This window comes from Paroedura picta, chromosome 3, assembly GCF_049243985.1.
Source record: "Paroedura picta isolate Pp20150507F chromosome 3, Ppicta_v3.0, whole genome shotgun sequence".
Lineage (NCBI taxonomy): Eukaryota > Metazoa > Chordata > Lepidosauria > Squamata > Gekkonidae > Paroedura > Paroedura picta.
Genome location: NC_135371.1, coordinates 165437921 through 165580097, shown reverse-complemented (window position 1 = coordinate 165580097; position 142177 = coordinate 165437921). Strand labels below are relative to the sequence as shown.

The 142177-nt window shown below is 49.4% G+C and overlaps 2 protein-coding genes across 3 annotated transcripts; one reads left to right on the top strand and one right to left on the bottom strand.

Moving 5' to 3' along the window:
- The first annotated feature begins 21785 nt into the window (after positions 1-21785).
- Positions 21786-111800, top strand: ITGA5 (integrin subunit alpha 5). Of its 2 annotated transcripts, XM_077329255.1 has the most exons (30): positions 21786-22177; positions 49255-49385; positions 60086-60186; positions 65006-65129; positions 68959-69020; positions 70737-70782; positions 71850-71978; positions 73173-73217; positions 74119-74162; positions 76883-76939; positions 78897-78949; positions 79265-79473; positions 82800-82991; positions 83938-83983; positions 85061-85168; positions 87540-87595; positions 90317-90471; positions 92486-92623; positions 93128-93195; positions 95368-95518; positions 96283-96375; positions 97102-97181; positions 101940-102020; positions 103081-103186; positions 104220-104372; positions 106282-106383; positions 107510-107623; positions 107988-108089; positions 108561-108683; positions 110814-111800. In XM_077329255.1, exons 1-30 carry the CDS (start codon positions 21801-21803, stop codon positions 110895-110897), a joined length of 3330 nt encoding a protein of 1109 aa, XP_077185370.1. In that variant the 5' UTR covers positions 21786-21800; the 3' UTR covers positions 110898-111800. The 2 variants fall into 2 exon arrangements, with proteins under 2 accessions (XP_077185370.1, XP_077185371.1); XM_077329256.1 differs by lacking the exons at positions 21786-22177; positions 49255-49385 and having other exon boundaries at positions 60096-60233.
- Positions 111801-112828: 1028 nt separating this feature from the next.
- Positions 112829-134965, bottom strand: KRT8 (keratin 8). The gene is made up of 9 exons (XM_077329254.1): positions 134491-134965; positions 128220-128428; positions 125434-125494; positions 125232-125327; positions 123838-124002; positions 118181-118306; positions 117224-117444; positions 115832-115887; positions 112829-114525 (listed from the first exon to the last, which is right to left on the bottom strand). The coding sequence occupies exons 1-9, from the start codon at positions 134836-134838 to the stop codon at positions 114335-114337; spliced, it is 1473 nt and encodes a 490-aa protein (XP_077185369.1). The 5' UTR covers positions 134839-134965; the 3' UTR covers positions 112829-114334.
- Between the last annotated feature and the right edge of the window lie 7212 nt (positions 134966-142177).

Below are 142177 nucleotides of genomic sequence, written 5' to 3'. Positions count from 1 at the left end.
GCAGCGGGCTCCTGGGAATTGTAGTCCATGGACATCTGGAGGGCCGCAGTTTGACTACCCCTGCGCCACAGCATACGATTGTGCTCGAGTCATTTTGTTTTTGTTACAATTAGAAATGAAGCCAAGAGAGACAGGGAGAGCTGTAGATTCAGGTGTGTATAGCTGTGTTGCTCCGGAGTAGCAGAACAAAATCTGAGTCCAACGGCACCTTTTGGAAAGGGGTGGGGGTAGATCTTCTGGGTTTTCTAGACGCCGGCACTGATTCCTTCAACTTTGGTCCGCCATCTTCAAATATGTGCAAGTCCTCCGTGCCTCTTCCCTGAACGCAGCAGCAAACTAACGACGAAGGATAAATATTCTCACCCTTGGCCTCCAGGTTTGTGTTTTCAGATCAGAACAGCTCGTCTGTGGACATCCAAAAGCCACTGCCTTCAAATTCTCCCTAATTCTTTCAATTTTGATCTGGCAGCCTCAGTCACAGGGATAGAGGGGAAGGGGGAGAATCAAGTAAGCTTACAGGATCAAGCCTTAAATTGCAAGCATGTGTTCCAAAAGGCTTGGCCTGCAGGAGGGAGGGAGGGGGGAGAAAGTGGGGGAGCTGGCAGCGATTATGGAGTCGTGTGGCCGCATGCATACCCTGGAGGGTAGTGCTCCCCATGAGGGTAGTCCTGGGGGAGTGCCAAGGGAAGAAAGCACCAGGAAGCACCCCTACCTCCCGGCGTGGCCCTGTGCTTGCAAGGGCTGGGGGGCTTGCAAGGAGCTTTGGGTGGAGATGAAGCGAGAGGAAGGCAGAGAGCGAAAGTTCAGAGAAGAACCCACAGGACGGAGCATGTTGGGGGGGGGGAAGCAAGCTCAGAAGGGCTTCCCAGCTACCTCCCCCTCTCAGACGTTTTCATCTTTTGTCTTGAGATGTTTTTGCATGTGTGTGTTTTTGCTGCTAAGTCAGAGCTGACTTGGAGCTGGCCACCCTGTAAGGCAGTCATTCTCAACCAGAGTTACTAGTAAGCCCAGGTTTACTCCAATTGGGGGCGGGGGGTAATTTCTGTGGGCGTATATAAAAATATTGTTTTATTAATCTGGGGAGGAGTCAGGAGGACAGAGTGGCTTTCTGCTCATCTGTCTTGTTGAACAGGGGTAGTCAACCTGTGGTCCTCCAGATGTTCATGGACTACAATTCCCATGAGCCCCTGCCAGCAAAAGCTGGCAGGGGCTCATGGGGATTGTAGTCCACGAACATCTGGAGGACCACAGGTTGACTACCCCTGTTGTTGAAGACACACATAATGGAAAAGGAATAGAGCTGTATCTGCTGTATTCCCCCCCAGTGGCTCCTCCCATTTCCCCCACTCAGAATTTCTTCTCAGACGTCCACTAACAGAAAATGGCAGGAGGAAGCTGTTGCAAGCAAAAGGATTCAGATATTCAAGCAAGAGAGGACGGTGTCCAATGCCAGAGATTCTACTGTCCAAAGCAGGTCTCTGTAGTCTGGAGATGAGCTGTAATTCCAAGGGGATCCCCACGTCCCACCTGGAGGCTGGCATCCCTAGCCAAGAGACTTCTGTTATACATTTGTCTCATCGTCTTCATGATGAGCAACTGCCACGTAGGGCCTGGGGATTCCTCAGAATTGCAGCTCATCTCCAGACTACAGAGGTCGGTTCCCCTGGAGAAAATGGAGGATTTGCAAGGTGGATTCTATGACACTGCAGCCCACTGAGGTCCTCCCCAGGCACCACCCCCAAATGAAGAAGAAGAAGAAGAAGAAGAAGAAGAAGAAGAAGAAGAAGAAGAAGAAGAAGAAGAAGAAGAAGAAGAAGAAGAAGAAGAAGAAGAAGAAGAAGAAGAGCTGGTTCTCCTGTGCCGCTTTTCTCTACCCGAAGGAGGCTCAAAGCGGCTTACATTCACCTTCCCTTTCCTCTCCCCACAACAGACACCCTGTGAGGGAGGAGAGGCTGAGAGAGCCCTGATATTACTGCTCAGTCAGAACAGTTTTATCAGTACCGGGCGAGCCCAAGGTCACCCAGCTGGCTGCATGTGGGGGAGTGCAGAATCGAACCCGGCATGCCAAATTAGAAGTCTGTACTCCTAACCACGACACCAAATCCCCAGCTGTTTCCCCCATCTGGATCGGGCCACCATACCTTCCACCCCCCACTGGAGGCTGGGGGGGGGGAGGAACCTGGCAAACAAGTTTGCTGTGATTTGACGGCACTTTACATCACCACCACCTCCACGTGTAATTTCAGACCAGAGTTGGAACAAATATGAAAATTAAATTATTCTCTGTTTTTGGTTTCCACCTTGTTTCGTTCAGGGTACGTTGGCTGTTGTAGTTGGTGGGTGGGCACACAAATGTGACTTCCACATTCTGAAATGTGCCTTTTTCATATTTCAGAACTTTAAAAATGTGATGCTTAAAAAAAAAAGAAATTAACTCATAACATGTATTTCTTTTGAAGCCATGCGATCTGATATCAACTCTCTAAAAGCGAGTCTAACATAGATTCCAGTGGGGAGCTGTGTTGGTCTGAAGTAGGACAACAAAAAAATTGTCCAATAGCGCCTTTAAGACCAAGAAAGATTTAGAATCATAGAATCATAGAATCAAAGAGTTGGAAGGGGCCATACAGGTGTGCTTATTCAAGGTGTGCTCGAAAGCTCACGTCTTGAATAAATCTTTGTTGGTCTTAAAGGTGCTATTGGACTCGATTTTTGTGGTCCAATAGAGTTTGTTACAGGGGCTGTTTTGAAATCTCTTTGCACAGTCATGGTCTCTTTACACGTCCTACACTCTGGCTGACCAGCAAAAAACCCAACAACAGCCAGTATAAACTGTTCCAGAAAGGTTTCCAGGACACTGAGATAAAATTGCCACAAGCAGATGCTTGTGCTATTAAAGGCACATATCCCAAAATGCATTTCATCGGTTCATTCATGCTGTCAGTCAATCAAAATATTTTTAAAACTGCCTTTCTCCTGAACAAGTCAGGACCCAAAAATACAATGGTGGGGGGAAATGCCATCAAATCACAGACAATTGAGAGGGAGCTCATGAACTCTTTAGGCAGCTGATTCCACTGCTGAACTACTCTGACTGTAAACATTTTTCCCCTGATACTAACCAGTACTGTCCTACATGTAATCTAAAGCCATTACTGCGTGTCCTGTCCCCTGCTGCCAACAGGAACCTGTCAGATCTCTCTCAGCCTCACCTGTTGTGGGGAGAGGAAAGGGAAGGCAATTGTAAGCCGCTTTGAAACTTCTTTAGGCAGTGAAAAGTGGAGTATAAAAACCAATACTACTTCTTCTTCATCATCGGTGGCGTCACTGTTGGAGTCACAGCATGTCCCCTTGTTCATTTTTTTCAGCGGCCCTAAAATATGACTACATCGAGGTTAATGATAGTTGGCAGGTGCTCCGAATTCCTGGCTTTCATTTTTAAAAGCAAGTCTCTCTACCTCCGTGTGGAGATATAAGAGGAAAGTCATATCTCTGCGAGGGAAAGGAATAGAGACTATTAAAAAAAGAAAAGACGGGAATTGAGAGATCCTCCTTAAACTGTCATTGCAACCCTGTATTGATATATCAATACTTTAGGGCCTTAAAAAAGGCAAAAACTTAAACCACTTATCTTCAGGGTGGGGGGATTGGCCTGACAATAAAAGAGTTGGTTTTTATACCCCACTTTCCACTGCCTGATGGAGTCTCAAAGCAGCTTACAATCACCTTCCCTTCCTCTCCCCACAAGAGACACCCTGGGAGGTAGGTGGGGCTAAGAAAGGCCTAATATTACTGCTCTGTGAGAACAGCACTATCAGGCCTGTGAGTAGCCCAAGGTGACCCAGTGGGCTGCATGTGGAGGAATGGAGACTGAAACCCAGGGCCTTTTTGCACGGGGATCTTTGTTGCAAATTGGTCACTGAATGAAAAATTGCCATTTAAAATAGTGGAATTCGTCGTTATGCATACCTGCCTTTGTAGTGGAATCAGTTGCGTTTTTTAGCGTTTCCCACAGGCTTCCGGTCTCGGCAGAAATCGCTAGAAAGGAAGCGCTATTGCCAAGCTCGTCCCGCCCCTGGCCGTCAAGCAGCCAATGGGCAGCCGTTAGCATGCTCCCAAACAGCCCCTTTCCCTTTAAGGAAGGTTTAAAAAAAAAAAAACAGACCCATTGTAAAGAATCTGGGTAGATTCGTTGCAACGAGACCCATCCAGCTGCCTGGGGTGTTTGAGCTGTCGTTTGATCGTTTGATCGTTAACACGCTGGCTCAGAGTGAAAAAAAAAAATCCCCCCCCCCTCTCACGGGCCCGATTTTCGGCTGAATGGAATGTGTGAAATGTGTGTGCTTAGTGACTGAAGGGGAGGGACTGAAGCCGGGAAGCCTCTGTTTGAGCTGTCATTTGATCATGGCCACGCTGCCTCCGAGTGAGAAAAAAAAATCCCCCCCCCCTCACGGACGCGATTGTCAGCCGAAACAGTGTGAAAAATAAAGGGAAAATACATCAGCAAACGGGCTTCTGCGGGCTTCTTGTGCTTAGTGACTGTAAACAGCTCTGAGGAGGGACTGCAGCCTGGGAAGCCTCACTGGCTAAACGGAGGCTCGCCGGTGCGTTGATCTCCACTCGCTCGGGGAAAAAAAATGGCGATCGCTTCGCCGGAAGTTTGGAGGACAGGCTCAGGAGGAGGGACTTTGAAGAAACCGCAACAATGTTAACGCACAGGTCTTTATCGCTATTGTTGCAGATTGGTTGCAGGAGTGTATCGCTTTCCGGAGGGTGAATCCACTTTTTGGGGTTCCCCTGAAAGCGCTACAACGAAGCGCTTTTTGCTGGTCGGTTTCAGGAGTGTTGCAGATTGTCTACGACGTCGTGCGTTAAGGCAAATTAGTAGCGTTTTCAATTAGCAACCATTGTGCTATTTTGAAGCCGTGCAAAAAGCCCCCCAGTTCTCCAGATTAGACGCTGCTGCTCTTAACCCCCTGACACCACGCTGATGACAGTCCAATCACTTTAAAATGGGCTGGAGGTGGGTGGGGCACAGAAAACAGACAGTTGCTTGACTCAAGAAGAAGAGAAGAAGAAGAAGAAGAAGAAGAAGAAGAAGAAGAAGAAGAAGAAGAAGAAGAAGAAGAAGAAGAAGAGTTGGTTCTTATATGCCGCTTTTCCCTACCCGAAGGAGGCTCAAAGCAGCTTACAGTCGCCTTCCCATTCCTCTCCACACAACAGACACCCTGTGTGGAAGGTGAGGCTGAGAGAGCCCTGATATCACTGAAGAAGAGTTGGTTCTCCTATGCCGCTTTTCTCTACCCGAAGGAGGCTCAAAGCGGCTTACATTCGCCTTCCCTTTCCTCTCCCCACAACAGACACCCTGTGGGGTGGGTGAGGCTGAGAGAGCCCTGATATCACTGCCCGTTCAGAACAGTTTTATCAGTGTCCTGTCGAGCCCAAGGTCACCCAGCTGGCTGCATGTGGGGGAGCGCAGAATCGAACCCGGCATGCCAGATTAGAAGTCCGCACTCCTAACCACTACACCAAACTGGCTCTCAAGAGGAAGAGGCCAACTCAACATCGGCTTCCAGAAAAAGATCAGGATAACGGTGGCTAGAAAGGAACCTGGAAAATCTTGGGGAATAACCCAGAGAAAAAGAAATGAAAACGAAAGGCAGAAAATATGTGTGAAAATCGGGGGGGATAAACCGAAGCAGTGCAGAGCGAGAAACAATGGAGAGAAAAAACATACAGGAAAGCCCTGGGTTCAATACCCCCACACGCGTCACTCATTTTCACATCCTCTTTCCCAGGGTCGCTGGTTGCTCAGGGATTTTGTAGACAAACAAACATTCGTTGAAAAAAAATCCTTGCTGTTTCCTGCCAGACCTGTGGTCTGCTGCGGCGGCCAGCGTTCCTGACCCTGACGCCTTGGACAGTCCGGAAGATTTGCGGCAGCGGTGGCGACAACAGGCCAAATCCTGACCATTGCGATGGGCAAAAAGCAGCCTGTGTAGCACCCTGGAGGAAGATGGGAAATCTGGTCACAGCCTGCTCCCGTTCCCGCAGAGAAAGCACCTAACAAGTTGCTACCAGCCAGCTAGAACTCTTTTAACAATAGAATGTTCTGAGCAAGGCAATTTTCATGCAGGAAGAGTCAGGAGACCTGCTGATGTGACCACTGTACTATTTCCCAGGTCTGGTGGTACTCAGACGCAATAGATGGGATTCACAGGGCCAGGCAAGAGGTATCATCCAGGGCCCAGACCCCTGCTGCAAAGAGCAGCTTCCTCTCTATTTCACATCTCCCTTCCGTACTCAGGGCCCAGTGTGGTGTAGTGGTTAGAGCAGAGGTTTCATGAGAGCTCCTCAGGGGTTGTGGCCTTTCCCAGAAGATCAGATGGCCCATGACATCACTCATAGAATCATAGAATCATAGAGTTGGAAGGGGCCACAGAGGCCATCTAGTCCAACTCCCTGCTCAACGCAGGATCAACCCTAAGCATCCTAAAGCATCCAAGAAAAGTGTGTATCCAACCTTTGCTTGAAGACTGCCAGTGAGGGGGAGCTCACCAGCCTATTAGGCAGCCTATTCCACTGCTGAACTACTCTGTGAAAGTTTTTTTCCTGATATCTAGCCTATATCATTGTACTTGTAGTTTAAACTCATTACTGCGTGTCCTCTCCTCTGCAGACAACGGAAACAGCATCCTGCCCTCCTCCAAGTGACAACCTTTCAAATACTTAAAGAGGGCTATCATGTCCCCTCTCAACCTCCTTTTCTCCAGGCTGAACATTCCCAAGTCCCTCAACCTATCTTCATAGGGCTTGGTCCCTTGGCCCCAGATCATCTTCGTCGCTCTCCTCTGTACCCTTTCAATTTTATCGACGTCCTTCTTGAAGTGAGGCCTCCAGAACTGCACACAGGACTCCAAGTACTCCAATCATTAGATGTCCCTGGAACCCATTTCCACTGTTGCTCTGCAAACCTCGTCTCTTTCTCCACTATGGAAATGGCAAATGATCAATCGATTTATTGGCTGGCTCGCGCATCTTACTTCCATGCCAACTTCTCTGGAGAGGCATGTCACCACTTCTGGGGTTCCTCGAAGTCTGAAAAATATTTCAGGGGTTCCTCCATGGTCAAAAGGTTGAAAAAGCCCGGGTTACAATGTTGGATGAGGGTCCATGAGATCTGGGTTCAGATCTCTACTTTGCCACGAAGCTCCTTTGATGACCTTGAAGGCCGTCCCTCTCTGTCATCCTAAACTGCACCACAGGGTTGTTGTGAAAACAAAAGAGTTGAGAAACGTAGGTACCACCATAAGCTGCTTGATGGAGGAGGATGAAAAACATAATAAAATTCTTTTAAACATCTTGGTGCTCCAGGCTCTTGCGTATTTAAACTCTGCCAAACCGTAGATATCATCTTGGACAACTTTCCCCTGCATCAGGGGTATTTTCCAGATTCTTGCTGGCGATGCCTAAGGTTTCAAGAGGAAGGAAACTTTAGAATAACAGCATGGGCTGGTGATGCCAGATGTTATAGATTTGGGGGTGTGGGCAAAATGCACAGGGTCTCTTTCTGGAAATAGCTTGCATGCTTGGCACAACATCCAGCTGGCACTCCAGTGTGCTTGGATGAGAAGCAGCCAAATGGCCAAAGGGACACAGACAGGCAAAATGTTAGAATTCACAATAAGACCAGATCCAGAGAACTCAGTAGATAAATACTGAAATGAAACGTGAAGGAAACACACACGGGCGCTGAACTGAGATTATAAATCCACCTTCCTGTGATCCATTAAGTGATAAACCCTGGACATTTGGAATAGCTCAGTAGCCCTTTTCAGATCCCAGATTCACCTAAATGATCTGAGACCAGTATCTGTGGGACTGCCTTTCCCATTACACCCCCACATGCAGCCAGCTGGATGACCTTGGGCTCATCACAGTCCTGATAGTGCTGTTCTCACTGAGCAGTCCGGTCAGAGCTCTCTCAACCGCATCTACCTCACAAGATGTCTGTCTGTCTGTCTGTTGGGGAGAGGAGAGGGAAGGCAATTGTAAGCCACTTTGAGACTCCTTTGGACAGTGAAAAGCGGGTTATAAGAAAGAAATGTTCTTCTTTTTCTTCAAACAGCACTAGAGACGATGGACCAGAATTTGCTCAGAGTCCCTGGCCTCAAGGAGGTGATGCTGGCCTTGACCAGGGCCAGGGCCTTTTCACCCTATAACCTGGTGAATGCCCTGCCAACTGCGAGGACTTAACCACTTCCACAGGGCCTGCAAGGCAGAGCTATTCCACCCGGTTATAGGAAATATAACCAACATCTAATTGGCTGGTCTGCCTTGAAAGGATCCTTTGAAGAAAAACCCCACTGCAACAACAAGGCGAAATACATGGACAAAATAAGAATACCCCACGCCGTAACATCTAATACGATAGCTGGCAGGCGGAGCAGACTAAACTATTTTATAAAATGTGATTTTAATATTGCATTTTATACTTTGATGGAACCTGCCCTGAGACTTAAGGAAAGGGCGGGATAGAAAAAGAAAGATTGATTGATTCGTTTACGTCAGCCACCTCGGGCATCTGGGTGGGTCAGCTGGGTGAACCGCGGCAGTGTCCATACATGTGAGCCGGTGACCATGCACACCATGCTCCCGATGTGCATAGTAGCTGGCCTCCCGATATGTGCAGACAAAATGTCTGAACAGGGCCATGCACAAGCGCACACCCCAACATCGGAAGAGGGGCTGAAAAGCATTTGGAGTGACACGCACAGATTTGGTCAACGTTTTTAGACAGCAGAGTCACGATATCAATTACAAAGTACCTTCATAATCATTCATAATAAACATCATTGCATGCGGTGTATTGAAAGCTAGCCTGGTGTAATACTTAAAGTATGGCAGACTAACCTGGAGAACTGGGGCTGAATCTGCACGGAGCTTTTATTCCCATCCCAGGTCGATTCAGTCCCTGCTGTGTACACTGAATGTGATTTCCATTTTGGTTCGGGGCAATTTACATTTTTCATCTGCAACAAGCAGGATTGATCCGGAGTGACCCTACCTTTCCCCCGCGATATCCTGGAGTGGATATAACCCTTGATATTTGAAAAATGGCATGAAAAATCTCTGCTTGTCCCAAACTAACTTACTGCCTTGGCTAGGGCGTTGGTTCAAAGGCTTCCTCATTCCCAGGTTGCAAGGCTTCTCTTAAAGGGGAAGCCCTAACTCCCCCCCCCCCAACCGTTCAAGAAAGGAAGAGACTCCTGCTGCGCTTGGCTCCCCACCCCCCACCCCTTTCTGAGCTTCCCTAATCACATGCAGAACCCTTTCTGTTTCAATTGGGGGGGTGGAATAGAGGAAGACCCGAGTTCAAATCGATCTGAATTCAGCAGGATCCGCAATGCAACAAACAAAGTAAGTGCAGAATCAGCCTGGGTTTGACTCCCCACGTGCAGCCAGCTGGATGACCTTGGGCCAGGCACGGTTCTCTCACAGCCATTCTCATAGAACAGTTCTTTTGGGGCTCTCTCAGCCCCTCCTACCTCACAGGGTGACTGTTGTAGGGACTGTAAGGGAAAGGTGTTTGTAAGCGGGATCTAAAAAGCCCAGCTCTTCTTCTTCTATGATCATTTTATACATGCAGGGGAATCTTCTTCACATGACGGAGACGTGACCAGCATCGGCCCAATCCAATATAGATCACAGGCATTTGCTTGGGGAAATAGAACGCCAGGAGATCCAGCCTAATTTTGAAAGTTCTTACAAAGGGGAGAAAATCTCCAGGCATTTCCAAATCCAGAGCTGGCAACAGACAAAGTCCAAATTCACTGAAGAGTGATGCAGATTGCTGTGATAACATCTCATATTTTTGGTCTCAACTTACATCAGACAGGCCCAGAAAATTAGCCACCAACCGTTGCCGCCTCTGCTGCTCTGACCTTCACAAAGGAAGGTATGATCCCTCTGGGATGGACAAATAGGATGGACATTCCAAGCTGGATTAAGACTAGACACATCCTTTGAGTTGGGCAACTTTACAGCCTGAGATGTCTGGCGCTGGGAGCTCATACCAAGGACGCTTGGGATCTTTGAACACAATGATTTGGGCAGGGGTGGGGGGGATCAAGTAGCAGACAGATTTTGACAGCCCTGTAGGGTTTTCAAGGAAAGATCAGAGGTGGTTGGCCATTGCCTCTCTGCATAGCAACTCTGTACGATGGTGGTCTCCCATCCAAGTAGTAGTATTTATTGTATGGTTAGTGTTGCCAAGAGATCCAAGGATGGTCTAGCAGCCAGGCAAGAGATGTTAAGAGGTGGTTTGCCATTGCTTCCCTAGTGTTCCTTGGAGGTCTCCCATCCAAATACTAGGCAGGATCAACCCTGCTTAGCTTCCAAGATCTGACAAGATCAGGCTAGCCTGGGATATTCAAGGCAGAGCTATCCAACCACTACAGACTCTCTGCGACCTTTGCCCTTTTCTACTGCTACATACATCTTTACTGATTTCAGATTCAGGTTGGCCACCGTGTTGGTCTGAAGCAGCAGAACAAATTTTGAGTCCAATGGCACCTTGAAGAGCAACAAAGTTTTATTCAAGTTGTAAGCTTGTTTGTTATTCTTTTGCAACTCATCATGTCTCATAACCCAATATCTCCTGGCCTTCTGGCAGGTCCACCACATATGGTAGAATGATGCATTTATCTTTTGACATTTCCAACATATATCAATATGGCTCTTATTAATTTTTGCAACGTCTTGAGGGGCAATATACCATCTAAAAGTATTTTGTACAAATAAAAAAAAAACATTTGACATTCATTGACTCAGTCCCTCCTATTGATCTAAACTTACATTCTCTCCAATGTTTTGAGCCCATTTTATCATACACTCTTTAATTTGTTCTGTTTCCGAGTCATATCATAATAAACATTTGTAGACTTTCCCTAGCAAGTGTTTTATATCACCTGTTATTAATTTTTCATAAACCATTTTTTCTCTCGACTGGTCCCCTTCGTTCCTAAGTTACCCTTTCAGTTTTAAAACTGGTAGTGAATTAACATTCTTTCCTTCTTTCTTAACAATCTGCCATTCTTTTATTTCAGCCAGGTCATCTTTCATGACAGCTTCTCTTTTAATTACTCCCAGGTTCCACAATTGGGAAGGCATCTGTCCTTTAATCTTGACATTTTAATTCCCTTACATTGTTCCTTTCACCCAGAGTTGAACCCAAACGAAAGATGACATTATAACCTTAGTTTGATATTCCCACAAGGCCAGTGTAGGTGATGGGGTAATGCCTGATGAAGTGAGCTGGGCACTTGAAAGCTTACAACTTTAATAAAACTTGGTTGATCTTCAAGGTGCCACAGGACTCAACATTTGCTTTACTAATTTCATGCCACTTTCCCAGAATGCCAGAACAAGACGGGCTTTGGGTCACCCTTCCTACTGTCTCTGCACAACCCGAGAGTCACATATGGTTACCAGCTCTGGGTTGGGGAATACCTGGGCCTATTCTGCACACAATAGATAATGCACTTTCAATGCACTTTAGAAGTAGATTATCCTGTTCTGCACAGGAAAATCCAGCTGCCAAAGCACATTGAAAGTGCATTATCCTGTGTGTGCGGAATGGGCCCTGGAGACTTTGGGGAAGGTTCGGAGTGGTTTGGATTTGGGGCGCCTCTCCCACTCCCAAATATGTTCCATCACAGGTAGTCAACCTGTGGTCCTCCAGATGTTCGTGGACTACAATTCCCATGAGCCCCTGCCAGCAAATGCTGGCAGGGGCTCATGGGAATTGTAGTCCACGAACATCTGGAGGACCACAGGTTGACTACCCCTGTATTACATGACCCCTGAGCCCACAACCCACATCCGAATCAGGGTATTGGATTGTAACCACGCTGGGACAGTTCCCCTCAGCCAGCCCTGCAGATTGATGACCTCCGTCGGTCGATAAAACATTTGCATGTCTTGCAAAGTGCCTGGGATATTATTGATGAATAAATAAATGATAAGACAAATGCACTCAGTTCTCCTTAACCTCAGCAGTGCTCAGACTCATCCCACGGTGTTTTTCCAGCGATCCAGGGCTGTTCCAGGAACCATCAGAAGATGATGGCTAAAAAGGCAAGTGGGATTTTGGGCTGTATCAAGCGGAGTATCGTGTCCAGATCACGGGAGGTGGTGGTACCGCTTTACTCTGCTCTTGTTCGGCCTACTTGGAGTCCTGTGTTCAGTTTTGGGCACCCCAGTTGAAGAGAGATGTAGACAAACTGGAACGTGTCCGGAGGAGGGCAACAAAGATGGTGAGGGGTTTGGAGACCAAGACGTATGAAGAAAGGTTGGGGGAGCTTGGCCTGTTTAGCCTGGAGAGGAGACGATTGAGAAGGGACATGATAGCCATCTTCAAGTATTTAAAAGGCTGCCATGTAGAGGAAGGAGCAGAGTTGTTCTTTCTTGCCCCGGAGGGACGGACCAGAACCAATGGGATGAAATTAATTCACAAGAAATTCTGTTGGCTGACCACACATTTGGTGATGAGAGGCTTTTGGGGTGTGGTGGGGATCCAGGTTCCAAGCCCCACCTAGGAAACTTACTTCAAGGCCAGTGTGTCTCTCAGTGGTTTCTCAGTGGAACAGGGTTGTGAGTGTCCTGCATAGTACAGGGGGTTGGACTAGATGACCAACTCTATGATTTCACGATTCTACGAGAAGCAGCAATTCATGGCTTCTGGATGTGAGTCTGTGTAAGGGAGGGCATCTCATGGAATTCAAAGCAGATGTGAAGGTTCAGACACGTACCTTACTTAAGGCCACACAGATTAATCTCTGGCTTCATGTGAGAGAGAGGACAGGTTGATCCTACTTCTGTTTCCCACCCCGTACAAAGATTACACAACAAGGAGAAACTCAAAAGGTGAAGCTTCCCCCATATCAGGTATAGCATCACCTGTTGAATTTCTGCCTGCCAGAGAACTGTTAAATACTCAAGGGGGGGAGGGGGCAACTCCAATGTAAGACATGACCAGATCACCTGTGTCCCCTGCGACCTTGACATTTTCAGAACAGTTTGACTGACCAAGGTGGGGTGGAGACTCTCTCCAACCTGAAAATTAAATTTCAAAAGATGTGGAGAGTTCAGAAGGTTGGTCGAGTTTGGATATGCAAGAGAAAAAAATGCAGCACTTGCTTAAAGAATAAAATAGTTTTATTTCTGAAGAGAAACAGCTAGGCACTGAAAGAGGCTGAGACCTAACTAACTGCTCTGCTGCCTGCATTCACTCTGTTATTCAACTGCTGTTCTGGAAGCAAGCAGGGAGGAAGTGTGCTCAAAAAGCAGGAAGTCGCCTGTTGAGCCAATCCGGACAGTGGGGGGGGGGGATAATTTGAAAATCATGAAAATCATAATTTGAAAATCCTATCCTACCTATGCTAAATATACATCTCTTCCTATGCCCCCTACAGGACACCCTTTATATTATGTTCAATTATGCATACTGTAGTGCAGATCTTGCCTATTCCAAGAGTGAATACAGAACTCCCGCTGCATAGCTGGTCCCCACCCCAGTTTCACCCACACCCAAAGAGGTCCTGATCCAGCTCCATGAATGCAAATATCAGATTTCGGGAGAGTTTCTGGTTCAGCCATCGCGTCAGCCGCAGATTGGAGTAGCAGTTGGTATTGAATTAGGGTTACTGAGGTTCTAATCCTCTTTCCAAGGGATGACTTCACCCATCACTCTCTCATTCTAGCCTACCTTGTAGGGTTGTTGTGAGGACAGAATGAAGAAACGGAGGAAGATTTATGCTGCCCGGAGCTCCTTGGAGGAAGGGCAGGGTACAAATAAACCAGTGCCCAAGGCAAACCACTGTACCCTTGGCCTTATCCTTTCCACCTGCAATACGAGGAGAATCACACTGGTCTATCCCAGGCTGAGCAAACACACACCAAGCACGGCAGAAGTTGTTAGGGCCGCTCCACAACAAAGGAAGGGGCCTCCGCAGAAGCTCAGAGGCTCACCATCTTTCCTTGTTATTTCATACATGTCGAGGCTGAGATCTGGCTTCACAAACAGGCTGCCAGGGCTGCAGCCTGAGCAGAATTACACCCCACAGGGAACGGTCAAGCCTCTGCCGTTCCCCAGGCCGCTTTGTGTCTTGACGCCGAGGGTGTGTGTTTCTGTTCGGCCTTTTGCGAGCCCTGGGAGTATTCCATCAACGGCTCGATTCTCACCTCCGCCGGGCCAGCGAGTTATTTATTATTGCCGTGCAACCTTTTCCGATGCCCCCCCCTTTTTTCGCCTAAGCAAATGTTTTTAAGCATTGTGGGAGTCAGGCCTTTCCATGAGCTCAGCCAGCCTCGCCTGCCTCCCACCTACACACACACACACACACACAAGACGGACCGGCAGACAAAGCCTTGACTGAGTGAGAGCCGAAGTCCCACCCTGCTGCTGACCTGTGAACGGACCTCGCTGGGTCCTGCCAGGAGCGAGTAACATAGCAACCAGCTGAGAAAGGCCAAGCAATAGCTCCTTTCTGCAGCACCGAATCTGGAAAGAGCTTGGCTGCTTTCCGGTGGCCCAGGAGAGCTCTGTGGGACGGTGCCCTTCTTCCCATTTTACGGGTCTGGGAAACTGATGCCGAGCAATGGGGGCTTGACCAAAGTTGCACAAAATGTCCCTGGTGGGAATGGGGCTTAAATCTAGAACCGCTGGGGGAGCTGCTGGACTATGCTCGGATCCTTCAGAGGGAAGCCCCCACAATGGAGGAGAATAAGAATCATAGAATCATAGAGTTGGAAGAGGCCATACAGACCATCTAGCCCAACCCCCTGCTCAACACAGGATCAGCCCTAAGCATCCTAAAGCATCCAAGAAAAGTGTGCATCCAACCTTTGCTTGAAGACTGCCAGTGAGGGGGAGCTCACCATCTCTTAGGCAGCCTATTCCACTGCTGAACTACTCTGTGAAAAATTTTTTCCTGATATCTAGCCTATATTGTTGTAGTTTAAACCCATTACTGCGTGTCCTCTCCTCTGCAGCCAACGGAAACAGCATCCTGCCCTCCTCCAAGTGACAACCTTTCAAATACTTAAAGAGGGCTATCATGTCCCCTCTCAACTTCCTTTTCTCCAGGCTGAACATTCCCAAGTCCCTCAACCTATCTTCATAGGGCTTGGTCCGTTGGCCCCAGATCATCCTCGTCGCTCTCCTCTGTACCCTTTCAATTTTATCCACGTCCTTCTTGAAGTGAGGCCTCCAGAACTGCACACAGTACTCCAGGTGTGGTCTGACCAGTGCCGTATACCATGGGACTATGACATCTTGTGATTTTGATGTGAGGAGGAGCTGAAGAAAAAGGAGCAAAAGCAGAAGAGCTGGTTTCTTATACCCCGCTTTTCACTGCCAGAAGGAGTCTCAAAGTGGCTTACAAGTTTCAAGTGCCTTCCCTTCCTCTCCCCATAACATGCACCTGTGAAGGAGGTGGGGATGAAAGACTTCTGACAGGACAGCTCTAGGAGAACAGCTCTAACAGGACTGTGATGAGCCTAACATCACCCAGCTGGTTAAATGTGGAGGAATGAGGAATCAAACCCGGCTATCCAGATTAGAGGCGGACACACTTAACCACTACACTACACTGGATAATTACCAGTTTATTTATAATCTCTGGTCCTAAAGTTGTTTGCCTTGTCTCAACTAGAGTCAGGGCCTTCTTGTCCCTGGTCCCAATCTGGTCCCTGGTCACTCTTCCTCCAGGCACCCAGCTGAGACCACAGCGGATTGGAAAGAGACAGGCCTCCCCCTCTTCACTCCCCCCCCCAATTCTATACCACCCTCTGGTTAAGTAACAGAGGATGCACAGGTGGGTGGGTGGAGATAGGATTGGTTTCACATTGCGTTTTAAACTGTGTCTTTAATATTGTGTTTTGTTGTTGCGCATCACCTCGAGCCTGTTTGCATTGAGGGGCAGTATAAAAATCTAATAAAAAAACAAACAAACAGTCATCAATCACTTACCCCTCTGAGGCAATAAAGTCCAGAATAGCAAGCATGTGATGAGTTCTAGTGTTTGTCTCTGACTTTTTGTGGCAAGCCAATCCCAGAAGAAAAAAGTCTCAAGCTGGCGATGGCAAAGTGATTTAATACTCAAACCAAATTCCCGGTATTCAAAGCGGTTTCAGAACGGATTCCCAGGTATATGTCCGTTTTCGATTTCTTCCTCAGTGAACTCTAAATCTCAATATTGTAATGACTCAATTCCTCTAATAATGCTTTTTGGTTGTTGAATATAACTTAGTCTCAATAATATCTTGGGTGAGAGCCAGCTTGGTGTAGTGTTTAGGAGTGCGGACTTCTAATCTGGCTAGACGGGTTGGATTCCCCGCTCCCCCACATGCAGCCAGCTGGGGGACCTTGGGCTCACCACAGCACTGATAAAGCTGTTCTGACTGAGCTGTGATATCAGGGCTCTCTCAGCCTCACCCACCTCACAGGGTGTCTGTTGTGGGGAGAGGAAAGGGAAGATGAATGTAAGCTGCTTTGAGACTCCTTCAGGAAGAGAAAAGCAGCATATAGAAACCAACTCTTCTTCTTCTTCAGTAATATCACAGGGTGTCTGTTGTGGGGAGAGGAAAGAAAAGGCGATTGTAAACCACTTTGAGACTCCTTTGGGTAGAGAAAGGCGGCATATGAGAACCAACTCTTCATCAATCCCAAACTGGTCTCGTAAATTCAAATTTGTAGGGATCTACTAATATTAACTTCACTACATGTAATTCCTCTAGAGCAGTGACCCCTTCGCCATCTTGAGACTTTTTCTTCTACTGTATTACGGCTGACCTGTTGCATTACATCCTGATCCCAGAAGTTAAGCTAGAATTAGGTCGGGAGACCACCAAGGAACGTTACGGGTCATGACATGGAGGCAGGCAATGGCAAACCATCTCCGAACATCCCTTGCCTGGCTGCCACAGTCTTAGGATCTCCTAGCTACAAGACATGCATGCTACGTGATAAATAAATAGATCCTTGGTCTCTCAAGGCCAGTGTTATCTACTCAGACTAGTAATAGCTCTCCAGGGGCTCAGGCAAAGGTCTATCCACATCACCCAATGCCGGACCCCTTAGCTGGAGATCCCGGGGATCGAACCTGGGACCTTCTGCATGCCAGGCAGAGGTTCTTCCACTGGGCTGCAGGCTGTCCCCTGTTCCTCCATTTATTGGAGCATCAACTTGTGCAGACTGCGTTTGTCAGGGGTAGGAAGGTAGGTGAAGAGAGACGAAGCAGCACCCATGCCTGGAATCAACTCACGCCTGAAGAGAGCCTTCCCCAGCTTTGAGCTGCCACACGCCTCACCCGGCATCTGCATGACTCACGTGCCCGTCCCAGCACCATGTGTCAATGGAACACTCTGCCCAATTCTGGGCAGGGACTCTGTCATTGCTATAAAAGGCACCTTGTGGCACCTCAAAGGCGAGCAGATTTACAGTGCCTTAAGCCGCTGCGGAACGAATGTCATTTTTACGGACCAATAAATCCGTCTTTTGGGTGCCGTGAGACTAGTACATGGTGACTAGTACGTTTACCGTAGGGATGCTGGTCCCCGGGCAGGACCAGGGCATTCCCTGTTTTACAGCTCATCTCCACTCAGCAGAGATCAGTTCCCCTGGAGGAAATGGCTGATTTGGAAGGTGGAGTCCATAGCATTAGACTCCACTGAGGCCCCTCCCTGCCCCAAATCCCACTCACTCCTGGCTCCACCCCCAAAGTCTCCAGGTATTCCCCAACCCAGAGCTGGCCACCCCATCCAGGCTACAGAGATCAGTTCCCCTGGAGAAAAGGGCTGCTTGGGAGGGGGGACTCCGTAGCCTTAGACTCCACTGAGGTGCCCCAAATCCCACCCACTCCTGACTCCCACACCTTCACCTAGGCACTAGCTTCATGGGTGCTGAACTAAATTTTCAAGCCGCTTGAGAGAAGAAAACTATTATCTGATAAATGGACTTTTCCCATCAGCTCCATTTCGATCGGTTATCTTAAAAAATACATTTAAAGACTATACTGGCTGCTAGACCTACCTTCTACTGAACCATTGTGTGTGTCCATAATTAGGTGTCTGAAGAAGTCCCAATTTGGGTCGAAACGCATTGGGTCTGAAGTTTACCATTGTATAGCGCATATAACGTTTTTCTACGAATAGTCTATGGGCCTTGTGTATGTTTTACACCGGCTTCCATGAGCTCTGCTTGGCAAAATTATACGGCTTGAAAAATATGATGGTCTCTTTGGTGCCACCAGACTCCTGTGCATAGTTCCTCCAAGGCTCTAAACCCACTGAACTGAAATCAAAGGGGTTAGAGGGGAGGAATTGGGCAAAAAGTTACACTTCTGAAGCTGCCTCCTGGGAAGGGAAATCCATGGAGATTTACTATTGGGACAGAGCAGTTTGGAAAATTGAGGGGCCTTGGCAGGATCTAACCCACCCTTCGCAGCCAGCTCTGGGAAAACGGATCTGCTGTCATTTCTGGGAGATCTGCCAGTTGGCAATGCTATTGGAGCATCAGATAAGGATCTGAAATGCCCAGGTTCAAATCCCCACCTATGTATGCCATGTATTGGGATATTTGGTTAAGATGGCAGAATATTGCCCAGTCATAGAAGCATGAAACAGAGTGCAGTCAATAAATCTCCCAAGAAGTATATGGCAAAAAAAGCAATATTACATTTATTCAAGTCGATCCAGTTCACATTCAGGTCGTGGCCGACAGAAGAGAGGGAAGCCTTATCTAAGGAGGACTTCCCCGATCACGAATGGTCAGCTTGTCTGGCGTCATGTAGGTGGGAGTGGAAGGGCACTGTTGCAGCAGGAGACTGGCAGATACGCTTGTTTCCATGGAAGGCCATGTGCAGTCAGTGAGAGGACCAAGGGAGAAAGAGAGGAGGGCTCAGAGGGCAGCTCCCAGGTGAAGACAAACAGAGGCATCCTTTTCAAGCTGCTAACCCCTGTACACACGTAAGAGCAGGGGTAGTCAAACTGCGGCCCTCCAGATGTCCATGGATTACAATTCCCATGAGCCCCCTGCCAGCATTCGCTGGCAGGGGCTCCTGGGAATTGTAGTCCATGGACATCTGGAGGGCCGCAGTTTGACTACCCCTGCGTAAGAGTGATGTAGCGCCCCCTGTCCAAATGTCTAGGCATGCTGAGTTGCTCCCTCCAACACCAGGGAAGCTCACTGGCTGACCTAGGGCCAGTCAAACATGTTCCTCCTCCCTCCCAGGACTGTGGTGAGAATAAAAGGAGTCCCCAGTTCCCCCACTGGGAAGAGAAGTGGCATATAAACACCTAAAGAAATACATTAGGAACTTCCTTCCTTCCTTCCTTCCTTCCTCTTCTTTTCAATTTCATCCTTACAACAACCCTGTGAGGTTGGACAGGCTGAGAAAGTGTGACTGGCCCAAGGTCCCCCAGCAATTTTTACTGACGTGAGGGTTCGAACCTGGGACATTCCCAGATCCCACACCACCCTGGCTCCTTTTCAAAGAAGGGACCCCCCACCCCCACACACACACCCTTAGCAATTTTTTTTTTTTAAAAAACAGACAATTTCTAAAGCAACCTCCATCATGATGGCCGTAATAGGTTTGCCCGGCAGTATCCCATTTAAGGCCAAAGTCAAGCCAAGGAGGTGGTGAGTAACGGAAAGAAACGCTAAGCTATGGCCTCTCCAAAAGGCCAGGATGAGTCCCAACGCAAAAACTCCTTTTCTCTTTTGCTGTGCTTTAAGGACTTTGGCTCCTTTTGAGAACTTGACTCACTCCAAGCCGCCTTCCTAGAGAAGCCGATATCTTTGGTCCAAGCCCTGCACGGCCCCTGCTGGCCAAAGCGGCTTCAGCTCTCTCCGTGATCCGAAGCAAGGTGCAGACAGGAAGCCTAGCAGAAATTTCCACTTATCAACTTAAAGTAGGGGTAGTCAAACTGCGGCCCTCCAGATGTCCATGGACTAGAATTCCCAGAAGCCCCTGCCAGCATTAGCTGGCAGGGGCTCCTGGGAATTGTAGTCCATGGACATCTGGAGGGCCACAGTTTGACTACCCCTGACTTAAAGTGTAATTATAATAAAATGGGCAAGGACTTGTTTTTGCACGGAAAGGTCTTGGCTGAGGACTACACAGAAGAATGACACCCAAAGCATGTGCAAAGTGCACATTATTATTCAGAAGAGCTTTTCTATGCAAGTACTGTATAAAATTATTAATTAATGACTCGGACAAACAATTAGGGACAGTGATCTATACTCCTGTGTAGAGTTTGCTGTAAGATGGATCTTTATTGTTGCTGTTGCAACATTTTGTAATTTTGCATCATTTAATGCACCATGTCAATACTTAGGCTTCGCTTCAGTCCTGTTGGTGGGTGGGTTGGACAACCCCAAATCCTATTTTATGGGTTCTCCAATGTCGATGATGGTATCGACTCCCTCTGTGCAATTCACCTGGGGACAGGAGGGCTAAAAATAACATCCATAAACGTGAATTATAAAGTAAGTCCGGATCGGTTATAAAAGAGGCTGTAAACCTGTGCCCACTGACTTGGGAGTAAGTTCCATTGAGCTCCATAGGATTTACTTCCGAGTAAGTCTGGGGAGCAGGCTGTGCTACTTGTAACTACACAGGCAGGCTCTAGCAGGGTATCTGAGGAGCCCAGGATGCAGAGGGTGCTGGTGCTTAGGTGGGCTGGGCCCTCCCTCAATTTCCACATTTCAGCCTGCAATTCTTGTTTACTGAGGGGAGGACCCCAACCTCCAGCTGGGACCTGGAGATCCCCCAAAATGGCAGCTCATCTCCAGACTACAGGGATCAATGTCCCTGGAGAAAATGGCTGCTTGGGGGGGGGGGGGAAGACCCTGTGACACTGGGCCCCACGGAGGCCCCTGTCCTCCCCAGCCTCCATCCCCGGATCTCCAGGAGTCTCCCTACGGGAGTTGGCAAGCCTACCTCTTCATCCCCTACTCCAGAGCAGGGTGATGAAAACGCAGTTCTGGCATCCTCGGGTGCTCCAGCGCATCGTCCCGGCTCCCACATGCGCTTTGAGACTGGATTTGTTAAGAATTCACTCTCATGAAGAGTGCTTGCACTCGAAAGCTCACGCCCTGACTAAATCTTTGTTGGTCTGAAAGGGGCTAGAGTGCTCGCACTCGAAAGCTCACGCCCTGAATCAATCTTTGCTGGTCTGAAAGGGGCTAGAGTGCTCGCACTCGAAAGCTCACGCCCTGACTAAATCATTGTTGGTCTGAAAGGGGCTAGAGTGCTCGCACTCGAAAGCTCACGCCCTGAATCAATCATTGTTGGTCTTAAAGGTGCCCCTGCGCTCCTCCAGACCCACACGGCGACCCACTGGAATCCACCCTGCCTCGGATTATTTTCAAAAAGAAAACTCTTTCCCTCGGTCGACCAGATCGCTGCCTGCATGCCAACGGGGGCCGGCCCATCGCCGGCCGCCCTCCGTCGCCCAAATCCGCGCACCGCGTCGCCGGCTGCGAGTTCCGCGCCGGGCGAGGAAACCCCCAACGTGACATCATCAAATCCTCCAAAAAAAAAAAAAGTGAGAGGGGAAGAAAAAAAAAGGCGGGGGGGGGGGCGCGAGAAGTCCGCAAGTCCCCAAAGGCGGCAGATCTGCAACTTCGGAGCGCCCCAAAAGCCATCGGGTCGCTCCTAACCGGCAAGCGAGCGCCGTCCTCCGAGCGCGGCCGGCCCCCTCCCCAAATCCCCGCCGCTGGCCGTTTAATGAAATCCATCCTGCCCGCCCGGGCCCGTGGAAGGAGAGAGGGAGGGGGCGGGCGGGAGACTCCTCCTTTTGTGAGTCATCCCCGGGCGAGAGGGGCAGGGAGGCGGGGAGCCTCGGCGGCACTCGCGGTCCGGGCGCCAGGCAGGCAAGCAGGCGGCTGGAGCGCACGCACGGACGGCTCGGGCTCGCTCGCTGCTCCTCGTCCGGGATCTGCCCGTGGCCCCCCAGCCATGCTTCCGCGGGCCCTGCTCCTGCTCTGCAGCCTGCGCTGCCCGTGGGGCTTCAACCTGGACGCCCAGGCGCCGGCCGTGCTGCGCGGGCCCCCAGGCAGCTTGTTCGGCTTCTCGGTGGATTTCTACCTCCCGCAGGCGCAGAGGTGAGCGGCGGATCGGGGCGTCGGGCAGATCCCCCGCGAGATTGCGCCGATCAACGGGGGGGGGGGGGGTTTGGAGAGGGTGGCCGAGTCCGGATCGGGGCCCCGGGGCTGGCGTGGCTTTGGCGCCCCCTCCCCACCGGCCTGGCCCGCCGCCCGCCCCTCCTTCGCAGCCCCGCTAAGTGGTTGCAGACCCGCCGCCGTCCCGTCCCGTCCCTCCCCGCCGCCTGTTGCGCTCCGCTCCGATCCGGCGCCCCGTTCCTCGCCGCCTTCCCTGCTTGGCGGCGCGGTGGCCCAACAAGCTCGCGGCAGCCGGGATCGGGGGTGGGTGGGGGGGATTTTCCGTGCGCCCCTTCTTTCCTCCCCCCCCCACCCCCGCCGCCCACCTCTCGACTCGCTCTCGCCCCCAACAGGATCGGAACGAAGCATTTCCTGTAATCGGAGCTCAGCGCCGCCGCTCTGCTTGCAGGGATTTGGGGGGCGGGGGGAAAGAAGGGGGTCGGACGTGTGTGTGTGTTTGTGTGTGTGGGGGGGGTGAGCTGGCAGGGGGGTGGGCGAGAGATGGGCCCAGGCCCTTTTTTGGGGGGGGGATAAGGCGGGGAAGCCTGGCTTGGGACTGGGGGGGGAGTGGGAGGGGGTCCGATGCGACGTCTAGACCCCTCCCCGAACTGAGGAGGTGGGCTTAGCAAAGGGGCTTGAGCAACTCTCCTCTTTCAAACATTTACTTTTACGGAAGGGGGGGGCTTTTGCAAGGAAAGTGGGATCCCGTTGGGTGACCCAAGGAGTGAATCTGAAAGCGTTGCCCTTCATCCCCATTCCTTCCTCAGCTTGCAGTGGGTGAGGGGGGCTATGGGTTCAGCAGGGTGTCCAGCTGCAGACCTCCGCTGCGGCCCTCCAGATGTCCATGGACTACAATTCCCATGAGCCCCTGCCAGGGAACGCTGCAGAATTGGAGTCCATGGACATCTGGAGGGATGAAGAGCCTGGTCCAGCATCCTGTCTCACACAATGGCCAACCAGTTCCTCTGGAGGGCCAGCTTCAGGGCACAGAGGCCGAGGCCTTTGTGAGAACATAGGAAGAGCCCTGCTGGATCAGACCAGCAATCCGTCTCGTCCAGCATCCCGTCCCACACAGTGACCGACCAGTTCCTTTAGGAGGGCCACCGATCTAGCATAGAGACCCAAGACCTCCGCTCTGTTGTTGCACTGCTTTTCCAGAGGTTCTGGCTAGTGAGGTTCTGTGGAGGTTCTGGCTAGTGAGTGGTTTCTGATAGAAGAGGGTGGGGCAGCTTCTTTTATTGCTATCGGAGATGCTGATAGCAAGAGGCTTGGGTGTTCAGCATCTCCCCCCCCCCATTAGAAAAGCATGCATTATGAGATGGTATCGAACAAAATTCAGGTCCTGTATCACCTTATAAACCAGGGGTAGTCAAATTGCGGCCCTCCAGATGCCCATGGACTACAATTCCCATGAGCCCCTGCCAGCGAATGCTGGCAGGGGCTCATGGGAATTGTAGTCCATGGGCATCTGGAGGGCCGCAGTTTGACTACCCCTGCTATAAACCAGCCACATTTCACAGGAAAAGACAGATTTCATGACTCGGTCAAAGTGAACTTTGACTCACAAATACTCTGACAATGTTTGCTGGTCTTCAAGGTTGCTATGGGACTCAACTTATCCTACTGCTCTTGTGGACTCAGGCGGCCGTCCCCCTGAAACGGCTCCAGATAGTAGTTGCCTCCCCCTTTTTCTGCGCCCAACCCTAGAAAGGCACTGGTGGAGTTTGGGTTAACAGTTTGTGCACACACCAGGATGTGTACCCAAAAGCTTGCATGGGTAGAGGGGAACAGATCATGAGGAGCATCCCTGGGAATTCTCTGTGTGCAGCGTGTGTAGGGGACTGGTTCTGAACTGAGACGTGCAGGTAAAAGAGTCTGGGCATTCCAAAAGATCCATCAGAAGAAGAAGAAGAGTTGGTTCTTCTATGCTGCTTTACCTAAAGGAGCCTCAAAGCGGCTTATAATCCCCTTCCCTTTCCACTCCCGACAACAGACACCCTTTGAGGGAGGTGAGGCTGAGAGAGCCCTGATATTACTGAAGAAGAAGAAGAAGAGTTGGTTCTTATATGCCGCTTTTCTCTACCCAAAGGAGTCTCAAAGCGGCTTACAGTCACCTTCCCATTCCTCTCCCCACAACAGACACCCTGTGAGGGAGGTGAGGCTGAGAGAGCCCTGATATTACTGAAGAGGAAGAAAAGTTGGTTCTTATATGCTGCTTTTCTCTACCCAATGGAGTCTCAAAGCGGTTTACAGTCACCTTCCCTTTCCTCTCCCCACAGCAGACACCTCTGTGAGGTGGGTGAGGCTGAGAGAGCCCTGATATGATATCACTGCTTGGTCAGAACAGCTTTCTCAGAGCTGTGGCTGCATGTGGGGGAGTAGGGAATCAAACCCAGCTCGCCAGATTAGAAGTCCACGCTCCTAAGCACTGTACCAATCTGACTGGACTTCCTGACCCCGCTCGGCCACTCCGACAGAGACATAGTCAGCGGTGCTCCTGCACATGTGCTTCTCCAGGAGATCTTATACGGCGTGACTTCTAAGTCCCCATTGAATGTGCTGGTGTTTTATTTCCAGATTTCGTGTTCTAAATCTTGTAGGATCTGTGTGCACAGCTCAGCCTTCTGGGCTGATGCACAGGCCTGAGTTACAGGCTCACAAACTTGGGCTGGAGGAATGTTGTTGGGAGGTGCCCCACCCTCTTCTCGTGCTGCTTTTAAACAGCCCCTGATGGTGTGAACAAAAGGAGGGCTGGAGCCTGTTAAGGAGCCAGGGATGTGCACCAGGCGTGTTTGTGTTTCCTGGTAACGGGTCGTTGGCTGACCACACGTTGTTCGGTGATGAGAGGCTTTTGGGGGGTGTGGTGGGGATCCAGGTTCCAAGCCCCACCTAGGAAACTTACTTCAAGGCCAGTGTGTCTCTCAGTCCAACCAACTTTACAATTGTGGCTTTGTGATTGTTTACTCCTGCCCCGGAGAGATGGACCAGAACCAATGTGATGAAATTTATTCAGAAGAAATTCCGTCTAAACCTCCAGAAGAAGTTCCTGACAGTCAGAGTGGTTCCTCAGTGGAACAGGCTTCCTCGGGAGGTGGTGGGTTCTCCTTCTTTGGAAATTTTTAAACAGAGGCTGGAGAGCCATCTGACGGAGAGGCTGATTCTGTGAAGGTTCAAGGGGGTGGCAGGTTACAGTGGATGAGCGATTGGGTTTTGGGTGTCCTGTACAGAACAGGGGGTTGGACTAGATGACCCAAGAGATCCCTTCCAACTCCATGATTCTAAATTCCGTCAAAAAATCTGGAAGAAGTTCCTGACAGAGTGGTTTCTCAGTGGAACAGGCTTCCTCGGGAGGTGGTGGGTTCTCCATCTTTGGGGATTTTTAAACAGATCAAATTCAAGGTTCTGGTTTTGACCTTTCAGGATCCTTGTGGTCTGGGACTCACATGTCTGAGGAGCTGCATGTCACCCTGTGTCCCCAACAGGGCCTTGTACTCTCTGGGTACTAATCTGTTAGTGGTGCCCGGCCCGAAGGAGGCTCGCCTGGCCTCGGCCAGGGCCAGGGCCTTTTCGGTCCTGGCCCCGACCTGATGAAATGAGCTCCCAGAAGAGCCGAGGACCTTACAGGAACTCTGCCAGTTCCGCAGGGCCTGTAAAACAGAGCTCTTCTGCCAGGTCTTTGGTTGAGGCCAGGGCGCAGAAAATCTGAGGGGCCCCTCCAAATTAGACATCCAAGACTTTAATTTAGACGATCGTCAGCAGGGTCCTTTGGATGGGAGATGGTCAGGGAACTCCAGGATCACTGGGCAGAGGTGACCAATGGCAGCCTACCTCTGAACACCTCTTGCCTTCCAAAGCTACCAGTTGGTTGCAACTCGGTGGCATTTTTCACCATCCCTCCCAGTGAGACTCCACTGATACCTGGCCCCTCACTGAAATCACCTTGAGGCAGTCCAAAATGCATGCAAACCCTCTGCCGGAGACACACGTGTAATCCAGAAAGAGGAGTAAATTCTTTAAAAAATTTGTCTCTGGTTCTGTTGAAAGGGGTGGCCCCTTAGGAGCCATTCCCATTCATTTCAGTGGTGCACGTGGGAGAATTTCTCTGCGGATGGTGCCCCTGCTCTGTGAGACAGGAGAAGCCTAGACAGAGCTGGCACTTGGATGCAGTTCTCTTAGGAGATGAGGTGCTCCCAGGGAGCCTGAGTCGCTGGCAAGCTACTTTGACTCTTCGCTAGCACCTGCTGTGAACCACTGCGACCCCTTCCTAAAATTGGAAGAGAAAGATCGCACAAGAGAGAGACCAAGAGGGTTGGCCTTTCGTACCACAGGCAGGGTTGGCTGGAGCAGGGCATAAACCTTATTGCGGTGGCTGGCTGGAAATAGGACGGTGTGATCCTCAAGGCTTTTATTCCACCGCTAAGCATTGTTTTCGGGCATTGCCGCAAAAGAAGCAGAACAACCATGTGGCGGAATCAGAGGCTAGGATCTCTGAGCATTTTTCAGAGCGTGCAAGGGATGATTCAGATATCGCACAGTTCCTGTTGGCGGGGGGGGGGGAACGCCTGTACGTAGCACTTGCACATCCCTAGCTCGGGGTTGTTCTCTGTGATGTCTGCACATGCATGTCTTTTATTGTGTGTGCTCAACTGGGGAAACTGCGGCAAAAGGCATTCCTGTGTGATCCTGATATCCTACTCGTGGGTCACGTGCTGTCTCCCTCTCACAGATGCATCCTGTGTGGGAACTTTGCCGTGGTTGACACAGCTCCGAAAACCAGTAGATGTGACAATTGGATGGCTCTTTGTGCTTTGCATCTAAATGTAGGGTGCTTGTCCCACGCAGGCTGGTAGTTAGAAGGATACTGTAATGATCTCCACTTCCTGAGTGACTTTGCTCAGGCACCGTGCGTTAGTGGCAGAGCATCTGCTTTGAACCCAGAAGGTCCCAGGTTCAATCCCTGGCAGCTCCGATTAAAAAGATCAGGAAGCTGGGGCTGTGAAAGATTTCGCTCGTATGCCCTAAAAAGCCACTGGCAGCCAGAGTAGACAGTTCTGATCCGAACAGGCCAAGGGACAGATGGTAGAAAGCAAACACAGTGTTAGGATATCTGTGATGCCTACGGGAAGTCCCATGTTCGAGCCCCAGCATCTCCCAGAGAATGTGAAAAGATCTCATTGTTAGGCACGGCATTTCCCGGAGGTCTGGCCAGCTGATGCCCCTTCCAGGTCTCCTCAAAACCTGAAAAATTATTTCAGGGCTCCTCCACCATCAAAAGTTTGAAAAGTGCTGGAGTAGACAGTACGAATCCTGATGGACCATCTGAAATGGACGGACCATGTGTTTCATGAAGAAAGAGATTAAGGTGGGAGTAGGAGGTAGATTTTGTTTGTCTCTGACTGAACTGTTGCAGAATCTGGTGTTTTGGCCTCTGTATTGGAAAAATAACAAAATGTCCACTAAACTGCTAGGGATGTGTATGTTGCCACAGCGATGCTCTAGAGCAGGGGTAGTCAACCTGTGGTCCTCCAGATGTCCATGGACTACAATTCCCATGAGCCCCTGCCAGCAAGATTTGAGTGTCAGCTTCATTACCCTAAAATCTGGCTTAGTTGACCTTTCTTTCACTGCACCTCCTTCCTCTCGCCATTCCTGGCAACTGTTCCCTCAGGGCTCTTCCTCCTTCTCTTTTCCTGCAGCTGTGGCCTAGAGGTGGAGAAATCAGCATCAACCTCAGGGGTGGTTCTCCACATGTCTATGGACTACAATTCCCACAAGCCCCTGCCAACACATGCTGGGAGGGGCTTATGGATCTGGAGAGCCACAGTTTGGCCACCTCTGCATCTAGGCCAACCTCCAGGTGGTGGCTGGAGAACTCCTGGGATTGCCATGGAAGGTGGATTCTGGGGCATTATACCCCATTGCAGTCCCCCTTCCTCGAACCCTGCCCTCCTCAGGCTCCACCTCCTGAAATTTTCAGGTATTTTCCATCCTGGAGCTGGCAACCATATGAACTGGGCCTCTGTACCTCTTGAGGATTACATTTCAGCTTGAAATGTCCAGAGTGCATCTGGTTTGACAGGACACTGCAGCAGACCTGACAAAGATATAGTGCATATTATTTTATTACTCATGGTAATGCCCATTGCATTCTGTAATGCAACGGGCGCTAGTTCATGGTTTGGCGTGGCTTTACTGCACAGGGTTGTTGTGCAGATGAAACAGGAGGCAAAATAACTCCCTCAACAGTTTCATCTGCACAACAACCCTGTGCAGTAGGCCTCATGTGTTTCATCTCCACAGCAACCTTGCGCGGTAGGCCTCAAATGCTCAGAGAGTGGTGAAGAGACATGCGTGGCTTGGCTGCATCTTCCCTCCAGCAGTGAGGCCAGCCACAGCAGCATTTTTAGTGAGATGGGGCTTTACTCCCTCAAAAGGAAAGCACACCCATAGACTCTCTGCGTTGCTCTCGGAAACACGTCCCTCCCCTCAGTTAGGGGCTGTTAGAGGCTTCCTTCACAGCAGCCCTAAAGAGAAGGACAGGGACAGAATCCTGAGCAAGAGTTGTAATTGGCCCTGAGGTGGGTGAAATTCCACCAATAGGAGGCTTCGGAACCTTCAGCATGTTGTCAGAAGTACATAACTTATTTTATAATATTAGATTTTATTACTAAGTACATAAAAGGGGGGAAGGGATAGGGTAGGACGAATATGTCTGTTTAAGCCTTCAAGAATTTTGATGTCAGCACCCAAGAATTGAAGATTGTGGTCTAAGACTTATTTACGTCTTTCTGCTTGGTTGCACCAGGGCTGTTCATCCGAGTAAAATCTTGCACAGAATTCTTTAGGAAATGCTGATTGAATGCTAGAGAATATATTGTTCCCTGTCCATTATGGGACTCACAGTAAGAACTGAGCCCAAACTGCTGTTTGTCATTTTGTTTTCATTCCGTCTCACAGACCGAATTTCCTTACTTTCAGACTTGGTTGGCTTTCCGTGGCAAAATATTTATCGTTGTGCACATGATGGGTATGATCATTCTCCTTCAGGGACATCTTGGTGTCACGTGTTAATTATGGAATGTCATTCCATGTGGCTGTCTTATTGGCTTGCTCTGAAGCACATGGTTTGGTTTCCTGAACTACAGAGAGGTCATGAGTTATGAGATCACCTCAGTCCCTTTGCTGTGTGGTACCCATTCCATGTTATTACCAATCCATGGAACCAGCCATTAACTGAAGGGAGACTTTACATATTTTTTAAAAATTCACCGGAATAGGTTTTGAGGCCAGTATGGATAGCAATGAATAGAACATGAAGGGCATCCCTTGTTCGCTGTATCTAGCTTGCCTGCCCCCTTTCTTCTTAGAATCATAGAGTTGAAAGGGATCTCCACGGTCATCTGGTCCAACCCCCTGCCAAATGTAGGAAATTCACAACCGCAAGGGAAATTTTTAAAGATAAGTATCTGCTAGTAACTTAGAGCTATTCTTGTGGTTCTGTGGGTTATGGTTTTTAAATGTCTTTTATTGAATTGTATTGATGCTTTTACCTGTATGTGCTATTATGTAAAACGCTCTGAGATGACATGCTCAATAGAGGTGGTCTATAATAAATGTAAATAATAAACAAATACAGTGGAAAGCTCGGATTTAACCTTGTTTCATTTTAAAAGCCTTAGTGCAGCCAGGGTTGTCAGTCACCAGGTGATGGGTGAAGAGTTCCCAGAATTACACCTGGTCTCCAGGTTACGGAGATCCGTTCCCTTGGAGAAATTGCCCACTTTGGAAGCCAGACTCTATGGCTTTATGCCCATTATTATGTCCCTCTTTCCCCAACCAAGCCCTCCCCAGGCTCCATCCCAATGAATCTCTGGGAATTTTCCAGTTGCCCATTCTGCAGGGTATGTGAGACTATAATACAGTGTTTACTCAAATGCAAAACTGGGTTGTTTGCTCAAGCGTACCGTAAAAACAACAGGGGATCATCTTAAACTCACACACAAGTAATAATTAGGTCCAACCACTTTTTGTGTGTGCGTGACATTTTTCAGGGGGTCATCTTGCTTTCGAATAAATGCATAATAGAAACCAAACTTAGGTGAAATGCTGCCTCTTCAGAAACCTGCTTTCAAGATGACTTAAAACCGCCAGCCTGTTAAAAGTTGAAAAACGTAAAAGCAATCGGACTATGGACAGTTCTTAACAGAAGGGACAAGTGAATGAAGATGAATGAATCTGCCCTGAACCGAGTCAGCACACTGATTCTGAAGAATCTGGGATCTTTCAGATTACTAGGATGGGAGGGACATGATAGACCAGGGGTAGTCAAACTGCGGCCCTGCAGATGTCCATGGACTACAATTCCCACGAGCCCCTGCCAGCAGATGCTGGCAGGGGCTCATGGGAATTGTAGTCCATGGACATCTGCAGGGCCGCAGTATGACTACCCCTGTGATAGACATAAGGAAGTACTTCTTTGCACTGAGAGCAATTAAAATGTGGAATTCTCTGTCGGAGGATGTAGTGATAGCTGTAGGCATAGACAGTTTTAAAAGGGTATTAGATAGATTCATGGAAGATGGGTCTAGCTTCTGGCCATGGAGATTAAAGAGAGACTCCACATTTAGAAGCACTAAACCTCTGAATCCCAGAGCCTGGAGGCAACAAGGAAAGGATTTGACCCCTATTGTTGGCTGTCCAGAGGAACTGGCTGGCTACTGAGACAGGATGCTGGCCTAGATGGACCACTGGTCCTATCCAGCAGGATTATTCTGATCTTTTTATCAGGGAAGGCCTTGGCCTCTATGCCCTGTTGTTGGCCCTCTAGAAGAAATGGTTGGCCACTGAGAGACAGGATGCTGAACTAGATGGACCACTGGTCTGATCCAGCAGGGCTCTACTTGTGTTCTTACGTTCTGCAGATGGCTGAATCTTCTTTACTATGATTGGCTGCGGCTTTCTAGGCTTGCAGGTAGAGCTCTCCCCAGGCCTGTTACCTGAGATGCTTCTCACTGCAGACGCAAGCGATTGAAAAGAGCAGCGCAAAGCACGTCTGCAGCCAGTGAGCCACAACCCTTCCCCTCCACCATGTCAAACCTTTTTAAAGTTTGACCTTTTTTGTGTTGCCGAGACAGAATTCACTGCCGAGATTCCAGGGCGGAAAGTGACAGCGTCGGCTTTTTATTACAGGAAGGGTTGGTTGGAGCGAGGGGTGGGTTTTGTGCAGTGTGCATTTCCTGGCTGGGCCTGGGTGCTTTCGTTCGGAGTGTGCCTATATACCAGGGACAGTCCCTATTTTATGGCTCCTGCAAAATGTTCCCCACCTTTTGCCTTGTTGGCAGATGTTGAGGAGGCCTTTAAAACGTACGTTTCGTGTGCATGCACGTGTACCACATTTTGTGAGACTTCTGGGTCTAGAAGTTAAACCTCTGGGAAGGGAACATATGTATGTCTTGACGCTAGCCAGCAGATCCTGTAAATCTACATGCAAGGATGCGAGATTTCCAAGTTTATTGTTTCCCGTCCGTCCCCTCCCCTGCCTTTCCAGATATTCACGGTTGCTGAATCTGGCAGCTATTCTGTAATAAGTACAACCAGATCTGCAGGGGGACTGAATGTTCTGTTAACATTTCTTATATTGAAGCTACAAGGGAAGTGTTGTGTTCAATTTGCTTAGCAGCTTCTGAAAACTCTGACAGTGGGTCATGGTGCTGTGGAATTGGTGACTGTACAAGGCAGCAGACAGGGAAGAAAATTCAGCGCTGCAAGGAATGCTCCGACACAGATTCTTAATATAATAGGAGTTCTACAAGGTTGCAAATTTCTCATGGATAATGGAGGTCATGCTGGCAAATCTGGTATCAATTCTGTGAGGCTACATGTAGTTGAACAAGGAGCTTTTGACCATTCTCAAAGCTTGTCAGATGCCTTTGCAGCATTCAGATATATGTATGGAAGTGCCTTGTTGCAGTACAGGTAACAGTGCCAGGTGTGCTCTGCTAAGGCCCTGCAAACCCTTAAGCTGATTCTGGTGCTGGTGGCCCTGCAAATCCTTAAACCGGGCCTGTGCTTAAGTCCTGGTTCTGCAAGCTGTGTTATCAGCAAGAGGCTCTGAATGTAATGCTAGCATGAAATTAATTAAGCCAGAGGTTCTCATGGTTTTTGAAGCAGACCTAAACTTCTGGGTAGACCCTCTCACTGCCGTGCTGCAGCCTACCAGCATCCCAGATCCAGGAGGCAACAGGTGTCAGGTATGGGGGGGAGAGAATGAAGACTGTTTGCGGTGTTGCCATCTTTCCCACTGCAGGGGGGAGAGGGGAGCCAAATAAAACCCACTTATGAATTCCTTGGTCATTCAAGGTCAGTTATTGTCGCCTGTGATGGGCAGCATCTCTCCCAGACCTTAGGCAAAAGGTCTTTTATATCCCTTAATGTCCTTTTAACACAGTCGTTCTCAACTTTCCTAATGCCGCGACCCTTTAATACAGTTCCTCATATTGTGGGAACCCCCAACCATAAAATTAGGCAAGTGTTCTTTCACAGAACCAAAACTGACCAGTGGCATGAAGATCCATTGCTCATGATTGTATATCAACTTTTTTTTTCCCTGGGGTTTCTCAGTTCATTTCTGCCTCTTGTCCCCTCTGTGCCGATCTCTCTCTTTTCCACTGCTCCAGACAGACGAACGCTCCGCCTCGATCTACCCTGCAAGGCTGTTGTGTAGATGGTGTCCCCCCACCAGCCAAACTACTTGCCCTGCTGCGACCCCTGTGAAAGCATCGTTCGACCCCCAAAGGGGTCACGACCCCCAGGTTGAGAACCACTGGTTTAACTGGAGACGCTAGGAATTGAACTCGGGACCTCTGTCATGCAGTGCAAGTGATCTGCCACTGAGCTGCACCCCTTTACGGGCGCCCTCTTCTCCTAACTCAGGAGTTAAAGCCTCGTCACCCATCTGTGTGAGTGGGCTGGCCCGCTTTTGTGTCCTGACCCAACCTTTGAGAACCACTGGATTAAGCTGTGGCAGGATTGACTGGCAGTATGGCTGGCGTAGAAGTTTGGAGAATTTAGGAACTGTACTGTTCCCATACTTAGCTGTCTCTCATTTCATAATAGAAAAGGCTCCCGGCGGCTCTAAGCCGCCCTTTGCATTGTCTGGTACAAGCAAAGTGTTTGGGTTCCCAAGCCCAGTCTTATTCATATAATTGCTAGTTCTGAAAAAGCTGGTGGTGATTATGTTTCAGGGAGGGTGGGGAGATGGGTGGGTCGTTCCATGCATGTGATCCGAAATTATATGACCCATGAGGTCCCTCCCGTCCATTAGGCTGTGACTAATTAGCCCATTATACAGAGGAGAAGACGAAGGAAGAGGAAGAAAGAAACTTTGTTTGCAGGCAGTGATTTGCGTCTCAGGAATGAGCCCATAGGCACCTCAAATAGCTTCCCCATCGCCCCAAACAAAGAGCAAGCTACCCTGGAGGCAGTTCAGGTATCCGGCTTTGAGTAGCCAAGTAGTGTACGCATCCATCTTGTTTCTAACCTGCCCTTCCTTCGAGAAGTTCAGGGCTTCACATGTGGTTCTTCCCTGCCTTTTGGATCTTCACAACCACCCTGTAAGAGCCAATTTGGTGTAGTGGTTAGGAATGCGGACTTCTAATCTGGTGAGCCAGGTTTGATTCTGCGCTCCCCCACATGCAACCAGCTGGGTGACCTTGGGCTCAACACAGCACTGGTAAAACTGTTCTGACCGGGCAGTGATATCAGCGCTCTCTCAGCCTCACCCACCTCACAGGGTGTCTGTTGTGGGGAGAGGAATGGGAAGGCGACTGTAAGCCGCTTTGAGCCTCCTTCGGGTAGGGAAAAGCAGCATATAAGAACCAACTCTTCTTCTTCTAAAGTAGATCACGCAGAGAGAGAGAGAATAACTCATGCAAGGCAACCCATTGGTGGAAGGGATGTTTGAACCCAGTGATCCTCCCCAGTGGCTTATCTAGGCTCCGTGGCCCTCAGTAGTGTGTTTCTTGGCAGCCACTTCTTCCTCAATCCAAAGAACCAGGCCTGGGTTTCGGTCACTTGCCCGGAGCAGAAGGTGCTTCCGAAGAGCCCTAGAGAGGACTCATTCCTCCCTGGAAGTAACTGCTTCCCTCATGGCGGTCCATTGGCTTGGACTTTCGCCATGTTTGATGACCCCAGGGCAGCCATTTTGTGGTGGTGCTCTCTACCTATTCTCAAGGCAATTACAAGGAAAGAAGGGTGGGACCCTGTGAAATATACTGGCAGTCTTCTAGCAAAGGTTGGATACTGGACACACTTTTCTTGGATGCTTTAGGATGCTCTGGGCTGATCCTGCGTTGAGCAGGGGGTTGGGCTAGATGGCCAGTATGGCCCCTTCCGACTCTATGGTTCTATACAGAACAATAAGCAAACCAGAGGACATCCCCTGTATGATCTGGCCCTTAGAAGCAGTGGGATGTACTTAAGACTGTTGCAGAAGGATCCGGGAAGCCCACGTTCAGAGTCCTACTACGCCATAAAGCGTGCTGGGTGACCTTAGACCAGTGGTCCCCAACCTTTTTATCACTGGGGACCAGTCAACGCTTGACAATTTTACTGAGGCCTGAGGGGGGGGTAGTCTTTTGCCAAGGGACGTAGCCGCCCCCTGAGCCCCTGCTGTGCTTGCTTTCCCGTCGCCCGCTTGGGGGTGCTGCCAGCAGCAGCTGTGCAGTGCCACACCAAGGGGGAGCCCCAGGCAGAGTAGCAGGGCAGCCCCCAAGGCAGCTGCCAGGGAGGAGGACGAGGAGGAGCCACGACCCAGTACCAACTGATCCATGGACCGGGACCGGTCCCCAGACCAGGGGTTGGGGACCGCTGCCTTAGACCCTCTGCTCTCAGCTGAAGTTACCTCAGAGTGTCAGGAGGGTAGCCATGTTGGTCAGCAGTCGATAAGCCAGATTTGTGTGCAGCGGCAACTACGAGTCGAACAAGATTGTCAGGGGACATACATTTTCGATAGTCACGGGCTCTGTCAGAAGAAGGGAGTTTCGACTTTTGAGGTTTATACCTCGAAAATCATATTCGTCTCTAAAGTGCCACAGACCTCAAATTTAACTCATGTGGGGATAAAAATGCAGGAGGACAAACATGAATTCCTTGCAGGAGTGGTAGGACAAAGATGTCAGTTTGGTGTAGTGGTTAGACTTCTAATCTGGTGAGCCGGGTTTGAGTCCCTGCTCCCCCACATGCAGCCAGCTGGGTGACCTTGGGCTTGCCATGGCACTGATAAAACTGTTCTGACCGAGCAGGAATATCAGGGCTCTCTCAGCCTCATCTCCCTCACAGGGTGTCTCTTGTGGGGAGAGGTAAGGGAAGGCAATTGTAAGCCGCTTTGAGACTCCTTCGGGTAGAGAAAAGCAGCATATAAGAACTAACTCTCCTTCTTCAGTGATATCAGTGCTCTCTCAGCCTCACCCACCCCACAGGGTGTCTGTTGTGAGGAGAGGAATGGGAAGGCGACTGTAAGCCACTTTGAGACTCCTTCGGGTAGAGAAAAGCGGCATCTAAGAACCAACTCTTCTTCTTCAGTAATATCAGGGCTCTCTCAGCCTCACCCACCTCACAGGGTGTCTGTTGTGGGGAGAGGAAGGGAAGGTGATTGTAAGCCGCTTTGAGACTCCTTCGGGTAGAGAAAAGCGGCATCTAAGAACCAACTCTTCTTCTTCAGTAATCTCAGGGCTCTCTCAGCCTCCCCTCCCTCACAGGGTGTCTGTTGTGGGGAGAGGAAGGGAAGGCGATTGTAAGCCGCTTTGAGACTCCTTCGGGTAGAGAAAAGCGGCATATAAGGACCAACTCTTCTTCTTCTAGCTCAATGAAAAACATGTACTGCCTCGATGAAAAGTGAGGCTGGCGAACAGCTGTCCAAGGAGACCAAGGGATTGGGAAAGTTGATTCCAGGAGTGGTGGTTTTGGGGCAGGGAGATGATAGAGTGGCTGCTGTACTGGCATCGAGTTGAATCGTGTGGCACCGGCCTCTCCGCAGAGAGTGTGGCTAATGAGATATGGTGACTCCTTCGCTTTTGATTCTGCGGGAGAGGACTCCGACCGACCAAGGGACAGCTTTGATGCCGTTCGGCGAGGGCGTCTGCTCCTCATTTAGGCTTCAGCCAACTTTCCTCTTTGCTCATCTGCCAGGACTGTGTCCCTCCTTCTCTCCTTGGCTGGTCCGGCCCCAGACGGCATCGGGCCAGAGACGGCTTTGCGCTCCCTGCGGTTTTGCTGAAGGCAGGTTGGCAGCCGGGTCTGAGGAGGAGGGGATTCTTAGCGGACCAGGGAGAGTACGCCGTTGCAAATCTCGCACGCGTCCCGCTTTGTCGAAATTGTTTTCTGCTCCCGACAGCTTTTCAAAATGTTGCAAGAGGTACAGCGGAAAGGACGACAAAAGACAGTTCTCCAAAGGATTTCCCTTCCTCTTTAAAGCTGAAAAGGGCACGGGGAAAAATTTAAAAAGCGATGTCGTCAGGCGCTGTGAGGTAATCCACATTTCCTGGAACGACTGGATGTGTGCTGTCCAAGCCGCCCGGAGTCTGCTGCTTTTGAGTGCTAAAATCTGCTTCAATCTGCTCTGAGCCGGGGCATAAACAGAGTTAGCCGCTCAGTTCAGTCATTGTACAAAAACACGGTTTATTTACTTAATTAATTTATATCACTCTCCCAGCAAGCCGGCTCGGGGCGGTGTACATCAGCTCCCTTCTGGTGATACAATAATTAAAGCCCGATCAGTTTAAAAATTAAAATTAGATTAAAAACCAATTACAGCTGTCTGTGTTGAATATCAGCAATAACAATCCCGGATCTCCCCCCCCCCCCTTTCCTCCCCGTTCTCCTGAAACCAGTCTGCAGTCTGGGACATCTTGCATTAGGGGGCCGATTTTATTTATTATTTATTTATAATTGAATGTATAGACCGCCCCTCTTGGCCCAGCTGGCTCATGGCGGTTTGCATAAGATAAAAGCAGTATAAAACCCGATACAATCGACGGCAGCAGCTAAAAACGAGCTACTCTCTTGTACAACCTTCGTCCCTTCTACTGACAGATGCAAGTGAGTAGCCGTGTTGGTCTGAAGTAGCACAACAAAATGAGAGTCCAAGAGCACCTTTAAGACCAACAAAGATTTATTCAAGACGTGAGCTTTCGAGTGCATGCACTCGAAAGCTCACGTCTTGAATAAATCTTTGTTGGTCTTAAAGGTGCTCTTGGACTCTCATTTTGGTGTCCTTCTACTGGCATTTGTCGTTGCCCCAATAGCTGACCACAGGTGATGTATGGCCTGGGGGAGGGGGGAGTACAGATTCTAAAAGGGGGGGTACAGATTATAAAGAGGAGGGGAGACAAGTACTGTGAGGGTGGTTGTCCAAATGTGGGCCACTCTACTCTGATAAATTAGGGTCTGTCAAGCCAGAATCAGAAGCTGCTTTGTTAACCTCACAATTTTTTGCAGCGTATGAATGCACCCATCGCAACTTGATCCCTGATAACAGAGAGAAGGAAATGAGACCAGGATTTGACCGACTGTGGGCTGATTCCTGGTTTCACAAACTCTGCGTGGTTAAAAATAAACCAGGGGGTTGTGTAATGTCTGAACCCGTGGGCTCATCTCCTTGGCTGTGACAGAGGGCCCACCTACCCAGGAGGTCAGGGGAAAAGGACCTCTCCCTGACCTCTGTCCAAATGTTGACCTTTCCCTCTAAAGCACCAGACCTCTGCCTTTGTTCTTGCTTAGATTATAAGCCTTCCGCCATGCTTTGGTGGAAATAAATTGGCTTCCTCTATATCCACCGACCCTTTTGGAGGCTGTCGCTTGCCCCGAGGGTTACTGAGGCCTGGGTCACATAGGCCGGAGAAAGAGGTGGCACAGATCCAAGGTGACAGAATGGACTGCGCCACTGCAGACTACATGAAGGTAGAGAATGCCAGCTTTGAACGTTTCTTGAAATGTAAAAAAAGCACTATCACAGCAAGAACAAAAAAGTCCTTTCCTTTGTTTTCAGGGGGTTTGCTTGAACCCATGAAGCTTCTTTATATTGAACCAGGCTCTTGACACGTCAAAGTCATTGTGGTCTACTCCAGAGTATCAAGTAGAGGTCAGTTCCATCATCCACTACCTCGGTGGTCCCCAACCACCGGGCCGCTCCCCGCCCCCCGCCCCAGTAAAAGCGGGAGATTAGCTTGTGGCCCAGCAAGCTTCTTTTTGTGGGAGGGGGGGAGAGGGAAGCAGGGCCGTGCGTGCGCAATGTGCGGTTGCAAACACGCATGCGCAGAACTCCCACACGCGCGATCGCCGGTCCACAGCCTCAAGAAGGTTGCGGACCACTGCACTACCTGATCGACTGGAGATGCTGGGGATTGAACCTGGGACCTTCTGCATGCCAGGCAGAGGCTTTACCACTGAGCCATGGCCCCCTTTCATGTACACACATTACAGTGAATGCACATGCAGTCTGTCTTTCTACTGCGTACTTGATTTTTCTTTGTGTTGTTTACATTTATGCTCAAGGTGTACACAGCTGAATGTGTGCTATAAACCCCACGTTTATCCAGGGACTGGTCTCTGGTTTCTTTCCTGATGTATATATCCTGCAGCACCTGGACGGGCTACAAGGGCACCTAACCATGTCAAATCCTCATGTCAAATTGGTGTTTATCCCACCACCCTCAATGGGCATGGTGCTCTACAGAGTTTTGCAAGCAAAAGGACAAGTCCTTGCCCCCTCCCCAAAAGTTGAGATTCAACAGGTGAAAAGTTAACAAACTGAGGCGAGCGGGAGCCAAGAATAGCAAGGAGGAAATGCCTCTCCCAAGGGCAGAGCCCTTCATATAGGAGCAGGTGGAATTCCCTGGAGCCTGAATAACCAGAGACGAGTCTTCCTTCTCTCTTGATGCTCCCCCACAGCAAAATTCTTCTGGGAACTCCGATTTGTCTGCAAACAAGACCTGTGCCGTGGTTCTGATACTTTTTCTCTCAGCCTTTGCTGACAGGGATCCCCCCCATAAGATATAGAGCAGCATTCACTGGCAGGGGCTCATGGGAATTGTAGTCCATGGACAGCTGGAGGGCCGCAGTTTGACTACCCCTGATATAGAGTATACTGGGTGATATGAACTTATATGGTTATGTCGACCTGTGCGCTCCCTCCCAGAATGGCCAACGATGGGCCTGGAGGGGGTGGGAAGGGGAGAGACTCCAGGTGGGTTTGGACACAGCTCTGCTTCCCAACCCTATTCTGCATAACTGTGCCACTTATGGGGTTTCTCGAAGCCTGAAGAATGTTTCAGGGATTCCTCAATGGTAGAAAATTTGAGAATGGCTGGTGTAGAGGAAAACAACGGAAAACCGTTTCTTCTCATTCGCTTTGACATTGCCGTCCTGGGGCTGCCGTGAGTTAGTTGTGTGTAGGGGTTGCCAGGCCCCAGGTGAAAGCTGGAGTTCTCCAAGGTTACACTTGATGTCCCACTGACAGGTACCAGGGGATGGGGTGGGGATGGGTAAAGTTGACAGATCCCAGTTGGGAAACTCCTGGATATTTGGGGATGGAGCCAGTGGAGGACAAGAATCTCAGTGGGGCTCTAGAGCGGTGGTCCCCAATCACCGGACAGCGGCACCCTCTCCCCACCCCACCCCACCCCGCAGTAAGAAACTTCCCAGGCCGCAAGCTTGTGGCCTGGCAAGCTTCTTACTGTTGGAGGGTGGGAGAGGGAAGCAAGGCCGACATGCGCCATGCACGGCCGAAAACGAGCATGTGTGGCAGTGCCGCGCATGGCGCATGCGCGGCCCGGTCGCCCTCCCTGCTGCCGCCGGTCCGCAGCCTGTAAAAGGTTGCGGACCACTGCTCTACAGTCCACCCTCTAAAGCAGGGGTAGTCAAACTGCGGCCCTCCAGATGTTCATGGACTACAATTCCCAGAAGCCCCTGACAGCAAATGCTGGCAGGGGCTTCTGGGAATTGTAGTCCATGGACTTCTGGAGGGCCGCAGTTTGACTACCCCTGCTCTAAAGCATCCTTTTTCTCCTGGAGAACTCATCTCTGTAGTCTGGAAATGAGCTGTAATCCCACAAGGAGACTGGCGTCCCTATCTTCTGCGCACACAGTTTAGAAGCTGAACACCCGACCCACCTGCTTCGGTGACAGGAATTCAGCCCTTATCGCAGCTAGTTTACTGAAGAACAGGAATTTGGGGGAGGGCCATTTCCCACGAAGCCGCTAGAATACTGTACATTCTCTTTCTCCAGGTGGGGGGTCAGGCGTGTAATGTCCAGCTCAGGTTACCTTCATCAAAGGTTTGGGAGAGGAGCAGTGGGCTCCCTAGTGAGTTGTAGATTAACCGTTCCTACTTACTGTGAGCTATTGATTCACCTGCCATGAGATAGAGGCTGCTTTAGGGAATGCCAGGCCTGCCCTGTTACCTCAGCTCTGTTTGGACTCTTGGCATGGGATCACAGGGTCCCAAGCAGGAATACACAAGGGAAAGACCTTGGGGAGCCTGGCTTAGCAAAGCAGGGCAGTTCTGCTGATCAAGCTTTTGTTTCCTGACCTTATTTATTGATCAGTTTAGACCCTGCCCCTTTCAGCATGCCCCCGTCTCCCGTTGAGACTCACAAGAACAAGAAACTCTGCCCAAGTCTCTCTTTGATGTATCCGTTAGATGGCTCGCTTTTTTTTCCTTTGTGAAGTCAAAAGGACTAGAAACTTTTATTTTAATAATGGCCAAAGTTCCTTGTGCAATCTAAACTGTGGTTTGTACTTTGGCCCTGTTTGGTGTGGCATATACCAATGATATTACCAGGGCCCTCCAGGCCACTGGTGGGTGATGGTGGGATACGGTGACCATACTCCTAGACATTTGGGGAGGATAGGGGTCTAATGCCATAGAATTCACCCGCCAAAGCAGGGGTTGTCAATTTGCGGCCCTCCGGATGTCCACGGACTACAATTCCCATGAGCCCCTGCCAGCAAATGATGGTAGGGGCTCATGGGAATTGTAGTCCATGGACATCTGGAGGGCCGCAGTTTGACTACCCCTGCTCCACAGCATCCATTTCCTCCAGGGGAATTGATCTCGGTAGTCTGCACCTGAGTGTAATTCCGGGGGATCCTCAGGTCCCACCTGGAGGATGGCATTTCATGTACCAACCGTTCTGCCCATTTGATCAGAAAAGCCTTGTTAGTGGTATACATTAACTGAGTCCGCTTCTTAAAGCATCCTCTGGAATTCTTGGCAATGCATAAATGGTTCCTCGGCAGATGACCAGTGGTTCCTTGGCAAACCAGCCAATGTTCAAAGGTTTTCTTTTGGGTAAAAGTTAGAAAGTTATGACTTTATATCATCAAACTGTTGTCCTTGCTCAGGCTCAGCTAGAACTGATTTTTTACTTATTTTATTAAGTGCTTCCCTACTCAAATTTGGGGTTATAGAAATAGTCACACTTTTCTTCTTAAATAGAGTCCAAAAGCACAAAAACCGCCCTGAGCCTTTTGGTGAACTACAACTGAACTCAAAAGAACAGATTAGCTGTTTTAGCAAAGAATTATCATATGGATTCATATTGCTTAATTTGGACATTATGACACAGTTTACTAATTTGCCATAATTTGCTTTTGCCTTATGTCCCCACAGTTCTGATGGTTGTTCATTTAGTCTGAGGAAGAGTGCTTGCACTCAAAAGCTCACACCTTGAATAAATCTTTGTTGGTCTTAAAGGTGCTATTGAACTCTGTTTCTGTTGTGCTACTTCAGACCTACACGGCCACCCACCTGAATCTATTCTTCTTGACAGTTTTCTCCTCTTTGCTGCTGTATCCCGATCTCCCTTTAAAGAGCATGGTTCTCTCTAGCCCTTTTAATTTCACAATGGTCCTGTGAGGTAAATTAACCAGAGAGAGAAAGAAACCCCATGACTGACCTAGTAAGTTTCATGGCAAATGGGGATTTGAACCCAGATCTACCTAACACTAATCCAGCACTCTTAGTACTGCCCTCACAACAACCCTGTGAGACAATTAAGGCTGAGGTAGAGAGGGGGGGGGGAGACTGGGACAAGGTCACCTGGTAAGTGATATGACTGATTTGAACTCTGGGCAGACTCACACTAATCACTGGCATTTTTACATCTGGTCAGACCCCCGTGGCTCTCCAGATGTTCATGGACTACATTTCCCATGAGCCCCTGCCAACGCAGCCAATTGGCAGGGGCTCATGGGAATTGTAGTCCGTGGACACCTGGAGAGGCACAGTTTGGCCATCCCTGCCTTAGGCAGTGGCTTGCCCACATCCACTTGGAGGGTGCCTGTCTCCTGCAACTCTCCACACAATAACTAGTTGCTTCCCAGCTGCAATTCTTGGCCCACCTGCTTCCTTTCCTGGCTGAGTTGCTCTCTTATCATCCCTCATGTCGGCGTTTCCTGTTTACTCCTGCGTGAAGCTGTTCTGACGGAGCTGTGTTTGCAAATGGACAGAGAGAGTATATGCAAACTGAGCATCGTCCTGCTGGTAGCCAAGGATCTGGCTTCGAGATTGAGGCCTGTTGAGATGACTGGGGGGAAGCTAAGATGCTGGGGTGGCTATTCAGCTTCCGGAGATATGGTGGGAGATCGCAGTACAAATGAAGACAGGCATTGCAGGTAGAATTTTCTGAGAGGGCTTCGAGTACAAAGCTCTCGCTTAGCAGATTCAGGTGGATCGCCGGGTTCGTCTGAAGCAACACAACAAAGTTTGATTTCAGTGGTGCCTTTAAGACCAGCAAAGTTTAGTTCTGGGTATAAGCTTTTGTGTGCATGCACACTTCTTACGTAGCGGGTAAAGTATCAATGGGATGCCAGGCTCCAGGTAGAGTCCACAGCAACCTTTCTCGGCCTTTTTACTGTTGAGAAAGCCCTGAGAAATTCTTCAGGCTTGGAGAGAGACCCCAGAAGTGGGGCGATGGTGCAGAACAGGGTTGTAAAACACAGCTGTGTATACGGCCACCTGCAAATGAAATGCCTCCCTTAAGAGACAGTTTACACAGAAGAGGGGTAGCAATTGAAGTAAAACTGGACCCCTGTGCGTGCATGTTGTCAAAACAAGCCGGGAAGTTTGCAGTCTCCACAGCAGTGCGTATTGTGCAAATGCACCGTTTCTACCATTCTCCTTTGCAGCAGGATTTTCGAATCGGAATCGGGATACCTTTATTGGCATAAAGAAATCTCCGGCACTGTGAGTGCAATCCTATGCAGACTTCCTCCTGAATACGTGAACTGAAATCCAGGGGATTTTAGCCGGAGCAACTGGGCCTAGGATGTCACAGTCGAAATGCAAAGGCCGGCTCCCTAGCTGTGGATAAGGGCTGGTCGAAATAAGCAGTGTAATGAGTCTTGGCACCATTGTTCCACGGTGCCACGGCTAGAGTGCCAAGCAAGGATCAGGGAGACCCGGGTTCAAATCCCCACTCCGGCCTGGAAGCTGGCGAGGTGACCTTGAGTCAATGGCTCTCTCAGCCCAACCTACCTCACAAGTTTGTTGTGAGGACAATGGGAAGGAGGGGACAATGGTGGCATATGTTGTTTTGGGGAACTCATCGTGAGGATAAATATCTAAATAAAGACTTTGGGGTCCTCCCCTGCTTTCAGGGTCAAGCAGGTTTACAGGAAACCAAAGAGGCATCCTTTGCTCCTAATACAAAAAAGCATCTTTTGGTCCCCTGCTGTTTTATGTGTGTTCTGTACCTGCCTGCCTAACAAGGCCATTGTTTCGTTGTGGTATGCTGCTGGCTGTCTTGGTGCCAAGAGGATTAGTTGAAACAAAGACCAGAGATTAGATAAAAGACCTCAGCGCTAATGGAAGCATGGAGTGGGAGCCTTGGGCTTTGGAGGAGTTAATCAAGGCTATGGGATTCAAATGCACTTCTCCACTCTAAAGGCACTTTAACCCAAAGGAATTCTGGGAACTGAACCCAAAGGTAGTTGCAGCCTGTAGGATCACGTCCTGTTACAACTAGAGCCTTCATGTTTTGGATGCCTCAGTTGGAAATACACACACCCTCAGGTTTGCAGAGGTGGAAAGAACCTTGCTTTTAGTTTAACCTATACACGTCTGTCAGAGCCTCTTGTGGTGCAGGGTGGTCAGGCAGCAGACATGCAGTCTGAAAGCTCTGCCCATGAGGCTGGGAGTTCGATCCCAGCAGCCGGCTCAAGGTTGACTCAGCCTTGCATCCTTCCGAGGTCGGTAAAATGAGGACCCAGCTTGCTGGGGGGTAAACGGTAATGACTGGGGAAGGCACTGGCAAAACACCCCGTATAGAGTCTGCCATGAAAACGCTGGAGGGCGTCACCCCAAGGGTCAGACATGACTCGGTGCTTGCACAGGGGATACCTTTACCTTTATACACGTCTGTCAAACAAGAACTCCTTACCGTGGTGCTGAGCAGGATCTTTTTTGGCTGTCAAAGTCACAGCTGAGTCATGGCCATCCCGGTGGAGTTTTCCAGGCAAGAGATGTCCAGAGTTGGTTTGCCCTTTTCATGCCGATGGACCGCCACCTAGAGCCCTCCTCCAACATCCTCTCCCGTCCTAGACCAGAAAGGAGCAGTTCAGTTGTCACCGGACAGCTACAGCGGCTTGATATTTTTCAATGTATCTAATGTTTCGTGGTTTTATTATGTTTGCGCATCATTTCTGATGTAAACTGCCTCCAGACGGCTGTGCCCAGAGGGGCGGTTGTATAATTCTAATAATAAGCAAACCAATAAATGCCTCAGAGGCCTTGGTGGTCTCCCTTCAAAAAACCTGACCAGGGATGATCCCTGTTTAGCTGATGAGTGCAGGTGAGTCAGGACTGTTCAGCTCAGGACTTTGAATATAAATGCTGTAGGATTCTGTTTTTGAAAAAACCCAGTTTTGGGAATAGCCTACCCCCAAAGCGAATAGTGGCATCTGTACATGCACAGAGGTTGCAGATAAAAGGTAAAGGTATCCCCTGGGCAAGCACCGAGTCATGTCTGACCCTTGGGGTGACGCCCTCCAGCGTTTTCATGGCAGACTCAATACAGGGTGGTTTCCCATTCCCTTCCCCAGTCATTACCGTTTACCCCCCAGCAGCAAGCTGGGTACTCATTTTACCGACCTCGGAAGGATGGAAGGCTGAGTCAACCTTGAGCCGGCTGCTGGGATCGAACTCCCAGCCTCATGGGCAGAGCTTCAGACTGCATAGTCTGCTGCCTTACCACTCTGCACCACAAGAGGCTCTTATTGCAGATAACAAGTATTATTATTATTATTATTATTATATTTATATTTATACCCCGCCTCCCCCCGAAGGCTCGAGGCGGCTACTAAAAAGTAACCAAAGTTTATATGGCAAGGGCATATAATCTGCCCTCCAGGGTCATCTAGTCCAACCCCCTACAGAATGCAGGAAATCCACAACACTCTGCCCCAACTACATTGACTCCAATTCCATACCCAGATGATGCAACTCCTTTCCCCCCCCCCCGCCCCCCAAAAAACACCAGAATCCTTGGCCAGTAGCTGGAGCTAGATTCAAGTGGGTAACCATGTTGGCCTGGAGCAGCAGAACAAACTTAGGGTCCAGTGGCACCTTTAAGACGAACAAAGTTTTGGTCAAGGTATATGAGTTTTCATGTGCACATGCACTTCCTCAGATGCAATGTCAGGGAACTGAAGTCATGGTTTCTGCTTATAGGCAAAGTGTGAGAGTAAATTAACACACAGCCTAATGAAAATAGTTTACGAGAATAGTTAACGGATTGCAGAGACAAACAGGGAAAAAAACAGCAATCTGGATTTGTTTGTATTCACCTGAGATTGAATTGCAGGGGAAACATTTTGTGTACAATAAAGATGTCCACATTAAGAGAACTGTGAGCAAATAGACACAATTGTTGGCGGCAGTGAGCTGAGACCTTGTCCTGTGCCCCCTTCCTCTCAAGCATGGAAGATCTGCCAGCAGAGCTGACAGTGGAAGCTGGAGGGGAAAGGGGGGGGGGGACGACAGGATTTCCCCTTCCCTAAGATTCCTTAAAGTTCCCGCCTCTCATAGTCTTTAGAAAGTTCTGCAATTCTCATTTATTGTCTTCCGTATAGTTATCTAAGCTTTTTTAAAAATCAAAAACGGGTTAGCATCTATGAAAATAGCTCATTGGTGTGAGTTTATCACCCGTTTTGTAAGAAAGTTCACTTTTCACAGCTGCCCCTTTCACTGTGAGAAGTGTGTGTGTTTGTGCTACCCAACCAGTTGCTCCTTAACAGTGTGTGTTAAGTGCTACCCAACCAGTTGCTCCTGATTTATGGCCACCGTTATCAGCTTTGCTCAGATCTTGCATACTGAGGGTTGTGGCTTCTTTGATGGCGTCCATTATGGTCTTCCGCTTTTCCTAGCATTGTTGTCTTTTCCAGCGACTCTTGTTTTCTCGGAATGAGACCAAGGTACGATAGCCTCAGTTTAGTCGTTTTAGCATCTAGCCGGAGTTCAGTGCAAGGTTTGGTGCAACGCAATGAAGCCAGAACTCTTCCTTTCTGTGTTCCACTCTAACTTAAACCCAAAAGCAGAATCATAGAATCATAGAGTTGGAAGGGGCCATACAGGCCATCTAGTCCAACCCCCTGCTCAACGCAGGATCAGCCCTAAGCATCCTAAAGCATCCAAGAAAAGTGTGTATCCAGCCTTTGCTTGAAGACTGCCAGTGAGGGGGAGCTCACCACCTCCTTAGGCAGCCTATTCCACTGCTGAACTACTCTGACTGTGAAAGTTTTTTCCCTCATATCTAGCCTATATCGTTGTGCTTGTAGTTTAAACCCATTACTGCGTGCCCTCTCCTCTGCAGCCAACGGGAACAGCATCCTGCCCTCCTCCAAGTGACACCCTTTCAAATACTTAAAGAGGGCTATCTCAACCTCCTTTTCTCCAGGCTGAATCCGACACTGTGCTGGGCACAATCCAGATGCATTTATATTAGGAGCTATAACATGCCACATAATTGTACATTAAGTAGAGACGTGAAACATTCCCCAAATGGCACATTACATCATTCCAATTAGACCATCGACTCCTCGGTGTTTCTATTACAAAATACTTTTTTAGACTGAGCACCTTCTGGTTGTTCGCCTCTCTACCTGGCCAGATTTGGAAGGGGCCGATTTGCTTGTCCTGTACCTGCACATCCAACACGCTAGCGTGAATCCTTAGCAACCCCTTTCCGAGTTCGATACCCTCTTGGTCCTTGGAGACCAGGGAAGATCGCCCCACCATCGCTGAGCATTGTGGGTTTGCCCACGGAACGCTGAAGTCAGTCTGGAAATCCTGGCCCGACTTCTCCTTCCAGGCTGGGATCCCAGTGCCTTTGGTCTCGGCTATGAATCAGCCGGCAACTCCCTGCAGAGGCTGAAATGAGAGATGACGGTGGTTCCCACAGATCATGGAGCGTCCGATGCGTCTGTCTGGCAGGCCTGCAGCGGGGGAAAGAGGCCGGTGTGGAGGTTCTCCTTGCCGTCTCTCTCTCCCCCCCCCCATCTTGGTTCTCTGGGGCTCTCGCTGCCACGGCTGGGTATTTTAAGCTTTTTCCCAGGCCTGTGGGCCCCTTGGGGGGGGGGTTCAACTTTCTGCCTTTTCGCAGCTGCTGAACTATACACCTGGCTGCTTGCACAAGGACCCATTGTCCAGCATGAGAGCTCTGTGGAGCGGATGGGAGGGGGGGGGAACCAGTGACAGGAGAATGGAAAGGCTGTCCAGAGTTGGGGAGCAGAGCGGGAGGAGGGGACCAGAAGGAACAGGCTTCCAGTCTTCAAATGCAAACACTTTCCAGGTATTGCAAACCGAATGGGCCCCCACAGCAGAAGTCTTGGAAAGGAGACCTCTGAGATGCACCAGTATAGGGGCTGAAGATGGTTGGGGTTTTCCAAGAAATGCTCTCAGCCTCCAGGAAGGGGGATGGCTCCGAATTGCAATCCAGTGTTTTAATCTAGGGGGACCCTGGAACGCTCCAGAAGGCTGAATCCAAAGGGCCCTGCACAATTAGTGTTCCTTGGCAGGAGCCCCGGTTCTGAAACTGATTTCAATCCTATTTAAGGCCTCCCTCCTCCCCGTTTTGTGTTGTGGACAAATTGCAGATGGGTCCTAGCTCTTCCTTTCTCTCTTTGCTCCTCTCGAACTTCGGTTTTAGATTCCTCTCTGGCGTTGCATTCTGACAAGAGAGCCAGCTTGGTGCAGTGGTTAGGAGTGCGGACTTGTAATCTGGCAAGCCGGGTTTGATTCCCCACTCCCCCACATGCAGCCAGCTGGGTGACCTTGGGCTTCCCACAGCAGTGATAAAGCTGTTCAGACCGGGCAGTGATACCAGGGTTTTAGATTCCTCTCTGGCGTTGCATTCTGACAAGAGAGCCAGCTTGGTGGCCTATAAGAATCAACTCTTCTTCTTCAGTAATATCAGGGCTCTCTCAGCCTCACCTCCCTCACAGGGTGTCTGTTGTGGGGAGAGGAAAGGGAAGGCGAATGTAAGCCGCTTTGAGCCTCCTTCGGGTAGAGAAAAGTGGCCTATAAGAATCAACTCTTCTTCTTCAGTAATATCAGGGCTCTCTCAGCCTCACCTCCCTCACAGGGTGTCTGTTGTGGGGAGAGGAAAGGGAAGGTGACTGTAAGCCGCTTTGGGTAGAGAAAAGTGGCTTATAAGAACCAGCTCTTTTTCTCCTTCAGTAATATCAGGGCTCTCTCAGCCTCACCCACCTCACAGGGTGTCTGTTGTGGACAGAGGAAAGGGAGGGCAACTGTATGCCTAGGCCACAGCCTCTGTACACAGCCTAGGCCACAGCCTCTGTACACCTTTCTGGCCATTTCATTGCAGAACAGCCCTCTTTACTTGTCAAGATGGAGTGGAAACTGACAGAGGGCCAAAGGGGCTTAGTTATGTTTAGTGGGATTCCGTGGCATGTACCTTCTTGCACAAGACCTCATCTCTCTCTTTCTTTCTCCTTCCCTGCAGCGTCAGCGTCCTGGTTGGGGCACCCAAAGCCAAAACGAACCAGCTGGACGTCACGGAAGGAGGCTCCGTCTTCTACTGCCCCTGGCACCTGGGCAATGTCAGCTGTGTGCCCATTGAGTTCGACAAAGAAGGTGAGGGGTGCAGGCTGGCTGGCTGGCTGGCTGGCTCTTGGCACTTCCTGTGATTCCAACCCACACGTTGCTTGTCAGTTTTATGGCTAGGCCACACTCTGCCTGCCTGTCTTTCTTCCTGTCTCCTTGGTCTCACCCCCCCCCCCCAAAAAAAATATATTGAAAGTGGTTTAAACAGGGAGTTTATTTTTGTAGGAAGAGATACCCTCCCAAGGCACCTAAAGGAAAAGGGAGCAAGAGACTGGAGCCAATAATTCCCAAATTATGGGTGTGGGGGGAGTGTCTTAACAAAATACAGAAGCCTCTGATATATGTATTTATTTATCTATCATATGACTTGTGTGTAGAAAAGCCTTGCTTGGGACTTGCAGATTTAAGGTTGTTGCTTCCTTGGTTGAGTCAATCCATTTCATGTTGGATCTTCTACTTTTCCTGCCGCCTTCCATTTTCCTAGCATTATTGTGTTTTTCCAGTGACTCTGGTCTTCTTCTAAGGTCACCAGAGAACAATAACCTCAGCTGAGTCCTTGGAGCTTTTACAGAGAGTTACATCTGCCCAAATCATCTACTGCAGTAGTCCCCAACCCCTGGTCTAGGGACCAGGACCGGTCCGTAGATCAGTCAGTACCGCGCCGTGGCTCCTCCTCGTCCTCCCCGGCTGCTGCCTCGGGGGCTGCCCTGCCATTCTGCCGCCAGCTCATCTTAGGTGCTGTTCAGCGGCCGCCAGGGCTGGGGCTCCCCCTCGGTGTGGCACTGCGCAGCTGCTGCTGGCAGCACCCCCCAGTGGGTGGCGGGAAGTCAGGGGCGCCAGCAGGAAAGCAAGTGGAGCAGGAGTTCAGGCAGCGATGTCCCTTGACAAAAGACTATCCCCCCTCCCCAGCTCTCAGTAAAATTGTCAAGCATTGACCGGTCCCCAATGATAAAAAGGGGACCACTACTGTATACAAACCATAGCTAGAGAGAGAGAGATTAAATTTCTACCACCCATCCTTCCCATTTTGGTAAAATAAAATCTTTCATATAACCTACAGATTAAAGGCAGAGAGAGCATTCTGACTCTAGCCAGAATGCGAACTCCCGAATGCAATAGGATGAAGTTCTAGTTTCAAGCGACTCCTCTTCTGCAGGCTGAGGACAAACGAATCCCATGACTTACTCCACCCCTGTCCTCACTCCACAGCTAAACACAGTGGCCTGGGATGCTGTGTTGTCACCTTGGAGAAAACTTGTGGGTCCAGAACTTTAATTTCATTGGTCTGATTTTGCTGCATTAAGAGCAAGGAATGAATCCCACGGCAGTCCCTAGGCAAAGAAATAAACCCTCCCAAGCATCACAAAGCTAAGAGGATGACCGAGATGATGCACACTTCGGGTCACAACCTGAAAAAAGAGGTGCAGTCGTTGGGTGGGACTGAGAGTCTGGTAGGAGGCAGTGATGGCTTTCCTGCATTTGTGGGGGATGCCTGTTTGGCCTGGCATATTCTGCTTGGGTGTGAAGCAGGTGCTGGTTGGTACTGGAAGTCCAAAGCTGACTGTGTGCTGCTCTAGCCGGCCGCACCCAATGGAAGTCCCAACTAGTACGCCCTTGACCGGTAAGAAAGTCCAGTCAGGGTCTTGGCGCTAACCAGGCAAGTGTGAGTCCAGGGGTAAGCTGAGGAGAATGGTCCTACAGCAAGCCAAGATCAGAACCAGAGAAGCAGAGTTCAGAAGCTGAGTCAGAGTCCAGATATCAAAAACGTAGTCTGAGAGCCCGGAGTCAGGAACCAGGAGTCAGTTGAGCAGAGCTTCGCTGAATCTTGGTTGGGACAGGAACCAAAGTCAAGGTAATGGGTAGGTTCAACACACAGATTGCACCCACAAGGAAATGCTGTTTCAGCCTTGCTAAAGTGCAACCTCCCTTAACAAGCTGAACTTGGGGTTTCAGGCATTATCCCTCCAAGGGCCCCATGGACTTTGACAGTGCACCATGAGCCAGGTGCTCCTGCTGCGCTCTGTGAAATCTGTTCGTTGTCGCTGCCTACGGCGCTCTGGCAAGTTGTCCGGGCTGGAGTGGTCGAGGGCAAAGTGCCCACCTGGCTGGGCCCCAGCTGCTCTTCTTGTACATGATTCGGAACCTGCCGATGGTGCTCCTGTGCCTCACTGCTCAGCCCCTCGTGTTTTGGGGGTGGCAGCTCCTGTTCTGACAGCAGTGGTGGCGGCAGCTGCATGGAAACTGGAAGCAGTGTTCGGTAATTGCTGGAAATTCAGTTTGTGACATGATACGTCTCTCTCATTTGTGACTATCAAGCGACTGTTGAAGATGTCACTTGGAGAGCCAGCTTGGTGTAGTGGTTCGGAGTGCCGACTTCTAATCTGGCACGCCAGGTTTGATTCCCCGCTCCTCCTCCACATGCAGCCAGCTGGGTGACTGGTAAAGCACTGATAAAGCTGTTCTGACCGAGCAGTAACATCAGGGCTCTCTCAGCCCTGCTGTGCGGTGCCTGTTGAGGGGAAAGGAAAGGGAGGCGATTGCAAGCCGCTTTGAGACTCCTCGTAGAGAAAAGCACGTATAAGAACCAACTCTTCTTCTTTTTCCCTTCTGCATGCTCCAGGCGGGCAAAAGGGCTGGCAAAGGAGGCAAGGTATTGATATGTGTAACTGATTGAGAGCAATAAACTCAGGAGGGAATAGAGAGCCCCTGGCCGTTTTGTGTGTGATTGTGTGGTTTTGTACTCTTGCTGGAGAAATAGGTCACTGGTGGAGAGCAGGAAGCTATAAGCATCCACTTGGCATTCCCTTTGCGATTCCCCGTTAAAATATGGAGGATTTTTGAAACATACACTTGAAACATTCATTTTGAAACATACACTTTTGAAACATTCTAACACCTCTTACACTGGTGTTAGAAAACAATATTCTCCCTTTGCCAGACATATTGAAAACATGGTGAACATTTCAGTGATTTGATTTCCACCACTGAGGGAAACCCGTTAAAGTGTCAGTCTAGGACAGCTGTGGAGAACTGGGTAGAAATCCCCAATCAGCCAGGAGGTTCACTAGGTCAGGGGTATTCAACCTGTGGTCCTCCAGATGTTCATGGATTACAATTCCCATGAGCCCCTGCCAGCAAACACTGGCAGGGGCTCATGGGAATTGCAGTCCATGAACATCTGGAGGACCACAGGTTGTCTATCCCTGCACGAGGTGATATTGAATCAATCGCATTCAATTTAGCCTACCTCAAAGGGTTGTTGGGAGGATCCAGTAGAGGGGAACCATGTTGGTTTTTGTTTTGATTTGAAGCTTTCCCTTGTTTCCAGATCAGGGTGGTATACATAATTCTACTCTCCCTTGTTGCATCCCCACAACAGTCCTGTGCAGTAGGTCAGGCTGTGAGGGACTGTCTCATCCAGGTTACACATTGAGCTTCGTGGTGTGGAGTTAGGATCTTCAGCTTTCAGGAGGGGCATTGAAAATCTCCCAAAATTACAACCGATTTCCAGACCAGCGTCTCTGGAGAAAATGGCTGCTTTAGAGGGTAGACACTATAGCAGGGGTAGTCAAACTGCGGCCCTCCAGATGTCCATGGACTACAATTCCCAGGAGCCCTGCCAGCATTCGCTGGCAGGGGCTCCTGGGAATTGTAGTCCATGGACATCTGGAGGTCCGCAGTTTGACTACCCCTGCACTATAGCATTGTAGAAGAAGTGTTGGTTTTCATTACCTGAAGGAGTCTCAAAGCGGCTTACCATCTCCTTCCCTTCCCCTCCCCACAACAGACACCCTGTGAGGTCTGTGGGGCTGAGAGAGTTCAGGCAGAACTGCTCTGTTAAAACAGCTCTAACAGGACTGTGATTAGGCCAAGTTCGCCCAGCTGGCTGCCTGTGGCGGAGGAGTGGGGAATCAAACCCGGCTCTCCAGACTGCACTACATCATCGTGACTTCCTGTCTTTCCTCTCCTGCCCTGCAGAAATCATGACCTACATCTTTGGTATGCTTATTTGTGGTTGAATTGTGTGTGTGTGTGTTTTTGTGTGTGTTTGTGTTTCGGATACATGAGAGGTCACTTTTGGAGCATGAGTTGGGCAGAGATGAGAGAGGCGGTCCTAAGCTGCCCAAGATAGATGATAGATGATTTCAAACGTGATAATTTTGGCCGTCCCTGAGGGATTTCAGGCCCCGAGGCCTTTTTTGGTGGGGAGATAAAGGGCCAAATTCTTCCTCTCCCCGGAGAAAAGCTGAGGAAGGCCTGGGCTTTTGGTTGGCTGGACCAGCGGGGATTTCCCTGCCTGGGCGCAAGGCCCTCTGAAGGCTTGGACAGTACCCAGTGGAGTTGGGCCAGCAGGAGTTTCCTTCAGCTCAGCTGAGAATGGCGAATACATTCCAGGCAGGAAGGAAAAAAGGACACCACTGCAGTTATTGCAGAACCTGGCCTGGAGGGGTTGAGGTGTGCGGTGGCCAGGAAAATCTGGCCTGTGTGAATTGAGAGGAAGGCATTGGCTGAGATTAGTTTGGCAGGCAGGCTTTCGATTCACACAGAGTTCTTGTTTTCTGGTCGGGTTTTTCTTTTTAAAGGACCACACAACAGTAAGCAGCTCAGAGGAAAGTGAAATGGATTACTTGGTTTCTGGAGGTTTTCTCGATTAGCCCCAGCCACTCCAGAATTGCAAAAGGGTGCCCAGAAAATCGAAAGGAAATGGATCACACAGTATCATTTAACGGCCTGTATCGTTTAGTAACTCCTGTAACCTGTGTGATCTGGTCAAACTGTGGCTCTCCAGATGTTCATGGACTAAAGTTCCTATGAGCCCCTGCAAGCATGCTGGCAGGGGTTTATGGGAATTGTAGTCCATAGACGTCTGGAAAGCCACAGTTTGGCTACTCCTGGTTATATGATAAGCAAAATGGGATAAAAATAAGTGTGTGGTGTATATGAAATGTGCATTAGATAAAGTATTAATTCAGCCCACCCACCCCCAAATTTGCCTCACCTTGTATGTAGTCTAGGAGTACCAACTGGCCTGGAGAAAGGTGTCCTATCCCAGGGGTAGTCAAACTGCGGCCCTCCAGATGTCCATGGACTACAATTCCCAGGAGCCCCTGCCAGCATTGCAGGGGCTCCTGGGAATTGTAGTCCATGGACATCTGGAGGGCCGCAGTTTGACTACCCCTGGCTTAACAGGAATTTAACCTGCCATGAACCCTCTGAGACAGGCAGCACAGAAATCATCATATATAAATAAATAAATAAGTTATTTTTTTAGGGAATGTCCTTTGGCTCCATGCTTTGAAAATCTTCCGTTGCCCATCTGCACACATTAAGCTTCTGTTAAAGAGGATTCTTGCCTTCAGGCCCTAAACACAAATGTCCCTATTGTGTGAGTTCCTTGTTGTGGTTGTTTTGTGTTTCCATGGAACAGGGCAATGGTTTTGAAACTTCCTTCCCTCGGGGAACCATTTCCACATTTGATTTCCCCACCAAGGAGCTCCTTGTGAGTTCGCAGGGGAGTTGTGAGGCAGTTCACAAGGGCCATTGTCCCGCCATGTTGGCCCTCTCTGTTGCCCCATGGGGGGGGGGTTGTCAGTGCTGTCTGGGTCAAACAAGGCCAGCTCTCTTTCAGAGGAAAAAAAAGCTTTGTGCCATTTTTGATCTTCACGTTGAGGAACCCTCGAGGAGCTTCCAAGGGACCTCAGAAGTCGCTCAGAAAACCACAACGCCCTTAGAAAGCCACTGGAATGGAAGCGTTAACAAGCTGAGGTCCGCAATGAATGCCACATGGGGGTTGTCAACTGTGGGTTGGAAAATGGAGCAATGGGGGAGGATCTTAGGGCAGGCAAGGCTTGAGGAAGGGAAGGACTAGCAGGGCATTTTGCCATGGCATCTTCCTTCCAAAGCAGCTATTTTCTCCAGCGGAACTGATTTCTGTCATCAGTTGAGAGCCAGTTTGGTGTAGTGGTTAGGAGTGTGGACTTCTAATCTGGCAAGCCAGGTTCGATTCTGCGCTCCCCCACATACAACCAGCTGGGTGAACTTGGGCTCTTCATGGCACTGATAAAACTGTTCTGACCAAGCAGTGATATCAGGGCTCTCTCAGCCTCACCCACCTCACAGGGTGTCTGTTGTGGGGAGAGGAAAGGGAAGGCGACTGTAAGCCGCTTTGAGCCTCCTTCGGGTAGGGAAAAGCGGCATATAAGAACCAACTCTTCTTCTTCTTCAGTAATATCAGGGCTCTCTCAGCCTCACCTCCCTCACAGGGTGTCTGTTGTGGGGAGAGGAAGGGGAAGGCGACTGTAAGCCGCTTTGAGCCTCCTTCGGGTAGGGAAAAGCGGCATATAAGAACCAACTCTTCTTCTAATTCTGGAAGATCTCCAGGCCCAACCCTGAAGTTGGCAACACTCATCCCACCACCCCCCCCCCGAATTTTTCATTCCATGTTTCTATGAGCTCTCAAGGCACGTTTATCGCTCCCTTCCCCCTCCCCGCTACTTGTTTGTTTATTTTAGTGGTTTTCAACCTTCCTAATGCTGCAACCCTTTAGTACAGTTCCTCCTGTTGTGGTGATCCCCAACCATAAAATTATGCAAGGGTTCTTTCACGGAAATTAAACTGCAACTGACCAATGGTGTGAAATTCATGATTGTATATAAATTGGTTTTTCCCCCCGGGGTTTCTCGGTTCAGTTCTGCCTCTGGTCCCACCATGCCAATCTCGCTCTTTTCCGCTGCTCCAGACAGACGAACTCTATCTTGATCTACCTCACAAGGCTGTTGTGTAGATGGCGCCCCCTGGCCAAGCTGCTTGCCCTGCCGCAACCCCTGTGAAAGGGGTTGATGTAAATCGCCCAAAGGGGTCCTGACTCCCAGGTTGAGAATCACTGGTTTATTTATTGGTTTATTTATTTATTGTGTTTATATACCGCCCTCACCGAAGGCTCAGGGCGATTTACATCAAACAGAAACAATACAAATAACTCAGTATATACTAATACAATAATAACTATAATTTCTTTAACTATGATTCCTTTAACTATAATTCCTTTCATTGACTCCCGGCTGCTCTTCCCATATCCTGCTCCTGGAGCATATTTACTCTAACGCTTTTTCTTTTGGCTAATTTACAGAGTCATATTTTTCTTCACACCCTAGAAGTCCCTTGAGAATGCGGAGATCTCCTCTTTAGTCTGTGGGTGGCCTGGTTTTAGTGCTTTCCCAGTTCCCCCATCCCATGGGGGGCCATCCACTTTGGGTCAAGTAATAGTTCGGGGGGGGGGAATTTTGATTGACAAGGGTTTTTCCTCGGCCTTGAGTCACTTTGTTTTTTCCCACCTCCTACACGAGAAATGTTGGACATCTTGGGAGGAGATAAACGAAAACAGGGCTGTGTTATGAAATACTTTTTCTCTCTGAATAAACAGGGGGTGGCATTTCTTGAGTGTTTGTTCCCAGCAGCGTTGTGGGATTTTTGTAACTGTGATGGGCAAAGACTGTTGTGCTGTTTTTTCCCCCCTGGGCTTTGAGGTCAATTAAGGAAGAGGAAAAATATGTGAGCTAAGCAATATTTTGTCAACTCCTGTAGTTTAAAAAGAGAGAGAGAGAGAGATGCTCGGTGAACCACAGTCTATGAGCCTTGCTTGGTTTACCCTGGTGAATTACTGAAATTCTCACGAGATCCTAGCTCAGGCTTTTTCAACCAGGGTTTTGTGAAACCCCGGGGTTTCTCGACAGTCCTGGAAGGGTTTCCTGAATGGGTGAGAATGATTTCATTTCCATATATTTATTTAAAATCCGTTAAACGTTTATCAGGTGACATGACCTTATATGGTCATGTCGACCCACCCTCCCCCTCCAAAATTGGCCAATGGTGAGCCTGGAGGGGGTGGGAAGGGGAGGGGCCCCGGGTGGGCGTGTCCACAGCTTTGCTTCCCAACCATGTTCTGCCATGATCTCGTCACTTCTGTGGTTTCTAGAAGCCTGACGAATATTTCAGGAGTTTCTCAAGTTGAAAAAGGCTGTCCTAGAGTGACTGTCTGTCTCCCAGTGGACTGTTGACTTGGTGTTTAGAAGCAGGAAATCTAGTGGCCTCCTTTGGATGAGGGCCAGCAAGCCAAAGATACGTCTTCTGGTCTGGATCGGGTCCAAAGGCAACAGTTAGTAGGCAAGTGACCAGCTCATAGCCCAAAGCCTAGCCGAGGGTTTCCCAGGCTTCTGGTAACTGAGTCACACCTTTCTTTTCAGAATTGAAATTGTAGGCATACTTGTATGAGAAATAACTTACTTTCAGAGTGTGTCGATTTTATCCAGCGGCACAGAAACCTAGCAGCATAAGCTCTTGATCTGAACTGACCTCCGGATTTAGAAGAAGACAGTGCCAGAGCAGAGAAGCATGCAGAGATGTAATGGGCAGCCTCCTCCAGCAGGTGATAATTGTTATGGCGTACATTCACTTTGGGAATGTACCAGATGCAGAACTGTAATAGATTTATTTGCTCCCCTCCTTGTCAGAGGCAACGTTAGACCAATAAATCATACAAAGATGCAGCAGATGAGAAAGAAAGTTTTCCGAAAGTTTGAAACTATGGCGGGAGTTCGGATGTTTTTTAGGAAAACAGGAAATACAAGTCATGACATAAACATAGCATAAAATGTACTATTTATAACTTAGCATTTTAAATTATGTTTATTGGCATCGTTTTGGAATTTACAAGCATAAATACTTTATGTTTTCTACAAGCAAATTTGCAAATGTACTAAAGAGAGGAGTTGCAGACTCCTGTAGCTTATTTCAGTCATTCCAAAAAGGAAAAAATGGGGTTTTATTATGCCCCAAATTTCTTAGTTTTTCAGATTGAAAAACTGGAAGGACTTGTATTTTTCCACCCGTGCTTGTCCATTTTGAGTGAGCAAACTCATATCTTCAAAGTATTTCACGCATTTCAAAAGAAGAAAAAAAACATAGCTTTCCCCCAGTGCTCCCTAAAATTGCTATTGGAAAAGTAGGAGGGTTGAGTGTCTCTCTATGCTATGCAATTTGTGTCATTAAAACATTATCTTAAAAAGCATTTTAAGTGTTGCAAAAAAAAAAAAAGAAAGAAATATTTCATAGGAGAATTTTTTTCTGAATGGTCCCCAAAGGTTCCCATCAGAAAAATCGAAAACAGCTTGGTGGGGAGGGGTAGAGAAACAGGGGAGGGGGAGAGAAACGGGATGAATTCCCTTTGCTTGCTTGCTCTCAGGACCTTCATTCTCCACAACAGGCAGACTCCATGGAAGACTCCAGCAGTTTCCTTGTGGCTCTTAGGGATGCCATCCTCCAGGTGGGAACTGGGAATCCTCCAGAATTAAAAGTACATCTGGAAGTATCATAAAAGATTCTATTGCTTAGAACAGGGGTAGTCAACCTGTGGCCCTCCAGATGTTCATGGGCTACAATTCCCACGAGCCCCTGCCAGCGTTTGCTGGCAGGGGCTCATGGGAATTGTAGCCCATGAACATCTGGAGGGCCACAGGTTGACTACCCCTGGCTTAGAACAACTGGATTGGCAAGTGTTAGGGTACATATAGGCAACCTCCTTCCCCACTAACGCACCTTCTTCCCGCTGTAAGCTATTCCCACGGCAGAAGGGCTTTTATCTTCAAAGGAAAGCTAGAAACAAAACCTACATTTTTACACCTAGTGGCCAAAAGGCGGCCAGAACTTCCTACAAGAGCCATAACATGCAAAATAGGATATAGCATCGTTAAGGACACTTTCTACTGCCTGGAAACAAATCACTCTGTGTGTGTGTGTGTGTGTGCACGTGCGCGCCGTGGGTACGTGCTGCAAGCCAGGAGGAGAAAGGGGAGAGGGGAAACAGGGAAACGGAAGTAGAGACCGACGGCTCCTGGGACTTCGGTCTGCTTTACCATGTTCTGTAGTACGGGGCTACATCACAACGGATTTCCGTTGCATTTTTTGCTGCCTGCCTGAAAGATTATCCCAACGGCTGCCACCTAAGATGTTTTCACAACAAAAATAAACCCACCACATGGGATGCATCTAGGCCTCACACAGCATCTAGCAATCTTTCAGAGGGCAGGATGGATGCTTTTGATTTACAAGGGTCCAATTCCCCCCTCCCCACATCCTTTCACTGCCAGTATACAAACAGTAGACACCCTGTGTGAAGGAAGTGCCCTCAGACTCTTTGGCGCAACGTAGACTACAGATGATAGATGGGGAAGAATCTTAGAAGCCTCATGAGGGTATCCTGAAAGCATTGGACCACGCTGAGGGGAAGAGTCTGGTGTACATTAAACGCCATCGAGGTGCTTCTGATTTTTGGCAACCCTATGAATTAATGACCTCTATCGCAGCCGACAGTTAACAGCCTCGCTCAGGTCTTGGAAGTTGAGGGCTGTGGTTTCCTTGATTCCATCTGTCCATCTCACATTGAGTCTTCCACTTTTCCTTCTGCCTGCATTTTTTCCCCCAGCATGATGGTATTTCGGGGACTCTGGCGGCAGCACGAACTGATGTGCCGGCGACTGCAAAAAGCATTGACTGGCCGTCACTCTGGGGATTCAGCGGTGATAATATACATGTGTCTTTTTGAGTGTAGCGTGCTTCCGGTTTTTAATCTGGGGCTTGTGGGGGGGGGGAAGGAGCATGCCTCGGGCTTCAAGGAAGAGCAGAAAGCTTTCGGAAACGCTGACCTAGATCTCCGTGTCTTCCCTGACAAACAGGATCCCGTCTCGAAGAGATTAACGGAACGCTGCAACAAATGGAGTTCAAATCCCTGCAGTGGTTTGGCGCCACGGTACGGTCCCACGGCAGCTCGATCTTGGTAAGAGGCGGGCCGCAACACGGATGCGACGTCTGGCCATGCGGAAGGTGCATTGGAAGGGGGAAATATTTTTTAAAAATGACATAATGAATGTGTTGGAGTGGGTTTTGTTTTGCATTCTTCTGCACAGGCTCTCCACATTTTGGAAGGAGGAGCAGTGAATGCCGGGAGAATTCTGTTCTGTTTTGTCAGTTGGAGTCGGTTAACAGAATCTCGGTCGGTCGGTCGGTGCCTCGGCTTCTACACACTTGTGTGTTTGAGACAGAGCCAGGGTCTCCATGAGTTCCTGGAGCAAAAAGAAGTGTGTTATGAACAAAGTTTACCTCCGTCAGAATGCATGAACTGTGCCTGGTCTTTTGGCTCAAGGGGGGAACAGATGGCAGGCTCTCTGCTTAAAAATATCCCCAGCCGCAATCCGTAGGCTTAAGCCAGGCCTTCTCAACAAGGGTTTGGTGAAATCCTAGGATTTCTTGATAGCCCTGGAAAAGTTTCCCAGATTAATGAATGACTGAACCATTTGATCTCCCCTGCGTTGTTGTTATTCATGCTTGTGTTGAAACTGTTGCTGGTAGCTTGTGATGTTCGATTGAAAATTATATAATGTTTATTTATTTATTTATTGGATTTTTATCCCGCCACTCCCCAAAGGCTCGTGGCGGTTACAGAATATAAATACATTAAAAAAACCCAGTAAAATTATAGATTGTTTAATGTTCCATTGTAAAATTACGCAGCGTTCCGTGTAAACCACCCAAAGCCATAAAGAATGGGCGGTATCAAAATCCAAGTAAATGAATAAATAAATAATATATCTTAAAATTTGTGTCTCGGGTGACCACCTATGGTCCTGTCAACCCACCCACCCCTCCCAAAATGGCCAGTGATGGGCCTGGGGGCTGGGAAGGGGAGGGGCCGTGGGTGGGCGTGTCCACAGCTCTGCTTCCCAACCATATTCTGCCACTTCCGGGGTTTCTCAAAGCCTGAAGAACATTTTCAGGGGTTTCTCGACAGTAAAAAAAGTTGAGAAAGGCTGGCTTAATTCCGCACCCAAGCACTGCTATGTTTCTACAGCCAGGTGCAGTCGTAAGGCTTGGCCTACCGATTGCTGTAGCTTTTGGACTCCTGCAATCAGCATTCCCTGATCCCCCCCCCCCAAAAAAAACACCAAGTTCCAGTAAAAGAAACCAGGAGCACCAAAGTCTGATCTGTCCTTCCTTTCCTCCCAACCTCATCTCTCAGTCCCTATCCGAGTGTACAAGACATCACAAGCTGCTCTCCCCCCCACCTTGCTCTGTGCATATTTGTTTTTTCCCTTCTCGTATCTAACCTTCCTGCCTTTGAAAGCAGAGGCCTCTAGATCAGTTATTTGTGGCAGCACAGAACAATTGTTTTGTAACTTTGCTACCGTTGGCTTGAGTGTTTTTAGAAGGGTTATCGCTATATTATTGTGTTTCCCTCCCTTGCAGTTTTTGACTTAGCAATTTTTGGGTCAAGGCCTTTGTCACAGATCTTCTCCAAACTGTACGGTGGAGTAATGACTCCTCACACACACACAAACACACACACACACACACAAACAAACACACACAGTTTTAAGCTCCCTGATTGTGGCAACTGCCTAACAAGGCTGGACCCGGTCTATTCCCACCGACCCATGCAGAATCTGGAAAGAGCAGAGTTATTATAAAATACTTGAGCCATACAGAGTGTTGCAGACTAACAAAAAGCAGGGAGAAATCAAAATATTGGGATTGGTATAAATTTACATACATAGGGCTGACTTGGATACTTCTGCTGTTCGAGGGGAGGGGGACAGAACTGTGCAGGGTATTAAACAGAGTAGTTCAGCCGTGGAATCGACTGTCTAAGGAGGTTGTGAGTTCCCCCTCACTGGCAGTCTTCAAGCAACTCTCTGATTCTATGATTTGAAGCAGCAGCTGGATAGATACTTATTTTGGCTGCTTGAGGCTGATCCTGCATTGAGCAGGGGGTAGGACTAGACGGACCGTCTGGCCTCTTCCAACTCTATGATTCCATGATTCTAAGCAGCCAGCTGGACAGAGACTTCTCCTGGATGCTTGAGGCTGATCCTGCATTGAGCAGGGGGTAGGACTAGACCAGTGGTCCCCAACCTTTATTAGGCTGGGGACCGGCAGGGCATCGGGCCGCGCCCGCAGGGACCGCGCGGGCCATGCTCACGCGCCACGCCCGGCCGCGCCCGCGAGCCGCACCCGCGAATCGGGCCGTGCCTGGCCGTGCCCGCGGGCCGCACCCGCGAATCGGGCCGCGCCCACGAGCCGCGCCCGGCCGCGCCTGCGGGCCGCACCCGTGGATCTGATTCCCTCTTCCCGCCCTCCCGCAGTAAGTAGCTTCCCGGGCCGCAAGCTTGCGGCCTGGGAAGTTTTTTACTGCGGGGGGGGCGGGGAGAGGGAGCCGCGGCCCGGCGCCATGGCCTTTGCGGCCCGGCGCCGGGCCGCGGCCCGCAGGTTGGAGACCACTGGACTAGACGGCCCGTCTGGCCTCTTCCAACTCTATGATTCCATGATTCTAAGCAGCCAGCTGGACAGAGACTTCTCCTGGATGCCTGAGGCTGATCCTGCATTGAGCAGGGGTAGGACTAGACGGCCCGTCTGGCCTCTTCCAACTCTATGATTCCATGATTCTAAGCAGCCAGCTGGACAGAGACTTCTCCTGGATGCTTGAGGCTGATCCTGCATTGAGCAGGAGGTAGGACTAGACGGCCCGTCTGGCCTCTTCCAACTCTATGATTCCATGATTCTAAGCAGCCAGCTGGACAGAGACTTCTCCTGGATGCTTGAGGCCAGGGGTAGTCAAACTGCGGCCCTCCAGATGTCCATGGACTACAATTCCCAGGATCCCTTGCCAGCATTCGCTGGCGAATGCTGGCAAGAGCTCCTGGGAATTGTAGTCCATGGACATCTGGAGGGCCGCAGTTTGACTACCCCTGCTTTAGGCTGATCCTGCATTGAGTAGGGGGTGGGACTAAGTGGCCTGTCTGGCCCCTCCCAAATCTATGATGATTTTATGATTCTAAAGCCCTTGTGCTTTTGTCTGCAGGGAATATTGTTGCCCTTCCCTTGCCACCTCTGGATCTTAGTCTTCCAAGATCTCATCGGGCACTGTTTGTTTACAAACCTGTCCTGAAGACCAGAAGCATGAGGCTTTTTATATACACAAGAGCAGAGAGTTGTTTCAGCTGTACTATGAGCCACCCGCAGTATGACTATAAGGACTCTCTGACAATTTCTAGCACTGGAAATGTCCCCCACCCACCCACTCTGACATTACAACTCCCTTGCTCAACGGCAAACTACCGTTGATTTGTCCTGTTTTCTAAATGCCCATAACAAGGGGAACAGAGGAGTGATAATAAGGTTTTTCTTTGGTTAAAAAATGGAGGGAAGACCATATACTGTGTTTTTTCTGATTATGTCCCAGAATAATGAATGAATAGACATCTGCCTTGTAAATGTCACATGACTTAATTCATACTCTTTTGCACCAATTCTTTGACGCGTCAGTTGAAATTCAATAATGGGGACGGTGCTTTCCGGAAAATGACAATACTGCTGGATTTCCCCTGTGCTTGTCAACTAGAATAGAGGTTGCCCCAGGGGGACCAGATACATCTTCTCCCGTTAGAATAATGCGTGGAAAGGAGAGATGACCGTTGCATAAGACGGTGGTCCCCAACCACCGGGCCGCGGCCCGGTGCCAGGCCGCGAAGGCCCTGGCACTGGGCCGCGGTTCCCCCCGCCCCCTCCCCCGCAGTAAGAAACTTACTTAAGAAACTTACCAAGCTTGCGGCCCGGCAAGCATCTTACTGTAGGGAGGGGGGGGAGAGGGAAGCAGGGATGCACATCCTGAAAAAGGTTGGGGACCACTAGCATAGGATATAACCCATCCGAGGGGCACAGAGTGGAGACTGTATCGAATATGGTGGCTTAATTTTTGAGGCAGTTTTCAGCCACTCTTGAAACACACCTAGTGTGTTCCGGTGCACCCTTTGAGCACCGTTACTGTAAGCTGGCTGCTGATAGAAGGCGAAACTGGGAGATATGAGCGGCCATGGAATAATCCTAGTAGAAAGAGGGTAGTGGCTGCTGTTGCAGAAAAACAAGGTTCCATGTACCCGTAACTGTGTTTCATCAAGTGTCTTCTGTGCAAGCACACACTGGAACTGCATCTGTGCAGGCTGGCTGGTGAGCTTTATCATGCTCAGTTCCAGTGTTGAAAACTTACGATGAAAACAGGGTTGCACTTACCTACTGGCCGGCATGTATGTGCACAGTCCCAGCGTGGAAAAGCACAGTCAGGATAACAAAGTTATTTTTTTTTTAGCCTCTGGAAGATGATAGGGCAGGGGTGACTTCTGGTGCATCATACAGTTGGAAGGGACCTCCAGAGGCATCTAGACCTACCCCCTGCAGAATGCAGGAAATTCATAACTACCTGACCCTAATTCCATACCCAGATGATGCCCCCGCCCAAACCAGAATCTCTGGCTAGTCTGGCCTGGAAGAAGTCTACCTTCTGATCCTAAAGTGGTGGTTGGCATTTATCCGGGCACACAAGAAAGAGCCACAAGAGCCAAGCACTGGCACAACCCCTTCTGCCCACCCACTCACAATCTACCACCTAAGTTCACAGAATCAGCATTTCTGTCCGATGGTTCTCTAGCCTCTGCTTGAAAAACCTCCAAAGAAGGAGAACCCACCACCTCCCGAGAAAGCCTGTTCCACTGCATCACCCAAGATAAGGCTATCATTGCTTACCGGGACTGATTTTCTTTCCATAGGCTTGTGCCCCCCTGTACAGCTGGCGGACAAACAAGGAAGAGCCGGAGCGCGAGGTCGTGGGCACCTGCTACCTCTCGGTCAACAACTTTACCAAGTTTGTGGAATACGCGCCTTGCCGCTCAGGTAATGGAGGGTTGGAGCTTAAGGAGGGCAGGTATGGAAGCGGGCGGACGATGTTGGCTTCCAGCTGATCTCAGAGCTTGGGCAGCTTATTTCTGCTTTTGCTTTTGACCGCTGAAGAAATGGTTTGGAAGCCAAGTCGGTGTGGCTGTGTAGCATCCCAGAAGCGTCAGCTGACTGGCGATGCGCAGTGAGAACCTGGGATGTCAGGGAGACGTGCTGGCTGTCAGTGAGGCCAAAGCAAAAAGCTGATGGTCCGCTAGTTGTAGACCCATTGTCTTTCCACCTCTGCTTTTCCTGATAGCTGACTGTGTGCTTGGAGAGTCCAGCAGTGGGTACCACATGTGCTGTATCTTCCTCAAGAAATAGATTAAAGAAACCCGTCAGGATACATGCTCAAGATCTAATGTGGATTCATTTCAATTTGCCTTGCTGTGTTTTGGGGTAAAGTGAGGGTTGAGATGGGCATTTGTTGATGGTGGCTGTAAGCATTTGTTCCATGAAGGCTTGTAGAGGAATAGAGGTCCCATTCTGCCTGGCTGCATCAGCCCCTGCACCTTTTGCTCCAGTTCTGCTTCATTTGCACCCCCTCTCCCCCCAATTCATTTGTTCCATTTATACCCCAGTTTTGGGGCAGCCCAAAATGGCCTCCATCATTCTCCTCCATTTCCCCCTCATGCAACTATCCTGCGAGGTTTGTTAAGATGAGTGTGTGTGACTGGCCCAAGAGTCGGGATTCGAACCTGGCTCTCCCAGATCCAAGACTGCCACCCTTATCGCCACACCACGCTGGTTCTCTGTTTTAATATCCATTCTGGAGTTGTGAAAATACTTTGATGTGTAATGGAATACACAGCGATAACTAAACTATCAATACAGGAGTCACACGTTTTTGATAAATGGTCAAGTTATTAAGATGTGACGATGAGGAGACGGTGAGAATTATGTCAAGAATTTAAGAGAAATGGGGGGGGGAATCAAAATGTATGTCCATTTATATATCTTTTAAATAATAATAGGCTTAAACTTTTAGAATTTATTTTTGTTTTCTGTCTGGTAATCTTTCTGGAAACAAAAAAAATACTATTATGAAAAAAGGAGACTCTCAAGCCAGCACAGTGACTCATGCAGAGATGCAGCAGGAAGACTCTTTAATTCTCCCCCCCCCCCCCCCCCCGCAATTTCACATGGCATTTTAGCAGTTCTCTTACACCACTCTGTTTGGAAATACTGAGTCATGCAAATGATTCATTCACTTGTACGTACCAGCAGGATTGACTGTCTGGGAAGCCAATCTGTCTTGCAAGACCCCAGGGAGGAAGTAGCTTCAACCACAGCTAAGAGCCTCGAAATAGCGTTTCTCTGTTTTCTGCTGCCCTCCTTCCTACCTTTTGGATCCAGCACTGTGATTTCTTCTCATGCCGGTGCCTGCCAGTTCACTGACTACCCTCCCTGCAGCCCTGCTGCGTGGGGACCACCAATCCCATCAAGCACTGCTCTTCCTGGTCTACACAGCTCCTTGAGCTAGGAGTAGGGGCTGGTGAAGGCTGCAGAGCCAGCTTCCAGGGTGTCCCAAAGGAAATAGTAGCTGCTTTTCCCACACCCACTTCTCTGAATGTGCATAGGATATAGGATCGCCAGGTCCCCTTTGGCCACTGGCAGGGGGCGTGGGGGTAGGATAGCCAGATCCAGGTTGGGAAAGTCCTGGAGATTTGAGGATGGAGCCTGAGGAGTACAAGCAGCCATTTTCACCAGGAGAACAGATCTCTGTAGTCTGGAGAAAAACTGTAATTCTGGGGGATCCCCAGGTTCCACCTGGAGGCAGGCATCCCTGACAGGATGACCCACAGAGTATCCTAAGAGAGAACCAGCGCTTTCTTAGAGGCAGGCCACAAGAGACAGGTTTCACTGACATTTGAATATCCCTCTTGAGTCTCAAGCACTATTTCCCTGCCCATCTTAGGATCACGAGGGCCAGCTAGAATCTCTATAAACAGGGATTAGACAGATTCATGAATGAACCATGGTTCCAGGAGGATAGCTGTGCTGGTCTCCAGGAGAAGAGCTAGATTGGAGTGTCGTACTACCTTAAAGGCCAACAAAATGTCGAGGGTATAAGGTTTTGTGAATCGGTTCTTCCTTCACCAGGGGAACTGTGGATATCAGTGCCAGGAGGTCTTCTTGGCCTCTGTGCGCTTGTTGTTGGTCCTTCAGCTCAGCTGACCGGCCACTGTGCAAAACAAGATGCTGGATTAGATGGACCACAGGTCTCATCCAGCGGGACTCCTCTTTCATTCTTATGACAGCCTGTTCCTCCGAGGCAGCATAGAGCTCCCTATTGCTGTATTAGTACCTAGAGATACTAGTTTATCTGTTCACAATAAGTACCTACGTGTGCTTCTATTTTTGTAAGCAAAATTTCTTTCTCTTGTTACCATTGGAGTCAGGTCACCTTTGTAACGTCTCCATACCCCCTTTAACCGGGAAGTGTATGAGACCATGGCTACTAAGTAAAGCTGCTGTGCTTCCGAGGGAAGATGATTATTTTATTTTTATAGCCCACCTTTCTCAAATGGAGTTCCCCATTGTTGTGTAATTCCCTGATTACAGTTTGTTTGTTTTTAAATGAGGGGTACTGGGGCCCTTGCATACATGGTCTGTCTTCTGCATTTTGGAAGACTGGCTATATGGAGTGATAAGGGCAAGGGCCCATTTTCTGTGCTCTGCAGCGTCCTTGAGTGGCGGTGTTCAAGTTTTTGGAAAGAGGGCATTTCCACAGCCCCGCTGTTTGCATTGAGTCAGGACTTCTGTGTTGACTTGGGTGGAAAGATGTAAATAAGTAAATTGTGCTCTGGAGATAAACAGGTGTGTCAGTAGGCCAAATGTGTGCTTATCCCTGTAAAGTGCCTACTTTGTTTTTAAGCACTTAGTTAACTATGCTAGTAAAACTATTAAGCATTGTAAAATCAGAGTCCAGTAGCACCTTTAAGACCAACAAAGATTTATTCAAAGCACTCTTCATCAGACAGCTAAGCTCACGCCCTGAATAAATCTTTGTTGGCCTTAAAGGTGCTACTGGACTCTGGTTTCATTGTGCTACTTCAGACCAACACAGCTTCCCATTTGAATCTATTAAGCATTGGTGACTCCTGGCAAGTTGTAACCAGAACTCTCTTCTTTACAGCAGCCTGATAGACTAATTGATTCATCGATGGAACCCATCTGTAGCACACCTGAGAAATAAAAGCTTATTTAGACCAAGTTAAAAGTCCAGGTCTGGTGTTGGTAGGAAGTGCCGTTTGGTTGCATCCGTCGGGGTTTTGAGGCAAGAGACAAGCCGAGGTGGTTGGCCCTTGCCAGCCTCTGCAAAGCAACCCTCAGTGTCCTCCCATTAAAGTAACAACCAGGGCTGACCTTGCTTAGCTTATGAGAACTGGTGAAATCAAGGTAGTCTGGGCCATCCAGGTCAAGATTGATGTCTTTGTTGTTGTTGTTAGGTGCAAAGTCGTGTCCGACCCATCGCGACCCCATGGACAATGATCCTGTCCTCTACCATTCCCCGGAGTCCATTTAAGTTCACACCCACTGCTTCGGTGACTCCATCCAGCCACCTCATTCTCTGTCGTCCCCTTCTTCTTTTGCCCTCTGTCGCTCCCAGCATTAGGCTCTTCTCCAGGGAGCCCTTCCTTCTCATGAGGTGGCCAAAGTATTACTCATGCATTATTTTGTGGTTGTGCAAGGCACACTTTCAAGCGAAATGTATCGTGCCTTCATGAAATATTCTGTGCTGCTACTGACCAGCCCTTCTGATGGCCCACCTCCCTTTCTTTAGACCTGAACTCTGCTCTTGGACAAGGTTACTGCCAGGGTGGATTCAGTGCTGAATTTACAAAGGTAAGTAGCCAGTCCCTGATGAGAACGTGGCTACTAATGGGGGCTTTATTTGGAAGCAGGGATGGGAGTCCCCCCTCCCCCTGGGTGGGAACTGCTCATAAAAGAATAAAATGGACACTGGGATCGCCCCCATACAGCAGCTGCCTGCATTCCCAGACTGCAAATTAAAATTGAATTACGCCCATGCGGGGACTGTGAGAATATCTGCAGTAACTTGCTAGACGTGTCCTTGAAGCGGTTGGCTCAGTCATTCATTTAAGTGTGTGAGTTGTGTGGGGGGGGGCACACAAGCAGTGAGGCCCCTAACAGTGGGACCAGATAAGAACATAAGAAGAGCCCTGCTGGATCAGGCCAATGGTTTATCTAGTCCAGCCTTCTGTCTCACACAATGGCCAAGCAGTTCCTCTGGAAGGCCAACAATAGGGCACAGAGGCCAAGGCCTTCCCCAATAAGAACATCAGAAGAGCCCTGATGGATCGGGCTAGTGGTCAATCTAGTCCAGTCTCCTGTTCCACACACTGACCAACCAGTTCCTCTGGAAGGCCAACAACAGGGCATATAGGCCAAAACCTTTCCCTGATGTTGCCTTCATTTCCTATGGCATGGCCTGAGATTCAGAGGTTGACTGCCTCTGAACATGGAGGTTCCCTCAGTCACTATGGCTAATAGCCTCTGACAGACATATCATGCATGAATCTATCTAATCCCTCTTTTAAAGTGTTTATTCCCGTGGCCATTGCTACATCGTCTAGCAGTGAATTCCACATTTTGATAACTCTCTATAAAGTAGTATTTACTTTTGTCTGTTCTGAACCTACTGTCCATCAGCTGCATTGGAGTTATAGTATTTGGGGAGAACCTGTGAAGGTTCAAGAGGGTGGCAGGTTATAGTGGATGAGCAATAGAGTTGTGAGTGTCCTGCATTGTGCAGGGGGTTGGACTAGATGACCCAGGAGGTCCCTTCCAACTCTATGATTCTATGATTCTAACAAGAAATTCAAGAAAAATAACAATCCTGTAAATCAGGCTTTTTCAACCAGGGTTTTGTGAAACCCTGGGGTTTCTTGATGGCCAAGGATGGGTTTGCTGAATGGGTGGGAGTTAAATTTATATATTTCCCCATTTATATATTTGCTGTCTAATAAGTTACTTCTCAGGGGGAGGTTGGTTCAGATAAGCCTAATGCACACCTATAAGGGTGACTTCCTAGACCAGGGGTAGTCAAACTGCGGCCCTCCAGATGTCCATGGACTACAATTCCCAGGAGCCCCCTGCCAGCATTCGCTGGCAGGGGGCTCCTGGGAATTGTAGTCCATGGACATCTGGAGGGCCGCAGTTTGACTACCCCTGGCCTAGGCAAAATGATCAAAGTGTCAGTGGGTAGACAGCAAAGGAAACAGTGACATCATGGGCAGTATGGTGAACAAGGACTTGAAGCTGCCTTAGGCTGAATCAATTCATTGGTCCATTGAGGCCAGTATTGTCTAGTAAGACAGGCAGGGTATTGGGCAGAAGTCCACCATATCCTTTCAACTAGAGATGCTGCGGATTGAACCCGGGACCTTCTGCATGCCAAGCTGATACTCCACCACTGGGCCACAGCCCCCTTTTCATGGTTATGGTGAAGACACTAAGGGCAAGAAAACAATATACGATGCCAGGGAGTGATTTAGGGATGGATTCCCTGGGATCTAACACATTCCTTTCCCTTTGCAGTCTGGGCGGATCCTCCTTGGTGGCCCTGGGAGCTATTTCTGGCAAGGTGAGTACCATTCTGTGTCTTATCTCTTGCGCTACACCCAAACCTTCTTTTGAACAGAGAATAATATCAGATAGGAAGAAAAATTTGGGGCTGGGAGAGCTCTGAGAGAACTGTGACGAGCCCACAGTCACCCAGCAGGCCTCATGTGTCTCAAAGCAGCTTACGGTCACCTTTCTTTCCTCACCCCACAAGACACAATGTGAGGTAGATGGTGCTGAGAGAGCTCTAAGAGGATTGCTCTGTGAGAACAGCTCTAACAGGACTGTGGCTAGGCCAAGGTCACCCAGTTGGCTGCATGTGGAGTGGGGGGGGGGGAATCAAACCCAGTTCTCCAGGGCCGCTACTCTTAAGCACTACATCAAGCTGTTGCTAGAAATAAAATATGTATATAAAATATTAGAATAATAATGATGACGTAATCTAGCTGTAATTTAGTGTGGCCTGACATGAGACCCTTGGTCGGATGGGTTGGCCATGAAAGGAGAGGAGTAGGACTGTGGGGACTTGCCATTTTACCCTACGTTGTCAATCATAAGGGCTAGAACATCCTTTCTTAACCGTTTTTAGCATTGAGAATCTCCAGAGGTGGTGCAATCATGCAGAATGTGGTTGGGAAGCATAGCTGTGGACATGCCCCTCCAGTGCCCCCCCCTTCCTGCCCCATCCAGGCCCATCACTGGCCATTTTGGGAGGGGATGAGTGGGTCATGTCACCCGATAAATGTTCAACAAATTAAAAAATATATATAAACTCCCACCCATTTGGGAAACCTTTGCAAGGCTACCAAGAAACCCCAGGGTTTCACAAAACCTTGGCTGAGAAAGCCTGGGCTAGGAGCTTTTAAAAAAAATATATATATATTTTAAAGACATTCTCAGTTAACTGAATTCTTTACCCGGTATCCCGTAACCCTCCTGTGCTCCTTTGTCCCGTTTGTGTGCACATAACTGAGCGCAAGCTTCCTTTTATAGAGAGACTCCCCTCTCAGCCCCTTCCTGTGCTCCCTTGTCATTTCCCCCCAAACAAATTCAGCCTGGCGCCATGACCTCTTTTCCTTTTTTGTCCAGGCCAAGTCCTGTCAGCAACGCAGGATGCCATCGAGAAATCCTATGACCCCGGATATTTAGTCTTGGTGGTTCAAGGCCAGCTTGCCACACGTTCCGATCCTCACTTCAGCGCCGACGACAGCTACCTCGGTGAGTGTTTGGAAGACGGGACACTGCTGCGTCTCGTGCCGGCGGCCTCGCATTCTTCCGTTCCCTGGGGGTAGGTAGGCATCCTGGATCCACATCTCGGGCATGTGTCACACCATTACAGTCATCGCTCAGTTAAAAATCATGGGTCCTCTTGGTTGGTAAGGGAACAAGCCTGTAAGTGAAGCCTTACAGTCCTTGCTCAGTTAAAAAACATGGGCCCTCTTAAAAATGAGCTCTGGACCATTTGGAGGAGTGAGTGTGAAATGGAAGTGTGAAAGTGCAAAAAGTCTGCAAGATCGGGTGCTGTTGATTTCTCCTCAGTTCCACCCTGCAGGATGCTCTTGGGGAAAGAGTAGCAGAGCTGATATCTCTTGTGGGTGGGGTTCACAGATAGTAATCCCTAGCCACTCACAGTAGGCAGTGATGACAGTTGCCAAAGCTTGAGGCACATCTCAGAAGAGGACTCATCCTGTACGCAGAGGTGGCCTCAGTAGCTCACAACAGTGGCCTTACATTATTACATACAGCTCTGTCACCAACCTATCAGTTCCCCCTCCCTTTTTACTGCTGAGCCCTGCCCTGTAGATTGATCAGGCAGAGACAAGTTGATTTCCAATCTGTGCATTTTTGTGTTATCTTTCGTTTATGGGTCACAGTGCAAGAGATAATTTTCTGGTGCATCACCTCCAGCAGTCACCCTCCACTGAAGGACCCTGAAACCTAGTTGTACTATTTTTCTCAAGGTTGTACTCTACTTCCCAGAGCATGCAAAAGCAGAGAAAATCTTAAGGATTTTGCTTCTCGGGGATGTCCCAGTTGGCCTCTTTGGCATCATGGTACCTGTGACAACCTGAGATGCTGCGACACACACTGGGAAATGAGCATTTCTCTTCCTGGGGCTTCTAGTAGGTGTATTTGCCAGTGACCCAATGGGACATCACGGTTAGCGTGCCGAATTTGGAGTGGGAAGACTTAGGTTTTAGACGAGGCTACAAAACTTGCTCTCATTCAGCCATGTCCTCTCAGCCTAACCCACCCCACAGGGTTGTTGTGAGAGAAAGATGGGGGTAAACCCCATCCATATGTGCTGTCCTTTGTGAAGGAAACATGGAATATATATGTGGGGGTGGGGTGGGGGGAACAATGGTGAAAATCTTCATCAAAATCATGTTGTGTCTTTTGTTTTGTTTTTAGGCTACTCCGTGGCTGTGGGTGAATTCAGCAATGACGCCACTGAAGGTACCTTTAATCTGAGCGAGAGCATGCGCAGTCAGTGGGGTTTAGTGCATGCACGCACTGCTTTCATAGAGTCAGAGTTAGGCATCATTGGAAAGCTCCATAGACATTGTGTTCTTTGGAAAGAATGTCAGAAGTCAAACAAGCAAATTTTGCATGAGATATTTTGCAATCACGTGGATTTGGGTAAATGGTAAACCATGTCTCAGGAGTCCCCAACGTGGTGCCCAGGGGCACCATTGCATCTATGGACGCCTTTCCTGGTGTTCACCAAGGATTTTTAGAAAGAGAATGTGCCCCGGAAGCCAGCTTTTTACCCACTAAGGCTTCTGATTGGTCACCAGAGATTTGATAGACTGCACATATTTTTTAACATGTTGCTTTGGCACCAGCATTCAGCGCAGCACAAAGATTTTCATAGTTTGACTAAAAGTGCCCTGTGGTAACCATTTTATTGCTGGCTCCACCATTTGTGGCAGCTCTGTTTTGGCAGCCATTGGGTAGCTGCACCCATCGCTCTTTGTCAGAACCTCCGCGGTGCCCACAAGCTTAAAAAGATTGGGGACCCCTTCTATATACCCTCTAACTAGAAGCTGGGGAGGGAAAATGCTGGGAGATAGTAGATGTGGGGTTAGAACCCTTGCGAGAGCATTGGGTCAGTGGTGGGGATTCATGATATCGGATAATGTCAAGAAAACTTTATGGAATTCCCAGACATTCCCCTGTAAATAATTTCTCATTTGTGGCCAAGTTTTCTTTCTTCTACCAGAGGACTAGAAACTTACTTTGGCTGTCCAGGCTGTCCACAGTGCCATGCACTGTGTCCTGTGATGGGTGGCACTTTTCTGGCTCTGTTGGTCCTTTTTGAGGTTGTTGAGCGCCTTTTTTCTTTGCTCTCTTGCAGATTTCGTGGCCGGCGTTCCAAAAGGAAACCTCACGTATGGCTATGTAAGAGTTATCCCCTATGTCTTCCATTTAACAAGGGCAAACCCATTGGGATTAAGGCATGTGAAGATACCTGACACGTAAATCTAATGACAAAATAGCACAGGACTGAAAAGCCTCCTTGGAAATGCTTTGGGTACCACAGTGTAAGATCTGGGCATTGCCGCAAATGAAGCCGTTGGGAGTTTTTCCTGCTTTTGCACATAGCAGAGAGTGCCGTGCTTGCTTGGTGGGGGGAACCACTGTCCAGTGTGGTGAAAGTACATAATAACTGATCTATGATAACTGATCTATGACAAGATGTCATAGTCCCATTTTATATGGCACTGGTCAGACCACACCTGGAGTACTGTGTGCAGATCTGAAGGCCTCACTTCAAGAAGGACGTAGATAAAATTGAAAGGGTACAGAGGAGAGCGACGAGGATGATCTGGGGCCAAGGGACCAAGCCCTATGAAGATAGGTTGAGGGACTTGGGAATGTTCAGCCTGGAGAAAAGGAGGTTGAGAGGGGACATGATAGCCCTCTTTAAGTATTTGAAAGGTTGTCACTTGGAGGAGGGCAGGATGCTGTTTCCGTTGGCTGCAGAGGACACGCAGTAATGGGTTTAAACGATATAGGCTAGATATCAGGAAAAAAATTTTCACAGTCAGAGTAGTTCAGCAGTGGAATAGGCTGCCTGAGGAGGTGGTGAGCTCCCCCTCACTGGCAGTCTTCAAGCAAGGGTTGGATACACACTTTTCTTGGATGCTTTAGGATGCTTTGGGCTGATCCTGCGTTGAGCAGGGGGTGGGACTAGATGGCCCCTTCCAACTCTATGATTCTATGATCTTCCAACATGTACCTTCTCTCAAATCTCTTGCAACGCACTCCTAGGTCTAAAAGGGTGAGTTTACCAAGCTTTGAGCTGGGAAGCTGTAGGCCCAGGGCAGATCCCGGTTGCTCAAACAACATGAGGAGCACAGTTCCCCATTTCTACATGCTATACTGTTGTCTCCTTCCAACCCACCCCTGATTTTCCATTGTCAGGCCGAACACTTATTGTCGACCCCACAGTTGCCATAGTAACCGGTGCATTTCTAACAGGAAGGAAACCAGCCCCAAACCGAACAAATCTGATTTCCTTGTGACTGTATGGTGGTGGCCAAGAACAAGCTCATGATGTTGAGGCAGTTACTCAGGGCTGTGTTTCTGTTTGTCTCACAAGTACGACACGGACATGGACCGTGAGAGAGAGAGAGAGAGACGATAACTTTAGTTCCTGCTTGGAGCTCTTTCCCCCAGTGAACTCCCCATGACCTGTCTGGTATCCCTCAGAATGACCTGAGAGGAACCACAAGCACCTTCCCCTGACGAAATTCGGAGCGTGCGCACGGCCTCTTCTGACCAAATTCTTTTTCTCAATAAGGCAACCTCAACCCGGCTTTCCACAAAAGCATCAGTGTGCTCGAGCAGTCTTTTTGTGTGGTGGTTCTTGCTCTGGCACCGTGGCCTTACGCCCCCGTCAAGGAACAAGGCCGGATGTGAAGAAAACGTTGTGTGTTTTTATTTCTTAAGAGCACCAGACGCGAACTTTCACAACCGAGATCACTTCAGCGCCGACGTCTGCCAACTGACATCTCTAACGGACATCTTCTTAACTGAGAATACCACATAGTTCAGTCTCAAGTGGGCAGTGGCGTATAAATAATTCAGCATAAATCTTAACAGCAACTATTACCCCCTTTTCGCAGTCGCGAAAAGATGGGAGGGATCTTGGATTAAAGCAGGTAGCTTTCTCTCCAGGGGCATTCCCCCCTTTCAGAAATAGACTTATATGGAGTGGAGCACGAAAAGAAGAAGGAGAAGGAGAAGAGTTGGTTCTTATATGCCACTTTTCCCTACCCAAAGGAGGCTCAAAGTGGCTTACAGTCGCCTTCCCATTCCTCTCCCCACAAAAGACACACTGTGGGGTGGGTGAGGCTGAGAGAGCCCTGATATCACTGCTCGGTCAGAACAGCTTTATCAGTGCTGTGACTAGCCCAAGGTCACCCAACTGGCTGCATGTGGGGGAGCGCAGAATCAAACCTGGCATGCCAGATTAGAAGTCCGCACTCCTCACTCCTAACCACTACACCAAACTGGCTCTCTAGCACACTCTAGCACAGCGGTTCTCAACCTTCCTAATGCCGCAACCCTTTAATACAGTTCCTCATGTTGTGGCGACCCCCCAACCGTAAAATTAGGCAAGTGTTCCTTCACAGAAATTAAACCGAAACTGGCGTGAAGATTAATTGCTCACGATGGTATATAAATTGGTTTTTTTCTGGGGTTTCTCAGTTCAGTTCTGCCTCCAGTCCCACCATGCCGATCTCACTCTTTTCTGCTGCTCAAGACAGACGAACGCTCTCTCTCGATCTACCCCGCAAGACTGTTGTGTGGATGGTGCCCCCCCTCCCCGCCCGGCCAAGCTGTTTGCCCTGCCAAAGGGGTCCCGACCCCCAGGTTGAGAACCACTGCTCTAGCAATTGAGGGATAAAACAATTTTTCAGAGTTGTAGCATAGCGCCTGTCCTCAGTCCTCTCTTCTAGAAAAGAAGCAAGACAAAGCAAGAATGCCACAGTTCTGTTCTGTTCCCTAATATTCAGGTTGTGTGTTCCGTGTGACCGCATGAAGGTGACGGCATCTCGCAGTTCTGCGACAGGATCGTTGCCTGACTTTCGTCTTTCTTTCCATTTCTCCAGGTCACAATTCTAAACGGAAGTGACATCCGGTCGCTGTACAACTTTTCGGGAGAACAGGTGAGCAGCTAAATAATCCGTCCTGAAGCTGGGAAAGGGGATTTTGATGTAAGAGCGCGACCAAGCTCGGCCCAGTTCCTTCATTCCAGAATCGTTGTCCTTGCTTTTTTGTGCTGATGTGTTTGTTGCCAGCACTGACTTAGGGCTAAAAGCTTCTGATTGACACAAAGCCAATTCTGAGGCTGTGAGGAGCAAGGGCATGTAATGGTTGCTAAGGACCGCATCCTTCCTTGGTGCTCATTTGCTTCACCTCAAGATTGGCTTCACACCAAATGGGACCTTTAGAAAAGGCTGTGTCTGTTTCAGTACCCTTGCAGGATTATATCAAATTGAGGCCCTGAGCAGAGAATTTGGTCTCATCAAGATATTTGCGTCTTTTTTAAAAAAGTGAAAGAGAAAAAGGATGAGTTTCTAGCCCTTATGACTGGGAAGATGTGTTCAAATGTGTCCAGCATGTCTGCTGAGATCTCAGAAGCCAGAGAAGCGGCTGAATAAGATTTCCCATGTAGCTCCACCCCTTGACTAGCAAAGTACAAGGGATTGTGCAAATTTTATTTCAGTGGTTTATGTTCTGCAGCTTGCAGGGGGAGGCTTTTCTTGGTGTAGAATTTTAGCATATATGATATACGCAGTCGGGCATTCAGATTTTGCTAGCTATGTAGAGATAGCATGAAAAGGGGAAGGCTTCCTTTCCTACTCCTACAAAACCTGGATGCATTTTCTGTCCTGTGAAGAAGGTAGAGAAGCCTGAAGAAAGGGATCTTGTGGCCTAGTCACAGTTGGTTCCCCAGAAATTTAGCGATTCTGGTGAACTGGTATCCTATTTAGGAAAAGCAGAAGGGGACCTTGTGGGGATTCATAAGGAAAAAAACATGTTTTCTCCCACTGCATTTTTTGCTCCACTGCCCTTCCCCTCCTTGCTACCACCATCTCCTCATGGTGACGACCTCAGCCATGTCAGCCGCCATTTTGAGTTGCTATAGCAACCCATGATGCCACTCAGATTTCATTGTGTGTGTTTTAACTCCTTTTGTTTTTGTCAAATCACCTGAAACGTCTTCCAGTTTTGGATACCTCTAAATTGAAGGGATTGCAGGCCCCACTGTATTACTATTTTCAACTGCACAGGAAGCAGCCCTTTTGTTATTAGAAACAATGGATCATTCAAATGGCGTCTGGTTTTTATACTGACGATATATTATTTTAACCAGCATTCCCCTTAGGCCAGGACTCTGGGGAGGTGGTATAGAAATATGCAAAATGTATATTTATAACAAATGTTTTAAATATTTATATTTTTATGTCACAATACCAAAGGGCTTGGTCAATAGCATGACAAAGCGGCCTTGAAAGGAATGAGTGAATGGTCTTGAGGGACAGATGCGTGCCTTTTCTGCCTAGTCCATGCAGTCATGCCTCGGCGGGATGGAGCAGAACCAATGGAATGAAATTCATTCAAAAGAAATTCCGTCTAAACATCCGGAATAAGTTCCTAACAGTTAGAGTGCTTTCTCAGTGGAACAGACTTCCTCGGGAGGGGATAGATTCTCCATCTTTGGAGATTTTTAAGCAGAGGCTGATTCTGTGGAGGTTCAAAGGGCTGTCAGGTTACAGCAGATGACCTAGTAGGTCCCTTCCAACTCTATGATTCTAAATTCCGTCTAAACATCCGGAAGAAGTTCCTGACAGAGCGGTTTCTCAGTGGAACGGGCTTCCTCGGGAGGTGTTGGGTTCTCCATCTTTGGAGATTTTTAAACAGAGGTTGGGTAGCCATCTGAGAGGCTGATTCCGTGGCGGTTCAAGGGGGTGGCAGGTGACAGTGGATGAGCGATAGGGTTGTGAGTGTCCTGCATAGTGCAGGGGGTTGGACTAGATGACCCAGGAGGTCCCTTCCAACTCTATGATTCTATTCTATGATATTCCTGCCCTCACCCCTGCATGTCACTTCCTCCCACAGATGGCCTCCTATTTTGGGTACGCTGTGGCTGCCACTGATGTTAACAGCGACGGGTGAGTGCAGAGATGGGGCGATCTGGGTAGAGGTTAAGGGGCAGTATGGGTCGTCCTCCTTGGCAAGGGGGAGAGGCTGGGAATCCAGTTGATCTCGAAAGGGATTGAACGGGTGTGACACGGGGAGGGGAGCAGAAAGGCCCAGTGAAGCCGAACTGCAGAATGCTACCAGCAAGTCTAGGGCATATGTGCCTGATTAGCTAAGTCCCAGTGCTCTCCCCTCTGTAAGGATTTTCATATTCTGGGAAAGACCTGCATACCTTTTGACTCTAAAACTGGGTATTTAGGGTGCCGCTTCTCCTTCCTTCATTGCAGCCTAGATGACTTGCTGATCGGCGCCCCCCTGTTTATGGAGAAAACAGAAGACGGGCGTGTGCAGGAGGTGGGCAAGGTCTACATCTACCTGCAGGGGCCGAACGGCATGGAGCCCACCGCGTCAGCCTTCCTCACCGGTCCCCAGGAGTTTGGTCGCTTCGGCAGTGCCATTGCACCGTTGGGAGACCTCGACCAGGATGGTTACAATGGTATGGAGCACTGGGAGAGGTAATGGGGAGGGAGGAAAAGGATATTCATGCATGGGCAAGTAGGGGCCACATGCACGGGAGAGGGAGAGGTCAGACTGCTGGCCGCTTTTCTGCAAAAGACGTTTGTCCGTCTGGGTTTTGTTTGCTCGCTGTTCAAGATTTGTTCGACTGTTAGCAGGTTCCGCTGAACAACCCATTAGTTTGAGCCTTCTTGTGTTTACAGTAGGCGCCAAATCTATATTTTGCTTAAACAGGCATTTTCTGAGAGCCAGGGGCCATGTTTTGGGGGGGAGTTAGAACTGGAGGCACGTTTCACGCAGGGCTGCCCCTCCCCGTGAAGAGAACAGTTTTACTCAACAGAGCCCGTTCCCTTATTTGTACACAAGGTTATGCTAGGTATGCCTTGTGATTGCTAAAAATCAGCCCAGAATGGCACTCCTGCAGAGAGATATAACATCCACAGTACCTCCTTCCAATCCTTCTCCTCTGAGAGCAAACACTTCGGCTTCATCTCTCCATTGGAAGTGACCAGATAATCCCATCAGACGTACAAGAGAAAGAGAGAGAGAGAGAGCAAAATTATCTTCCAGCAGAAGCAAGGAAAGAGCAGGCATTCATGCAGAGAGACACTAGGGAATCTCTTCCAGAAACTTTACATTGGTGTTTTTCTCATAGCACAGTAGTGTTTCTGAATTATGCTAGCTTGAAGATCTAATTTTTTAAATTCTGGGTTTGAGCTTTTGTACGCATTCATACTTCCTCAGACAGTGAAAAGGGAAACATCAGAGTGCAAGTGTAAGGCGAGAGTAAATTAGCAGTAAATTAGTAAACAGCATCATGAAGCTATCCCAAGCATAATAACGTTTGTCACAATAAAATAATGCCTTGCTATAATAACAGAGTTCATGCGTCCTTTGGGTTCAGTTGCCATTCACAAAAGCATAAGGGGAATAAATATGTGAAGGTTAGTGATTAATGGCAGATGCTTTTCCAGCTGCTAACGAAAATAATTAAAAAGGATGGCAAACGTTTCAACAACATGTTTTCCTGAAACGATGTGTGCAAAACTAGAACGTCTGTATGTCTTAGGGGCCTTTAGCTAACTACCAACGATCTTAAGGAATTAGAGGCCTTCATTTTGAAAGATCGATTCCTCTCTGATCTGCCTAATTCCTGTTACGGGCTTTCTTTGAGCCATCTGAGGACCGCTTCTGACAGCTGGCTGATGTAGCCAGCTATACTGGGGTAGGCAAGGGAGGAAGACTACAGACCAAAAGCAGGTTGGAGTAAATTTAACATCAGACACGGAGAGAATTTCTCGGGCTGAATCAGAAGGAAGAGGGGGCCCGATTTGGACTGCAGGCTGGAGCACCCACACCCTGGACATAGCACACATACTCCAGATAACATGGATTAGTTGCCCATGTTGTGTTCAAACCAATGTGGTTAAAGAGTCGTAAAAAAGTGCTTTCCCCTCAGACCCCGCCCCCCTCCCAGTGCTTATTTATGGGCCACGTATGGGTTCTTCTAATCCATATGTGTACACAATCAGGGCTGATCGTTTCTGACAAGCATGAGAAACGTCTCATCTTAGGTATGCGGGGAGCCTAGGGAGGCCTGACTTGTTCTCTTGTTGCCATCTGCTGGTTAGATACTCCAACTGCTGTTCCCACAGCATCTTCTCTGCCTGGACCCATCTTGGAGCAGTTTGCTGAATAAGACAGAAGAACCTCTTCAAACCGGCCCCTGGCTCACTGCTTTTTTTTGCTTTTGAGGAGTTTCACACTTCCGTGTACAGGGATGAGTCGGAAAGGATCACTACTAGGGTTCCAGTTCGTACATGCACGTGTTCAATCCAAGCAAAAAGTTTATTCCAAACAAAATGTCGTTCTCAAAGGACGCAGGACTATCATGGGTGCTTATTATGAAGATGTTTAAATGGAACATGGAAAACCGCACATGAGAGGAAAAGGCCACGAATGTTGTGCTGAGGAATTTTTTCCCATTACAGCAATGCACTGGCTCATTCTTCGAGGGTAGCAAGGGCTGTACAGCGAAGATTTCGTTGGGAAACCTTACCCCAGGGGTAGTCAAACTGCGGCCCTCCAGATGTCCATGGACTACAATTCCCAGAAAAATCCAGTGGGTTTCACAAGGCACTTTCCCAGTGATTCCAGTGGCAGCTCTCCAGTGAAGAAAACAGAGGAAAAATGGTTTAAACCTGCTCTTCCTGTACACCAGTGTCCTGATATGAATCCAGACCCACATGCACCGGAGAATTAAGATCTAAGAACGGCACTCCCAGGCTGCATCTGTTCCCGTGAGGGCGGGGGGAGTAGACCTTGTAACATTTGACTTCACCTCCGGGGAGCAAATTTGAGTCAAGACCTCTCCATGCATAAGATCTTGGCTGGCTAGGGTAGACCAAGTTTTCTCAACCAGGGTTTCAAGAAACCCTGGGGTTCTTTGGCAGCTCTGGAAGGGTTTCCCAAATGGGTGGGAATTAATTAATTGTCGATATATTTTTAAAAATTCATTAAACATTAATTGGGTGATGTGACCATATATGGTCATTACAAAATCAGAGTCTAGTGGCACCTTTAAGACCATCAAAGATTTATTCAAGGCGTGAGCTTTCGAGTGCAAGCACCCTTCCTCCGACTCGAAAGCTCACGCCTTGAATAAATCTTGGTTAGTCTTAAAGGTGCTACTGGACTCTGATTTTGTTGTGCTACGTCAGACCAACATGGCTACCCACTTGAATCTACGTATATGGCCATGATGACCCACTCCCCCCTCCTCCCAAAATGGCCAATGATGGTCTTGGAGGGGGTGGGAAGGGGAGGGGCCCCAGTTAGGTGTGTGCACAGCTCTGCTTCCCAACCCTGTTCTGCACCTTCGCACCACTTCTGGGGCTTCTAGAAGCCTCAAGAATGTTTCAGGGGTTTCTCAACGGTACAAAAGTTGAGAAAGGCTGGGGTAGCCAGTTCCAGCAAGAGGAAGTAGTGGTCTGACTGATATGGGGCAATTTCGTTTTCACTGTGACCGCTGTGGTCGATTGTCTGGTTTCAGCACTCCCACTCTCTTTCTGCTTTCGGCGGCGGCCCAAACTGTGTGCTGCAATGACTCGACTGACCTCATATTTCTGCGTGCCACGTGCTGTCCGGTCGCTTCTGACCCTGTGAATGAAGGGCCTCCCAAACATCGTATTCTTAGCAGCCTTGCTCGGGTCTTGCAGACGGAAGGCTGTGGCTTCCGTTATCGAGTCAATCCGTCTCGTCTTTTCTGATTGAGCCTGGGACTCACCCTGGCGTTTGTTCCTGCAGATGTGGGGATCGGCGTTCCGTTTGGCGGCAAGGACCAGCAGGGCGTGGTCTACGTGTACAACGGCCGGCCTGAAGGGCTGCACCCCAAGCCTTCTCAGGAGCTGCAGGGACGATGGGCGGACAGCCACGCCCCCGACTTCTTCGGGTTCTCCATGCGTGGGGCCAAGGACCTCGATGGAAACGGCTATCCAGGTGAGGGGAACGTAAAAAGCTGACTTGGGACATCAAAAACAGAAACGGGCCAGAGCTGAAAGCACAGACTGGCCGTAGAGCAGGGGTCGTCAACCCCCGGGCTGCGGCCTGGTACCGGGCCGCGAAGGCCTCGGTAGCAGGCCGCTGCCGCGGCCGGCCACGCCTGCCTCTCCCCCCCCCCTCCCCACAGTGAGAAGCTCACCAGGCTGCTTTGCTCGCGGCCCAGCTAGCTTCTTGCTGCTAGAGGGGGGGGGGAAGAGGCAGGCGCGGCCGGTGGACACAAACGCGCATGCGTGGAGCTGCCGAGCATGCACATTAGCGCCCCCTGGTGGTGAAAACGTGCATGAGCGGCAGCCAGCTCTTCCTCACCCCCGGATTCAGTCCTCAACCTTCAAAAGGTTGGGGACTGCTGCCATAGAGCACATGGTCTGCATGGAGAAGTCTGTGGAGGGGGGAAACGAATGCTGCCCTGCCCTTCTACCTTGTTTCCAAGGGGGCTTGTGACTCAAACATTACATTCTAAAAGCAATTGCTGCGTGAGCTGTCAGTGGTGGAAAAGACCAAGACCCTGTGCAAGTTGCCGTCCTTATAGGAAATAACCCCGATGAGTCTCATTCGTAACAACATTGTCATAGAATCATAGAATTGTCTCTCATCAGTTCTGTGGTCTTCTCCTGATGAGAGTCTGCACATGCCTCTTGCTGTAACACCACTTCACCCGTTCTTCTGCAAGAGCAGCAAAGGAGAGGACTTCTGAGCACATGCAGAGTGATTTATTTTTCCCCTTAGCGTATTCATTTGGGATGCAAGTGGTAAGACTTCCAGGCTGATGGAAATGTTAGCGCAGGATGCTTGAGTTCATTTTCTTCATAGGAGCTCTCCTCTGGAAAATAGCCTGCCAAGATTTCCTGAGCTCAGCTGTCTTTTCTCTCCCTCTGTCCTGCAGATTTGATTGTGGGGGCCTTTGGAGTAGACCGAGCAATGGTTTACAGGTAAGCACCATGGGTGGCCGAGGCTAGCCTGATCTTGTGAGATCTTGGAAGCTAACAGAAAAACAAGGAACCTGTCCAAGTCAATATTCTTGTTCTAACCATATATATTCAATTTTAACACATTTTTAAAATATACCTAAAGAATCAACCATAGCAGTTTCTGGATAATTTCCATTTTCAATCTCTTTTCTTCAGTGGTTGAGTCCTCCAATATAAGTGTTGGATTTTTCCACACTGATTAACTTTCACTATTGTTACAACGATCTTATATTGGAGGACTCAACCACTGAAGGAGAGAGATTGAAAACGGAAATTATCTAGAAACCGTTATGGTTGATTCTTTAGGTATATAAAAATTATATTAAAATTGGATATATATGGTTAGAACAAGAATATTGCCTTGGATAGGTGCCTTGTTTTCTTGTTGGTATTCTATTGCGAACCTTCTTTTTTTGTGTTGAGATCTTGGAAGCTAAGCAGGGTCAGTCCTGGTTAGTTTTTAGATGGGAGACCACCAATAAAGTATGGGGTTGCTACGCAGAGGTAGGCAATGGCAAACCACCATTGTTCCTCTCTTCTCCTCTCTGACCTTGAAAACACTATAAAGGGGTAACCTTTATTCACCTGTGACCTGATGTCACTTTCCAGCATCATGATGTATCAAAGATGTGGTCCCAGATCCATCTTTCCCCAGCCTGGCATTGATGCTTGCTGCTCAAAATGTCTCTCACTCATGAAAGGTTGTCACTTGGAGGAGGGCAAGATGCTGTTTCCATTGGCTGGAGAGGAAAGGACACGCAGTAATGGGTTTAAACTACAAGTACAACGATATAGGCTAGATATCAGGAAAAAATGTTCACAGTTAGAGTAGTTCAGCAGTGGAATAGGCTGCCTAAGGAGGTGGTGAGCTCCCCCTCACTGGCAGTCTTCAAGCAAAGGTTGGATACACACTTTTCTTGGATGCTTTAGGATGCTTTGGGCTGATCCTGCGTTGAGCAGGGGGTTGGACTAGATGGCCTGTATGGCCCCTTCCAACTCTATGATTCTATGATTCTACCACTTTTCTTGTCTTCTCAGGGGACGCCCCATAGTCCATGCCACCGCCACTCTCAGCATCTTCCCCGCCATGTTTAACCCAGAAGAACGAGCGTGCATCCTGGAGGACACGGGGATCGCTGTTGCCTGGTGAGCGGTTGCAGGGAGCGCCATATTGGAGTGTATAAGCTGTATTAAGTCCCCAGGGAATCCTGGGAACTGTAGTCTTTTGACCTTGCAGAAAAAGACATAGGGCACCTGCAATTCACCATTAGCAGAGGAAGGTGTCCTTACAGTGGGTTGCATGCCTCAACCCACTTGTTCCATGGGCAGGGGTTCAACAAATTAATTTGTGGTGTTTCTTGGCTGTGCCAGGGGCAGATTCTCAGTCCATGCCCTCCCTTGGTCCACCTGTCATATAATGAAGCACTAGCAAATAGGGACACTGACAAATTACAGTCAAGGGATTAAGTCATCACACAGAGACCGTTTTAGGATGGTCTCTAGTTGAGATGTCAGTTTTGAGGTTCAGACTTCAGGTTTGAGTCAACCTGGCCTGAACCTGATTTGGCTTAACCTGAATCATCCGATACCCAGTTCGGTGCTGGAATTCGGCTTGATTCGGGGAATCCAAATGTCACCTGAATCGATAACCTGGCAAATGGCAGGTTATCGACCTGCTTGAATTGGGGGGATGTCACCTGTTTGTCAGGCAAATTTGCGAACCCAAATCAAAAGCTGAAGCAATTCAGGTCCCGAACTGAACTGGGGAGTCTCAGTGGAGGTTAAAACCGTCCAAATCAGGGGTAGTCAAACTGTGGCCCTCCAGATGTCGATGGACTACAACTCCCATGAAGAAGAAGAAGAAGAAGAAGAAGAAGAAGAAGAAGAGTTGGTTCTTATATGCCGCTTTTCCCTACCCGAAGGAGGCTCAAAGCGGCTTACAGTCGCCTTCCCATTCCTCTCCCCACAACAGACACCCTGTGGGGTGGGTGAGGCTGAGAGAGCCCTGATATTACTGCTCGGTCAGAACAGCTTTATCAGTGCCGTGGCGAGCCCAAGGTCACCCAGCTGGCTGCATGTGGGGGAGTGCAGAATCGAACCCGGCATGCCAGATTAGAAGTCCGCACTCCTAACCACTACACCAAACTGGCAAACGCTGGCAGGGGCTCATGGGAATTGTAGTCCATCGACATCTGGAGGGCCGCAGTTTGACTACCCCTGATCCAAATGCACACCCCTAGTCTCTGTGTGAGGCACATAATGTGAAAATGAGTCCTGCAATGCCCAGGTCTTATGGGAGCTGGAATGGCCCCTCTAGTTATTAAAGGAATGTTGTGTTGGGGGGGGGGCAGTGTTTATAGACTGTGTGTTTTTGGGTTTCTCAGCCACTTAGGGGAAGATTGATGGTCCTGGCCACCAGCCCAATCTGACCACAAATTAGGGGATTGTAGCATGTTAGTGATGACGCAGCCAGGACCCACACAGCTGGAAGGAAGGTCTGAGTTGGCCAGAAGTGATTTCCCCTTTGCACATTGCTGCTCTGCTTCCCATTCTGCAGAATCCCCAGCTGCAATAATCTAGTTTGTTCAACTGATCCATCAGTGAATGAGTCTTTTTTTTTGCTGCGATTGTCATCCCAGATTGACACCTGGAGAGAGCCAGGTGCAGTATGTTCAGAGCCACAAAATAGCCGGATTTCACTGGTGCAGAAATAATGAATCAAAAGATTTCACTGGCTGGTTCCCTGTTTGAGCATACCAGCGTGCAAAATTTTGGCCACCTTAAAGGTGTTTCATTAAAACAATCTGAGAAAAGGAGGAGAAGAACAAATTCATCAGGGGTTTGCCTGGGAGAAACCGATAAGGCTGGAGCTATGCATAGAGGCTGAATGTCTCTATACAATGGTTGATACAATAACATATGGTTGACTGCTTTTGCATGTTAATTTTCTGCAGCAGCTTTCTGGTAGCAGCTGCCATTTGGGCCTGGGGTCCTCTCCTGTGCTACCCTGGACCCTCATGCTCAAGTTGGAAGACTCTAGTGCAGGGGTAGTCAACCTGTGGTCCTTCAGATGTCCATGGACTACAATTCCCATGAGCCCCTGCCAGCAAACGCTGGCAGGGGATCATGGGAATTGTAGTCCATGGGCATCTGGAGGACCACAGGCTGACTACCCCTGCTCTAGTGTGTTTTCCCCACCCTTCTTAAGGCTGCTGGGTAAAATTGGTGTCCAGCTCCGGCTATACAGGGGCGGTTTCCCTCCTGGCTCCCAGTTTCCCCTGCAAAGTGCTAAACGCCCTCTTCATTCCAAGGAGCTTAGGCATAAAACGATCACACCCATTACACAAGGACTAGCTGAAGATGTGACCCTCTCAAGGCTACCCGGAGAGAATCAAGCTAGGATGCAAACTCGGGGCGTTCTTATTTCAGTCTGACCACTAGGTAGCGCTGTTTTCCCCAGGTTTCTGACGGTATTCCCTTGCTTCTCCCCCCCCTCTTTCCTGCTGTCTCTCAACAGCATCAACCTGAGCTTCTGCCTGAATGCATCTGGGAAGCATGTGCCAGACTCCATTGGTGAGTAGTGTGGGGGACAGGACTCGGAAGAGAAACATGGGATGGGCTGGGAGGAACAGTCTGCAGGAGCAGCTATAGTCAGATGGCAGTCCAAGGAGGGTACCAGCTGGAGGCAGCGTGATATAGTGGTTAAGGCAGCCTTTCTCCAGCTTTTTACCATTGAGAAACCGCTGAAGCATTCTTCAGGCTTTGAAAAACCCCAGAAGTGGTGCAGTCGTGCAGAATAGGGTTAAGAAGTATAGCTGTGGACACTCCCACCTGGGGCCCTTCCCACCCCTTCCAGGCCCATCATTGGCCATTTGGGGAGGGTTGGGTGGGTCAACATGATCGTATTTGCTCATATCCCCCCAATAAGTGTTTAACAAATTTAATTATTAATTTCCACCCATTCAGGAAACCTTTCCAGAGCCATCAAGAAAACCCAGGGTTTCACGAAACCCTGGTTGAGAAACCCTGGGTTAAGATATCGGACTAGGATCCAGGGGACCCCGGTTTAAATCCCCACTTGACCATGGAAGCCTTCTGGCTTTTCGTCCCACGTAGCTCACAGCTATCAGGGTAAAAGGAGAAGTGTCCTGCGGGGCCATCTGGTCCAGCTCCACTCATCCCCTCAGCAGTTGTTCTGGAAGGCCAACAGCATAGCATAGAGACCGAAGAAGAAACAACCACGTATGCCCCTTTGAGCTCCTTAGCAGGAAGGTCAGATGAAAAAGCCCACAAAGGGACACCAGGGCACAAGTAAAGTGAAAACTGTATGAAACAAACCCCTGATTTTGTTTCTCTGGGATTGTCGTTCCTATGGGAGCCAGTGAGGTGTAGCAGTTAAGAGCAGCGGACTCCAATCTGGAGAATGCGGTTTGATTCCCCATTCTGCCACGTGTGGCCAACTGAGTGACCTTGGGTTAGTCACAGTTCTCTTAGAGCTGTTCTCATAGGACAGTTCTCTCAGAGTTCTCTCAACTACTTACCTTGCAGGATAGAGGATTTGTAAGCCACTTCGGGATGCCTTCAGGTAGCGAAAAGCGGGGTATAAAAAAACAGCTTGTCGTCTTGTGTGCATTTGAGGGGGGCTTCTTACAAATCCTATTGATAGGCAACACCCTCCTCTCTCTTCCTGTTAGCCCATTGTAGCCCCCCCTTAGGACTCTCTTCTCCCCTGAATCTGTGGAGATAGAGAGCAGGAACAACAAAATTAGGAGGGCTGAACCTACGTTTGGGGGGGGGGGGGTGGCATACCGAAGGTACTTTAGAAACTCTTTCCACACTGAAAGTTCTTGAACATTCATTGCATGTTTGAGCCTTACTGGGTTCTCCGGGGAATTCTGAAACAGCTCCCACAAGCGCTGGTTTCATTTCCATCTAATCTAAATAAAAGTTATAAAGATCCTGTGGCTTCTAATGTGAAAAGGCCATTGATGTTGTGGGCCAGTGTAGGTTTGGGGTGGGGGTGAAATTGGATGATAGCCAAGTCAACGCTGTCTGGAAATATTATTTCCCCAATTTCTTTTCGAGATGAAAATGTATAATGCTATAATGGGCCAGTGCAGCTTTTTTTGGGGGGGGGGATTTTAAATTGGATTATTGGCAAATCAAAGCTGGATACCAATAGAGTATTATTTTCTTGCTTTCTTTTCAAGATGAAGGTGTTAGGCTTTACAGTGGGAAGATGTTGCAATTGGCAGCAATGATCTTAGTGGGCTCCAGGGAGAATTACACAGATGATGGATTTGTCCATTTCTGGCTCCCTGCTTAATTGACGTCCTCCGTGGTCTCAATCATTGGCCGGTACTAAGTCTTTGTCAGGGGCAGAAGAAGGGACTCAAATCTGGTTCTTTTATCTTGAGTCTCCACAGAGGAGCCCGTGAGCCCTGGAAATCCTGGACAACACCCTGGGTAGTGGGCACCTCAAACTGTTTTGGGACCTACTTTGGGGCCTGTGACCCACATTTTGGGTGGCAAACACTGAATCTCACCTTTTTTTTGTATACATTTTTATTCAGTAGAGAGAGAAATACTTGTTGTTAGGTGCGAAGTCGGTCCATATCGGTCCATTTTTATCGGCCCATATAATCTAATATTGGATTCCATTTTCTTCTGAATTCCGATGTTGATTGAGAATCAGATCTGCAAGTTTTGCCATTGTCCTATTTAGCCAGTCCATTCTGTTTAGTTTGTTTAGCCAGTCCATAGTATCTGGTGAAGATTCTCTGACTCCTGTTGTTGTTAGGTGTAAAGTCGTGTGCGACCCATCACGACGCCATGGACAATGATCCTCCAGGCCTTCCTGTCCCCTATCGTTCCCCAGAGTCCATTTAAGTTTGCATCTACTGCTTCAGTGACTCCATCCAGCCACCTCATTCTCTGTCGTCCCCTTCTTCTTTTGCCCTCGATCGCTCCCAGCATTAGGCTCTTCTCCTTCCTTCTCATGAGGTGGCAAAAGTATTTGAATTTCAAAGTATTATGAAAGTATTGTGAGTTTCTTTGACTCATAAGGGATCCTAAAAACTGTTCTCAGGTATTTCACCTCATTTTAATATTTAATACTTTTTAGAATCATAGAGTTGGAAGGGGCCATACAGGCCATCTAGTCCAACCCCCTGCTCAACGCAGGATCAGCCCAAAGCATCCTAAAGCATTTTAGTATTATTTGATATTGTGTTTAATGACATAGTGTTGAAGCTCCCTTGAACACCCTCTTTTCCCTCTGTCTGATGTGAGCAGGGTTCACTGTGGAAGTCCACCTCGACCGCCACAAGCAGAAGGGGGCAGTGAAGCGGGCGCTCTTCCTGAACTCCCACCAGCCCCATCTGATTCAGACTGTCCAAATTCGCAACGGTGCCAATGCAGAGTGCCGTGAAATGAAGATCTACCTCCGGGTGAGTTGCATTTCAAACCAAAGGCTCTCTCCTTCCCCTGTGTACATTCCCTTGGGAGCGCACAAGTTTGCATTTGTTTCTTCGTCCACTGCGTTCTCTCCTGGGTATGATTTGCACCAGTTGCGCCTCCCAGTTCATCAACGTAATGACGGTTTCTGGGTTTGTTTGCACGTGAAACTGCCAGAAACATCATCAGACCATTGGTCTGGATTGGTGTTACTGGCTCCCAAAATGCTTGAGCAGAATAAAAGCTCTCTCCCAGCCCTGCCACTTGAGCCACTTTTAGGCCAGGAATGAGCCTAACATTTGTTGTACCTCTGAGCTCCACCTTGTCAGAGTGCCCGATTTCCCAATAAGCCGAACTTCTTTACAAGAAAGTTTCTTTAATCCAGAAAGAAGACATCCGTTCAAATAACATAGACTGAACTGAGGGTTATAGGCATGAGTCAGGTCTATTAAACACAAAGGGAATGCATTTCAAAGGAAGACGTAACACAGCAGATCCCTAACTACAAAGGGAAACCAACAGGCTAGATGGAGGGAGCAGGATAGAGGGGAGGAGAGGGGGAGGTGAGGAATTGCAGTGGGAATCCAGCAGCTATAAACCAAACAAATTGGAATAACCTTGAGGTGCTGAAAACATGCAGCTAGCAAGCATCACAGGGCAGGCAACGATTAATCATGGCAGAAGAACCAGGGGGGTTCTGACCCACCCCAATATCTTGGGCTTGCTTGCGCCATGTGGACCCTTGCCCAGGATCCCCAGCCTTTGTGGTCGTGCAGGCCATTTGGCATTCTGATGAAGCACGGGGAGTAGAGGCATTCAGCTTGGCAAAACTAAAACTAAAACAGGATTTTTTTTTAAAGTTTCCTAATTGAACCATGACCCCTAGTTTGATTCGGGGCCTGAGCCGGATCGATTCGGCTTTTGTTTTGGGTTCCTGAATCGATGCCTGAAAAACAGGGGAGAAAAGCCTGTCTGGGGATCGGTTATTTGTTGGGCTGTGCAAAGATCCACGGAGAGAAGTCTCTGGGCCAGATCGGCTTGAGCCATGGGGGTGGGGGGGGGCAGTTTGATCCCTCCCAGCCCACCCACCCCAGCCCGACAAACAACTGACTGGCAGAGAGGCTTTTTTCATCAAATCAGGTGGGGATAAATGGCCTTCCAAAATCAATAGAACCCGAATCCAAGTACTGATACTCGGATTCGGGTGGTTCAGGATACGCCAGATCGCGTTTGGGCTGATTCCACCCGGACCTGAATGCCTGCCGCAGCTTAACTTCAGTCGACCCGTGAAGATCATAATGCAGCTGTAGCGGCTGCTGCCAAAGTAACTTTTTTTTTAAAGTTACTCAAGTGGCCAGTCAGAAGCCTTGCTGGGCAGAAGCCCCCCCCCTGCCCCCCTTTCTAAAATCACACGGGAGCCATCAGGAAGGCTGTCATTGGCACCAGGCCTTCCACGGTTTAATAGCCATTACAGTCAATCCCATCTTAAAGCAGAAGAAACTAAGAAGGTCAATCTTTGCCACGAATTGTGTTATTCTTTAAGGTGGTGCGAGACTCTTGCTCTTGTCTTCTGCAGACAATGCAGGTCTGCTTTAAGGTCTTCATGGTCTTGCAGAAGTGCATTAGGACGGAGGTAGTCAACCTGTGGTCCTCCAGATGTTCATGGACTGCAAATCCCATGAGCCCCTGCCAGCAAACGCTGGCAGGGGCTCATGGGAATTGTAGTCCATGAACATCTGGAGGACCACAGGTTGACTACTTTTGCTCTAGCGTGTTTACCCCACCCTTCCTAAGCAGGGGTAGTCAAGCTGCGGTCCTCCAGATGTCCACGGACTACAACTCCCATGAGCCCCTGCCAGCAAATGATGGCAGGGGCTCATGGGGATTGTAGTCCGTGGACACTTGGAGACTACCCCTGCATTAGGAGACCATGCTCTGAGCTTTGGAGGTTCCAGTGTGCTTTTTTAAAAGCACACACGGCTCACTGGCTCTTCTCCTTCGCAACAGAATGAGTCCGAGTTCCGGGACAAGCTCTCCCCCATCTACCTGTCGCTCAACTTCTCGCTGGATCCAGAGGCCCCGCTAGATGCCCATGGGCTGCAACCCATCCTCAACTACCTCACCCACGACCACATCGAGCAGAAGGTACTGACAGGCCAAGAGAGGGGAAGTGTCCGGTGGGGCTGGACCTGGCTGCTAGCTGTTAACTCGTAGTCGGGAATCTGCAGTGGAATTAACAATATCACCCCGTCCTTTTGTCCATTGAATCCATTGAATCCAACCCATTGGCTGTCTCATGGTTTCCCAGTGAGCTTCATGGCCAAGTGAGAATTCGAACCCAGCACTGCAACCACTCCTAGTCCAGCGCCATAACCACTGAACCACACTGGTTCCACTGGCTCACATATGGTGTATTAGTTGACTGCCAGAACCCAGATACAGACATGCCACAACAATGAAGTGTGTTGTAAAGGGCTGGGGGGGGATGAAGTAAAGGGCCGGGGGGGGGGGGAGAAGGCATCCTTCGGGGCCCACCTCCAATTAGTCGAAGGACCACTTGTGGTCCGCGGTCCACAGCTTGGGGATCGCTACCCTAGATGAACCAAGGAGGATGCACCCATCTCACATCTGGTCTTCTTTCCCTGCCAGGCCCAGATCCAGCTCGATTGTGGTGAAGACAATGTCTGCGTCCCCGATCTGAAGCTTGAAGTCTTTGGGTAAGAAGGCCACTGACCCTTGCTGCTCTCCATCCATAAGATCGTAGCCAGGTTCCCTCCCCCCCCCCAGACACACACACACTCGTACACAGACACCATTGGCAGCAAAAATTGGGTCATCGTGCCCTTCTTTGGTGCCTAGAAGGACCTGTTGCTCCCCCCCCCCCCCCCGTCAAGTCCTCTCCTGAAATGGAAGTACCAAATCAAAAGCTACCGGGGTCCAAAATGGCGCCCTGCCCTTCCCCACTCAGCAATGGGGATCTCACTCTGCAGCTGATTCTCCCTTCACCCCGCTCCCTCGGATACGGATCGCAAGCAGCGATTGCATCACAGAGCTGCGTTCCTGTCATAAGTGGTGGGTGTGGCCAGAAGTGGGCGTGGCCCGCAGAACCACTGATGACCGTTGAGGCTGGAGAAACGGTTTTGTTCGTTGCTCGAGACTTCCTTCTGTGAGCCAGATTTGGCTTCCGTTTCTTGTTCCTGTTCCCGGAGAGGGAAGAAGCTGATAGAAACTCAACAGCAGTCGGCTGGATGTGTTGGGGATTACATTTAAGTGTCTCTTCTTCTGGCTTTAAATTCAAGTCACTTAGACTCCTTGGGGATGGATGAGCGGACGGATGTTAATTTGTCCTGTTTGTTTCTATCCCATGATGGTTTCTGACTTTTCTGCCCTTCTGTATGAAGGGTAAGCTGTAGAGTTGATAACTCAGTGTTGGGAAAACCGTAGAAGTTTGAGGGCAAGGCTTGGAGAAGAGGGGCAGACCTCAGTGGGGCATAATTCGTAGAATTCCCCCTCCAAAGCAGCCATTGGCTGGAGATGAGTTGTAATTCCAGGAATGACCTAAGCCATATTCTTGCCACCAGTCAATTTAGCGTCTTTTATTTAGCATTATTATAATTTATCAGATTTATATACTGCCCTCCCAGATGGTTCCGGGCACTGAACCTCATAGTACTGTACAAAGTTAATTCATGTATCATACAAAATACAAACTATACTAAAATCTATCGCATTAAATTTCCCACAGTATTAAAACATTCAACCGTAATTGACCGCTATGCAGTGCATTGGAATTTCAGCTCATTCCAGTCATTCCATTGAGCGTTTTGATGGCAGTCTGGGGGGCTCAGTAGAGATTAACGGATCACTGACCCCAACTGAAAACTTGGCGGACGAGTTCCATTTTGCAGGCCCAGCAGATGCAAAGGAATTTCTTTCTGACGTGTCCAGTTTAGTATTCAGGCCTGTTTAATTGATAGGGGTGCATGAAAGATCGGTGAGCTGGTCAGAAATACGGGAGCATCATACCTGATATTAAAAAGTTCCTCTGAAACTCTCCGGTACTCTCTGGCCTACATGTGAGTTATATTGGAGTGTGGAAGAGAATGTAGATTGATCTAAGCCAGTAAAGAAGAAGAAGAAGAAGAGTTGGTTCTTATATGCCGCTTTTCCCTATCCGAAGGAGGCTCAAAGCGGCTTACAGTCGCCTTCCCTTTCCTCTCCCCACAACAGACACCCTGTGAAGTGGGTGAGGCTGAGAGAGCCCTGATATCACTGCTTGGTCAGAACAGTTTTATCAGTGCTGTTGGGAGCCCAAGGTCACCCAGCTGGTTGCATGTGGGGGAGCACAGAATCGAACCTGGCATGCCAGATTAGAAGTCCGCACTCCTAACCACTACACCAAACTGGTTCTCAACCTGGGGGTCGGGACCTCTTTGGGGGTCGAACGACCCTTTCACCGGTTCATGGCAAGGCAAGCAGCTTGGCTGGGGGAACGCCATCCACACAACAGCCTTGCAGGGTAGATTGAGATAGAGCATCTGTCTGGAGCAGCGGGAAAGAGCGAGATCGGCATGGCGGGACAAAAGTCAGAACTGAACTGAGAAACCCCGGGGGGAAACCCAATTTATATATAATCATGAGCAATGGATCTTCATGCCATTGGTCAGTTTCGGGTTAATTCCTGTGAAAGAACCCTTGCGTAATTTTAGGGTTAGGGGTCACCACAACATGAGGAACCGGATTAAAGGGTCGTGGCCCTAGGAAGGTTGAGATCTAAGCCCTCATAGATTACCACATCCCTTTGTCCATCCCACTGGCATGCTCGAATGGTCGCTTTGGAGTTGACCGTCATGACTGGCGTTCTCACTCTTTTTCTTAACCGTTTTCAGGGATCATAACACCGTGTATCTGGGGGACAAGAATGCGCTGAACCTTTCATTCCACGCAGAGAATCGTGGAGAAGGAGGTGCCTATGAAGCTGAGCTCCATGTGACGATGCCACCGGAGGCTGAGTACACAGGAGTCCTACGGGCCCAGGGGGTAGGTGCTTCAAAAAAGAGCGCTCTCCACTCCCAGACAAGTGTATCCCTCCAGCTGGGAAAAAGCTTTAGGGACAGTAGTCCTCATGAAGCAAGGCCTCTGTTAGTGCATCTTTATGACAACAGCAAAAACAATCTTATTTTTCTAACCTGCCCTTCCTGAGGGGCTCAGGGCAGGTAATACCACATAATAAAACACCTCATAAACAGGCTAAAAGCACAAATTAATTTAAATGAATGAAAACAATTCTACACTTTTCACTTTACGTTTGCCTGATTCAATTTCAGTGTTTGAGGGGCTTTTTTTTTGTTCTTGGGTGAACTGGTCTTCCTTCTATATTTCTGCAGAAACTTCCCGAGGGAATCCAGCCGATTTCTTGTTATAGGTGTTGTTTTCCTGGCCTCAGCCCTAGGCCTGGTGGAACAGCCCCGTCTTACAGGCCTTGCGGAACTGATTAAGTCCCGCAAGACCCTGATCCCAGGGGGCAGAGCATTTCACCAGGCCGGGGCCAGGGGCAAAAAGTCCCTGGTTGTTGTTGTCATCATCATTATTATGCTATCTGTGCTGCAAACGTTTTCTTGCACTGTGTTAGATGCACACACATCAGTTATTTCAAATGAAAAGTATCTACTGATCAGTGTACAGATTCCAGGCCCACCCTCCGCCCCACACCCCCCCCCCCCACCTCCCCAGTTCCTTTGCGGAACAACCAGCCAACAATCTGATTCTTCGAATAACAAGATTCTCTGGTTCTTTCTTGGCAGAACATGAATAGCCTGAGCTGCAGGTACGACACAGTAAACGAGACCAACGTTGTCATTTGTGACCTTGGCAATCCAATGAAGGCAGGCGCCAATGTGAGTATGCCACACTCCATGCCAGGGTGGGCAATCTTACTAGAACAGGTTTGCAGAACTGCCCTAGAGGGGTGGGAGAGCCCTTGCAGGGGTGAAGGAATGCTTGTCTGGGGTGTGGGAACAGCGTAGAATGTCTAGGGGGCACGACTGCCTCATGGGAAGAAAGGTTTAGACTTAACCAGTGTCCCCTTCAGGAAGCTGAATACCACCCCCAGTACCAGCTGAATAGAAGCAAGGCAGTGACTCATGCAGAGATGCAGTGAGCACTCTCTCCTGTATGGCCACACTGGAATGACAGGAACCCTTAATTAATTAATTTATTCATTTCTTGTGGCGCACTAATCTTTCAGCGTTTGGTTTCGGGATTATTGGTACACGGCAGCTCTGGGATACCACTTTGGCAAGTGGGCAGCATTTTCTACAATGGGCAAATAGGACGTTCCAGTTTTGGTATAGTTAGAAACAGAGGAAAACAGAGCTGGAAGGTACCCTGAGGATCATCTAGTCTAACCCCCTACACAATACAGGGAATTCATAGCTACTCCCCCAGTGACTCTTGCTCTATGCCCAGAGGATAACCAGGAAGGAAGGGAGCCTGAGCCTTTCTTGTCTGCTTGACCACATCCTAGCCTTGCTTCCTTGTTCTCACCTCACCACTGTGAATTGGTGAGAAAGGCACCACAGGTCCGAGATCCTCACTCTCCTCTTTTCTGCTTCCCTCCTCAGCTGTGGGGTGGCCTGCGCTTCACTGTGCCTCGCCTCGCCGATACAAAGGAGTCCATTCAGTTTGACTTCCAGATCCAAAGGTAAGAAAGACAGGGAAGACTCCCCAGACATCCTTCCGGGCTGTCCCTCTTCTCTGTCCCCATAGTGACTCCCCGACCTAAAAGTCAAGGAGGTCTGGAGGATCATTGTCCATGGGGTTGCGAGGGGTTGGACGCAATTTCACACCTAACAACAACAACAACGACCTAAAAGTGCAAGGTCAGCTCACGGACAGTTCTAGCAATCAGGCATCATAAGAGCCTAACTTGGCGTAGTGGTTAGGAGTGCAGACTTCTGATCTAGTGAGCCAGGTTCGATTGTGCACTCTCCCACATGCAGCCAGCTGGGCGACCTTGGGCTCACCAGGCACTGATAAAACTGTTCTGACCAAGCAGGAATATCAAGGCTCTCTCAGCCTCATTTACCTCACAGGTAATATCAGGGCTCTCTCAGCCTCACCAGCCTCACAAGTGTTGTGGTGAGAGGAAAGGGAAGGCGACTATAAACCGCTTTGAGCCTCCTTCGGGTAGAGAAAAGCGGCATATAAGAACCAACTCTTCTTCTTCTTCAGTAATCTCAGGGCTCTCTCAGCCTCCCCTCCTCACAGGGTGTCTGTTGTGGGGAGAGGAAAGGGAAGGTGACTGTAAGCCGCTTTGAGATTCCTTCAGGTGGAGGAAAGTTGCATATAAGAACCAACTCTTCTTCTTCTTCAGTAATATCAGGGCTCTCTCAGCCCCACCCACCTCACAGGGTGCCTGTTGTGGGGAGAGAAAGGGAAGGCGACTGTAAGCCACTTTGAGACTCCTTCGAGTAGAGAGAAGCGGCCTCTAAGAACCCACTCTTCTTCATAAACCAACCCAAATCACATAAATTATTTGTGCCGTTTGTGACTCCCCTTCTGTACCCACACAGCATGCCTTCCACCCTCTATACCTCCCCTCTTCTCCAGTTCAGGATTGCAAGGTGGCCTGGCTATCACCCGTTACAGAGGCATCGGGAGACAGGGTAGCCCGGTCTCATTTTATATCTGCCTCACTCAAACACTTTGTGAAGCCATTGGGGTCGGGAATGGGTGGGTGGGTGGATAGGATAGGTGGGTGAATGCTTGGATGGATGTTTGGATGGGTGGATAGGATAAGTGGGTTCCTGCATGGATAGATGGATGGGATAGATCAGGGGTAGTCAACCTGTGGTCCTCCAGATGTCCATGGACTACAATTCCCATGAGCGAATCCATCAAGGCCTTAAGGTGCCTCATACTAAATCAAGGTCAGTATCATCCATCCAGAATGGCAGTGACTTTCCAGGTGTCTCCACTAGACGCAGGGGTAGTCAACCTGTGGTCCTCCAGATGTCCGTGGACTACAATTCCCATGAGCCCCTGCCAGCGTTTGCTGGCAGGGGCTCATGGGAATTGTAGTCCATGGACATCTGGAGAACCACAGGTTGACTACCCCTGGGATAGATGGGTGGATGGATGGGTATACCAATATTTTCCATGTGTGGGTATAACAAAAATTTGAGTCCAATGCACCTTTTAAGACCAGCAAAGTTTTATTCTAGGCGTGAGCTTTCATGTGCATGCACTCTCCCTCAAGAAGTGTGAGGAAGTCTGAGGAAGTGTGCATGCACATGAAAGCTCACGCCTAGAATAAAACGTTGCTGGTTTTAAAGGTACCACCGGACTCAAATTTTGTGCTGCGGCTTCAAACAGACACAGCTGCGCACCTGAACTCGTGTCTACATGTGTTCCGTTCCCTGAAAAACACAAAATGGTGCAGAGGGAAATGAGATACTTATTAGTTATAGAACCCCTGTGTGTTTTGCATATAGCTTTGTCAGAGTATCTTTCCCATTCTTTTTCATTCTGTTCTCTTACATGCAAAACATTCTAAAAGATTTCCCCTGACGAAAGCTGTATGGGAAACAAGTAAGGGTTGTATAACTAATAAATATCGCATTTCCCTCTGCACCAATTTTATTCCTTTTTTTTTTTGCCCTGGTGGGCCTCCCATCCTTCCATCTTTCCCTGAGAAACACAGCCCCCGGATTCCAACCAACAAGGAGTTGACTTTTATTTATGGGTTGCACATAACGCTATAGAAAGTCAGGTAGAAGTTAGGATGAACTTGTGAACTGTTTCCCTGTTCCAGCAATGGGGATCCTTTGTTAGAAATGGATTCCAGCCAGCCAGCTGTAAGCAGCTCTTGGCCACTGTTTTGCTCTGCCGGGGCCCCCCCTCTGCTCCCCCATGATTGCCCTTTTCCAACCGCCTCCCCCCAACAGTGCATCCGTTCTTAGTGGTCGCTTTTTGGAGAGGCGGAACCTAGCCGGTCCATCACACTCCCCTTTCACAAAGAAATCTGACAAAGTGCCCTCTTTCTAATGAAGATTTTTCTGGAGGCAGCCTTCCCCCTTCCAAGCTGCGGTCCAGCTCTATAGCATCTCTCCCCCTCCCCAGCTAAACCTTGCAAGAGACAGAGGGTCACAGCTGTGCTGTCTTCTGGAGAAGGTTACCATTTCTGATCTTCATCGTAAGGAATCTCTGGGACTTTCCGCATGTCAGTCTGGAAAAGACTGTCTAAAGGCACTGAGTGTGATTTAGTTGGGTGTCCATACTTATGAGTGAGCCCCCCTGGCTTGCAGCTTCTCGTGAATGTCTAACACAGTGGTCCCCAACCTTTTTTATCACCGGGGACCGGTCAATGCTTGACAATTTTACTGAGGCCCGGGGGGGGGGTAGTCTTTTGCCGAGGGACATGGCCACCTAAGCCCCTGCTCCACATGCTTTCCCTCCGGTGCCCCTGACTTCCCGCCGCCCGCTGGGGGGTGCTGCCAGCAGCAGCTGCACAGTGCCACGCCGAGGGGGAGCCCCAGCCATGGCGGCTGCTGGAGAGCACCAAAGGTGAGCCGGAGGCAGAGTGGCAGAGCAGCCCCCGAGGCAGCAGCCGGGAAGGAGGACGAGGAGCCACAGCGTGGTACCAACTGAACCATGGACTGGTGCTGGTCCCCAGACTGGGGGTTGGGGACCGCTGGTCTAACATTTGAAGAAGGAAACAGCCACCACAGGCTCAAGTCCTGACCAGAGAATCCTCCTAATGACCTTTTGCATTGAAGAAGAAGAAGAGTCAGTTCTTATATGCCGCTGTTCTCTACCCGAAGGAGTCTCAAATCAGCTTATAATCACCTTCCCTTTCCTCTCCCCACAACAGACACCCTGTGAGGGAGGTGAGGCTGAGAGAGCCCTGATATTACTGCTCAGTCAGAATAGCTCTGTCAGTGCTGTGTTGAGCCCAAGGTCACCCAGCTAGCTGCATGTGGGGGAGGAGCAGAGAATCAAACCCGGCTCACCAGATTAGAAGTCTGCACTCCTAACCACGACACCAAGCTGGCTCTTGTTTTGTTAGCTTTTCGGATGATCTCAGCAATATCCACTTTTTAGGCAAGATCTTTTAATCAGGAACACCTTGATGCAATACCTAATCAAAGTTGTAAACCCCAAGCACAGGAGATCTTCACCTTCCTTCCTTACAATGCCATACCCTCTGCAGACTCGAGTGGGAAATTTGATGGACTCCCAGTCAAGGAACGGCTCTGTATTTGCAGTGAGGGTCAGGATGAGACCACAGAACACGTCTTATTTGAGTGCAGATTCTAGAATCCTATTCGCACAGGTGCATTAGTACCAACATTTATAGTAGCGATCCCCAACCTGTAGACTGCGGACCACATGTGGTCCTTCGACTAAATGGAGGTGGGCCCCGAAGGATGCCTCCCCCCCCCCCGGCCCTTTACAACCCACTTCGGGTGTCATTGTCTCCCATCACTCCCAGATGGGACTATCTCGTTGCAGAGAAACAAGCTCAGGATTCCCATTGATTTGTCATTGTCATGAGTTAAAATTTCCATGAAAATAAAATGTTCCTTATGTTCATTGTTGTGGCGTGTCTGTATCTTATTTTGAAGGGATGTTTAAACATTACCATAGCGATCAAAGAGCGTTAGGGCAGTGGTTGAGAGTAGAGGAGTAAACTACCCCCCCACACACACCGGGCCTCAGTAAAATTGTCAACCATTGAGTGGTCCCTGGTGATAAAAAGGTTGGGGACCACTGATTTATAGGATGCCCTCACAGCCTGAGAAAACATCGCCTGCAACTGTTGTTATCAGATTCAAACAGTCTTCTAACTAACAAAGTTGCAGGATTTGCTTGGCTGGCTTCTAGAATAAGGAAATGTTGGGTCACTAACATATAGCCGTTCTAAGTATACCTATGTTTTTAGGCTAGTAGCTTTTATGGTGTGTTCCTTAATTGTATATTTAGTTTGTATATTTCAATTGTCTTACTGCTATAACGTCTCGTTTTACTTTTGCATTTTATTGCGGTGGTCCCCAACCACCGGGCTGCGGCCCCCTCTCCCCGCCCACCCCCCGCAGTAAAAAAACTTCCCAGGCCGCAAGCTTGCGGCCTGGCAAGCTTCTTACTGTGGGAGGGGGGGAGAGGGAAGCAGGGCCGTGCATGCGTACATGCTCAATGTGCAGCTGAAAACGCACATGCGCGGAACTAACACGCATGCGCAAAAGTGCCGCGCATGCGTGTTTTCAGCAGCGCATGCACGGCACATGCGTTCAGGCAATCGCCCTCCCTGCTGCCGCTGGTCCCCAGACTGAAAAAGGTTGGGGACCACTGTTTTATTGGCCTGTGACCGCAAAATAAATATTAATTATTGATTGTGAGCTTTTCGTATGCTGTACGACCTCCCCAAGGTCTCGCGTGACCGTGCCTTGTTTCTCCGCAGCAAGAACGCCAACAACTCCCACAGCGAGCTGAAGTCTCTCCCCCTGCGTGTGGAATCTCTCGTCCATCTTACGACTCACGAGTGAGTGGGATGCCCTGAGAAAAGGGCTGTGCTTAAGGTCTGAGCAAGTGGGATGCGGGAGAACAGTCTCACCTGCCCGTTGTGTCCTCCAGCCTGGAGACTGGAAAGAGATAAATTATAGGTTATATTTGTTTAAATAGCTACATGCCGCTTTTCTCCCCAATGGGCAGAGGTGCTCGCAGTAACGTTCTGACCGTAAGATTCCTGGGATTTGAATCTGATGAAATCCTAACTGAATAGGAAGCTATTTCATTGGTTGTTGTCGTTATTCACAAAACGTGTGCTGCCTTTCTACCCACTCAAGGCAGCTAACAATTAAACAATATCTGTTCCACTATATATTTCTGGTAAGGCCTAGGAGGAGGAGCTGGTCTCATGGCTTAAGTGCCACTCAGTGCTTAACACCCACTCAGGGTGGCTGTCCCACCCCTGAGTGCCTCCTCCTTCTCCAACCAGCTTTCCTGCCTGTCCAGCGGCCAGCCAATCGCCTTCCTTCCCCCCTGACCACCCCCTTCTCCTTCCACTTCCCTCTGAGGCTTGGAGGCTGCAGATCCCTGCCACCTGAGAGCTGCCCCTGCCAGTGAGTTCCCTAAGAGCTGCCTGCAGCCTTTCCAGGTCCTGGGGGGAGGGAGAGGCCATCCATAGGGTTCTTCTACTCCACCCACCCACCCACCCCCAATCTAGCATCCGTTGTATTCCTTAATGCAATGGGCTTGGTTCCTCATATTAATATAAGAATAATTTTCTGAAAACCAACCTTAAGTTCCATATTAAAAAGGCATAAACCATTCATTAAAAGGTAAGGCCAGAAGGAAGAATCCAATGAGGGAAAGCCAGACAGAACAGAAGAGTTTTCACCCTCGGGTGGAAGACGGTGACTTTCCCAGGGGAGAGGGCTCTGTAGTTTTGGTGCAATGATCCAGAAGGCCCAGAAAGTTGGGGGAACCTCAAGCAGTGTCTAGGAAGATGGCCTTTTAGTGGTAGGGTAGGTTCACACAGGAGTAGGTGGTCCTTCCGGTAAATCTCGACTTACTGAACACTCTGTCTGTCCTTCCAACAGAGTATCCAAGCCAGACACTCTGGGTCTTCCAGGTTCCGGCTGGGCTCCAGGCCGAGCGGTACTACGAGAGCAAGATGTGGGGCCCGGCATGTGTCATGTCTATGAGGTGAGTGTCACTAGCTTGGAGGAAGGTGCTGATATGCCTGGGAGTTAAAATCATAGAATCATAGAGTTGGAAGGGGCCATACAGGCCATCTAGTCCAACCCCCTGCTCAACGCAGGATCAGCCCTAAGCATCCTAAAGCAGTTCATGTCAGGCTCACATTTAGAAGCTTCAGGCCCTTCCTTGCCTTCTCGTCTCTCTTCCCCCCTGCCACACAAATACAAAATATGCCACTTTCTGTAGCTGAAGAAGGGTGCCCTTCATGTCGGGACTCCTTTCATTTGCTCTACTTTCCTTTCTGGCTTCCTCCCAAAATGTCAGGACACCTTTCTCTTACAGCGACTCTTCATCTCATCCCTAGTTAGGGAAAAGGCCGAGATGTTCAGTCTCCACTGCATCTCCACTTCTGTGTGGCACCAGTAAAACCAGTGATCAGCTGGTGAGGAGCCAGCTCAGGGCCTAAGCCAAAGTGCATCTTTCTAAACCGGTCAGACAAGATTATTTGAACAGCCAAGAAGGATCCATAGCACTATATGAACCGTGGGGACAAGATGTGAGCTAGCAGGGACAGGAAGCATCTCTAATTCCTGTGTGAACTGGGGAGGACAGGAAGCATCGATATGTGGGGAGAGAAGAATTGGCCATGGTGTTATGTGAGCTAGGAGGACAGGAAGCATCCATGACGTTAGGTGAGCCAGGAAGCATCTGTAGAGCAAAATCAGCCATGGGGAGGGCTACTTGGCCTTGCCAAACCTCTGTATCCTAGTTGCTGAGGGAGTAATTGTGGACAAGCGTGGTGACCTTCAAGCCCTGCTTGTGGGTTTCCTGGAAGCATCTGAGATAGATGCAACCGGGTGGGCTTTTGGTCTGCTCCAGCCAGGCTCTGCTTATATTCTTCCATTGAGCCCAATTCTCTGTCCCCAGCATGCTTGCCTATCCTCCTCGGATCATTTTCTTCCTTCCGGGGCTTCACTTCTACCCTCTGGGTGTGGCTCCTACTCTCCCTGTTGAGCCTTTTCTTCTTTTTGCCCTACAGTTCGGGAACAAGGGTCCGAGCGCCATCAGCGAAGGGATCTTGGATGTCAGCTGCCCGATCCGAACGAACGGCCGAGACGTGCAGTACGTCACCCGCTACCTGGCAAGGGCCAATTGCTCCTCCAACCACCCTGTCAACCCATCTCGCCTCCAGGTAATGAGGAATAAGGCGAAGAGAGGGGCGGTAACCGGAGAGGAATGGACAAAGATGTGGCCTGGAGGGGCTGGAATTCCAACAGGGGGGTGGCTTAATACAGAATGGAAAGGACAGAGGAAAAGAAGCAAGAATGTCTTTAAAAGAAAAACTGCAGTTAGGTTCAGAGGGTGTGCAGTAGAACAGATCCGACGAAGGGGAACCCGGGGGGGGGGGACCCGATCCCTCCCCCCCAAAAAAATCTTATTGGTTCTATGGTGCTCCCAGACTCAAATCTAGCTTTTTAACTGCTCTATGAGAGCCAGTTTGGTGTAGTGGTTAGGAGTGCGGACTTCTAATCTGGCATGCCGGATTCGATTCTGCACTCCCCCACATGCTGGGTGACCTTGGGCTCACCACGGCTCTGATAAAACTGTTCTGACCGAGCAGTGATATCAGGGCTCTCTCAGCCTCACCCACCTCACAGGGTCTCTTGTGGGGAGAAGAACGGGAAGGCGACTGTAAGCCGCTTTGAGACTCCTTCGGGTAGGGAAAAGCGGCATATAAGAACCAACTCTTCTTCTTCTTCTTCTTCTTCTTCTTCTTCTTCTTCTTCTTCTTCTTCTTCTTCTTCTTCTTCTTCTTCTTCTTCTTAGTAAACCGACTGCAGATCCAGGTTCAACCGTCTTCAGACAGCTGTAGTACACACAACCAATTAAAACCGAAACCTTTAGGGCAGTGGTCCCCAACCCTTTTCAGGCTGGGGACTGGTGGCAGCAGGGAGGGCGATTGCCCGGCCGCCCATGCGCAGCTGCGCAATGCGCATGCGCGGCCCTGCTTCCCTCTCCTCCCCTCCCACAGTAATAAGCTTGCCGGGCCGCAAGCTTGCGACCTGGAAAGTTTCTTACTGCAGGGGGGGGGGCGCGGAGAGAGGAAGCTGCAGCCCGGTGCCAGGACCTTCACGGCCCGGCACCGGGCCACAGCCCGGTGGTTGGGGACCACCACTTTAGGGCACCTTTAGGAATGATCACATGTATTCCTGCATCAGTGTGGGCTTTAGTATTGGTTGATAATGGCAAACCTGTTACAGACTTGTTGTGTGAGAAGAACAAAAATGAAATGGTGGTGTATGGTTTTGAGCATTGTGGAGTTTATAGAAAAAAGGAGTTTTATTCCTTCTATATAATAATAGTGTAACTGATAAGTAAGTTGACTTAAAATTGGCATAGATAAAACCAGGATCCTTTCCATTTCATTTTTATGAATCTTTTCTCTCTTCTTTTTCTTTCTCTTTAATATCTATCTGCACCCAACATGGTGTTGTGATTAAGAGCAGCAGCTTCTAATCTGGCAAACCGGGTTTGGTTCCTTGCTCCTCCTTGGGCTGGTCACAGTCCTGATAGTCCTGTTCTCACAGAGCAGTAATATCATGGCTCCCTCAGCCCCATCTACCTCACAGGATGCCTTTTGTGGGGAGAGGAAAGGGAAGGCAGTTGTAAGCCATTTTGAGACTCCTTCAGGCAGTGAAAAACAGGGTATTAAAAACAATTCTAAAAAAAAAAGCTTTGTTTTCGTGAATCAGGCCTCACTTTGTCTGATACAAAATAGCAAATGATGATTTTACACTGGCTATTCCCTGCTAGTCGGCTGATGTAGAACAGTGAAACTGGGGAGGGTACCAAAGTTCTTTTTTTTGGGGGGGGGGGGGGGCTTGAAAGCACGGAGCACTTTTATTTATTTTATTTATTCTTTGATTTATATACCGCCGCTCTCAAAGACTCGCGGCGGTTTACAATGAAATGGTAAAAGCGCAGAACCCTTAAAATCTCCGGCACATTAAAACACCTTAAAAGATGGCTATTGGTTTTGTGACAAGTGCTGTGAGCAAACCTCTGTGTGTGTGTGTCCCCCCCCTCCCCTTGCTGTTTAGCTGGACCCACTCCCGACATCTTTTCCTGGCCAAGATCAGCACTATGTCCAGAGGCATGACGCAGGCTGGAGCAGCAGCACTGCAAGGAACGGTTTCACTCTGGTAGGTTTGGCTCCTCACCTGTTCTCAAATGGACCGTCCCCTTCCTGACTTCGTTGTGTGGGGCTCCAGCATGTCCTCTCTTTGAGCGCCGCCCTCCCCTGTGTCCGTTCAGGAGGGGAGGTGGAGTTCCCTCCACCCATGTTCCCTTCACAGCAACCCTGCAAAGGGCAAAGGCAATTGAATCATAGAATCATAGAACCATAGAGTTGGAAGGGGCCAGACAGGCCATCTAGTCCCACCCCTGCTCAACGCAGGATCAGCCCAGAGCATCCAGGATAAGTCTCTGTCCAGCCACTGCTTAGAATCATAGAATCATAGAGTTGGAAGGGGCCAGACAGGCCATCTAGTCCAACCCCCTGCTCAACGCAGGATTAGCCCTAAGCATCCTAAAGCATCCAAGAAAAGTGTGCATCCAACCTTTGCTTGAAGACGGCCAGTGAGGGGGAGCTCACCACCTCCTTAGGCAGCCTATTGGCTCACTGCAGTCCAGTGGCAGAGCAGCCCTGCATTTCGTTCCTTGCTGAGGCAGTCCGGAAACTGTTTCTGGCCATTAACCACCTTTGAGTGGGCTCAGCTCCCACCTTGTGTCTTTGGGGGCAGCAGATGGTTAGGATGAGGAGGGTGAGGCTCCTCCCCCCCCCAGAATCTCCCCTCAGTATTTGTAGAATCATAGAGTTCGAAGGGGCCTACAGGGTCATCTAGTCCAACCCCCTGCACAATGCAGGAACTCACAACTACTTGCCTACCCACAGTGACCCCAGTTTCATGCCCAAATGATTCCCCCACACGGACCAAAAATCTCCGGAATAAGTCCGGCATGGAGGAAATTCACCCACCATCCCACAGTGGCGATCAGCAATTCCCTGGGTATGCAAGGAAGGGCCACAAGAGACAAAGGCTGGCACATCCCTTCCCGCCCACCACCCACAATCTGCCCAAGTTCATAAAATCAACATTTCTGTCCAATGGCTCTCTAGCCTCTGCTTTAAAACTTCCAAAGAAGGAGAACCCACCCCCTCCCAAGGAAGCCTGTTCCACCGAGGAACCGCTCTAACTGTCAGGAACTTCTTCCGGATGTTAAGCCGAAAATTCTTTTGAATTAATTCATGCTTTTCTTGCCTTGCAGAAATGCAACGGGGACGATTGCTTCCAGCTGAGATGCCACATGGGGGCGCTACAGAGGCAGGAGAGGGCCACTTTGCACCTCTGCTTCCGCATCTGGGCCAAGAACTTCCACCAGGTAAGAGCCGGGCTCCTACTCTGTCAGTTTCCAGGCCCTGCTTTTCACTTTTGGGGGTTGAATCTCAGTTGTGGGCCTCAACAGCCTTGCATCTGAGAGAGCTTACTGGATACCACCTGCTGGCAGCACCCATGTCCCCTTGAGACAACTTACAGCGGTTGTGCTTGTCCAGGGCCCTCCTCCCTCTCCTGAACTGAGTCTCTCTTCTCTGATCCTGCGCTGTGGATTCAGGAGGCAGTGAAGGATCCCAGGGTGGCTTTTCCCAGAGGGGCACCCTGCAGAAGAGGTCTACGCTCCCCGCCCCAGGTGTTCCTCCATTGCGCCTGTTCTCATCTTCTCCCTGCTCCCATTTATTCTCTTGCAGCGAGAAAGTTACCCTCAGACCGTCCAGTGTGAAGCCACCTATCACGTCCAAAGGGTGCCCTACAGGATCCAGCCTCAACTACTCCCCTCCGCCCCCGTCAAGGTCTGTATTATCCCCTGGTTGGCTTCTGGTTCCTAAAGATGAGAGGTCTGCCAGCCCATAAGAGTTACTATTCTGGATCAGGCCCATGTCTGTCCATTTCAAAGAAACATAGAGCTAGAAGGTACCCCCAGGGGTCATCTAGCCCAACCCCCTGCTCAATGCAGGAAATTCACTGTCGCCTCCCCCAGAGACTTCTGAATTTCCCAGTGACTGGGCATCCAGCACTGGACTTCCCGTAAAGATTATCCAGATGCCCCTGAGAAACAGGGCATGATGGGAGCAGACTTCTCACGTTCATCTTTGACCTCCAAGATATAGAGGTATACTGCTTCCGAACTTGGAGGTTCCATTTGGCTTAAGCCGCTTGACCAAGAGGTCTAGTTGGTCCCCTTGCAATCTGCGATGGATGCCCGACGTTTGGCACTGCAGGTGAATGTCTAAAGTAAATATTTTCTTCCTTTCTGCAAATAGGTGTCAACGTCGCTATACTGGGCCAAAGCAGAGACCAGCCAGGGAGTTCCTCTCTGGATCATCATCTTAGCCATTCTGATTGGACTACTGCTGCTGGCTTTGCTCATCTATGTACTATATAAGGTACGGTGGCTGGGAGGGGAGGCGCAGGGTGATAGACGGGCTGGGAGGGGTGCTAGATCTCTGAAGGGCCAGATGCCTGTCAGGGTTGCAATGCCTTGCGTGTGGCAAGAAGATGGTCCAGTTCTCTGTCCTGGACTCTGCTGAGCCTCACCATTTCCCTTCTCTATGTATTTAAACTCGGGTCCCTAACATGGTGCCCATGGGCACCACAGTGCCCACTCACCCTTCTGCTGGTGCCGGCCAAATGTTTTTAGAAAGCGGAAGGGGCCAAGTGGGGCTTTTGCCCATCAAGGCTTCTAACTGGGTATTGGGAGATTTTCAGAAAGGTGGCTTTAGCAGCAGCTGCCATCACAGCTTGACCCTGTGACCAAAGGTCAACTGCTGCTATTTCCTGGCAGTCATTTTGTGGCTGCATCCGCCTCACGTCCAGATGCCTCTGAGAAAACAGGGCATGATGGAAGCAGCCATCCCATGTTTCACCTGTGCCATCCAAGAAACCGATAATCGGCCTCCGAACTGGGAGGTTTCATTTAGCTTAACCTTCCTCTGGGTTGGCCAGCCTCAAAAGGACACGATTGACCCTCACAATAAAACTACAGGCCTTTCCCTTTTATAAGCAGACCCTCTTAAGACTGTTTTATTTAGCTGAATGTCTCCATGATACCAACAGATGTAACCAAGACCCAGACATGCCCAATTTTCCTGATTCCTTCTGAATTAGGATTTTGGTTTTGTGATGGAGAATTTGGATCTCTCTGTCTCTCTCTGTCTCTCTCTGTCTCTGTCTCTCTCTCTCTGAAAACTAGGCAGCCAGAATCTACAGAATGCCTGAGATTAAAACATGTAGTCTGAAAATTTTGTGGATTGTTAAAACTGGCAAGATGGATTCACAGAAGCATCTCTGTCCTGTATTTCTAATTACAATGAAATCTCGGATTTTCTAGGCATGGGTGTTCAAGAGTCAGAGCTCCTGAAAATTTAGTTGATCTCTAAGGTGCTAAAGGACTCGAATCCAGCTGTCCTATCACAGACCAACATTGCAGGCTACCCTCCTGGAGTGTTTGCTAGGAATGTCTGTTGTGAGGACCTGTTAGAAGAAAAAGGGTCTTCAGCCCAAGGGACCTTTTCTGTGTGATGGAAGTCCCTGTCATCTATAAGAACATAAGAGAAGCCATGTCGGGTCGATGGCTCATTTAGTCCAACACTCTGTGTCACACAGTGGCCAAAACCCAGGTGGTATCAGGACGTCTCCCAGTGGCTTTAAGAACATAAGAGAAGCCATATTGGATCAGGCCAATGGCCCCTCCAGTCCAACACTCTGCGTCACACAGTGGCCAAATCCCAGGTGGCATCAGGACATCCCCCAGTGGCTTTAAGAACATAAGAGAAGCCATGTTGGGTTGGGCCAATGGCTCCCCCAGTCCAACACTCTGTGTCTTTAAGAACCTAAGGGAAGCCATGTTGGGTTGGGCCAATGGCCCCTCCAGTCCGACACTCCGTGTCACACTGGCCCAAACCCAGGGGCCATCATTAGGTCCACCAGCAGCTTTAAGAACATAAGAGAAGCCATCTTGGATCAGGCCAATGGCCCATCCAGTCCAAAACTCTGTGTCACAAAGTGGCCAAAACTCAGATGCCATCAGGAGGTCCACCAGTAGCTTTAAGAACATAAGAGAAGCCCTGTTGGGTCAGGCCAATGGCCCATCCAGTCCCAACACACTGTCACACAATCCCAGGGGCCATTAGGAGGTCCACCAGTGGGGCCAGAGCTCCAGAATCCCTCCCACTGTTGCCCCCTAACTACCCAAAAATTAGAGCAGGGGTAGTCAACCTGTGGTCCTCCAGATGTTCATGGACTACAATTCCCATGAGCCCCTGCCAGCACCGCTGGCAGGGGCTCATGGGGATTGTAGTCCATGGACATCTGGAGGACCACAGGTTGACTACCCCTGATTTAGAGCACCACTGCCCCGGACATAGCGTGCTGCCTATGCCTTGCAGCTCCCAGCCCTTGACGGACTCTTGCTTTGCTTCGTCTGTTTCTCCAGTCTGTTTGGGAAGCTGCCTATGCTTGCCGCTGCTTCTTTGCCATCCCCAAACCCTGACCCGCTCTCTCCGTTTCCTTCGCAGCTGGGTTTTTTCAAGCGCTCCCTCCCTTACGGCACAGCGATGGAGAAGGCTCAGCTGAAGCCACAGGCAGCCTCGGAGGCCTAGCAGGCCCAGCGTCGCCCTCCGCATGTGTGTGTGCTGTGCATGTGTGTCGCCGCTGCTACCCTGCAACGAGGCACCAGGACGGCCCGCAGTGAGCGCAGGGGCGGGGGAGAGCGGCGTCCACGACGGCGGGGCAGAGACGATGCGGTGCCACCAACACAGGGCCCCGTGGACTGCGGCGGGGCCCAGCAAAATGCCCCCCTCCGCCCGTCGGAGTGAAGGGGCCGCTGGACCAGCCTTGATGGCCCCCTCTTCCCCCAGTTCCCTGGGGCTCGGATCTTACAAACACACTGTGCCCTGGCCGAGCGTTGCAGTGGGTGTCCGTTCCCAGCCAAAGGGAATACTTGAAGCCGCCAGAGCGGCCGGTGCTGGCCTGATCTCAGGCCCCCTACGTCGAAGCTGTCTGTTCCGTCCGCCCTTGGGGGTCGCCAGGGTGCTCGTCTGGACAGTGCCCGAGCTGCCAGACCCCTCCGAAACGCGACAGCTCAGCCGAAGGAAGAAGGGAAAAAAGCACAAATCGCCTCCCAAACCCGGGTCTTTCTCCTCCGCGGACCAGGACGGAGGGTCTCGGGCTCCCCTTCCCGTCTCCCCTTCAGCCCGGTTCCCGCGGGGGAGGACGTGGGACAGAGACTGAAGCTGGGGAGCTCCCGAAAACGCCAAAGATTTGCCACGTTGAAGGAAGCCAAGCCATCGCCCGGTGTCGGCCCGGACTTGCCGACGGTCTTCGCACTGATCTCCGGAATCCGCTAGAGATTTTATTTTTCAGATGCCACTTTAATTATTAAAAAAAAAACAAAACAGACAAAAAAAGAAATGAGGAAGCTGCCGCCGCCTCCTAGTGGTGGAGGTGAGAGTTGCTGTTTTTAATTTAAGAGGTCCATGTGCAATAAAAGCTTCCACATTTTCCATTCTGTCTTTTATTTCCAGACGCAGCAGCAGCTGTGCATGATTGGTTTGCTGCAGAGATCAGTCAAGGGTGAGGGACAAGGGGCTGTCCGGATTCAGGGAGGCATTTTGGGAGCCCAAATTTTCAGCTCTCTCAGAATTCAGATACTTTTGTTTGGCTAAAATTTAATCATAATCACACTCTTGGCAACGTGCTGAGTCTTTGATTGGCCTTCACTGGGGGACAGTCCCCCAACAGGGTGATGGCAGTCCCCCACTGAGGGCCAATCAGGCGCGCTTCCCTGCCCCCCTGCTCCTCCTCTGCCGTGCCTCTTTCAGGCACTTGGCATGAGGAGGAAGAGATTGCAGGAGGTAAGATGGAGTGTTGGGAATGGTCATCCAGGCTCACTCGCCTCCAGGAAGGCCAATGATTGACCTGGAGGGGGAGGGGCCCCGAGTGGGGATGCACACTTTTCTTGGATGCTTTAGGATGCTTAGGGCTGATCCTGCATTGAGCAGGGGGTTGGACTAGATGGCCTGTCTGGCCCCTTCCAACTCTATGATTCTATGATTCCCTTTCCGACTCAGGGCACAAACACGAGCTCACCAAATGGATGCACCAAACTTTCCCTTGAGCAAACAAAGTGTGCTCTTTTTGTTTCTGTGCTGTGCGCCCTTATGTTTATTCTTTGAAAGAATCAAGAGGCCGGTAAATATCAAGATGACTGAGGAGAAAAGCTGCTTTTTTAAAACCTCACTTTTCACTACCCAAAGGAGTCCCCAAGAAGGCTTACAAACACCCTTCCCTTCCTCTCCCCACCAAAGACACCCTGTGAGGTAGGTGGGGCAGAGAGAACTGCTCCGAGAGAACAGCTCTAAGAGAACTGGGACTAGCCCAAGCTCACCCAGCCAGCTAGTTGGGAGTGGGGAGTCAAACCCGGTTTGCCAGATCAGAGTCCGCCTCTCTTAACCGCTACACTAAGAGTTACTCTTCTGAATCAAACCATTCTGTCCTTTGACAACAGAGAAGAAACACGAGCATCTTTCATATGAAGAGGTTTTTATTGAGCAAGACGTCAGAGAGGGAGAACATGACAACCAACCTTTGCTTTGTTTAGTCACAGTTTCAGGAGACAGAACGAGGAGAGACACAAATCACTTGCCTAACCCACAGGGTCTAGTTTTTTAAGAGAGGCTCTACGAGCAGACGTCATCTCTGCCCATTAATTCATGCATACATCCTAGCAAAATTGAAACTTTCTCCTTTGCAGAGCTATCATTAAGAATCATACCCCAAGACTACAATCCAGGACACTTGCATCGAAGTAAAACCATTGGGTTGTAGTGGGACTTGCTCCTGAATAAACCTAGACAGGATCAGGCTGTTGGAGCGTGTCTCGAAAAGATGAGCGTTTAACTTTTTCCCCAAAGCATTTTGAAAAACTCCTCGGGTGCCGCGATCCGGCTTTTCCTCTTTTGAACTGTTCCCTGCCAAGAGTGGGACGAGGTTCAAGCCAAAGCTGTAGTTGTACAGATGTTCTCCCATGCTGAAACTCTAAGGCACAGCTTTAAACCCAAATTGGGCTTTAAAAAGAAAGGGGAGGGGGGGAAATCACAGATTGTTTTGCAAGAAAGCCCGCACCCGGGATGCAGAAAGACACAATACGTTCTGCTTAATACTCAGTCCCTTTTGTCTACACGTCACAGATAAGAGGCTCAGGGCTAGGGTAAGCAATGGCAACAGAGGCCAGGGATTTCTGCAGGGCGCAGCTAAAGGGCGTAAAGTCCCCCTGGGTTCACAAGGAGGTTTACTTCTGAGTATACATGCTCAGGACCGCACTGCCACAAACGCATTTGCCCTGTTGCATTGGATCCCTGTGCGATTCCTTACCTATCCTTGCAGACAAAAAAAGGTTTTTTCACAGTTGTGGTTCGGAAGCTTGCCCCTAACCCTAATCTAGTGAGCTCTAGAAGGGAGAATGCATTCATAGCAGCTTGCTTAGCACTGCTGCTAGTCTGCTCTTTCTGTGCACGTGGCAACATTACCAAAGATTGGGGGAGGGGGGGATCGCAGGAACATCATACCCTCTCCATGTTAAACCTGCCTCATTAGCACCCTGCCTGCTACTGAGGACTGCTGGGGGAATTGTGGGGCCATTCAGGGTCAGGCATGCTGGCATTTCCTCCGGTTCTTATTGCTCTTACTATTCAGACCCTGCGTCTCAGAAATCAGCAGGCGAAGTTATGTTAAAGGCACAACGGCAGTCCCAGTTGGGCTTTTAAAAAGAAAATTCCCAGATATTTGGCCAACCCTTCATTTTTGGGAGGATTGGAAACAAAGGCACGGGTCCCTTTCTCTCTACAGGAGGAACAGGGGGAGACAGAGAGAGAAAGACACAGAGAGATTGGAAACGGTTTCTGGCATCTTAGAGGAAATTCGGGAAGAGGAAGGAAGGTGTTTCTCCCCGCTTCCCTTCTGGCCTCCCTCCCCGTTCTCCTCGAGGCCCCCAGCTCTGCTAGATTAGGGAAGGCCAGCAGAAGCGGTCTTCATCGGCTCAGTTGGACAGCACGTCCGAGGACTCCGACACCAGCTTCCCGTCCCGGGTCTCGATCTTCTTGATCACGATGGCCTTCGTCTTGGTGGTGGCCGAGCTCTCCAGAGGGAACGAATTTGTGGAGAAGCCACTGCTTGAGTAGGAAGTGCTGTATCCGCCCCCGTAGCTATTGAAGCCGCTCGAAAGGCCACCTGGGGAGAGAGCGAATAAGAACATGGGGATTTTTCGAGAGACCAAACGCAGACTTCCCACGGATTAAAAATCGGAGGTTCAGTTCACATACGAATGCAAGAAAACCAGAAAGGTTCTGCTGGATCAGATCAATGGCCTATCTAAGCCCAGCCTTTATTTATTTATTTATTGTTATTTATTGATTATACTTGTATGCTGCTGCTGTGGACCTGAGATCTTGTGGCGGCTAACAACACATAAAACATACAGTAAAAAGTACAAAAATATATAATAAACCTCAACGCACACCCCAGCCCCTTTTGACCGTGGAGGTGCTCCTGAAATATTTTTCAGGCTTTGAGGAACCTGGAACCAGGCAGGAAGTGATGTCAGCTGGCCACACCCCCTGCCACGCCCAAGGAGGAATGAGCGGGATGAAGAAAGGAGGCCGTTTGAGGCAGGAGTCGGCTTCCAGGCTCCACCCCCTTCCCCAGGCGTGATAACCACGAAAGAAGGCCACCCCCAGGTAAATCGAAGCAGCCAGTTCCCTGCTTTCACGGCAATGCCGGGAATAGCTTGTGGCTGATTCCATCAAGGTAGGATATGGAGGAAAGGCTGGGCAGCTCTCACGGAGCGCCAGGACTCCAAGGTGCCCTGGTTGAGAATCTTTGATCTAGTTCAGCATCATGTATCCTAGAGCACGGGTAGTCAACCTGTGGTCCTCCAGATGTCCATGGACTACAATTCCCATGAGCCCCTGCCAGCAACGCTGGCAGGATCTCATGGGTATTGTAGTCCATGGACATCTGGAGGACCACAGGTTGACTACCCCTGTCCTAGAGCAGCCAATCCGTTACTTTGGAGGATCAACAAGATTTTAGAGACGTCTTCCCCTAATGTTGCCCCCCCTTATGTACTGTAGTGTATAAGGTTGTATTTTGAGTCAGCAGGGCTGGTAGCCATTGATGGGGCCCCTCCTCAATGAACCTGTTTAACCCCTTTTTGAAACCCTCGGTATTTATGGACATCACCACACCCTCTGTGCATTGAGTGACTGAAGAAGCAGTCTCCTTTGTCTATCCTGAAGCTATTCCCTGTTTTAAAACGGGTGCCTCCCCCCCCCAGTTCTATGGGAGAAAAACAGCCCTCAGTGTACTTTCTCTACCCTGTGCATGATATTATAAACCTCTGTCCTATCTGGGGCAAAGGACTGGCGCCATCTCCCTCCCAACAAATCTTCAAAGAGCAAACCTTCTTCAAAGAGCAAATCTTTGAAGAAGGTTTGCTCTTTGGGCAAATCTTCTTCAAAGAGCAAACCTTCCTTACCTGAGTAGCCAGTTGTTTTGGTCTGGATGCTCAGATTCTGCATCCCAGATTCCAGCCTGCCAGGGGAACACATGAAACATCATTGAGCGATCACTAACACAGGTGTGTGCCAAAAACAGACCAATGCTAGCCTGGAGGGAGAGCATTTACACTAATAAAAGCTGTCCGTTCGCTAGAGGACAGACAAATGAATCTGCTGATGGGAACGGCTGATTTCTAGAGTCCAGGAAGGTTAAGAGGCTGAAATTCCCCCTGTGGGGTCTGTGGGAGGGGGTCTTTCCTATCACCTCCTGCCTGGCCTGTTCAACGGGAGATGCTGGGGATTGAACCTGGGACCTTCTGTGTGCCAAACAGAGACTCTTGAACTGTACTTCAGTAAAGGTGTAGGAAGACCCAGGCTATGTTGAGTTCTCCAGCAGTTCCTCTGTATGCAAGGAGCCACCCTGGCCCCAAAGAAGTAAAACTGGTCTCATAGAGGGTTCGGGGTTAGGGTTTAGACCCTGGCCCTGGCCTCTTCCGAATAAGAACAGGGCCCTCTGGGACCGTACGCAGTCCTCGAGGGCCTGTAAGACAGAGCTGCTCCGCCAGACCTATGGTGGAGGCCAAGAGATAACATCAATAGATTCTGGCCTCCTTACCTGAAAAGTCTATTGGGAAAACCCATCCTCCAAAACCGCAATCTATTCAACCCGGTGACACCCACAGGATGCATTTTTTCAAATTGCAGGTCAGCAGCTCTTAAAAGTTTCTAAGGCCTATATTTATCTCATAAAGACATATGATGGTTTTAACCTGTAGGCGTTAGACTGGATTGTTTTAAAGACTTCCTGTTACCTGCCCTGAGCCACCCAGGGAAGGGCGGGTTATAAAAATAAAATTATTATCCTCGTAGAATCATAGTTGGAAGGGACCTCCAGGGACATCTAGTCCAAACCTGTACAGAATGCAGGAAATTCACAATTACCTGCTCAGCCACAGTGACCCCCATTCCATGCCCAGATGATGCTCCGCCCCCCAAAAAGCCAGAATCCCTGGCCAGTCTGGGCTGGAGTAAATTCACCTCCCAACCCATCATTCATTCATTCATTCATTCATTCATTCATTCATTCATTCATTCATTCATTCATTCATATCATCATCTCCCCCCCCCCCCACACACACACCCTGAAACAGCTGCCTTAGGAACAGCACTAAGTGCATTGGAGAGATTCTGCATTAGGAAGGAGGGAAATCAGCCAACATTTCTGCTGCGGGAGAAAAGTGACAATCGGATCTAAGTCAGGACTTAGACTTGGGATCTCCCCAAGGACAACAAATGATTGGAGAGGGGCCAGAAAACACTGACTAGGGCACAGATCACAGCCGGGGCCAGTGACTCTGGCCGGCACCCACCTGCTCTCCTCTCCCTCCAGCAGCTTCCTGTAGGTGGCGATTTCGATGTCCAGGGCCAGCTTGACGTTCATCAGCTCCTGATAGTCCCGCAGCTGCCGGGCCATGTCCTGCTTGGCCCTCTGGAGGGCGCTCTCCAGCTCCGCCAGTTTGGCGCTGGCATCTTTGACCGCCAGCTCCCCGCGTTCTTCAGCCTCGGCGATGGCCGCTTCTAGGTTGGCACGCTGAGGAAAGGGGGAAAGGGAAAGGGTCAGAGGGCTCGTCCACTCAAGACGAAGAAATAGAATTTGGCACGAGCGCTGGAATTCCACAACAATTTGAGTGGGGAAGGTCCTTCCAGCTTTGTAGTTGCGGAGGGCCCATTTCGGGTTTGGAGGGGTCTTTCCTTCTCCTGCAACTGATTTCAACCACATGCTCCTCCTACCATCTGCCTGCGAAATCTTCTCCGGCCTGTTCACTCAGTGGGCATATGCCACAAAGGCTCAGGCTTCCCACACTGGCAAGAACCCACTCCTGGCTCCACCCCCAAAGTCTCCAGGTATTCCTCCACCCAGAGCTGGCAACCCCATCCAGACTACAGAGATCAGTTCCCCTGGAGAAAAGGGCTGCTTGGGAGGGGGGACTCAACAGCATTAGACTCTACTAAGGCCCCTCCCTGCCCCAAATCCTGCCCACTCCTGGCTCCACCCTCAAAGTCTCCAGGTCTTCCCCAACCCACAAGTAGCAACCCAAGGTGGAAGCCTTTCACATGCCCTACTGCCTTGTCATTTTTAGCTGGAGATGCTGGGGATTGAACCTGGGAGCTTCTGCCTGCCAAGCGGAGGCTCTACCACTGAGCCAGGGCTCCTTCTGGTCTCTTGCTGCTCCGGGAATTCTGCCAAGTGGCCTGGATCTTGATCCTGCTGTACAGACGGGTCACAAAGCAGGTTCCGGCTTCTGAATTGCCCGTTGCCTCCTCACCTGGCCTTTCAGACTTTCGATTTCAGACTGTATCCGGTGGATCATCCTGTTCAGCTCATTGATTTCATTCTTGGTGGTGCGGAGGTCATCTCCGTGCTTGCCCGCCACCGTCTGGAGCTCTTCGTACTGTGGGGAAAGAGAAAAGAGTCAAAAATTGTATGTCATGCGGAAGGATAAGAAACCGCCCAATTCGAACACTTGGGGCAACAGAGTATTCCTCAATGTGATTAGAGCCTCTTGTGGTGCAGAATGGTTAGGCAGCAGAAATGCTGTCTGAAGCTGTCTGTCTGTCCATGAGGCTGGGAGTTCAATCCCAGCAGCCGGCTCAAGGTTGACTCAGCCTTCCATCCTTCCGAGGTCGGTAAAATGAGTACCCAGCTTGCTGGGGGGTAAACGGTAATGACTGGGGAAGGCACTGGCAAACCACCCCGTATTGAGTCTGCCATGAAAACGCTTCGGGGCATCACTCCAAGGATCAGACGTGACTCGGTGCTTGCACAGGGGAGACCTTGACCTTTAATTCCTCAATGAAATGGACATTCTATCAGAAGAACAAAAATGTGGAGAGATGTGAGACCATCTGGGGACTCGCCATTGTTAAGAGTGGAGAATGTATTAAATGCAAAAAATTTAATGAGGCTAACTAGGCTCGGACTTGTTGTTCAATAGGCTTTTTATATCATTTTATTTTTGGAAATTTTGTAATCTTGTATGGATTACCGATTTATTGTTTTGATGGAGAGGGAATGTTGTTCTTAATAAATATATATATTTTAAAAACCCTGTACATTGTTTTCTGCGTTAATGAGTTGGGGCTCTCCAGACGTCCACGGACTACAGTCCCCATGAGTCCTGGCCAGCATGGTCAGGTAGCAGACAAGAAAGAAATTGCCAAGCTGGCAATGGCAAAAACTTTATTCAAACAATAGAATGAGTTCCTAGGTATAAAACCTCATTTTTGTATTTTAATTCGTCAGTGAACTTATTTCTTCATTGTTTTTTTGTTTTTCAGGGATACTAACAAAGTCTTCAACACACTACTTTATATTTTAGATTTTAAGCCATATAACTTGGGTCCATCAAAGGTCCATGAAGGTAACTATCTTATAAATGACCCCAGCATGGTCAGGTGGCAGAGGCTCATGGGAACTGGAGTCCATGGACATCTGGCGAAACACAGTTTGGCCAGCCCTGCTGGATAGTTTTCAATGCAACGCACAAACTTAGGTGGTTTGCCATCGCCTGCCGCTGTGTAGCGACCATGGACCTCCCAGGTGGTCTCCCACCCAAGTATTAACCAGGGTGGCAGGTGACAGCGGATGAGCAATAGGGTTGTGAGTGTCCTGCATAGTGCAGGGGGTTGGAGCAGATGACCCAGGAGATCCCTTCCAACTCTATGATTCTATGATTCAAAATTCCGTCTAAACATCCGGAAGAAGTTCCTGACAGTCAGAGTGGTTCCTCAGTGGAACAGGCTTCCTCGGGAGATGGTGGGTTCTCCATCTTTGGAAATTTTTCAGCAGTGGCTGGATGGCCATCTGATGGAGAGGCTGATTCTGGGAAGGCTCAAAGGGGTGGCAGGTTACAGTGGATAAGCGGTAGGGTTGTGAGTGTCCTGCATAGTGCAGGGGGTGGGACTAGATGACCCAGGAGATCCCTTCCAACTCTATCATTCCATGATTCTATGATGACCCTGCTTAGCTCCTAAGATCTGATCAGGTCAACTTGGCCTGGCCCTCCGGGTCTGGGTTCAAATCACAACTCAGGACGGGAATACCACTGCATGGCAATTGCTCACTCTCACCCCCTTTTCACTAAATTTATCTTGGGCCTGATCTATAAACACCAATCTCTGAAGTGATAGGATAGTGCTATGGACTGGACTGAAGGGATCACGGGGTTTTTTAAAGGCTTCTATGTCCAGGGGTGGAATTCTAGCTCAGGAAGACGGCTGTCCCCCAGTGGGAAGAGGAGAACCACCTCTCTTGATCTACTACCCTTTTCGGAAAGCTGCGCTAAAAACCTAGAAGGATTACGTGCTGTCAGCTACTCAAAGGTGTATCTTTTGAGAAAAACCAAACCAAAAGAAAGCTGAGATTTCGTTTCCTAACTATGAGAATAGATGAAATATTGAGAACGCAAAGCAATAATTACTGGGTGGGTTTGGCCCATAAAGAAACCACCCAGCGCCGCCTTGAATTCCATCCCTGCCCCGAAATTAATCACTCCCATTCAACGAAAAAGCAAAACGGGTGCAAACAAGCAAGGTCACAACCACCCCAGGGGCTGATTCTCAATTTGCAGTTGTTAAGAGTAGTAAGCACACCCACCCGGCCCCTTTCTAAAGTGGGACGGCCTCCTCAGAAATCTACCATTTTCATCGGCCCTGTGCGTGGACCAGGTCTCAGAAGGAAGCGCAGTTTCCTTTTCAAATTTCCAGGAGGAAAAGTGGTAGCAGAACAATTATATGTTAAGAAATGTATTTTCAGGGTGTTTTTTTTTGTTTACATTTGCATGTATAAGGCAATAAGTGAGGAGGGAAGACGGCATGCCACAAATTGAACTTGACAGATCTTGGAAGCTAAGCAGGGTCAGTACTTTGAGGGAGACCACCAAGGAAGGCTCTGCAGAGGAAGGCAATGGAAAAGCCCCTCTGCTTCTCACTTGCCGTGAAAGCCCCTTACAGGGGTCACCATAAGGTGTGGATGAGAGGCCACCAAGAAAGGCTCTGCAGAGGAAGGCAATGGAAAAACCCCTCTGCTTCTCCCTTGCCTTGAAAGCCCCTTGCTGGGGTCACCATAAGGCATGGATGAGAGGCCACCAAGGAAGGCCCTGCAGAGGAAGGCAATGGAAAAACCCCTCTGCTTCTCCCTTGCCGTGAAAGCCCCTTGCTGGGGTCACCATAAGGCGTGGATGAGAGGCCACCAAGGAAGGCTCTGCAGAGGAAGGCAATGGAAAAACCCCTCTGCTTCTCACTTGCCTTGAAAGCATAGTGTTGGGGACATCATTAGGCTAAATGAGAGATCACCAAGGAAGACTCTTCAGAGGACAGCAATAGCAAACCACCTTGAAAGCCCCTTGCTGGGATTACCATAAGACTTGGATGAGAGGCCACCAAGGAAGGCTCTGCAGAGGAAGGCAATGGAAAAAACCCCTCTGCTTCTCACTTGCCTTGAAAGCACAGTGCTGGCGTTGCCAAAAGTGGGCTGTGACTTGACAGCACTTAACATACACACAACAGTCAGTGGGGAGGAAAGACAGCACACCACAGGCCGAAGATCTCAGAAGCTAAGCAGGTCACACGCACAAGGCTGTAAGGTAATGCTCTACATGGCATCGTGGAGAGGCAAAGGAGCAGCGCCACCTTCATGCAGCCAGGCTCCTGCTGGGTGGCCTCAGGCAAGCCATTACCCCTCCGCCCCACCCTCCCTCCAACAGCTGCAGAAAAACCATTGGGATGCTAATTATATGGGAACTGCACCCAGCATGTTCTGCAAATGCTAAAACGGGGTGATTAGCATGGCTGGTGTCCAAGAGCAATGGGAGACGGGCCGTCCGGCCAAACACTGTTTCCATTCCAGTCTGTCTTTGCAGCCAGGAAGGCTAGAAACTTGTCGGTCCTCCTCAGCTTTAAAGCAAAACCTCTCCATTTGGGGATGTGTCTGAGGCATGAGCATACAACCCTCTGGGCACAGAGTAGGGGGTAGGGCAGGGAGGCAGCTCTGAATTTCCAGGATTGTGCAGGGGTTGGACTAGATGACCCTCGGGGATCCCTTCCAGCTCTGTTTCTAGGAGACACCATAAGTCCATGGCTTCATGAACCTGTGCACTAGAGGCGTTTCTTGTACCAGTGCTTGTCTGTTGGTCCCCTCCATTTAGAAAACGCACCCCGGTGGATCCTGTGCCATGGAACAGCCTGCAGGAAGAGGGTCAGAGGGTGAACCTTGTGACAGTCACCGAAGGAAGGCTGGGGGATAGACAGGCCTTCATTCCAAGGACCAGGCTGCATGGGCCAGTATGTCTAACAATGTAGATTTTCCTGGGTTTTATTCTGTTACAATGGAGTCTGCTCAATCACACTGTTCCTTTGAAGGAACAGCCTTGTTGTTTGAGGAAAAGGATATAGAGATTCCCTCTAACTCTCCCCTCCCACTGCTGGACCCCCTCTGCCCCAACACTATTCTGAAGGGTTTGCCAACTCTTAAAAAATGAAAATTGTGGGGGGGGGGGAAGACTCCTAGGCTGGTGCAGGAGGGCAAAGCAGACCACCAGGGGTGGTCAAACGGTGGCTCTCCAGATCTCCATGAGCTACAAATCCCATGGGCCCCTGCCAGCATGGGCTACAATTCCCACACTGGCAGCGGCTCATGGTAATTGTAGTCCATGCTGGCAGGGTCTAATGGGAATTGTAGTCCATGGACATCTGGAAAGCCACCGTTTGGCAACCTCTGCTGTCGGGTTTTTAGAGCAAGTGACCTTCAGAGGTGGCTTGCCATGGCTTGCCTCTGATGTTGCAACTTCCTTGGTGGTCTCCCATCCAAATACTAAGCAGGGTAGTTTTCAAGATCTGATGCGATCCGGTTGGCCCAGGCCACGAAGATCAGGGCAGCCGCTGAACAGAGGGCTACAAGTTGTCTCAAGCTTTCTGGAAAGGAGGAGCTGATTATGCTTTCAAATCAACACAGGAGATCAACTCACTCCCCAAAAGGTTTCCCCGCCCTATCAGATCATCACTAAAATTGCCTGGCTCAGCCGATGCTGCATGCAACCCACAGACTCCGCTCTGGAAGCCAGCTCCTCTCCATGGATGGTTCACCTTGATGGTGAGACAGATAACGTTTATCGACAGCCCACTTTTGAATTAAACATGAGAGCCCTGCAGCTTCCCAGAATTCAGGCGAGGGCATCCCTTTCGCAAGCAGAGGTACAAAAGGAGAACCCCCCCTTATGAAATCCAGTCTCGAGTCATCCAGAGAGCAGACAGCTAATTTAATAAATTGGCTGAGATGAGAACCAGGAAGTCCTTGATTCGGATCTCACTTTAGCCCGGAGCAAGCCACGATGTCTCATCTGTGTCTCATCTTTCCATCCATTTTGAATTTTTTTTTTTTTAGGTGGGGCAAAAAGACAAGGACAGGCTACTCTCTGGCTACAGCCCTGGCTTGGCAGAATGGAAGAGGAGGCCTTTGTTCAGAGCAAAAGGGACAGAATCCTAGAATCACAGAGTTGGAAGGGGCCTCCTGGGTCATCTAGTCCAACCCTTTGAAGAATGCAGGAAATTCATAACTACCTGCCACCCACATTGACCCCTAATTCCATGCCCTGAATATCCCCCCCAAAAAAAGATTTGGATATAATTGGCCTCAACCACCGGCACAGTGGAAGAGTGCCATCTTACAGGCCCTGCAGAACCCCGCAGGCTCAGGAAAGACCCTGATCCCTCTTGGGAGCTTATTCCACCAAGAAGGAGCCAGAACCCAAAAGGCCCTGTCTCGGTTCAAGGCCAAACATGTCTCCTTAGGGGCAGGGATTCTTAGCTTTGAACATCTTGTATGCTGTCTGTCCCGTGCTAAGCAGGGTGGAGGTGGACTTGAAGGCCTCAAAACTCCTTTTCCAGTTCCAGGACTCTCCAAGCCAAGGGCGGGAGGCAAACTCACCTTGGTCTGGTACATGCTCTCCGCCTCGGCTCTGCTCCTGGCAGCGATGTCCTCGTACTGCGCTTTGACCTCGGCAATGATGCCGTCCAGATCCAAGCTGCGGTTGTTGTCCATGGACAGGACGACGGAGGTGTCGTTGATCTGAGACTGCATCACCCGCAGTTCCTGCAAGGAGACAAAGATTTCTCATGGGGGGAGGGGGTGGCGGATCTACAGGTCTGATGTGCTCGAGTGACACTTCATGCTCCGATTCCATTCTGCAGAACAGGGATAGCTCATTGTGGCTCTCCTAATGTCCGTGGACGACAATGAGCCCCAGCCAGCAGAAAGAATCTGTCCAGTGGCTTAATTAAAGATCAAAAGTTTAAGAGTCTGTGTTATCTCTTTTATTTATAGTTGGATTCTGCCTGAACGGTCTCTAGATTGTTTTCCGTTTTCAGTGCTTTTGTCAGAGGCAAAACAAGTCCGTTCTTGTTAATCACTTGAAAATATAATTAGGCTAACACTTTTTTGGTGTAGAGAGACAAAGCTGTAAGCAGCTAGCAGGGGCTCATGGGAATTGTGGTCTGTGGATATCTGGAGAGCCATAGTTTGGCTACCCTTGCTGCAAAACCATTCATCTGCCAGATGGGGCGTCAGACCTGGTCAATGATGTTTTTATATATAACATATAAAAAGATATATATATATATATATATATATATAATTTTTATTTTACAAAATAAAAAAGAAAGTCAATTTTACATACCGCTTAGCACAGGAAGGAAAGGAAATTATATGTATCAAAGTAAAAATTATTATAGATTGTATTATATAATGAGAAAGGATTAATAAGCAACAAAATGTATTTCAGGCTTCAAGGAACCCCAGAAGTAGTGCGATTGTGCAGAATATGGTTGGGAAGCAGAGCTGTGGACACGCCCACCCAGAGGCCCCTCCCCTTCCCACCCCCTCCAGGCCCATCATTGGCCATTTTGGGACGAGGAGGCGGGTCGACATGACCGTATATGGCCATATCACTGGATAAATGTTGAAGATTTTTTAAAAAAATATTAAAAATTAATTAAACTCCCACCCGTTCAAGGGACTCTTCCAGGGCTGTCAAGAAACGCCAGGGTTTTACGAAATCCTGGCTGAGGAAGCCTGCATTAAGCAGAGTTTTACCGCAGGCCCATGAATGCAACCCTCATCACCTTGGAGGAAAACTCAAATGCATCTGAGGGCCACCCTACGACATCTTCACACCGTACTGGGCATTTTTAAAACTAATCCCTCATTGCAGAGAGGAAGCCCCATTGCTTCATGAAGCACCACAACTCCGGGGGTTTTCCCAAGCTGGTGAGGAGGAACATTCTGGAAGGGAGGGTCCATTCTTACGGAAGAGAACCGCCTACCTCATCGTACAGCTGCCTCAAGAAGTTGATCTCGTCCGTCAGGCACTCCAGGCGCGTCTCCAACTCGATCTTGTTCATGTAGGCCTCATCCACATCCTGTGGGGACGAGAAAGACAAGCCTCCATTAGGGGAAGACAGAACCGGAAAGAAAGTTCTCCCACGGTCCTCCCCAGCCAGGCTCGTCAGGAGCCAAAGGGCTCACTTTTTTCAAGAGGACAAACTCGTTCTCCTTCTCAGTCCGATGGTTGATTTCATCCTCGTACCTGCCGGGAAGAGAGGCAGAATTGGTTAAACGAGGCTTAACGTTTTAAAAAGGAAGAAGTGGTGGATAAAGAAGAAGAGTTGGTTCTTATATGCCGCTTTTCTCTACGTGAAGGAGTCTCAAAGTGGCTTACAGTCGCCTTCCCTTTCCTCTCCCCACAACAGACACCCTGTGGGGTAGGTGAGGCTGAGAGAGCCCTGATATTCCTGAAGAAGAAGAGTTGGTTCTTATATGCCGCTTTTCTCTACGTGAAGGAGTCTCAAAGTGGCTTACAGTCGCCTTCCCTTTCCTCTCCCCACAACAGACACCCTGTGGGGTAGGTGAGGCTGAGAGAGCCCTGATATTCCTGAAGAAGAAGAGTTGGTTCTTATATGCCGCTTTTCTCTACGTGAAGGAGTCTCAAAGTGGCTTACAGTCGCCTTCCCTTTCCTCTCCCCACAACAGACACCCTGTGGGGTAGGTGAGGCTGAGAGAGCCCTGATATTCCTGAAGAAGAAGAGTTGGTTCTTATATGCCGCTTTTCTCTACGTGAAGGAGTCTCAAAGTGGCTTACAGTCGCCTCCCCTTTCCTCTCCCCACAACAGACACCTTGTGAGGTGGGTGAGGCTGAGAGAGCCCTGATATTCCTGAAGAAGAAGAGTTGGTTCTTATATGCCGCTTTTCTCTACGTGAAGGAGTCTCAAAGTGGCTTACAGTCGCCTTCCCTTTCCTCTCCCCACAACAGACACCCTGTGGGGTAGGTGAGGCTGAGAGAGCCCTGATATTCCTGAAGAAGAAGAGTTGGTTCTTATATGCCGCTTTTCTCTACGTGAAGGAGTCTCAAAGTGGCTTACAGTCGCCTTCCCTTTCCTCTCCCCACAACAGACACCCTGTGGGGTAGGTGAGGCTGAGAGAGCCCTGATATTCCTGAAGAAGAAGAGTTGGTTCTTATATGCCGCTTTTCTCTACGTGAAGGAGTCTCAAAGTGGCTTACAGTCGCCTCCCCTTTCCTCTCCCCACAACAGACACCTTGTGAGGTGGGTGAGGCTGAGAGAGCCCTGATATTCCTGAAGAAGAAGAGTTGGTTCTTAGATGCCGCTTTTCTCTACGTGAAGGAGTCTCAAAGTGGCTTACAGTCGCCTTCCCTTTCCTCTCCCCACAACAGACACCCTGTGGGGTAGGTGAGGCTGAGAGAGCCCTGATATTCCTGAAGAAGAAGAGTTGGTTCTTATATGCCGCTTTTCTCTACGTGAAGGAGTCTCAAAGTGGCTTACAGTCGCCTTCCCTTTCCTCTCCCCACAACAGACACCCTGTGGGGTAGGTGAGGCTGAGAGAGCCCTGATATTCCTGAAGAAGAAGAGTTGGTTCTTATATGCCGCTTTTCTCTACGTGAAGGAGTCTCAAAGTGGCTTACAGTCGCCTCCCCTTTCCTCTCCCCACAACAGACACCTTGTGAGGTGGGTGAGGCTGAGAGAGCCCTGATATTCCTGAAGAAGAACAGTTGGTTCTTATATGCTGCTTTTCTCTACGTGAAGGAATCTCAAAGTGGCTTACAGTCACCTTCCCTTTCCTCTCCCCACAACAGACACCCTGTGAGGGAGGTAGGCTGAGAGAGCCCTGACATTACTGCTCGGTCAGAACAGTTTTTTCAGTGCCATGGTGAGCCCAAGGTCACCCAGCTGGCTGCATGTGGGGGAGTGCAGAATCGAACCCGGGATGCCAGGTTACAAGTCAACACTCCTAACCACTACACCAAACTGGCTCCCTGAAGGCTGGCTATATAAATTTGTTCCCCCCTCTGTTTGTTTGATTAAACAAAATTTATTCCAGCATCAGTGTTAACAGTGGGAGCTTATTTTTCTCTTCTCATCTTGCCCTGGTGACTAAAGGGAACCTCCACATTCAGAGGCAGTCAGCCTCGGAGTCAAGGGTTGCCAACCTCTCGCTAGCTAGTGGCTAGAGATCTCCTGGGATTTCAACTGATCCCCAGGCAACAAATATCAGTTCCCCTGGAGAAAATGGCCAGAGAAGATGGACTCTATGGTAATACACCCACTGAAGTCCCTCTCCACCCCAAACCCCACCCTCTCCAGGCTCTACCCCTAAAGTCTCCAGGTTTTTCCCAGCCCAGAGCTGGCAACCCAGACTAGAACTAGAGTGAAACTGTTTTTGAGAACTGCTGAGAGACACCGATGCATCTGGGCATGAACTGACCGCCCACCTGTCGACACGTAAAAGCTAAGTAACTACAAACAGCTTTCACATTTCGTAGATTATTTGTCTATCTCACCTAGATTCAAATCCAGTAGCACTTCAGAGACCACAAGATTGGTCTTAAAAATACATAGTATATACTTTATTAATAACATTTACATTCTAAAAACTAATCACTAAAAACCTGACATCTAGTATTAACTGTCTACCTAGCCCCCCCCCCCCCCGTTCTGCCATCTTTTATTTTTCCATCTGTTGAATATATAGGTATTTCAGTGGCTTGGACAAGAGGGGAGTGGAGAAGAGCTGTAAGGATTGAAGGGAGACCCATTCAATAGATCATCCTGGCCGCAACCATAGGCCAGGTGGAAGAGTGCCACCTTGCAAGTCCGGCAGAACTGTAATTGTTCCATCAGGATCCTAGTCTCAGGCGGCAGCCCGTTCCACCATGTTGGAGCCAGTGCCAAAAAGGCCCTAGTTCTGGCCGAGGCACAGAAAAATGCCAACATCCAGTACCCATCCCCGGTACTCACTTCATCTTGAATTCTTCCACAAGCCCTTGCATGTTGGCCAGCTCGGCGTCCAGCTTTGCCCTCTCCTGTCCGTAGCCATCCAGCTGCCGGCGCAGATTGTTGATGTAGGCCTCGAACATGCTGTCCATGTTGCTGTGGGTGATCTTCTGGTTCTGCAGGAGGTTCCACTTGGTCTCCAGCATTTTGTTTTGCTGCTCCAGGAAACGGACCTGGGCGAGGAGAGGGGAAGAGAAGGGACTACCGTCAGCCGCTTTGAGACTCCTTTGGGTAGTAAAGAGCGGGGTATAAAAAAACAGCTCTTCTTCTTCTTCACTTGATATTTTGGGAAAGAACACTTGACTAAGGACGTCAACACGCTGTCTAGATGGGGAAGTTCACATTTTAAAAGTCCCTTCAAAATAAGCTCCATTTTTCTTCCACCAGTCCCTGGAAATCACCATTTCCCCTGCCAAGCCACCCGAAGGCTTAAAAATAAATTGCAATCACTATTGTAATTACAATTTCTGAATTTTTAGAAGCCCTCCAGTGACATGGAGGGATGAAATACAGGGAGATAATAGTGGATGGAGGAGAGTGGGAAGAAAAATTCTGTTTTAATAGTACTAACAAATGCAAAACAAAGAATCCTTACTGTGTTACTGGGGTTAAATTTTTATTTATAGAGAAAAAGTATGGGACAATACCAATCTGTAGTTCGTATACACACACACAGACACACACACACACGACAAAGGGTTAGGTTCAAAAAGGGCTTCCAATTTACCGTTAACTAAGTTTCAAGAGTTCATGTTTTTGGAGTACCAATGTATTTTCCATCAGAGACACTACAAAGATTTAAGGGTTTGCTGCTTTATTTTGGTTTTGAATATGTCTTAAAACTATGATCATTGAGCTGCTCAGAACCACAAGGAAAGTTGGAAAATAAACATTTTAATTAAGAAATGTTTAAGGAACATTTAACATTTTAATTAAAACACAATTAAGAAGCAAGGTGCAAGCATCCTTCCTTTTCTCAGACTGCTGAAAACAAAGGAAAGTGTACGGTCCTTTTCACTTTGCTGTCTTTTAGAATCATAGAGTTGGAAGGTACCTCCTGGGTCATCTAGTCCAACCCCCTGCACTATGCAGGACACTCACAACCCCATCGCACATCTACTGTAACCTGCCACCCCTTTGCCTTCACAGAATCAGCCTCTCCATCAGATGGCTAACAAACAAAAAAAGAGACACGTTGAGCCACCACAAGTAGAAACCTTTTCTCAAATAATTATGAGTTATTTCCAGCAAATATTTGAGATCTCCCAGGTTCCCCTTTGGCACATTCGGCAGGAAATCTAACAGTCAACGGATTCCACCAATGTTAGTAAAGCTAGAGTTCAAGGAGAACATTTGAGGGAGAAGTGGGGAGGCAGAGAAAAGGGTTGTAAGCTATTTAAACAAAATATCCCCCGCAGTCCTGGACTAGGATTTTAGGAGCAGCATTAGTTCTATCCTGGATTCTAATGTAAACTTGGCTTGAAATGGTATTTTATACTGTATGAATTCTTTGACAATAATGTGATCTGTCCTGAGTCACTCAAAACAGGGCTGAATACAGATTTAAAACCCCCACTGCCGTGGGAGTCCCTGAGTAACTGCTTGGGCCAGTCGCCCTTTCTCAGCCTAGCCTACCTCACAGGGTTGTCACGAGGATAAAATTAGGGAGAACTGTGCACAACTGACTGAACTCTTGGCAGGAAGGACAGAATAAAAAATGTCCTAGGTAGATCTACAGGGCAGAGGTGAGCGTAGCACATGTCTCTGTCGAAAAAGAAAATGTGTCATCTACTAGTGTTCTAGGAAGCACAGGGTGGGGGAAGTCATTTGGCCAAGATTTGAGAAAGCTGACAGAAGCAGAGGAAGAAAACACAAAACCACACAAACAGGTGTGGATACGATCATATCCACAACCACACAGTAAATGAAGGGAGCAATGCCCTTGGGCTGGCTGCTTACCAGCTGGGGGACTGCAAGACAGAATTTTCAAACTGTTATTAGTTCCATCACCAGCAGCCCAGTTTTTGGTTGAAAGAATCAAGCAGGGCTTGAAGGGTTAAAGCCCCTCCCAGCAATTTATTCCTGCAGAGGTGGGCATCAGGTAAGCAAAGCAGAGAGGTATCCTGGGCGTGGGGGGAGAGCCATCTTCTGGCAACCACAACCACAAAAGTCACTGGGTAACTTTAGTCAAATACTGTCTGACCTACCTCACAAGGGTTTTCTAAGGACGAAAAAATTAAGATAATCACTAGAGATGCTGTCTTCTATACCTCAAAGGAAGGGCTGGAGGCATAGGAATAAACCAGCTGGGATATTACAACGCAATCCTATACAGGTTTACACCCAAGGCCATTGACTGAAATGGATTTAGAAGGGAGTAACTCTGTTTAGCATTATGCTTTAAGGTGTTTGGTCAGAGGCCAAAAAAAAAAAAGATACGTGCTTCATGTCTGCATAGTTCTAATCTCCATAAGACATTTTTTTTTTACGAAACAATGCCATCCTTCAAAGGAAAGTACTTTGTACAAGCTCAGAAGAACTATTAAATGCTATTAAACATCTATTAAATGCTTCCACCTAAGGTTACCAGATCCAAGTTGGAGATTTCAGGGGAGGGTGGAGCCTGGGGAAGACGGATTTGGAGAGGAGCTATACTGTCAGAGTAACCAATTTTTCCCAGGGAGATGGATCTTTGTCATCTGTCAATTCCAGCTGTCATTCCAGGAGATCTCCAGGCCTCACCTGGAGAATGGCAACCCGATTTACACCTGGTGATGCTCTGGCACAAGAAATGTACTTGTACTACAAACCTATATGTGAACTGCCATAACCCCCTGCAAAGAATCTGAGGAATTGTAGTTTGGCAGGGATGCAGGGAATGTACTCATGGTTACAGATATCTCCCCGTCAACTTATATGCAAGAGAATGAAGTTGCAGAATGGACTGCACCCTTCAAGCTATGGGTAGAGCATCTCATTTTGGAATGTCCCCATGAGCTAAAAATTCTCTGCGGATAGAAAATAAGTGCAGCAATCAATGAAAGGCGGTAGAAACTTTCTCCTGGCCGGATGACCAGGAATAGGCTGCCTAAGGAGGTGGTGAGCTCCCCCTCACTGGCAGTCTTCAAGCAAAGGTTGGTTACACACTTTTCTTGGATGCTTTAGGATGCTTTGGGCTGATCCTGCGTTGAGCAGGGAGTTGGACTAGATGGCCTGCATGGCCCTTTCCAACTCTATGATTCTATGACATGGAGCTGTCTCTTAAAGGGAAAGAAGTTTCACAAGCAAAATTCAACCCCTGAACCACTTCAAGTCTCTTCTACTACCATATTCCTACTACAATCTCCTGCACATGTAAACCAGATTTCAGTTACTCCAGATTTCCAGATTTATATCGGAGTAGCAGTATATAAAGGAATAAGCACAGGTAAATGATGTCATGTTGGACTGGGCAGAATATATCTGGGAGACCCAGGCTGGAATGCCCATGCTGCCCCAGAAACTGGTGACCTTAAAGGTAAAGGTAAAGGTATCCCCTGTGCAAGCACCCAGTCATGTCTGACCCTTGGGGTGACGCCCTCCAGCGTTTTCATGGCAGACTCAATACGGGGTGGTTTGCCAGTGCCTTCCCCAGTCATTACCTTTTACCCCCCAGCAAGCTGGGTACTCATTTTACCGACCTCGGAAGGATGGAAGGCTGAGTCAACCTTGAGCTGGCTGCTGGGATTGAACTCCCAGCCTCATGGGCAAAGCTGTCAGACAGCTGCCTTACCACTCTGCGCCACAAGAGGCTCCTTCGGTGATCTTAAGCCAGCCTAAATCTACCTTGCAGGGCTGTTGTGAGGATAACTGGGGAATATAAACAATAAACAAATAATAATACAAGAATGTTGAGAAGTTTGCCAGGGGTGGCGAGTGAGCGACAACAGCAACTGGGTCTTTTTTAGGGATAGTCCCTCCTAGCCAGAAGCAAAGGATGGAAGAACCAGGGTTGCCAGATCCAGTTGGGCGGGGAGTCAAAGACGGCAGCCGGACACAATGCCTTGGTGTCCACCTTCCAAAGCATCCATATTCTTCAGGGGAACTGACCTCTGTAGTCCTAAGCTGTGATTACATGGGATCCCCATGTCCCACCTGGAGCCTGGCACCCCTAAAGTTAGAGCTCAGGAATGTTACGTCTAGATTGCTCCTCTCTGTTATTCAGGCCGGCTGAAAAGAGGAAGAACACGGACTGGAATCAAAGGCTCATTCATTCTAAGGCGTGTTCCTAGCTTGAATGTCAGGGACTAGGAAACGCAGACCTTGCGAGGGCTCCGCCCACAGTCCTCAAGTACGGCACTCCCTGTGAGCAGAAAAGCAGGCTAGGTGGAGTGCCGAAAAGAAAGGGCAATCAACTCTCCCACTTAAGGGAGACTCACTTCTTCATTCCCTCCTGTCCTTAGAAATCATCTTATAGAAGTTGGAACTCTCCACTAGACCAGCATTTCTAGGGAGGAAGTAAAGCTAGTGGATTCTAACCCTTTGCATAACAAAGTGTTGAGTCCAGCGGCACCTTTAAGCCCTGACAAAGCTGTATTCAAGGTATCAGCTTTTATGTGCAAGCACAAGTCTTTGATGAAGAAGGAAGGGATCTTGCACACGAAAGCTTGTATCTGGCTTAAAAGTTTGCTGATCTTAAAGGTGCCCCTGGACTCCACTTTGTCCTGCTGCTTCAGACCAACACGGCAACTCACCGGAATATATCTAACCCTGCGCGTGTCATTCCCCGCTTTCTAAAACTGAAGTTGCCTACAAATGCATGTGTGTAAACTTCATTCAGAGAATCTTGTGGCGCAGAGTGGTAAGCAGCAGAAATGCTGTCTGAAAGCTCTGCCCATGAGGCTGGGAGTTCGATCCCAGCAGCCGGCTCAAGGTTGACTCAGCCTTCCATCCTTCCGAGGTCGGCAAAATGAGTACCCAGCTTGCTGGGGGGTAAATGGTAATGACTGGGGAAGTTACTGGCAAACCACCCCGTATTGAGTCTGCCATGAAAATGCTAGAGGGCGTCACCCCAAGGGTCAGACATGACTCGGTACTTGCACAGGGAATACCTTTACCTTTATAGTAAAAGCACATGGTTCCCTCTCTTTCCCAGGATTTTATAATACTGGTGGAAAGGAACCTACCAATGACTTACCATCCCCTCTGGGGCAGGCCCTGAACGTGGGTGTGCAACCCTGCTCCAAACCCCAGCTGTGATGAGAGCACTCCTAAATGTTAATTGTAGCTAAAGCCATCCATGCGTCCATAAAAGAGACACAGAAAAGCTGCCACTGGGATACATTTTTTGTTCCTGAGAGGTTCCTGGACTCCTGATCAGTTTTGCCACTACGGGCTTTCCCTCCAGAATGGCCAGTGAAGGGGTTACCCTTCAGGGCACCAGGTAAAGGGCATGGGGGAGTGTGGGTGTGACTTTATACCCAAGAAGGGAATGGGGACAGAGACGTGACCCTACGGCTCCCTGCAGACCTTAACACCACAAGGAGAAAGCGGATTATGTCTACGCCAGGCCAAACGCCGAAAGACTCTACTGGAGAGGAGTGTAGAAATAGTCCCATATGTTGGAAATCTCCTAACCTTTGACCAAAAGCTGCACAAAGGAAGATCTTCCCCTCACATGTAAGAAAGGGGGTTTGCACCGCTGATTCGGAGATGGGGAGGGAGAGGGGGCGGAATGATATCTTACTTCTCCTTTCCAGAACTAAAACCTGAATCCCGACAGGACTTTTATGTCTGACACACGTAGGAGGTGCTGTCGGCTCACCAGACTGGTCGGATCACCCTGGGGAACAGGTTTGATTCCCCTTTGGAGGAGGGGGTGGGGAAGCCAGCGGGAGAAGTTCTAAAGCCCTGGAATTTGCTCTCTTCATGCTGCCTGCTTTCTAACCCCGGCTGCCCATCGGTCGCCGGGGACGTAGACACACAGGCCCTGCTTTCCCTTCCTGGGATGTGTGCCCAACCAAAGGCCCCAGCCGTGCTTTCTTGGGCAAACACACCCACTTGTTCCACTGCCAGAACCATTCCCTTGCCTCCTCCAGAAAGGAGAGGTGAATTCAGCACAGGCAGGCTTGAGTTTAGAGCCGCTTGGCCCGAGCGCTCGCTTCCCTCCTTGGACTTTGTGCAAAAAATTGGCCATTGGCCTCCCCTGGCGGTTCTGCCTCCCTGGCCCCTCGGCCAAAGCCCCGGCGGGACTCACCTTGTCGATCAAGCCGGCAAACTTGTTGTTGAGCGTCTTGATCTCCTCCTTCTCCTTGGTCCTGACTTGCTGGATGGTGGGGTCGATCTCCAGGTTCAGGGGGGCCAGGAGGCTCTTGTTCACGCTGACGGCCGTGATGCCCCCCATGCCGCCCGCTCCCAGGGAGGGCGAGCGGAGGCCGGCGACGGACCTCCCGAACCGGTTCCCCCCGTAGCTGGAGGAGGCGTAGGAGGTGCTGATGCGGGTTCCGCTGGAAGGACCCGGGTTGTAGGAGCGGCTGCTGAAGGTGCGGACAGGGGCCGAAGCCGTGCTGCTGCGGTAGCTCTTCTGGGTGACGGTGAAAGACATTTTGGGGCTTGCTTTTGCAACAGGCAGGCAGGCAGGCTGGCTGGCTGTCAGTCAGGGGAGAGAGGCTTGGGCAGGCAGGCACCGAAGGCAGGCAGGGTGCTCAAGGCAGGGCTCCCGGGGCAGAGGGCTATATACGGTGCCGCCAGGGGGAGGGCTCCGGGGCTGCCTGTGGAAGCACCTGAGTGGCTGTGCAGCAGCCAAGGGGTGGGGCCGCCCCTGACACCCAAACTCACATCTGCTTTCCCCTTTTTCTTTCTTCCAGGGGCTGGTGGCTGCACTGCACAGGTAAATCATCAACCCGGGAGGGGAGGCGGCAGGCCAGGTCTCTGGCTTGGTCTCTTTCCTCCCCTCCCACCGCCCAGCCCTGAACTCAGGTGATTCCTCCCCCCACACCTTGTGCTTTGCTGAGCATCTTGCAGCCAAGAGACCCAAAGAGGGCAGCAGACCTCCTCTCCCCAGGCCAGGTCAAAGTTACCAGGGAACCCGGCTCTTGGCCCAGGATTCTTTTCCTTCTCCTTTTTACACCACTGGGCTGCAAAGCCAGCTGCCCGAGGGGAGGGGCGCGCAAAGGGGGAGGGCGCTTTGGAGACGGTCCCCCAGAGGCAGGCCTGGAGGAGGAAGCAGACTTGCTCAGCGGCTGCCAACTCCAGATCGGGAAATGCCTGGAAGTCTGCGGGCGTGGTCTGCGGAGAATAGTTTTTGGAGAAGGGAGGGAGCCCAGCGGGGTGCAGCTGCCCAGGAGTCCGCCCCCTGGAGCAGAGATTATTTCCAGAGGAACTGATCTCTGAGGCTGGAGAGCAGTAGTAATTCTGGGAGATCTTCAGAGGGATTGATCTCTGAGGCTGGAGAGCAGTAGTAATTCCGGGAGATCTTCAGAGGGATTGATCTCTGAGGCTGGAGAGCAGTAGTCATTCCGGGAGATCTTCAGAGGGATTGATCTCTGAGGCTGGAGAGCAGTAGTCATTCCGGGAGATCTTCAGGCCCCTCCTGGAGGATAGCAACTGTGCTCAGCTGGGGTTTGTCCGTGAGGTGATCACAATGGGGCCAGTAATATAAACATTAGCGGTCCTGAGTCAGGAGGGTAGAGCTGGTGGAGAGTTGAGAACAGGGCTGCAGTTGTGGGGTGATAAATTCCGGGAGATTTGGGGGTGGAGCCTAGGAAGGGCGGGGCTTGGGGCAGGGGGGGGGGAAACGCATCAGGGCATAATTGCCACATCCTTCATCCTTCAAGGCTGCCGTTTTCTCCAGGGGAACTGCTCTCTGTACTCTGAAGACAGGTTGTAATGGCGGAAGATCTCCAGGCCCTAGCTGGAGGTTGCAATTCACACCAAAACTTAAACAAAAAGACAAGCTATTTAACTTTTTTTTTCCTGGTTCTTTTCACTGTGTGAAACTCGCCACTCCCTCTCCAGACTTTGTGTTCAAGCGTTTCACTTTTCAATTGGATACCGTAAGCATTCTACAAATACAAAACCCCAGAATAATCCTGAACTTTTAACAGCAGGAGGCCCTTGCAAAAAATCCCTTCCCATAAAATTCAAATGGCTTAGTTAAATACATCCACCGTTCCCTCAGGGGACCACGCCTTCACAATGTCAACACCTATTTTGATGCAGAATGGTTCTCCCAAAAGGAACTCACATTCTAATCTCTTTAAAGAAGCTTGCTTCCCTGAAGTTACTAGACCTTTAAGACCCCACTAAGGATTCACATGTTAATCTCTTCAAAGGATGTTGCCAACCTCCAGGCGGTATTCACAACTCCCCAAATAAATCTTGGGTTCTAGAAGAAGAAGAAGAAGAAGAAGAAGAAGAAGAAGAAGAAGAAGAAGAAGAAGAGTTCTTATATGCCGCTTTTCCCTTACAGTCGCCTTCCCATTCCTCTCTAAACAGAGTCCAGTCACCTTTCCATTGAAAACTGCTCGCCAGCCTACCTGCTGATCCCCCCTCCCCTTTGACATCTTTGATGCATGCTTCTGAGACTTCCAGAGGAGTAAACAGGCATCTGGAACCCTGCAGTGGTGGAAACAGCTAGGATTTGCGATTTTAAGCAGAAAAACAGGCAAGGAAACATAGGAGGCGCCCATCTAGTCCAGTGGCCTGTTTCACACAGTGTCCAACCAATTGTCTTGAAGGGCTAACAAACATGGCAAAGAGGCCAAGATCTTTACCTGATGCAGCCGACTCATACCAGTGGAGGGTTACACCCTTGTAGCACATGGTTTTCGGTGGACTCCTCATAGGAATGCACTGTTCCTATCGCTGGTTTCCTTTAGTCATCTTCGCTGATACCAGGCCTGCCAAATTCACAGTTGGGTCTGGATGTCTCCTGGGGTTACAACTACGGTTGCCAGGTCCCCCCCGGTGGGGAATGAGGGGGACTTTCTGGGAGATGAAGGGAGGTTCAGGCAATGTCACCAGTGACATGACATTACTTCCGGCACACACAGGAAATGATGTCATTCACACTGCAACCATAGAATCAGAACCATAGAGCTGGAAGGAATCTCCAGGGTCATCTAGTCCAACCCCCTGCACAGTGCGGGGAACTCAGAACTACCCACCCACCCACAGTAACCTCAGTTCCATGCCCAGGTGAGCCCCTCCCCACCCCCCCAAAAAAACAGAATACCTGGTCAGTGTGACCTGGAGGAAATTTACCTTCTGACCCCAAAGTGGCAAACGGCATTTCCCCTGGGCATGCAAAAAAGGGCCACGGCGGGGTTGTCTTATCTTTCCAAATACAAATTATATGTACATTTTATATTATATTCCCATATACTGCAAAGTGTCCAATAGTAATATTTTGGGGGTTCTGCATTTTAAAATGGGGGTCAGATTACGTTCAAAGCCAACATCCTTTGGAGTGGATATCCTCTTGAGTGGGTCAAAGCAGCACAAAAATCTCAGAATAAGAGAAGACGTCGACATATATAACCCCCCCAAAACCAGAACACAGAATGAAAAGAGAGAAAGCTCAGCTGAAGCCGAATGCCAACAATTCCTCAAAAGCCCTAGGCAGCAAAAGAGCCTTTCGGGCCCTCCGAAACGAGAACCGCGAAGAGGCTTGCCGTGTGTCCCCAGGCTCTCCTTGCCAAGGAAGAGACACAAAGGAGGCATGCGCCCAGGCGGTAGCTGTGCCAGCCCGGTGATTAGAGCTTCATCCGCCCAGAGGCTCTGCTCTGCTTGGGCTTGCAATGGGAGATCTTCGGAAGGGAGCATCCACACGAGGCCCCACTCTGCTTCTTCTTCCCCTGCCTCAGGACACACTTTCTCAATCGGCTTTCCTCCAGTCTTAGTGGAAAGCGGGCAGTCCTGATGCGCTGTCACACTGTCAGAACGGAATGGTGACCATTTTCTTGCCTTGCTCCTACCGCTGCAAGGTGCCAAGGTAAGTGGGCAAGCTCCCAGGCCCTGCCAGAACTCTTGGCTTCGGTGGGAGAAAGAGTGGAGAACGACGCTGCATGATGATGCGTGATGTTGTGACATCACTTCCGGGTTTGGACCTCAAAGGGGCATCCTACGCCACGAGGTTTAGGAATTCACGCGGGGAGTGCAAATCCCTGGGACGCTGTAATGTCACTTCCGGGTATGATACCGGAAGTGGAGTCCTGACATCATCACACCATCGCTCCCCACAAACCCCTAGCGCATCCTGATGTCACTTCCAGGTGGAATACCAGAAGTGATGCCATGGCGTCATACATCATCATGCAGTGTCATAAATTCCTAGAGCCCTGTGATGTCACTTCCCAAAGCCCTCCAGTGGCACCATGTGGAGGAGGGGGGGGGGAATGCAAGGGAAATTATGGCCAGAAAGAGCTGGGAGAAGAAACTGCACAAAGGGCGGATCATGCACATGGGAAGGGATCCACAGATGCCGTCTCTGGTCACTGCCCTGGCCTCAACCAAATGCCTGGTAGAAGAGCTCCATCTTGCAAGCCCTGAAGCGTCCAGAGAGCTCTGTCAGGGCCCTTAGATCTTCCGGGAGCTCATTCCACCAAGTTAGGGCCAGGGCCGAAAAGGATAACCAGCAAACTCATACCCACAGAGCAAAGAGCTCTGCAGGGGGTGAGTGGGGGGGAGGCATTAGCAGATAAGCAGTCCCACAAAGGTCCCTTAAAGGTCAAAACCAAAACCTTGTACTTGATCCAGAAGCAGACCAGTAACCTATGCAGCTGCCACAGCACCGGCTGAATGTGCTGGTTCAAGGTCTACAAGAACCTCAAATAATTGGCTTGCCTGGTGTCTTTGCTGACAAAATCACCCTTATCTGGTCTGACTTGGATACCAGTTTAGATAGAGAAACCCATTCCAGACTCACAAGGAGTTACAGTTTGTTGCCTTTGTTTAGTTAATTTTTGTTTGCTCCCTGATTGATACCGACAGTTTGCAACACTTTGTGAAAGCCCCTGTTTGCACATGGGGTCATAGCTGACCAAATTATGCCAAGATAACCCAATTATGCTGTAGGATGCTTTGGGCTGATCCTGCGTTGAGCAGGGGGTTGGACTAGATGGCCTGTATGGCCCCTTACAACTCTATGATTCTATGATTCTATGAATCTATGATTCTATGATTCTAAGAAGAATGGAGAAAGCCATAGTGATGAATACCTCTTTGCTTAGGGGTCCACATCCACAGATACTTAAGGAAGGAGACAATGGTTTGAAGAAGAAGGTTGGTTCTTATATGCCGCTTTTCCCTACCCGAAAGAGGTTCAAAGCGGCTTACAGTCGCCTTCCCATTCCTCTCCCCACAACAGACACCCTGTGGGGTGGGTGCGGCTGAGAGAGCCCTGATATCACTGCTGGGTCAGAACAGCTTTCTCAGTGCTGGGGCGTGCCCAAGGTCACCCAGCTGGTTGTATGTGGGGGAGCGCAGAATCGAACCCGGCATGCCAGATTAGAAGTCTGCACTGCTAACCACTACACCAAACTGGCTGCTGAGAGAGCACTGAACACTGCTGGGCGGGGTGGGGGGAACTTTCCTAGATCGGTGGTTCTCATCCTTCCTAGTGCTGCAACCATTTAATACAATTCTTCATGTTGTGATGACCCCCAACCATAAAATTATGCAAGTGTTTTTTCACAGAAATTAAACCAAAGCTGACCAATGGTGTGATGATCCATTGTTCATGATTGTATATAAATGGGTTTATTTCTGGGGTTTCTCAGTTCAGTTCTGCCTCTTGTCCCACCATGCCGATCTCACTCTTTTCCGCTGCTCCAGACAGACGAACGCTCAATCTCAATCTACCCCGCAAGGCTGTTGTGTGGCGCCTGCAGGAGGAGCGCCAACAGTGGCAGCGCCCCCCCCCGGCCAAGCTGCTCGCTCTGCCACGACCCCTGTGAAAGGGTCCTTTGACCCCAAAGGGTTCTCAACCCCCAGGTTGAGAACCACTGTCCTAGATAGAAAAGACTCACCTGGCCTGTTACATGTCTCTCTTTTTGGGCAAGAATTCAGGGCATGTGGTGACAAAGCAACGTCAGGGGTTTCTGGATGATACATGAAGACAGAAGAGTGGTGTCTGGAACCCTGTGGAATCTGCTGATGTATTTCCCGGCATTTGTTTGCTTCTGGGATCTTGGTGATAACATTGAAAGGGAGCAGAAGAAAAGGAGCAAGGTTTATGTCACTGTTTGTATCAGCAACGTAGCATCTCAGTGTGTCTGACAAAGTGTTGAGATTTCCCAGAATGGCGCACAGCAGTTGTGAGCCCAAGGCTTAGCCCTAGACACAAACTGTCTTCTGCCTCTTAGTTTAGGAATCTCTCTCTGGGGCAGTGCAGGAAGGCGCCCATATTTCCACTTTCAGAGGAAGCCACTGAAACCAAACAATGTCTTTTCCTCCAAATCGAAGAACCAAGCCTGCCCCAATGGCAGCCATTTTGTGACAGGTCCTATCTGCAATGGCAGCCATTTTGTTGCCTGCTACGCTTTCTCAAAATTCCAAAATGGCTGCAGACACAACCAAAGTTTCCCTATGCTAAATTATTTAAGTATCATTTCTGGCCTGGTTAAGACACAACAATGATTCATGCTCTGAGTCTCCTGAATGACAAAGATAATTCTTCCCTATAAATTCCGTTGGACAAGGAGAAATCTTCCTAGGAATTCTCTTAAATTTTTCTCCCTCTGCCAGAATACTAGAACTCAATGAAGCTGAAGGGAAGTAGATTCAGGACCAACAAAAGGAAAATATTACTTTACACAGAGAGTGATTAAAATGTGGAATTTGCTGACAGAGGATGTAGAGATAGCTAGAAGAATAAACAGTTTAGACAGGATTAGATAGATTCGTGGAGGAGACGTTTATCAGTGGCTTCTAGACCTGGTGACTGAGGGGAACCTCTACACTCAGAAGCATTAATGCTTTTAATCCCAGAGCCCAGAGGCAATTTCGGGGGAAGGCCTCAGCCTCTATGCCCAGTTACTGGCCCTCCAGAGAAACCGGTTGGCCACCGTGTGAGGCAGGATGCTGGACTAGATGGACTCCTGGTCTGATCCAGCAGGGCTCTTCTTGCGTTCTTCTGTTAAATCTCCTAAAGGTAAAGGTAAAGGTATCCCCTGTGCAAGCACCGAGTCATGTCTGACTCTTGGGGTGACGCCCTCTAGCATTTTCATGGCAGACTCAATACGGGGTGGTTTGCCAGTGCCTTCCCCAGTCATTACCGTTTACCCCCCAGCAAGCTGGGTACTCATTTTACCGACCTCGGAAGGATGGAAGGCTGAGTCAACCTTGAGCTGGCTGCTGGGATTGAACTCCCAGCCTCATGGGCAAAGCTTTCAGACGGCTGCCTTACCACTCTGTGCCACAAGAGGCTCTTCGTTAAATCTCCTAGTAGCCTGTAAAAGTAAAGATATCAGCCTTAATACAAAATGCTGGCTAGTCAACACCACTGTCTTCCCCATAACAAGCTATGGATGTGAAATCTGGACCCTGAAGAAGGAATACGGGAGGAAAATAGATGCTTTTGAATAATGGTGTTGGAGACGAATACTGCGAATACAGTTTTAGAGAGGAGCAAACCAACGATGTCATTAGAAGGCAAGATATTACGACTAAAGCTCACTTACCTTGGACACGTCATGCAATCAAACTCGTTAGAAAAATCATTAATGCTCGGCGTGGTCAGCGGCATAAGGAAACGTGGTCGCCAAAGGATCCGCTGGCTCGGCACAATCAAAGCCGTCACAGGGATGACCATGAACCAACTAAAAGAAGCAGTCATTGACAGGGGCTCATGGCGAAGACTTTCCTATAAAATCGCTGGGGGTCGGACACGACTGAACGGATAACATCATCATCACCCAGTCATTCAGTGTAACACAGGGGTA

Excerpts from the sequence above, each read along its gene's own strand:
- ITGA5 (XM_077329255.1), top strand. The coding sequence starts at position 21,801 with ATGAAATCCATCCTGCCCGCCCGGGCCCGTGGAAGGAGAGAGGGAGGG. Across the intron at positions 69,021-70,736 it reads TCAGTGCTGAATTTACAAAG|TCTGGGCGGATCCTCCTTGG; the intron begins GTAAGTAGCCAG and ends TTCCCTTTGCAG. Across the intron at positions 107,624-107,987 it reads GGGCCAAGAACTTCCACCAG|CGAGAAAGTTACCCTCAGAC; the intron begins GTAAGAGCCGGG and ends ATTCTCTTGCAG.
- KRT8 (XM_077329254.1), bottom strand. The coding sequence starts at position 134,838 with ATGTCTTTCACCGTCACCCAGAAGAGCTACCGCAGCAGCACGGCTTCG. Across the intron at positions 128,429-134,490 it reads TTGCCGGCTTGATCGACAAG|GTCCGTTTCCTGGAGCAGCA; the intron begins GTGAGTCCCGCC and ends CTCCTCGCCCAG. Across the intron at positions 118,307-123,837 it reads AGAGCATGTACCAGACCAAG|TACGAAGAGCTCCAGACGGT; the intron begins GTGAGTTTGCCT and ends CTTTCCCCACAG.